Raw genomic sequence first — 144,179 nt, forward strand, 5'->3', positions numbered from 1 at the left:
ACAAACGTTTAAAATAGACAAGCCTTAAGTATCTTGTTCACGTTCTTGATGAATTGAATGTTACATTCATTCAAGATTCCACTACAGTTACAAACCAAATCAAATTTCGAGCTTGATAACCAAGATTATTTTTCGATTTTAGTTCTAAAAAAAAAACTTTAAAAAAAGATAAAAAAAATTTTTTATAATGAACCATATTGATTTTTTTCATGACTACTCAAGGAAAATTTTCATATATGTTCTATGAATTTTAATATAACATTTGCAGTTCTCTTCTTAAAAAATAAATTTTTCACGAATTTTATCCATAAATTTAAACTAATCTATCAATTGACATAAAAAATTTGACATGGGTCGACTGATAAAAAGTGAAAAAACAATGTATGAATAACGGCAGCTAAAAAATTACAGTCATGTGTCCAAGCATTGTTCAGAATAGCTTAAAAGTATCCTGTTAAAATATATTGTTGAAATATCTGCTAGATGATTGAACATTAATAAAATCTATTCAGAGTATTTCTTGTTCAAGTTCGTCGAACCTACTAATAAGGGAAAGCCACGAAGAGATGATACCTAAGATCTAGGCTATAAGACTTGAGCTTCAATGATGCAAGCATCAATTTCCGGTAGTTTGCGTTTAATGTATAGCCATGCCACGTAAAAAAGTATGAATGGAACCGCAGCAGATGTGGTATTAGTACTATATACATGGTTTTCACGTATTCTTGCACTTTCCTATCTTTCTCTGTTTCATGTGCTCGCATGCAACGCTGGTACTTGCCATTTCAGGTGCAGCCGGGCGCGATTAACGTTCTTGGAGATGAGACGAGGGTTCGTTATTTTGATAGCCTTCTTGGATGCTCACTGATGCATTTATATGTGTACATACACGCCGGCACATTGAGTCGAGTGCTCTTTCGAGCGAGTGACCGCAGTACCCTTATGTGTTACGTCCAACATTCAGCGTAGGTTGTATATACCCTTGAATACAAAACACACGCGGCTAAGATCTTTCCGACCCTATAAAGAGTACTCATAACCGTTCTGATTGCAAAAAGCCGACGATGCGCAAAGCAAAGCTGCCACTGCCACTACTTCTAAATCATCATTTCAACCATGTAATATACCTAAACGTTTTAGAGATATTGAGCACGTTTATGGCAAACCGTATGTTTAAGTAGTTTTTTCAAGAGTTAAATATTTGCCGTAAACGAATGTAAATTGGTTTATTAGAATGTGAATGAACTTTCTCACAGAGAATATTCAAAAACATTTAATAAGAATGAAAAATTCTTTGTTTAGAAAATAATTATTTATCGTTTGCATACATTCAATAATAATAAATATGATTAAAAACAAATCCAAATTTCGCACTTAATACTATCTAATAATTTATCAAGTATTCAGTCATGGTTGCTCATGTTATATGACGTATAATTTATCATGATTTAAATAGACTAATGATTATTTTTCTTATAAAAGTATTAAATACTAATAAATAATTCAATTATTATCAGATATTGTGAAATATGACTTTATACTAAAAACTCAATGTCTAATATCACTTTTAATAGAAAATATTTAAAAACTCACTTTATTATCACCACTTCACGAACATATTTCAACTTCTTCGATTCTATTTTTACTGTTACCCGTATTTTCTGGCAAACAATTTTCCGATATATTTGAATTGACACTTGTCTGATCACTAGTACTTATACTCAAATTTTCACTGGCTGTATTATTTTTAACCAATTCTTGCTGTTCTGAGTTCGTCGAAATATTCTGATTAGAGTTATTATCAGGAGCGGCGTCTATAGCGATTTGATCTGACTGTATATTGGGAGATGCCTGAAAAAAATTTGTGTTACATTTTTAATTAACTTTATTTGAAATGAGTTTTAAATACTTAATTATTTTCAATACTTTTATATTGAGAATCACTTCAATCGTTTTTCTTTCATCCTTACTACTTAAGCTTTGGGCTTCGTTATTACGAGATCTTCCTAAAGAAAATAGCGTGAATGGCCACATGTACCATCGAAGCGATCCTCCTGCTATACAAATAAAAGCTACCACTGAAAGGACGATAATTACAATAGTCATCAGTGGAGTGAAAATAATTTGAAGAGGAGTCCAAAAATTTTCTGAAAAGTCCAAGAAAATAATCATAATGAGAATAACTGTTTTTAAGTGATTTTCCAATAATTGACTTACTTGTGGTCTGATAAACGAATTTACTAATTGCATCACCAAAAGCTTCTGCTGGATGAAGCATAAATGTACTGATCATGTGAGACAATGCTATTGCTGGTGTTACATGAAGAAAATGACTGTCTTCCCTTGCTTCGAAATATCTTTGACAATCTTCGAAGGCTAAAAAATAATTATACAGTAATTTTTTTTCTATTAAATAATAAAAAACAACGTAAAATTCATTTTTATAGAAAAAAAACTTACAACCATACATATGCCACACTTTTTCCCACCATGACATCAAATGAGGTTGACAGTGAACGGGTAATTCGGTCAACAAGAATTGTTTTGTTGTCAATTTTATTTCAGCATTCTAGAAAATATTGTATTAGATTTATCTATTAAAATTGCGTTACTTAAAATAAAATTTTAAGCTAAAAAACCTTAAGAAGTTGAAAATATACAATAACGAAACTTGTGATGAATATTATGAAAAGACTTGCTTGAAAGAACCTCATAATATCCCATTTTACTGTCAAGAGCAACCATGTAAGATACAGTACAATACATGTTATTATAACGATTTCTTTCTGAAATTAAAAATAATGAATATACCTCACATTTATTCTTCGAAAATTATTTTCTAAAATTATATACTTACATGCATTACTAAATATATAACGATATCTCGCAAGAACAATGAAATATCATAAAATAAATTCTTTTCAGATGCTTTAAATATTGATGTAATAAAAGGGTCCACATCTCTGATACGTGCTTTACCAAGGCCAAAATTTCTCAATTGTTGTAATTCTGAAGACGTTAATTCAATTAGTATACTTCCTGTTAACAAATTATTATTTTCCTGCAGGCAAATATAATGAATAAATTTAATGCATAATATTGCATAAATTATTAATGTGAATTGATTTGTAAATTATCGTATAATACCTGAAAATCAACCGATGATAATAATATATTGATGAGTCGTCGAGAAAAAGATTCTTCAAATATATCGTTCGTTTGATGTTTGAAAACGTCATTAAATACTTCATTGCACATTTGATGAAGATCGATATCTCTGACAAATTTTTATATTTAAATAATAAGTACTCAACTTGATTATTTTTTATTAAATTTTTAAAGTTATTTTTAAAAACTTACTCCATGTTATCATTATTTTTGTTTAGCTTCAGTTTCGTTACTTTGTTCAATTGCTTGGTTTGTTTGTTATAATAGAGAGAATTAGGGTCAATGACTTCATCTGATTGTCTGAAATAAAATAATGTATGTTATTGAAGTCTACTGGTATGTCAATTACATAAATTCAGAAAAAGTTTGTTTTCTGTAACGTATAAAAATTGAAGGTTATGACTTCGGCTTACCCATCTTTGGCCTTTTCTTCGATTAAATCAATGTCGTCATTGGCAGCTTCACATATTAATATTAATAACAAAATTTGAAAAATTGAAAAAACTAATTTCATTATTATATTCACTGTATTTTACTTTATTTGCCGGTTTTAAGATTCTGTACAACTTTCATAACTTTCATTACGCGTAATATTATGACGTCATCAACTTATCGCTATACGTAGTGTGCTGCATAAGCGCCATTGGACTGTACCGACAGTCAGTAAGAACTTTTTTAAATACCAATAGTTGGTATAGCAGCTTTCTTGCTTTACCATCAAAAATAATGATTGATGATAATTACCGACTGAATTTTCGTTTCCCGCCTTTTGAAGAAACCGACGCGACGAACATACTAGAAGCAGCTCGACCAGAGAAAAGACAACAACAACTTAATGTCTTGACGCTTTCATGTTTGTTTAAAGTCACAGAATTATACCAATTTTGTTAAATTATGTTAATTTTTATTAATAATGGCTTTTTTATTCAAATATTATTGGATACAGGTATTATTTTAGTTTTATAAATCCTAATTATATGAAAAAATTTTGACTCATGTTTCATGATCTTATACATTTTGGATCTAATCAATGAGATAGCCATTCAAAATGTTGAACATTTTGCATGAATATTTAAATATAGTATAAAATAGTTTTTATAATTCTTTTTAATTTCCATTGTCCATGTTCCAAAAGAAGATCATGCTAATGCGAAAGTATTATCCTTAGATAATGTCTTGGAACTTTCATTGGAAAAACTCATCCGTCATGAAGGAAGGTGTTGGTTCTGTAAAGTATTTCCGAACCAATATAGATGATGGAGTTTTTATTCGGGGAATATTATCAAAAACTTGATGAAAAAAAGAGAATTGAGGTAAATTTTGTAATTATTTACTTAATATTAGTTATTCAATTTCAATCATAATTAATTCTTGAATAATGATGAAAAATTTCTAATTAACCTGATTTTTTTCCTAAAAAATTCAATTAGCTGCAGAAAGTTAAGCAATCTTAAACAGTTGTCTACAACTCAAACAAACTGACTTTCTATAACAAATAACAAGATGGTTTTTAAATATGCTGAAAAATTTATTTCAACAACAATGAGGTAAATATCCTATTTTTAATAATTAACTGTCATAAATAATAGTATTTAGTAATATTTATTTTAAACAATTATCGATTCTACAATAGTTTAAGAAAGTAAGTTTACAATTTAAGCTCCTTAAAGTCAAGTTTTAATCAACTCTTAAAATTATGTTAGTGTATCAAACCATAGTTTATGTTTTTCTTCTAATCCGACGAAAACTCCTTGAAAATTTTTCAGGTTAATTGATGTAGGAAAGTAGAGTAATATTTTTAAAATCTTTGTAAATGTCATGATGCATACAATGTAAAGTACTTTTTGATGAGGCTTCTGTGGTCTGTAGTCGTTAAAACACAAGGCCATGAAGCCAACGAAGAAAATCAAATTCCTTCAACTTGATTTATTAGATTGGTGCTGATAACTGCTTATAGCATCTTTCATGATCCTTATCTTATTTATATGTCATTTCTATAATTGCTATCAACTTTTTTCTTTTGAAACAATGAATAGAAATCTTATGGAAACTTCATCTATTAGTTAAATACTTTTATGTTTTCTGAATTTCTTTTATATTATTATACGTTCACTTGGGAGCCAACAAGTTTGAGTTTAAAGTCTGGAAGTCGTCGGAGAGTTTTAATTTCCGTTTGAGGATATTGTTCAATCTTTATTATTAGCTTTCTAAGTACATTTCAATCATGAATACTGGTTTAAAAGTAATTAATTACTAATTTTCTTCAATATATATTTTCTTGTTTGGTCTTGTCGACAAGTGTAGAATTTAATTAAAATTTTAATTGGATTAGGTGCTCATTCACGCTTCTACTACTACTTATATATGTCCTTATATAGTAGAAAACGTCATAAGATATCACGTAATGTAGTGATGTAAAATTTGGTTTAAATTTAACATAAAAAGATTTTATTTTTCTTCTACTCTATCCAATTTAATTGAAAACGTTATGTTATTAACAGCTATTTTTATTTATTTTTTATGATAAAATATAGTCTTCAATGTACATTTGAAAATGCAAATATCATGAATGCAAATTTAAATGAAATTATTACTCATAATACATCCTAATTATTCGTAATTATGAAGCTTTTAGCTTTATAAATATGCAATTTGCGATTGCACTAATTTACTTGACGTTAATTCAACAAATAAACTTAGAAAATTTACAAAAGTATATCATGAAGCGACAGGTTGCTTTGATACTCTAGTTCAAACAAGCATTTACATCATTCTTCTTTTCACGTATCTTCTCACATGCTGTCTACGATCTTCAGTCGTTACCAAGTCTACGTCAGCTTTAAGTCACATGAAAACTTTCAATCTTTTTTGGTTTATAGCAGGGTCGTAATTCTAGAAAACAACTAGTTTTCTCACCTGCAATAAACTTAGGTATTACATTGACTACATAAATGAAATAGCAATAAATGACATCGTACAAAAGTAAAACAGTGAGAGTTTGTAGATGAAGAGTTAAAGAGCTTAAAAAGATAATTGAAAATTGGCAATGGATAATGAATAAAAAGAGGGATTCACGGAAAAAAAAGGTGAAGTAAAATTCACATAAAAAGTGCAGTAAAAAAACTTTTTTTTGCCTGCGGTACGATTTACAACAAACTGCAATAGAATTAACGTGATAATTAGGTTCGGATTACTTTATTATTTGTTGTTAATTGAACTAAAAATTGCGATAAGATATAAAAGATAATTAAATTAGTTAATGAATAAATAAAAATGATTTCATTTTTTGATAATTGAATTTATAATTAAAAATACGAAAAAAACAAACATTTTTTTCATTGATTTATTGATCGATAATTTACCGATCAATTATTTAAATTTTTTGAATTTATAAATTCTAGCGCCATCTATGTAACTGTTTTGAGTAACGCTAGAATTAAATAAATCGCAATAATAGAGTTGATCAACTGTTTCGAGTAATTTTAGAATATCTAGACACGCGTCGCTACTGCGAGTCTCACTCATTGTTTTGTTGTGATTCTTTGCCGCCTGAGCTTCAGTTTTCTGAGAAAGAGATACAGATCACATTGTTAGTGGCAAAATAAAAATTTTCGTATTATTTAGTCGCTGCTCAAGCGTGGATTTTTCTATCGACAACGTATATTGTTCGTGAAAATACATTATAAAAATATAGTGTAATATTATCTTTGTGTAAAAACCGAGAAGGTGATGGATCATAAATGAGATTGTTATTAAATCAAAATTGTCTGTTCCATTGTCAACATTAAAGTGATATTTGTGTATAAATTGTGTGTTAAGTTTGTAACAATGGATGAGTTTGTTAAACAACTTTTAAAAAAGTGGAATCTAGAAAATTTAATTGATCATTTCAACAGTAAGTAAAAAAACCTATTTCAACAATAGTATTCTTTATTCAAATTTAAAATATGAAAAATTGATTTATTTATAATAATTAGTGTTCAGAGGAATTAATAGTTTCACTCAAAAAATTTTTTAGGTTAAACTCAATTCTCTATATAATTTATATTCATTCTCAAATTTTGTTACTTTTACAGTCAATATAGTTGATAAAGAAGTTTTTACTAATTTAACTGATGCCCTTATTGTTGAACTCATTCCACAAATTGGATTAAGATATAAATTCTTAAAAGAATATAACAATTTTATGTCGAAATATAATAAATCGTGTTTTATTATTAATAACGAAAGTATTCATATAATTGAAAACAATAATAATGTAAATCATGATGATAGTTTAGAAGAGTCAAATCTTTTGCTTGAATCAACTATCAGCGGTCTTAATGAAGTTTTTATTTCAAATCTCAATTCTATTTCTAATGAAAAAACAATCTCTCCAATTCCAAAAAAAAAAACTGCACCAACTTCAAATCTTCCAACATCGAAAATTCCTATTATGCCTCTGTCTTCAACATCATCCAGTAAGATTTCCAGTTCTTCCTTTCAAATGTATTTATTTACTTTTTTCTGTGTCAATGAATATTTTAGGAAACTCTCAAAATGAAATTAAACCTATATTAAAATGTTTTCGTGGAAGGCTTATTCTAGCAGAATTTAATCTTAAGAACACAATAAACCGACGGTTACTCACTAGTGTAATCATTGAATCAGAATTAGAAAACAGTAAAAAATTCAAGTACGTAGCTATTGATGGAATATTTTAAATTATGTTTTGGGAAGTTGAAAATTAACTTTCTTTATAATTGTTTTCAATTAGGATTACAGCTGAGAGATTTAAAAAGTTGACAAAAGATCTAGTAGAATTATTTCCTGATGAAGAAGAAGACTTATATTATACACCCTGGACAAAAGGCACAAATGGTCCTATTGGTGCTAGAGGACTTCTGTATGATAAATATATCAATCTGAGAAGAACTTTATTTGAATTAGAAATCCTTACTTCTGATTCTAATATAGATCAACGTAAATATTTTTTAAATTCGAATAACTTACACTATTCAATATTTTTGTTTTTTAAAAATGATGAAATTAGCTTTTTTTTAATTTTATTCATTCAATAATTGTTTACTATTCTAATATCTCTATTGATTATTTTTTTAAATTATAGATGAAATAAGCAATACAAACGATATTTTACCGTTGAGTGATTCATTATTATGGCTTAAAAATCATATAGAACCATTTAGTGAAGTGCTTTTAAAATGGCAAGAAAGTTTTAAAGAAAGATTGGCTTATCATACAGAACGAATTGATATGTATTTTAATACATTCAATGTATTGAAGACACCATCTGCTTATTTATTGGTAAATTTCATAGTTAATTCCTCTGAATAAAAGTATTATAATATATTGATGCATGTATTAAATACAAAGGTTTGCAAATGAAATTTTCTGTTACAGTTTGAATCAGATTTTAAACAAATTCATAAAGAGGCAGTTGATAAATTAATTCTAAAATGGCCATCGGTTGCAAAAAAAATTATTAATATTAGTAAGAAACGAAAAGATTATCAAGTATCGCAATACCTCAAGACTAATAATATATTATTGGCGAACGATTCAGGTAACTTCATTTGTCTTAACGACTTAAATATTAACGTTAATTGTAATTTTCATGACTATATTTTCTATAAAGATCTTGGTAATATTGAGATTATTGCCCTTGAATTACTTCCATTACTATTGGGTACAATAAACAAGAAATCTAAAAAATCAGGAAAACATTGGAGACCAAATATAACTGACATTAAGCAATCATTTCTTTTTCATGCAGAGGTAAATAAATTTTTATGAATTTCAACTCCTTCAAAAACGAAGTGTTTCAGAATTTTTTGAATTAAAAAATATTACAATCTCTGTTGTAATTTTTTTTAACATTGCAATTCAAGTTTCAGTTTCAATTTTATTGTTTTTTTTTCTACAGACTATTGATGAACTACAACCATATATAGAAAGCAAAATTAGGATTTACAAGCAGCATAAATTGACTCTTCAGCCTTTTGTAGTCATCATTGGACTATTAGATAACATCGAAAGTTCGTTTGTAGTAATAAATGATCAGCGATATGTTTTACCTACCCCCTTAAAAGCAATAGACACATGTTTTAAAATCATACACGCATTGAATGCAACTTACTCAGTAGAGTGTGAACACGTTTGGGAATTTCTAGAAAAATACATTTATGAAGTTACAAAAAAAACTTCATCATTTACATGTGTCAATCGTCTTATAAGTGATTTAAATAGATATAAAAATTAAATGTTAAAAGACTATAAATTATAATTTATCACATTCATTTTTACATATTCAAAATGAATATGACATTTGATGATTTTTCTATTAATTTAGAAACATTTTTGGGTAAATTCTGGTTATCATTGTATAACAACTCAATGATACCACGAAACTGTGTTCAGTTCATCGTTGAAGAATTGACAAAATTTATTAGAAAACTTTACGTTCCATATATAATAAAACAAATTCAATATTATTTAATAAATAAATGTGAACAAGTTGTCATTAATGATATTCCACGTATACTTAATTCTGCTATTAGTTGTTTTGAAATATTTTCAACTGAGCATAGAAGATTAAAATATTTTTATGACAAAGGATTTCTTGTATTACCTATTCAATATAAAATTGGTTCAAGAATTGTAGAATCTAAACGCAATGGAATTATTGTTTCAGAACCAAAGGATGTGTTTGGACAATATATTCCTTTAAAAAATACATTAAAATCGATTTTTAGTATACCTGAACTATACGATAAAACTAAAAAGTACGTTGAGCATTTGAAAAATGAACCAGAAATTTTATCTAATTTTATACAAGGTGATCTTTGGCGTTCTAAGACTAAAAATCATGGAACTAAATTCTTTTTACCACTTTTTATTTTTTTCGATGATTTGGAGGTCGGTAATGCTTTAGGAAGTCATGCAGGAAACAACAAATTAGGTGTTGTATATATGTCTATTCCATGTCTTCCAAAGCAGTATGCTTCACGATTAAGTAGTATTTTTCTTGTTTGTTTATTCTATTCTAATGACCGAAAAGAATTTGGCAATAGAGCAATATTTGCAAAATTAATTGAAGAATTAAATGATCTGAAAAAAAATGGTATAACAATATCTATTAAAAATGAAAATATTAAGATATATTTTGAATGTGGAGCTATTATTGGTGACAACTTGGGATTGCATTCAATATTCGGTTTTGTAGAATGCTTCAGTGCAAACTATTGCTGTAGAATATGCGAAATTCCTTATCTTGAAATGAATAATCAAACTACTGAAAATGTAAGGATTTTGCGTAGTCCAGAAAAATATGAAAAGAGTCTAAAAATAAACAATTATTCACTGACAGGTATTAAGAAAAATGTATTTTTAATGAAATAGATGATTTCCATGTTTGCATAAATCAGACTGTTGATATTATGCACGATGTGTTGGAAGGCACTGCAAATTATACAATGGTCATTGTTTTAAATCACTTAATTTTTGTTGAGAATCGATTTTCTTTAGACACTCTAAATTCTAGAATCGATACATTCAATTATGGTAAACTAGAACTTTCAAATATGCCTCCATTTATATCAGCCGATCATATACAAATTAAAATGTCTGCTGCAGAAATGCTCTTTTTTGTACGTTATTTTGGATTAATGGTTGGTGAATTTGTAGAAGAGGATAACTGTGTTTGGCAATTATATCTGAAATTAAGACAAATAGTTGATATAATAACATCACCTAGAGTGTTGAGAAGTCATGTTGTATTGTTTAAAACATTGATTGAAGAGTTTTTAAGTTTGTATTTAAAATTTGCTTCTCATCTACAATTTAAATTTCATATAAAACTTCACTATCCTGCAATTATGTTGAAATGTGGACCACTAATGCATTTATGGTCTATGAGATTTGAGTCTAAAAATCATGAATTAAAATCTACCGCAAATATATCCGGATCAATGAAAAATATATTATTAACTTTGACTTTAAGGCATCAATTAAAAATGTGTTTTACAAATTATAATCCTTGTATTATTCAAAAATACATTAATGGTCCAATTATACCTAATTATAACATTGATAATCATATAAAATCTGTATTTGGTACTAATTCCAATGTCAAAGCTCTAAAATGGATAGAAATTATGGGTCAAAGATTTGAAAAAGATTCTATTATAGTTGTAGACTTAAGTCAGGAAGGACCAGAATTTGGAATCATAGTAAACGTTCTGCAAATTAATGGAAAATTTTACTTCTGTATCAATCATTATACAACACTCGGGTTTAACAGTCATTATCATGCGTATAAAGTAATGAAAAGTTTCAAAAATTGTACTAAGAACAAGTTAGTAAATATTTCTTCATTAGGAAATATAATAAAATGTTTGTTAATAAATAAAAATGGCTCATTGATGATTACAACTAGGTATTCATTATAATATTTTCATGTAATGAAATTTGTATTGTCAATGGAATTTTCTATTTTGAAATAAAATTCATGACCAGTAAATTGTTAAAGTGTTGTAAACTGTTTTCCTCAGTTTTCTTAATGACTCGTAATTACAATTATTTGATGATAATTCAAAACATTACTCATTATCTTTTCTGGTTAGTAAAATGCTATAGTTATGTTTGTAAAAAATTTGATGTCAAACTAACATAAAACTGTGGTAAAAAATACTGCAAAATATTATTGTAAATTCTACGGCAAATGCTATTGTAGATTTAACATCATTTAACCAGAATAAAATTAACTGCATTTTTTTTAACTATACTTTTGATATAAAAATTACACCTACGCATGTAGATTTTACATCACTTTTTTTTCCGTGTTGAGCTTCACTAACGATAGTAAGGGCAGTAATAGGACTGGCGTGTTTCCTAGCACAACAGAGAGCTGACGACCGTGATGTGCTTTGGAGGGGACGGCGCAGGTGTGCGCCGTTGGCCCGGCCACGGCCATCCTGTAAGCCTTGTGTACTTCAGGAGTAGAGAACAGCGTCAACTGCGCGGCTACGACGTGAGGGGGTGTGAAAGGGTTGCAGATATAGAGGTGGTAAAAGACAGTGAGCAAGTGGGAGTGAAACAGAGAGAAAGCAAGCACGGGGTTGGTGCGACGGAGGGTGCAGAGAAGAGGGTGGTGCGTCACAAGCTGCAGTGAGCCCGGCAGTGAGGCGAAACGTTGAGCTCCGCACGGGAGTCTCGTGCGCCCGCTTCCTTTGGTTTACCTCGGTCAACACGCGACTTAACCTTATTCTTACGTCCGTTTTACTGAACCAAGTGAGCTTAATTGCTACTTTTACAGCTAACTACCATTATTATCAGCATCTCTATATGTACATAAATTTTTAAACTCATCAACCAGCAATAATTATTTATTATTCAATCGGTAATGTATCGTGTGAAAGTGGTTAAAAATTACCGGTGTATCGATATTGTGATCGATGAATAATCGGTATAAACGATGGAGAAATCAACGACAACTGTATACGGAAATTTGCGTAAAGTTGTTTTTTATTCATCGAAATGTGCAGCATGCTAAAGTGACTAAGCAAGTATAGTCAGGGTGGGAAGAGAAGTAAAGGGGTGGTTTTTTTTATTATCGTGATATTCATGACGATCGGTCACGCCAATACGTGACCAAGATCGCCAAATTCTTCTCTGTATTCCCAATGCATCACGAAGAAAGGTCGTGTCCTGGGTTCGACACTCTACGAGACAGGGATAAATAGACAGGTAAAATGGGGGACGAGTGCGAGGGGCTGCGGATGCGGCTCGTGCGTCTGACTCAGTAGGGATATGATCTCCTGCGGTGGCAATGCGGCGCCGGGCTCCCGTACAAGTAATGCGGTATCTCGTAATTTGCATTACATACACACGTCTTTCAGTTTTTCTCTCTCGTCATTTGTAACATATGTTAAATACTTGAAGAAGTGGTTTATTATTAACACGTGTTTTATTTACTCTTCGACTGCGCTCAGTGGTTTCTCTAGTGTATTCATTGTGAATATATTTTCTATACGTTTTGTTTCGCATTGAAATCGTTCAATTGATATCATTAAATGTGTTCATATTTTTTACGTGAAAAGAAAAAAAGATTGGCACCAATATCATGTAGATTATTGAAGCATCAAGGAAATGAAAAAATAAATTATTTTTTTTAAGTAATCTATAAAATGATAAACTAACCATTATTACTATACGGATAAGGCATGGTAAACTAGCATTTATATAATATTTCAAGCAATATAAAATCGACCTTTTAAGAGTAGCAACTCACAAATGACAAAGATGTAGTGATATTTTTCTACATAAAGTAAGTGAAATTGTTATAAAATTTTATCAAATACAGATTAAATAGTTTATGAAGTATATTCTACTGGAAAAAAAATTTATTCAATAATCTATTTGAATTTGTACAGAGTAGAGAAAGTAAAAATGATAACGTATCGATCGTATTATTTAAAGACCCCTTTGTCGAGAAAAAAAAGCTTTTTAACGAGACGAAAGATTTTAAAAATCGTGACGAGTAGAATAGAAAGGTAGTGTAAATAATCAATTTAAATAGAAAGAAAATTGCATAGAAAATGAAAGAATGGTTCTAAATGAATTGTGCATAAAAATTCTGAGGATTTCGTTATTCTTTAGGTAAGGTCAGAAAGTCATGGCTCTTACTGGTACTTCATGACAGTACTGTGCGTATTTATCTTTGAAACCATCACGCTCGTCGCCCTCAAGGTGTAGATCCCTCAACATTCATGTCGACTTTTCTGAGAATAATACTTTGCGAACACATTGAAGGTACAGAAAACTTTGTTCACAGTAGACTTAATAGTTAACTGAAAGTGTTCAATGATGTACTGTTATTCGTTGAGAAGTTTGTCACTCTTTAACTTGAACTTTCTTTGGGTAAAAGGTTTTTAATTATAAACCGCGTTAAATTTTTAGTGTAATTATTTTGCTCTGTTGGTTTTAGTTAATTTTCTAGAGAGTTTCATCTTACTTAAAAAACTTTAATAGTAGTTTAGGCAACTATATAATATAATAAAAATCATGGACATTCAACTGGTTTTTTTTAACAATCTCTTTCTTCTACACACACGGATTTCTTGGCAATTCGCCCCGACGTGTCTTCGAGATGTAAGCTTGAGAACAGTTGATAACAGGCCACCCAACTGGACAATATTTCTTTCCAATCTGTGTTTCAGTTGACATAGGTATCATTGTTGCTACTGTAAATTCCTATTTCTCGGCTCATCTGTCTTCAAATTGAATTCATTTGTCACGTTTCTTGTGGACACACTGTTGATATTAATTTCTTCATAAACACATTTTTTTTTAAAATAAAATCTATATTTTTTTTTTAATTCTGAAAGAGGAATATAATTCAATTACAAGTTTTCATTAATAATTTGAAATATGATTAACTTCATTCTTTATTTAATCGAACCTTTCGTGAAAAAAATAAAATTTGTATGATAATGAGAATAATATTACCTAGGTGATATAAAAATGTATAAAACGTGAGAAAAATTTTAAAATAAATTAAAATTAGCGAATATGAGTAGATGGGTTTCAATCTCGACATAAAATATTTTGTAGAAAGTTAATGGGAAATATATTCAATTAGCATCGTGGAGCATATTTTTTTTCGTTAAATTTTTAAATATTCAAATTGCGCATGCGATTGAAGAGAGGGAAAATAAAATAAAACAAAAAATTATAGACGAGTATATTCGATACAGCAATTGTCCGCATTGCGTTGAGTCTAGTTTTTTCTTATTCGCGAAAGAAGTTTAGCATTTAATGAGTTCATAACAAAACTAAAGAAAGAAGTTTTTAAACATTTACTTGTAATGCAGTGGATCTTTATCCATGTTACATGTAGACTGAAATATCATTCACTATGGTAGGAACCACAGTAGCATGATACACACAGGGATTTAAAGTAAATCAAATCTTATATTTGGTAGGTTTGCGTTTCTTCCGTTTCTTTCAAACGTGATACGAATGGAACTCACGAAATTTTCTACTGGGAGTTGAACTTTTGGCCTCTGCATACAATCCTCGAAAATTTCGAGTAAAAATGTTGTTGAAGAACTCAGAGATGATACATAAATTAAAGCTTAATTTCAAGTTTGTTTTTGAAATTGTTTTATTTTCATTTTAATTACTTTTATGTTTTTTGTTTACGTTAAATACTTACCAATGTTGATTACATTACATTCTTTCTTTTATTACTTTCATAATTAAATTAATAATATTCATAATGAATCTGCGTTTTAATTCAAATTTAATTTTAGTGAAAACTAATTATTCGTCGATCAAACTGGCTGATTGATATTTTTTTGAAATTCTATCAACTGCCAATTAGCATACAAATATTTGTGATATGAATCAATGAACATAATAAATAGTATTTATAGGAGTTATCGATAAAAATAAATAATATTTATACAGAATAAAAATATTATAATTCTTTCCAAGGATTCATCTAATAAAATTATTGTATTCTGTTTTATTAACAATAAATCTTGTTTGTAATGAAATTAATAAGCATTATCCTGTTAGTATTGACAATGCTTCTGTGTAAACAGTTTCCTGTGCCTTCATTGAACAGACACAAGTACAAAAAAGAAGCATACTTTGCTATTTTGATTCTATCGTCCAACCATTGCAAGTGAACACGCGGACTGTCTCGTGTGATTATTGATAGCATGACATGTCTAGTTGATGTCAGTAAGTTTTAAAATTACCCGATAGTAAAACAAATGGAAATTCTATGTTACTTCACCAAGTTCTTGTTTTAGATTAGGAGAGTTGCTATTCAAAATTTTATAAACAGTTATAATTTTGATTTAGGTTTTAAGGATTTTTGTTTAAAACTCTAAAAGATCTAAGACAGAATATTAAGTAGAAACAAGTAGAATCAAGTCGTTTGATTCTAATTTGGGTTTTAGAAATTTTGATTTTATCCTTCATAGATTGAGTCCCAAAACTTACTTTTTAGATCTGAACAAACTTGATGGAAATTTCTTCCTATCGAAAAATTCCAAAGATTTAAAGAATTGAGAATCCGAAGACCTAAAACAGACTTCCAATTTTGATTCGGGTATTAAAACAAAAATCGTGAAGAAATAGCAGGAGTAGAAAGAAGTTGAAAGTATTAAAATGGTTGGGTGGATGGGAAACAGTGTCAAAGGAGAATAAAAAATAAGTTAAGTAAGAAGAAAAGTTTTCAAATTTTAAAGTATTCTTTCTTTGTTTTAAAAAGGAAGCAAAAATACGTAAAAGAGGAACCAGTTGAGTGAAGTGAGAAGCAAACGAGACAAAGGAAAAAACGGATTCAGTTAAAGGGTTGTAGACGAAGCAAGAGAAGAGAGAGGAGCCAAGATAGACAGGTCAGATAGATTAGATGGTCGAGGTGCTTAATTGGCGGCCTTGGGAGCCTACGGGGCCGTGCAGGGCACCTCGCACCTCCCCGCGGAGTCTCCCGAGTGGACGGCAGTTTTTGCCGAAGAACATTGTTTGGGTCTCTATCGCTCAGAGGCCAATTGAGTTTCCGGTAGAGTACGCGTGGGAGCCCCTGTCGGTGGCTCCCTATCAAGTGAACGAGGCTGGCGAGCGCAATGTGGCAGAGTGGCGGCATGGGCGCCCATGCGGCCAACAACCCATGGATGAAGCTTATGGGAATTGTGCACAAGGAAAGGAGACATCACGACTCTGGTGGAACTTCAGGGGGCCAAGGATCGTCAGCAGCGGCTGCCAACGAGAGAGCTCTCACTCAGTGAGTATTAATCGATTTTTCATTATTCTTGTCGACATGACCTGACAGCGATTGTCCACTGCATCATTTATACATTTGGTTACTATTTGTAAAAGACAATAAGGTAGATAGATTTCATTTCTTTCATATATCATCCTTCTATATTGAGAAGGAATTTATTTTTACATTCAGATGATTCTTTAGCCAAATACCGTGCTCTTGATAGAAAAATTTTCCATCCTTTATTGTAAAATATCGTCTTTATTTTTAACATTTTTATTTTCGTGAAAAACAGATTCATTTTTATTGATCAGTACATATTTACATAGAGAAACATACCCACATAATTTTAACGTCATTCAGACATCTGACGAATTATAGGAAAAATTGCTCAAGAAATAAATATACCTTCATAATTTATTTTCATAGAACTAGCCATATTTGACAGAAAACAATTTCAGAATGTCTCGAACAGCAACTGTCTATTCTGCTAAAATTTCATTGATTGAATTCATAGTATAATTAAATAATTTTTCAACCCATTAATTGATTTTGTTGTGAATTATATAATCTGTTTCAATATTATTTGCGAACATATATCTCATGTTTTTCATGAATATCACTCTTTTATAGTTTAATGATGTTTATAACCACTGGCCTTTTTTTTTAACTTGCATAAAATGTTGAATATCTGATTTTCTATTAACATTGCTTAAATTGACTAGCCCGCGAATAGGTTTTTAAATTACTTCTTTAAAAAGTAGGTCTTCCGGAGAGTTTTCTTACAACCTTATGAAAGGCATAGTAAATGTAGTGTGGAAATCCATTCACAAGAAGTAACGAGACAGTTACTCCTTACTCTTCAGTCTCAAGGGCTGCAGAACATTATGTCTTGCTTCATGATACTCAAGAAGAATATCAAGCAAAATTTATGTAAAGTTGAACGATATTTGCTGAAACCTATATTGACAACTACGATAAGGAAATTTATTGTCTTATCAACATAACCACGAAATTTTTAACAAATATTTCATGCTTAAAATTACCACTTACTTTACTGAAAAAAAAACATTAAAAATATAATAAACTGATAATAAATTTTGAAATCTTATTCCTAAATGGCCATGTTTAATAGGTAGTCAGAATAATAGGTGCTAAATTATTATATTAGCATTAAAAATGAATCATTTATGAAAATTATATGGTAGTAAGTGCAAAAGAGAGCATAATACATACTAGCAGATACCATCAAATTTGAAGGTGCATCTCTACATCCTAAGTTTATAGCGCATATGCCATTTGCACTCTCTCACGTTTACTCGATAGATCCACTAAATATAATATATACGTATGGCGCATAGAACGTACGTGATAATATTATACAAGAGCTTTCTACATCTTAATAATTGCTTATTTGAAGTTGAATTGCATTTCTTCATATACATTGAACAAATGCCATACACTCTTCTCTTTAACAACAAGCAGTAGTGTATTGTCATTACTCATGACATCTATTTTATGAAGGCATACAAATGTATGTATGTTATGTATACCTCAGTCGATTATTCCTAGTTGGTAGTTCTCAGTCTTGATACGTTAGACGCTTGATATGCAAACATAGATAAGAACCATCGATTTGATGTTTTATCACAATGCGAAAGCTATTAAGAATACAGTAATCAGTGATTAGAAAATTAAATACATTGATTTCAAGTGTGATTATTTATATTGAATTAAACTAAATTAAAATCAATGCTTTCCAAGTTGAAATCTAAAATGATGATTTAATGAACTTCAGTATGGATTTATTTCACATAAGTGGATTAATTTAGTATCAATCACGTCAATAATTGTTATCTGAGTAGTATCAAGCTATTTGGATAACTTGAAAAATTCTACACTCAAAAAAATGAATTTCTGTAGAAACAACATCCTATCCCTTAAATTAACTATCTCATTAGATAGCTGTAGGAACTATCTAGAGAGATGATTGACGATATCTGGAATGGTTCCTTTGGAATGATACTTTTCGTAGCTATTTTAAATATTGTCTTTTAATATTTTTTAAAAATGGGACTTATAAGATTATATTATTTTAGCAATAAATATTTTTTATAATAATGAATAGCATTTATATCACTTGGCGTTGATACTATAATTTTACGATCAGAAATAAGTTTATGAACGTGTGATGTCACCAGTCATTCTTCAGCAATATAGATAGCTATTACCAGTATCCAGTATTTCTCTAACAGCAATCTGTTTGTAACAATACCTTAGATAGCTCTTAAAGTAATATATATTTTTTTTTTCATCATAATGATTAGTTAGAAATATTTATAAATGATAAAATTCAATCAATCAAATTTTTAATCAATATTCTTTTCTTTCTGTATTTAACAAGTGTTATTGTATTTCGAATCTATAAATTGCTAGAGAATACTTCCTCTTATAAATTACTCCTTGAATTTAATTGGAAAAATGAGTCAAATCGTGTTCATAACATTGTTATTTCCCTGAAAAAAACATTAATTACAGTCTCTAGGGCACCACTTTACTTTTTTCACGTTTTTATTTTTTGTTACTTTGAAAGATCAGTTGTACTAGTTCTAACAATCAGCTTGATGACCTACTTCTCGCTGATGCATCGATTATCACACTTTTAACTTTACTTTTTCTTTGAAATCTCTTGATAGCAATTCTATATGGACTCATATCATAAAAAATGACTAAATCCAGACAACTCGTTTTTCCTATATTTCAGATATCATTGAAGAATAAAAAGACTTACTTTATCCAATTCACGACTTCTTCACTGATAAAAAACTCTTCGTGATATTTTAGATTTTCTGATCTTCAGAAGTATATTTAAAAAATAAGAATATCTAAAAAATTGACACTGAGATTCAAATAAGATTTCGTTCATGTAATGTTCCTATATAAGAATTACAATCTTGGTTTTATATTTGAAAAGTATTAAGCTTTAGTAATGCCATTTCCGTCACAATATTGATAAAAGTGACATTACTCTTCAAATCAGCTTACATCAGCTATTTATAACTAGTATTTCTCTATTTTTCTTACTCGTCTTTCTATTCTGAGTGTCAGATATAGCTGAAAAAAAATATCTGAACTTTTTTCTTCGATTATTTTAAAATTTTCATATCATGCTTTTAAAGGACTTTTGTCAGTCTAAATTAACTTGAACATGAGAACTGTCACAGAGTACTCATGACAACTATTTTTCCTTACGATGGTTTGATCACTGTCGAATGATTGAATTATCTATTGAAAATGATATTACATTTTTTCGACGAGATTTAAAAACACTTATAACATAACGTATTAATTATGATTTGACTTACAATTGATTTGAATAGTGAAGTTACACTTGATTAGCCACATTGTCTTGATGAAAGTAATATAAGAATATTCAAGAAATTTTCCTGAATTAAAAATGCAATTGTCTCCCCTGATTTCGCATATTTAATTCCCAAGTGTTCTGAATTCAATAGGTAAAAGAAGTAAAATGAATGGTTTAAATAGTCTCTCGGCAATTGAACTTCAAAGTACCTATTTGATTTTGCGGCATAAAAAGACTTAGAAATAGGTTCAGGGGATGGCGAAATGAAACACGAGTCCACAAAGATAGGGCAAATTGCGTTAAATGAGCTCATTGTATTATTCTGCACACATTCATTGATTGTTCCTGTTCATTGGGTGTTCCTCTAACACAATTATTCACTTACCAAATTCACCCTTTCTTTGAAAACACAGTTTTTAACAAATTGTATTTCATCATAATGCTTTGTACAAGTTGGTAAAATATTGAACAAACTTTTAATAAATTATAGTTTATGATAGTTTCTACTTGGTTTAAAATGTTTTACTTGAAAAGTTTTTTTTTACTGCAAATAATCCAAAAGAACATAATGTGAAGCTTACATGAGTAAATTGTGAATTGACATGTAAATTTCATTCCAATACATTACTCTCAATAATTTAGACAAAGTTTAATTTCTATGCTTCAATAATATTACATTGGATATAGAACTTTTTCAATTTTTTCTGTATCAACTATCAATCCTTTCTGCTTACTCACTGAGCACTAAGCTACTTTACACATTTTTTTCAATAAAGTATTCTACCTCATTGAAATATTCCAAATAATTATCATTCTTTTGTGAATAACTTAATCAGTGAATAGATTTATCAAAATTTTAGTATGAAATATTAAATCTCTAATTAAATTAAATTACTTTCTCAATGATCATAATGTGGAGAAATTAATGGCTCTGTCACATGCAGGAAAACCACATCTATTCTTAACAGTCTCTCCAAAGTGTGACCAAGTATTTATGATATTTTTTTTTCTCATAAAAATAGGCTTGATTAATTAATGCAAAGGTGATCATCATTTAATAAACAAAAATTTTTTTAATATCTCGATGCCTGATTGGAAGCCTTCAATTTGAATGAAATAGAAGAAAAAGCTGTTGATGAGGAATTTTTGTTCACTAATTGAAGATTCGGTATTGATGATTATTTCTTGAAGTACGCGATCCAAAGTTTTATTAAATTGTTGATGCGAGAAGGTTTATTGCAGTATTTCAGGATTAAACCAAGTACTCGGAAGCATACCAAGAGACCTTTGTTCATAGATTTGCTCTCGACAATATCTACCGTCTATCTTGTTATTCGACTCAATTCATACTCTAACCCTGCAGGCAACTAAGTTTTGTGCTTTGCCTTTGGTATAAAATTTATAAAGATTCTTTAAATTTCATGAAATAATGAGCAAGATATCTGAAAGATACTAGTAACATCCCAAGGTTTTATCAGTATTTATTCATAAAACCCTAATGGAATATATATTTAAACATCCTCCTGCTTGAGTTGAACTTTTAGTTATTGCAATAATTAAAAAAATAATTACTCGACTTGTTAAAACTTTTTGTTAGGAATAAAAATGGTGTTTCATACACCTCGTATATATTTTTCTATTCTTCTATGTGTGATAATAGCACTATTCCTGAAGCTAACATGAATTCACGTCAATGTGGTATGCCTTTATCTATGTTCAACAGACTCTATATATAGGTCTAGTCTCATGCTCTATACAGGCGAATCTTTTGACGCGTATATAGAATGGAAATACTTTAACCATATACATTCTGTTGGTGAATATATTCATGTTTATTGTAGCTTTTGAGTTCAAAGATAGTGAAAAAAATATAGCAAAAAATAATTACACAATCGCTTAATATTTGTCAGATGTTGAACAATTAATTCCTCATCACATAATTATTTATTTCATTAGAAAGAGGTCAGGAATAGAATGTAATTTAATTGAAGATTTATTTTTGGTAAGTTGATGTTTAACTTTGACCTATCAAATGATTTACTATTCATGCTGCTATACGGTTATTAAGTTACCTGAGATTTATTGGTGGCAATAAAAAATGAAGATCAAATAGCATTTCTCATCATTTGACATGAATTTGTAGATATTGACTGCATGCAAATCTAATAGTCATTGGATTTCACTTGACACTAGTGTACACTACATGTACGCATGTGAGAGATTTACAGTGACGATTGCAGTTGAGAATGTGGGGGTGTTTTTACGAACCACTCATCGATCCTCTTGTATTTTAGCTTATAAATACCAGTAAAACATGTATTATACATGAGACGAATATACCATTCGGATAAATGTTCATTTACATTGGTTAAATTTAATATTCATGCTCAATAAATTGTACATATGGTATAAACTACTGTATATATTTTGATTTTTTATTTATTTTTGTGTACATAGCATTTACTATTACATATTATATGATATAACATTATGTTATATCTAAAGTGTTACAGTAAATATTTACTCGCATTATATTTATTTTTATTTTATGTTCGAAACTAACTTTATCTACTACGTGCTCAAGTATTATAACATAGCTATAAAATAAGAATAGAATAAAAATCGTTTTCACGTAAATGGATTCTCATTATTTTGCAGTTTTTGTCTGAAGATGAGATATCAATTACACTTTGGGATAGTTTCTATGCAGTAGGAATTCAATTGAACATTCTTCACTTCTATTAATCAGCTTTAACTTGCTAGATCTTTTTCATCTTGTACTACTTGAGAAATGTTTGTAGAATATAAAAAGCGACCAAGAAAAATGTTCTTCTTTATTACCTTTTTCTTAAAAAAATGATAAATTCTCACCAATCGTGATAAAAATGTAATATTTTTAGGCGATAAATTCATTGAAAGAAAACTATTGGAAATATTTTTTTTCTTCATCAAAGTCTTCTATTTTGTTAAACTTCAACTCGGGCTATAGTAAATTTTTCTGACATCTGAAATAGGGTAAATAGTACTTCTCATTAATGATAAGAATTAATTGAACCTGTTTCTCGATTTAAATAGATTTTTTTCTCTCATTTTAAAAGTGATTTTGTTTCAGTGCAATGAAGAAGATGAAAAAAGAGTAATATACGAAGACCTTACAGCGTCTGTATATATCCTGGATCTCATTTTAAATTATTTGCCGTAGAGAATACGATTTTGTGATAAACTTAGTGAAAAGATTACATAAAATAGGGTGAAGGGAAAAAATAGTTGCTATTATTATATTTCATTTGACAACGAGTTCACATGCTTGACGGTATTAATTTAACCAGGTCTTAATTTAAAAAAAATACGATAGTATTATAGAAAACAATTCTGCATTTACGAAGAACATTTAAATTCCTAGTGCTTATACCTATAGTAAAAACGAAAAAAAAAATTCTCCCACAAAAGTAAGAAGTTCTTTTTTTGTTGACAGCTAAAGCTTTCGAGATCATTTAATATTGAATGCTTAAAATTTTTATTATTCCAGAGGAATCATTTTTCACAAGTTTTGTTTAATTTTATTTTTATCCACGATCGTTTATTTTTTTATATGTTATTTTTTCTAATATATTCTATCTAACTATTCACCACGTTGATGGCTATAGAACGAAAAAGTTCAATTATTAAATATCTGAAATAAGTGGAGCATGATGCGTTGTTATTCTTTCACGTTTTTGCTACGAACAAACATTCTCACAAAAATCGTTACTCGCAAAATCTAGCAACAAAAGAAGTATGGATCAGTGGTCAGTAGCAATTAAATTTTCACCTAAAGAATTTGAGTGGACAATTTTAATCCCAGATCAATTTTCCAGGTCTTTATATATAGATTCATTTAATAAATCTTTCAAGTACTTTTTTTGCTTTCAAAATAAATCTCTTAAAATGGAGAATAAATATTAGATCCAGAATAATACTAAGATAAAAATAATATTAATTACATTTTAAAGAATTTAATTTGAAATTTAGTGGAAAGATATTGAATTAACTCATCAATCGTGTGGTTTTAATTTTATTAAACTGAAAATTGATGGAAATAAAGTTGAAATTTTGCCAAGACCTAATTTTTACATTGAATCCTCTTGAACTTTCTGTTTGAAGTAATTAGCCTCTCGACAGAATATCTGATCACACTGTTATTCTATTTAGTTTGGTGTTTTCATATTTATTTTCTTTATCTCAAAGATAGTTTAATGGAGAATTACTTTCTACATTATAACTTTCAAGAAAGAGTTATTATCATTAGATTAGGAACATCAAAGGATCACTCTATTTAACTGGCAAACCAATTTGTAGCGTGATTTCAATGGTGAATTACAGCATTGTTCGCCATTTGAGTAGTATAGTCTATCCTATTGTTGTTCGTACTAGCGGTTCATCAGAAAGCTTGAAGCTTGCTAGGAGATTTCAGTTCACAAAAGTAGTACATTAAACAAGTGAGCCCTGCTTTCACGTTTCAAATGAAGAACGAACACTCTTCTATCAACACAAAAAGCTTCAAAGTTTAAAAAAACTTCAAAGTAGTCTGGGTGTAATCATTTTTAATTGGATATTTTTATTTGAGAAAAAAAAATGTTTAGAAAGTGTTAATAAAATTTCACTAGACTATTAGCTTTTAAAATAAAAAATAATTTTATTAAAATAATAATTTAGATTTTATCGTCTAATAGAAAATAATTACAGGAACCATGAAGTTTACGTGAATTGTTTGCATTTATCAAGTATTATGATAGCATTAAACCATATAGCTACGTTATGATTCTACTCTGGTCGTTTTAGAGGTTGTTATCTGGCTGAATGACAAAGCTGCAAATTTAAACAAGGAATAAAACCTTTACCAATTTCTGTCAAGTATATTTTAATGAACAGATTATACGAGAAGATATTTTATAATGAATGATAAAGATTTTTGCTTTATTTGTAACATTCCATTTTCAGCACAATTATTATCAAATGTTAAAGTCTTCGAAAAGGTTTTATAATTTGTAGACCTCAAATATTTAATTAGTGATATCATGATTCACTTGACTTTTCTGACTTACATCGTGATTTGTAAGTTCGTTAGTTCTAATACTTTCAAGAATTTTCATTTTGCAAATATTTTCATTTATATTCATTTCTAAATTGAATAAAATTCAAGGAATTTCAAAAACAGTTATTTTTAACAGGATTACACTTTTTAAAACTATTAGTTAGAGTGAACATTTGTAATCTTAAATCAGCACATTCTAGAGCTCTCATTATTTATATAATTTTGAATACTATTAATTTCATCAGTCGTTGATAATTCTTTGGAGTTGTGAAAAAAATAAGAATAGAATTCTCAAGAGGAAAATGCTTTTGTCAATATAATCTGAACAGATATTGAATAATATTATATTGAAAGAGTGACAAGAAGTAGAAAAAAAAGGTCAATAATACTTGAAGTCGTATAAAAGACTAGATGTGACTTTTAATTATCCAACTACGCTTAAATTATCGATTGATAATATAATTTGTATAAACGTCACGTCGTTTGATAATGAAAACTTCCTTTACTACTCTTGACAATTCAAATAATGTACTTGACTTGAATCTTGTTCAAATAAAAGAACATTATTCAGCTATTTTATCACTAGCATAAATTTCTTCAACTCGTGAGATCTTAAGAGCTACTGTTGTTTTCAAGCTTTTTTATGATTAATTGAGAATCTGATCCATCTTATAAAGTCTGTCATTCAGTTTTGTTTTGTTAAGTCACTTGTTGCCATTCTTCGCGACAACCTGTTAGGCCACGACATACATTCAAATATTGATCTACAACATTTGCCAGCCTGTGACTAGCAGCAGGTGGCGTAGTATTCACGCGTATCGCTAATGAAAACGTACAAGTTTTTTAATGTACAAATACAATAGGTGTATGACAAACAGATATTACTAACAGAATTTATGATATTCTATATATAGGGAGAATTGTTGTGAAGGACAAAAACCGATTTAGAATGTGATAAAAAGTAAAAACGATAGCAAAGTGACGTAATGACTTTTCAGTTACTCAAAAAAGCTCGTAAACATTTTAGAGGTTGAAAATTAATTTATTATTCAAATTAAGCGCACGTGCATTTTTTTTTTATTATTGAACTTGAATATAATGCTGGTTTTTAACCCTCATAAAAGTCAGAATTTTCACTCAAGTGATAAAGAAAAACTTTGAAAAGTTTTAATCTTCCTACTGAATAATGGAACGAAGAATCAATTACCGATTAATATATTATAAATCATGCATAAAAATGTTAATTATCTTTTTTTCTCACGTAATTATTGCAGATAAATTATTCTGACACTGATATGAAAATTATTTTTTTATTGTAAAAGTAAATAATTAATTTGACTGTCAGAGTATGGTAATGTAAAATATGCTAATAAAGCTCACTTGACGGTTGAAAGAGTAATTTACACTGTGTTATCAGAGTTGAAAATATCTAACATAGTTAAAATTCTATCGAACTATTTCCTACTTACCATGTCATTTATAGATTGAGAATAGAAATAGAAATTAGAATTGAGTGCCATGTTTATATTATTTAAAAATAAACTGACTGTTGAATAATAAAAAATGGCTCGTATATTAAAAATTACGAGTTTCAAAAATTTACATGAGCGAGCCACATGTTGAGTCCCCGAAACCCTTCCAGATGTCCTGGCAATAAAACCAAGGAAAAAATTGAAAGGGAAACTTCCAATAAAACTTCAAATACAAAATCTGGCGAAAGGATTTTCCCAACCTTTTTTTTATTATCGCTGGCGTGAGAAAATCCTTTCCACCTCCTTCACCCACCCAATGCTTATCTCACCCCACCACGCCCATGTTCTCCCTCCTTGAGGAAGAGCTACAAAAATCAAGGCAGACAAGGGCCTGTCCTTCTTGATCTTGCACAGATTCCTTTTCGCTTTCGTTGAAAGATCACGGACTTTGCTTTTTTCGATCTATCGTTGAATTGTCGTTGTTCTGGGTATTGTGTGAAGTGAGTTGTTCCTGCGATACGTCTGTGACACCTTCTGCCTTGCGATCGAGCTTCTTCTGGAACTACCTGGAAGCTGATTACCATCTTCCCGCGACGTGGTCCAGGTTGCAGTTATCATCGTCAACTGGGAATTCCCGATAACCACTCATCAGCTGATCCAGGTTCTTCGTTGAGGATTCTGCAGCAAACAATCTTCAGTCAAAGTAAGAGTTTGTTAACAATCCATTCATAAGTTCTGCAGAAGAGTCTCCACAGAGACTAAGTGCTTCTGCAGAGATCTCCACGCAGATCAATCCGCTATTAGTTCCGTAGAAGGGTCTCCATGCAGACTAAGTGCTTCTACAGGGATCTATATGCTTCCTTGATTATTCGTTCTGTAGAAGAGTCTCCACGCAGACAAAGGGCTTCTACAGAGATCTCTATGCAGATCACTCTTATTCTTTGTGCACCAACGATTTCGAACCTTCGAAGCGATGCTCCTACATCCTTCAGCAATCTTGATCTGTCCGATCCAAGTCTGACAGAATTGCATCTTCATTCTTTTTCTTTCAGTCAAATCAAGTCAAATCAAATCACATCAAATTAAACGCTGATCCATCCGTCACCACCTCCAGAACCATCGTTGGACTCCGTGCTGCTCAACTCTCATCGATTCGCGGATCACCCCTGATTCCCTCATCTCCACCATAGAGATCAAACATTTACTATATTAAATTATTGAGATTAAAATTTCTAAATAACCTGATAAATTTGTGATTGTTTTAGCATTGTAATAGTAGCTTAATATCATTCTTTACGTTATTTATCTCATTAGCATTAATATTACCACTACATTGGTGTACCCTCCAGAGAGGCAACGTTTTGTATTAATTTAGTATTATCGTTATTATTTTCAATAAAACCAGCTATTTTTTAAACATTTTGGTCCTTCGAGCCGGATCTGTGAGTGGTACTATCGTGTAAATCGCGAACGAAAACTGACGCGATGAGGGTTGAACACATAGAGCGCCGGATTGAGGAGCAGATGAGGCTAGTTGAATCAATAGCTTTAGCATACGAGTCCTGTATTCGACCAGGAATAGAGAATATTTCTCGTCAACGAGTGGAAACGAGGCTTGAAGCAGTAACTAACGATTGGGAGAAGTTCCAGGTTGCTAACACTGCGATTAGAATTGCAGCGGAAAAACTGGACAAACGCGACAGCAGCAGACTGCACTCCTTACCTTACTTCTCAAAAAATATATTTAATGAAGCTCAAGATCACTACCTAGAAACTGTCGAAAAGATGAAAACATTAATGTCTCAGCATCAAGAGAAAAACTTCAATAGACAAGATTCGGGTCTAGCCACGAGAGCAATGAACAACCAGTTTTCGTCAGCAACTCATGATCCTCGATTACCACGAATAAATCTTCCACGTTATGATGGAACTCATCAAGATTGGCTGTCATTCAAAGACTTGTTCTCATCAATCGTTGTAGCGAATAACTCAATCTCGGATACAGAAAAGCTTCAGTATCTAAAAAGCTGTCTGCGAGGCCCAGCAGCTCAACTACTCGACTCCACGACCATCTCAGCTGACAACTTTATTCAAGCCTGGGAATCTCTAAAATCATTCTATGATAGTCGGCGGATTCTTGTCAATTCCACGTTAGATGGATTCTTCGCAATCAAAGAAGTCAAACAGGAAAGCGGAATGGAATTGGAAAGATTATATACGTCAATAACTCAAAGCTATAGAACATTGAAGACATTAAAACGACCAGTCGAATACTGGGACGACATATTAGTACACATAGTAGTTCGGCAAAAACTAGACTCAAGGTCGATCAGAGCTTGGGAACAACACATAGGCTCATCAGATGAACCTCCGACGTGGGACAAACTGCAAACCTTCATCATCTCCAGAGCAAGAACCTTACGAGCCATTGAAAATTCGCAAGGGAAAAGGACATCTAAAACATTACGCCCACCACTGAAAAGTCATTTCACAAGTCATAACAACAAAGAAGAATGGAAAAAAGAGTCATGTCAGCTCTGTTCAGAGAAGCACAAACTTACTCGCTGTCCAGCATATCACAGGAAAACAGTGCAACAAAGAAACCAAGTTGTAAAGGACTTCAAACTGTGCTTTAACTGCCTGGGACCACATCAGATGTTCAAATGCCAATCAACAGCCAGATGCCAAACCTGTGGTAGGAAACACCACACCTCGCTACATGAAAAACGACCATCTCCAACGAATAATGCAACGCCTTCAGCATCATCACCGAAACAAGTTCACCATGTGCGATCAGCTCCAGCTACCATCATTTTGCCAACTGCAATAATCAAAGTTTCTAACTCTGTTGGAGAATTCATACCCATCCGTGCCTTGTTAGATCAAGGCTCAGAGATTTCTCTTATTTCAGAAAAGATAGCACAAAAGCTTCGCCTAACACGGAAACAGTCCTCACTTCCAATAATTGGTATTGGTGCATATCAATCAGGAAATACTAGAGGAATTACATCAGTCAAAATTCAACCTCGCTTCAAATCAACCTTTAAGCTCACTGTTGATGCTCACATCCTTCCTCGATTAACATCAACAATCCCAGCTGAAAAAACATATCCAGCTTCATGGAATCATATCAAAAAACTACGTCTAGCAGATCCTGACTACACAGAACCAGGAAACATTGAGATGATCATCGGAGCTGATGTTTATGGAACGCTGTTGGAAAAAAAAGTAATTCATGGTCCACCTTATACCCCAACTGCTCAGTCGACAAAACTAGGATGGATCATCTCTGGCCCAACCTGCAAGTCATCAACGAAACATAACGCTATATCCAATCATTGCTCAATTGACAATGATCTGCATAACCTATTAGAGAAATTCTGGCACCAAGAGGAAATTGGAGACTCAAAGAAAACCTTATCACCTGATGAGAAAGCTTGCGAGGAGATTTTCAAGTCAACTCATTCAAGAAATCCTCAGACGGGACAATATATAGTCAGGCTCCCCTTCAAATCTGATCTTCGTCTCCTTGGAGATTCAAGGCCAACAGCGATGCGGTTGCTTCACAGCCTTCAAACCAAGTTCGCGAATGACGCAGAATATCATCAACTGTATTCATCATTTCTTAAGGAATACGAACAGCTGGGACACATGATCAAACTTCCCAGCGACACTCCACCTAAACAGCCATCGTTTCTCTTGCCACATCATGGAGTAAAAAGGGAATCAAGTACAACCACCAAACTAAGAGTCGTCTTCAATGGCTCTTGCAAAACGATAAACGGTCAACCTATCAACGAGTTATTGCATTCAGGACCCAAGCTTCAGCTTGATCTGTTCAACATTCTCATATGGATCCGCCAACACCGATACATGTTCTCAACTGATATTGAGAAGATGTATAGACAGATTCAAGTCCATCCAGAAGACTGGAAATTGCAGCAGATCCTTTGGAAAGACGATGACAAAGTAATCACATTTCAACTGACCACAGTAACTTACGGGCTGGCGTGCGCACCATATCTTGCATTACGTTCAGTTTTGCAGCTTATCGAAGATGAAGGAAAAAACTTTCCACTTGCAATTGACACGATGTTAAAGGGTAGATATGTCGACGATATATTTGGAGGAGCTGACTCAATCAAAGAAGCGGAACAAAAGGCGAAACAAGTGAACAATCTCTGCATGGCGGGCGGCCTCCCACTACGCAAATGGATAAGCAATAATGCTGAAATACTCAAGGAAGTTCCAGACGAATATAAAGTATCAACTGACGAAATACACATAAAAAATCAATCAGTCCATGCTCTTGGACTACTATGGAATCCATCAGAGGACTACCTCCATTTCAAATTGCCACCGCAGCAGCCAAAGTTTACAAAACGAGCAGTCCTCTCCAAAATAGCTCAGCTGTTTGATCCACTCGGGTTATTGTCTCCAATATTTATAACAGCAAAAATTTTCATGCAAGAACTCTGGGCCATCAAACTACATTGGGATGATGAGCTCCCTGCAAATCAACAGAAGACGTGGACCATCATCCTACAATCTTTGAACAGCTTAGAGGACATAAAAATCCCGAGATGGCTAGGAACCTTTACAAAATCAATCATTGAATTACACGGGTTTAGCGACGCATCTCAACTTGCCATGTCAGCAGTAGTCTACATCTTAACGAGACACAATGACCAAGTCACCACTACACTCCTGTGCTCGAAAACGAAAGTTGCACCACTCAAACGGCTCACCATTCCTCGGCTTGAGTTATCAGCAGCAGTTCTCCTCACCAAGCTCCTCTCACAATGTATCACCACATTACAACTCGAAACCGCACCCTGTTACATGTGGACTGATTCAACTATCACCTTCACCTGGATAAAAAATCATCCTTCAAAATGGAAGGAATTCATCCATAACAGAGTGTGTCTTATTCAAGAGACCCTCCCTCATGCTCAATGGCGTCATGTTCCAGGAGAGCAAAATCCTGCAGACTGCGCCTCCAGAGGAGTAACCTCAGCGGAACTCACAAATCATCCATTATGGTGGACTGGACCAGCTTGGCTTCACGATGATCCAATCACGTGGCCGAAACCACCAACAACCAAACATGACCAGAAAGAATTAGAAATGAAGAATTCATCAACAGTGCACGTTCTTCATACCTCAACATCACTTAAACAGTGGGAGTTGTTATATCGATACTCCTCATATCAAAGGCTCATTCGAATCACTGCTATATGTTGGAGAGTTATAAACCAACTTCGAAGAAAATCAACCATTCCACCATCCTCGCCACTAACTCCAGAAGAATTAGATCACGCCACAAAACACTGGGTCAGACTAACGCAGCAATACAAGTTCATGAAAGAGTTATCGTTGCTTCGACATCAGACCCAAGAACTGCGTAAGTCTCACCCCTTCATCAAATTATTTCCATTCATAGATCAACAGGGACTTCTTCGAGTTGGTGGACGACTTAGGAATTCCATGCTACCTCACAATGCGAAACATCCATACATTCTACCTAAGGAATCTCAGTTAACAAGGATGATTATCCGAGATGCACATGAAAAAACAATGCACGGATCAACTCAAGACACGTTATCGTTTATCCGTCAAAATTTCTGGATCATTGGAGGAAGAAACCCGATCAGATCATTCATAAACAAATGTCCCAGGTGTATTCGCTACCGAGCCCAAGCGTCCTCACAGATAATGGGACAACTTCCGTCAACCAGGGTCACACCAGGACGAGCCTTTCTACACTCAGGAGTAGATTATGCAGGACCCTTTATGATAAAGACCTGGAAGGGTCGATCAACAAAAACCTACAAGGCATGGGTGTCACTATTTATCTGTCTATCCACATCAGCAATTCACTTGGAGTTAGTCACTGACTATTCAACTGACGCCTTTATCGCAGCTTATAAAAGATTCACAGCCAGAAGAGGGATCTGCGCTACCTTAACGAGCGATCGAGGTACCAACTTCATGGGAGCTGATGCTGAACTTAGGAAACTGTTCAACCAACAATCAAAAGAGTGCAAACAAATCACCTCGATGATCTCTAATCAGGGAACCAAGTGGATCTTCAACCCCCCTGCATCTCCACATTTTGGAGGAAAATGGGAAGCAGGGGTAAAATCTATGAAATATCATCTTCGCAGAGTTGTGGGCGAATCCCTGCTCACGTATGAAGAGTTCACCACCGTTCTCTGCCAAATTGAGGGTATCCTCAATTCAAGACCACTATGTCCTCTCACTAATGATCCCAATGATTTGGATGTTCTAACTCCCGGACATTTTTTGGTTGGCCATCCAATCAACTTAATACCAGAACCTAATCTACAACATCTCAATTCATCACGACTGTCAAGATGGCAACATCTGTCTCACATGACTCAGAGTTTCTGGGACAAATGGTCAAAACAATACCTACAACGGTTTCTTACTTCCTATAAGTGGAACAAAGCAGTTGAAACTCTTCAGGAAGGAAGTCTAGTACTTATCAGTGACGAACGCTGCCCCCCTGCAAAGTGGCCACTAGGACGAATAACCAAGCTTCATCGAGGATCAGATGGGATTTCCAGAGTAGCCACTGTGAAAACAAGCACATCAATCTTTGTAAGACCAATTGTTAAACTTTGTCCATTGCATATCATTTCTGAAACATGTTCGTCGCCGGAGTCAACGAAGGCGGGCGGAAATGTTGAATAATAAAAAATGGCTCGTATATTAAAAATTACGAGTTTCAAAAATTTACATGAGCGAGCCACATGTTGAGTCCCCGAAACCCTTCCAGATGTCCTGGCAATAAAACCAAGGAAAAAATTGAAAGGGAAACTTCCAATAAAACTTCAAATACAAAATCTGGCGAAAGGATTTTCCCAACCTTTTTTTTATTATCGCTGGCGTGAGAAAATCCTTTCCACCTCCTTCACCCACCCAATGCTTATCTCACCCCACCACGCCCATGTTCTCCCTCCTTGAGGAAGAGCTACAAAAATCAAGGCAGACAAGGGCCTGTCCTTCTTGATCTTGCACAGATTCCTTTTCGCTTTCGTTGAAAGATCACGGACTTTGCTTTTTTCGATCTATCGTTGAATTGTCGTTGTTCTGGGTATTGTGTGAAGTGAGTTGTTCCTGCGATACGTCTGTGACACCTTCTGCCTTGCGATCGAGCTTCTTCTGGAACTACCTGAAAGCTGATTACCATCTTCCCGCGACGTGGTCCAGGTTGCAGTTATCATCGTCAACTGGGAATTCCCGATAACCACTCATCAGCTGATCCAGGTTCTTCGTTGAGGATTCTGCAGCAAACAATCTTCAGTCAAAGTAAGAGTTTGTTAACAATCCATTCATAAGTTCTGCAGAAGAGTCTCCACAGAGACTAAGTGCTTCTGCAGAGATCTCCACGCAGATCAATCCGCTATTAGTTCCGTAGAAGGGTCTCCATGCAGACTAAGTGCTTCTACAGGGATCTATATGCTTCCTTGATTATTCGTTCTGTAGAAGAGTCTCCACGCAGACAAAGGGCTTCTACAGAGATCTCTATGCAGATCACTCTTATTCTTTGTGCACCAACGATTTCGAACCTTCGAAGCGATGCTCCTACATCCTTCAGCAATCTTGATCTGTCCGATCCAAGTCTGACAGAATTGCATCTTCATTCTTTTTCTTTCAGTCAAATCAAGTCAAATCAAATCACATCAAATTAAACGCTGATCCATCCGTCACCACCTCCAGAACCATCGTTGGACTCCGTGCTGCTCAACTCTCATCGATTCGCGGATCACCCCTGATTCCCTCATCTCCACCATAGAGATCAAACATTTACTATATTAAATTATTGAGATTAAAATTTCTAAATAACCTGATAAATTTGTGATTGTTTTAGCATTGTAATAGTAGCTTAATATCATTCTTTACGTTATTTATCTCATTAGCATTAATATTACCACTACATTGGTGTACCCTCCAGAGAGGCAACGTTTTGTATTAATTTAGTATTATCGTTATTATTTTCAATAAAACCAGCTATTTTTTAAACACTGACTAATACTTCATTTAAATATTTTATAAACTAGAAAATAAATATTAGATCAAACACCAAAATTGCTAGAAAAAATATCTATTGTAAAATAATATTCATAAAATGAAGTTTTTTTTACTTTCAGAGCTTTTAGAGATGGGTAACGGGTCGTGCAAGTAAAGTGCATTAAAACTTTTAAAAATCGAAGGTTCCTTTTATTCTTTGACTAGTTCACGTATAGACGTTTATACTGGACAATGTATAAAAGGAGTAAAAGCTGGTTTTAGTAAAAGTGATCTCTTAAAATCCAAGGGTAAACCTTTTGTAACTTATATTTCAAGTTACAAAGAGTTATGGAAATGAAACTCACCTTTTCGTTGGCTACCATTTATGATAATATAATATTGTTAACTAATACGAAAATATATTAAACTTAATTCATTGAATATATATTCATATCAAAGTTAATTTAAACTGAATTTCCAACTTCAAACATCAAGTTTCATAAATTTGAATAGTTGAAAATAATCAGATGTAATTAATCATTCATTACTTTTATTCAATTTGTCTAGCAGAAACACATAAACGTACTTAAACCTTCATCTTACATCATGACATCTCCATTAGAAATTTCTTAAGCCTGAATTATTGTTGGAACGAGAACTATATAACCAGATTTGTCTAGTGTCTCAGAATTCTGGACATTTGCCCGATATTCGCATTCACTACTCCTTGTTAGCTCTACCAAGGATGCCTTAAATAAGTCATAGAAACTAATGTTTGTGGCTTCTATAAGACAGAGCTTTCTCTCGACTTGAGTTCGAGTTCTGAATACCTTTTACCGAAAACATTTCAAACAGACTTATTTTCGGGTAACATAATTTGACAAATAAGTGTGAACTTTATGATATAAGTCTGAAATGATTATTTAGAGAGAATTACAGAATGATGGAGGATCATATTCTCAGTAATATAACTATTCCAAAGTATAATAAACTTATTAAAGTAAAGAGATAACAATTTTCTGCTTCAATTTATTATATGAAAAAATGGCAAAATAAAATCTAGTGGTTTAGAAATTTTGTCTACAATTATTTTATAATTTTAAAAATAATTTTCTCGTATAAATAAAAGAAAAAAGTTAACTACTAGACTTGAAAAGATTTGTTTATAAAAATTATCATGCATTAGAGAAAATAGAGACAACAGCATATTTGTTGTTTACAAACTTGTCGTGTAAAAATAAGTCAATTTCCAGCTTGTTCTAGTATTGTCACACAGTATGTTGATATTTATTGTGAAATTAGTGGTTTTTATTTAGACCATATTCCATTGGGGTCATTTTGTCAAACTATTTTATATTTTAGAATGATGTCCTTACAGTAATAGCTATTGGATGATTTTTTTTTTTTTGATATTCGATCGAGTGTACGATAAAAGAGACAAATCGAAATAATCACACAAATTTAAATACGTTTCAAGCGCAGAGCCAAAGAGGGTTGGAATCGTATGAAAGGGGTGGTATCGACTTTCTATATGGTTTTGGGGTTTTATATACCATCTATTTCCGTAAGTCGTATCGAAAGAGATGAGGTTCGTATGCGATAGAGACGGTATTATATTTCGCACCGTGTTATTGCCTTGGCAATTTTACCTCTCTACACCGACATCACACTATAAATTTTCTCGTGGAATATTTATTAAATTGATCTAAATATTTCGTTTAGTCAGCAGATAAAAAAAAACCCATTTGTATATGATTTTCTAATTAAGATTCAACTTGATATCTTTATTTATCCATCAGATTTTCAATTTCATTGAAAAGACTTTCATTTTATTGGACAGAAATTTTTAATCAAAATTTTTCAGGATATATTTTTTTAAAAGAATTCAATTGGAATTTCATTGCAGTATTATTTCCTCTTGTTAACGATTGTTTATTATTCGAAACAAATAATGAATATTTTAGAAAAATAAGTTGAATAATCCTTCTAAAGTTGTTTCTTATTTGAAATAATTTTATTCTAATTGACATCGACGGTAACTTATTGTGTTTTGACTTGTGATTTCCGTTTGACCTAACAGTCTACCGGTTTTCCTTGGTCGTTATCGGTGCCGGAAGAGTCAGAATAGCAATACTAATCGATAACTTACTTTCCTGACTGTACTTTGATCAGCTCGATTGTTTCCGATAGTATATAATGATTTTTTGAAGAATAATATATACATATGTATCTCTTTTCTCTTCATTTTATTGTATTAATTAATTTAACAAATTTTCAGCATGTTCAGAGTTTGCATTAATTAATTGTGGTAAAGTTTTGCCAACTAGTTTTCAATTAATTTCTTTGTCTTTCTAACGACGACAGAACAGTAGTCACTCGTAATAAAATTAAAAAAATGGCCGACTATAATTAAATAAGTTGTCCCAGTTATACAGTTTAAGTATAAATACAGTATAGGTATGTTTGATCTTCACTGTTGGCCATTATATAGCCATGTATACGACAATTTTTGTCGCCGTTAAGTCATTCAAGTGAATTGAAAATTCTTTAGCTACCATTTGAATGAGATGTGGCCGAGAAAGGAAGTCGACTGTGTATGCACGTTTAACAACTTATCTCTAGAATTTGGCAGCCACCCAATATAAAATTCCTAATTGGAATATACAACCACAGCATGAGATTCGGGATAATAGAATATTTAGTAATTATTAATTATCGTACAGAACAAAGGGAGAATAATAATTCATTTATTCTATTATTATCAAGCTATTTTCTGTATTTTATACTTAATTCATTTTCTTGAATAAATTATATTCTTTCTCTGACAAGAAGTCAAAGATATGATGACTGCTATTAATTTGGATTTTTATGGAATGTTTGCACGGTGATTTATGACCGAATAGAATTAATCGTAACACAACGTCTGGGAAGAGAGGTGAACTATAAAAGCACGAGGGAAGGTCAAGGGTCGGTAGATCGATACAAACTAGCTTAGGTATATTCCCTTCTTCTTTTTCTCACGGAAGTGGTATCCGTATGAAGAAAAAAATATGTATCATAAATTTTTTTCTCATCTTAAGTGTATATTCAGTAAAAAAGATAATACGCTTGTTGGTATATTCGTTTTTATGCCATACTCAAAAATTAGATTACTTCTTTAAAGACTAAAATTGGTAAAGCAAAAGAGTATTTTATTAATGCATTTTTTGTGCATCCAGGAACAAGTTTCACTTACTTTTTTTTTGAGTGTATTTTTTATTTAAAAAAATCTTCTGATCAAATACATCAAGTATGAAAGTACTCCAGAAATTTTTTTTTAAAAAGAATAACAAGTTTTTACTCCTGAGATTTATCTTTTTTCATTAAACATTCAACCATTTGCAGCAAAAATGTTTAAAAAATCATTTTCCATAAGAAATTTATTCAATTCGGAATAATGAGAATGTGAAATCCAAGATTGAGTTCAATTTAGTATAAAATAACCTAGAGTTAATAGCTGTTTAGAATATGATTATTATTATAGATAAAATAATTTGAGTTGGATTGAACGATAAATACTTGCAATTTGTAGAACCCGACAAGTAGATAATATCGCCACAAGCGGTCACTTTAGTTCTCGATGCCTCACTCCCTGTAGTTTAATCGCGCGGTGAGTTATTGGCTACATAATCCTACCAAACCTTGCCAATTGAATTCGGCCCAATTCACAAAATACGATTGAGTTTTATTTATCAAATTTAAAAAAGAAGAGAATTAACAATAAATAACATTATTCAACTATTTTGTCATTTTATACATGTTGACTTTTCAGTTATAAATTATTTAATGTCCAATTCATAATCAAATTTAACTTTGAGTTGATTATAAATGAAACACTTTTGAATGATTTCTATCCAAATTGGATGAAAAGGGTTTATAAAATAGCTGGATTTAATTAAAACATTCGTTCCATTTAATGAATGTGTTATTTAATATTCATTCGTATTTGATAGCCATAAAATTAAGTTAAGCTGTGTCATTATAGATGTGATAAATGAAAAAATTTGATGTTAGTAAATCACAACGATGATCATAAGTTTTAGACTCATTTTAAACTACAATTTTGTGTTTAAGGCATTGCTTCCACATGTTGATGATAAAATTTTATATGCTTTTTATTGGAGTGTTGCCAATTTTTCCGAATATTCAATTTAAGGTTCGTAGCAACCATCGACATTTTTATAAAAAATTATTTTCTGCATCAAATAAAGTAAGTGAAGATTGAAAATAATAAATTTTATTTTCCACAGATGATCATAATTTCGGCAATAAAATTTTTCATTATCTACATCTGTTTTTTAAAATAAATAGCTATTTTATATTATTAACAATTGAAGATAAAAATTATTGAATTTTATCTATGAACTTACGATAAAAAAATGTTATTGCTCCTATAATAATTTGAGCTTACAATATGTCAGATATAGGGAATAAAAATTTATCCGCATTATTTCAGGAACATTGATTATCAATTGACATTCGAATTTTATGATGAATTTAATGCATTTACTTTTGTTATTTTTCTACATGATTTGCACTGCATCATATGAAGATTGATAATGCAAAGTTTTGTAGAATAGTAGATCTATAGAAATGTAGTGTATTACATTGGAACATTGCGTGGCAATGCGCCCTTGGTAATACTGCATGAATAATATACCATTTTAGTCTTTCACTCAAGCATAGTTCGCTAAACATCAATTTTTTTTTAAACTACAAGTTGTATGTCCAATTTATGATTGTGAGAATTTTTAAGCAATTTCATTCCATATTGTTGACTTTAATTAACAATTTAAATTTCATGATGTTTACATATGTCGACAAATTTTTCTCTTTCCATATTGGATTCTTCTAATTCGTTCTTATATTTGTAGCAAGTCGATTCAACATTACGCAGTGTGTCATATCGATTTATCGTTATTTATTTATAGGGACAGTAGTTTTATTACAGTTTCTTGGTAGTCTGTCTGCGGTTGTTTTAATCAATCAAGAAAAACGTGTTTCCATTTGTCTGTCATATTGGAAAAAATAACGAAATATATTGCTGAATAACAGCAAAAAAGTCTAAAAAAAAACAAATCTTTTGTATTTCAACGGAAATAGTTTTTCCAGAAATTAAGTGATAAAACAATGAAAAAAATTGTATGATATTTACGTTATGATATTCAGCGGAATAATACACTGACTGCTATTCTAGAGATAAAATGAGTCGAAAAACTAGGCCGTTTACCTTAGCTATTTTTTGTTGTATATTTAGTGTTTTATAGTTGAAATAAAAAATTTTCACATAATACATAAGTTTTCTGTTTGCAGAGGAAATATTTTCTCATAAAATACAGAAAAAAATGCAATTTTTCAGTTTATAAATATTCATCATCGCTTGCATAAATAAACAAAAAATATGGAATTTCTAACAGTCATTTAAAATGAGAAATTAATCCCAGGTGGAGTGAATTGAGTTGCAAAATGAAGTAAAATTTGAACTTGAATGAGTGAATAACCGCGATGGAGGTAACGGATAAAATTAAAATTTAATACTTGACTGTCACGTTCACGTAGTAGAATTTGGAGAATTATTCCGCATGAAAAATTCTTTGGTCACGGATGTGCCATCTGGTAGCTTTCGCTTTACACCAGCAGAAGTATAAAGGGATATAAAGAGAAGTAGTTTGAGGTATGCAGTATAGGGTAACACGGTGCGCGTGACTGTGAAACAGTTATACAGCCGAGTTCACAAATTCGAGCGGACATCGCGGCTGTGTAATAACTATGCAATTCAGAGAATAGGGAACACAAAGTGTCAGGTATTCACAGAATCGTTCGATCAACGCCGAGCTACAAACTTGAGCATGGCAGCACGTGGTACGAACTTCCGCGGTAAAGCTTTACATCGACAAGTAGAGGCGCATAGTGGTGGCCCCTCGTAGCTTATTCGACGTTCTCTTGGTTCGTTGCTGATTTCCCACCACATCTATGACGTCAAGACGCATTGCGACATAGTTGCTGCTCTCTTATACCACGCAAAAGCGCGGTCACGGAAGCTTCACTGTCGTCGTTGTCATCGTCACGATGACTAACTATAAACTTTTCACTTAAGGAGAGAGGACGGCCGCGCAAAACATCGTTATTGTTCAAACCCTCTGCCAGTAAACAACTTGAAGACTGCATGCTTCACTTGTATTTTACAAAAGAAAATTCACTGGAATATTTGAAACTTTTTATGCTAAGATCATAAGGAAAACTTCAACAGCGAAATCATTATATCAAAACTTTTCAACTGAAATTATAAATACTTCTTCAACTTTTGAAAAAATTCTATCTCTTTTAATGTAAATTTATGCAATAAATTTCAACTTTACATCGTTCTAATCACATCAAATATTTATTGATCATCATGAAAAAAATTATCAGTAATTTTTTTTATCATAAATTATTTATTTTTATCGAGGCTATTTAGCCCACTATTGTCGCTTCACTGTCAGCATAATAACCTCGATAAATATAAATAATTTATCGCAAACCAAATATATATAGTTTATAATTTTTATCTATACTGAAAAATCGATAAACAATACATAAAAATGTTAATATTTGTAGTCTGATGGATAAATAAAGGACTGTTCATTTTATTTAAGAGTGTCATCGAAATATTCTGATTAATGTGTATCAATTTAGATCGTAAAAACACTAATCAGATTGCCTTTAATAGCTTTGGTGTAATAAGTGATTAATAGTTTATATAGATATAATCGATATTGGTAATCAAAGATGAGTGTACTTCAGTAACTATTATTATACTCTATTGTGATTAAATTATTGAATATACAAGGTCTAATAATCACTCTTGTAATTGACCAGTCCTCAGTATTACCAGTTCCAACATGCTTCTAAAATTGATCTCATCCCTCGAAGATATTTCCCCTGATAATATCTCTGTTGACTCAGCACTTCGTCTCTTTAGGCATGCGAATTATTTAAGAGTTACGTATCTCTGCAGGGCATCAGCTTTCTACAGGATCTCTCGATAAATTAAGCCTCATAATGCATTCTAAATATTTCTTCAAATCACAGTATTTAACAACTTAGCAAAATATTCTTCATTTTAAATTCAAATAAACATAAAAATAAAACTAGTGCATCTTGAACGCATGCGCACATTAAGGATTATTTCAAATATTTTTGTTGAATAATTTATCTAATATTAAAATCATAATGTATATTTATTCATGTTCAGATTAATGATATGATTTTCAAATAATATAAACTTTAATGATAACATTTTTATTGTGAAAAATTAATCAAAGAATATACATTTAAAAGTAGATTTATTTCTGGATGTGTCAAGTTGTGACACATTTTTTTCTATAGCTACTTAAATTTTCTACTGATGTCATTAAAAAAAAAAAAGTTTTATTACATGAAATATTATTTTTTATTATCCCATTTTTCTTTTCAATTTATTTTTTGCCAAATAAAATTTTTTTTCAATCATAGAAAGTTTACAAACTCGTAAAATTCGCGATTCAGAGAAACTTTCCACCACATGGATTGTTTGCCAAATAATTGACTCAAGTAATTTTGCAAAACAGGTTTCTATGAGCAATATAAAATTATTATAAAATTTTATTTCTATTTTTTTCAATATTATTGATTGTTCAATTATATGAGATGTGGAAAACTCCATATAGGTTGGTTTAGTTGTTTTTTGTTTTTAAAACAATTATGATAATTCTTTCTCAAGAAAATATTGCTTTACTTCGTACCTTGAAAATACAAAGAAATTGCTTGGAAACTAAGGATGAATTTATTGCCTCAGTGGACTCTAATGGTACAAGGAACATAAATGAAAAACTCAATGCTGCCATCCTTTCCAATGTTCTTCCTAGACAAACAAGAGCTTCTAAAAATTTTAGCCAACTTACAGAAGAAATCGATTTTGAGTTTGACAGGAGTCGAGAATAGAATATCTGACTAGAGGTCAGGATTTAATGATTAATACCATAATCTTCATTCTATAAATCCTACATATCTGGAATTTCTTTCATTTTCGTCCTATATTAGACAATAAATTGAAAGATTCTCTATACACTAAAATTTTTAGAAGAGAAAATTGTTAAATCAGTTTAACACTCATTAGTTGTTAAATCCATCTTTGCGGACTTTTTCACCTCATTTAAGTTTTCAATCCTGGATCTTCGTTTCACTTCTCCACTATAAATTCTAAATTCCTTGACTTTATACTGCAATCTTTATTTACATTTTCTTATCTTTGCTTCACCCGAGATAAATGCTGAAAATATTTAATTTTGAAAGATCCTCTTATTAAAACAGTTTTATGATAATAGTTGTATGCCCTTGTAAGAAAAGAAGGATTATTTTATGTGATACAAATTTCAGTGTTTCTATTATTACTTTGCGAATCATTAGAATTATATTATTTAAAATGAAGTTAAAGTGTGCTCTAATTATTTAAAAAAAAATTAGCAGTAAACTTAATTTATTCATTACGTGTTTGAATAAATATCACCTTTCTTCTTTCTGTAGCATATCATTTCTTTAATTATCGTTGTGTTATGATAACACAAATAAGAATAACATTGAAATTTTGATAAATTTTCTCTAGCTAACTTGAATGTAGATATTTTTTTAATTAAATTGTAAACATGAAAATAGTAATCTATATGTTTATAAAATTAATAATACAAGAATTCTCTCAAGTTGCATAAATTTTATGATACTTGAACGAAAGAGGAATCTTTTTAGTATTCACTACAGTGTTATATCCACATCCTGAAACGTCAGTAATTCTCTTGGCAGTAGGATATCACAAAGTCTCCTTTAAGCAGAACTTTCACCACTAGTATAAACTACCATGATCAGTAATAAAAAGTCTCACGTGGGTACCTTTGACTCATTTACTCTTTTAGTAAAAGAGAATTTTTGTCATAATAAAAAATTATATCATTTTTATAATAATGTTGAAACAAAAATACTCTTTTAAAGCTCTTTTAATTTTAATTGCTAATAAACTTTTGGAGAATTTAGTCGAATTATTCATTATAATTCACTGTTGTACTTTAGTTATAGTAATAAAATTTTGGTAAAGCTCTACAAAACCCTAACGACCCAACTAAATATAAAGTTGGAAACTGCTTAAAATTTTTGCGACAAATCTAGGTCTTTTCGGTTAGAAAAACCTGTGAGTTAAAATGTTTTGCGGTGAATTTGATGAAAAGGAACTCCTCTAAAGTTCTGACTTCTTCAATAATACTGACGTATTGTAAAGTTCTATAGTTTTTAGAAAAAACTTATAAACTGAAAAAAAAATTTAATCACTGAAAAAAACATTTCCTTGTCGTGACGATATTCATTTTTAGCGTAAGACTTAAACTGAAGGTTCGATATTGTAAACAAACGATTAGTTACTTTAGAAAAAAAATTTCGCGTTAAGGACATAATGACAATGAAGACGGAAGTAAAAAAAGACATAACTTTATTTATTCACTTCAAACATTTAATTCAAATATTAAATTAATTTAAATCATGCTAGATTGAAAATAATTCAATTTCACATTATTAAAGAAGGCATGATTCTTGTAGATTTATATTATCATGTTGATACTCTTCAATAAGGAAAATTTTGAATTCTACATTCTTTGATAAAAACACGTATATGTATATTTAGTTCACACACATTGACACAGTTTACACGTGTAGTAATATATGCGGTAAAATATCAAATATTTTCTCTCTATCGAAAAACAACTAAATGTTTCTGAAAAATAAAAAAAACATCAAATAAAGTACATGTAATGATATATTTTTCGGGTATTAAGTTATGATTTTTTTCGTTTAAATGCTCTCATTTCTACACCACTTTTGAGGTAGAATACTAAGCGCGATTTTTTAAATGGCCCAGTAGTCCAAATCTGTAAGTTGTCATTCAATGACTTGTAGCTGAAACTCAAAAATAATTGAATTAAACTTGAAATAAAATTAAATTATAACTGATTAATAATGGTTAAATAGCTACCTTAGATTAAAGCACCTTCTTCCTCGACATGAGCCATTAAATATCATTCATTACTAAAAATTTTTAAATATTAAACTATAGCTCTTCAGCATTACTACAGTATCGTTGAACACACGTATTGTTCAACCCCACGGAAGAACCACAGTTCTAGCCCCCTAAGAATACGTATTCTTCCGACAAAAATACGTTTTCTTACAAAAGAAATAGGCGTCAGAATGAAATTTTGGTTTCCCGTAGTGATTACACTTTTTTTTCAGTGTAGGTTCTTACTTTTCAAATCGTTTGTTCTTAATAGAATCAGAACGTTCTAAATGTTTATATAGCATTTTATGAGCATATTCTTGTATTCGTGTATTTTACGAAGAGAGTAATAAAAAATTTAACACCGACTATAATTTATGGTTCTCGTTACGACTTTGCTTGATCGAGTAAATTATTTCAGAGAAACAAAAAAATTTAGTCATCAAACTTACTCAGGACCAGGAAATTGCTTCTATATATTTAGTGAATCGACATCGTTTATCTGAGTAAAAGTATTTGTAATAGTTTTATTTTCTTCATTTTGTATCAATTTATTTATTTATCCTTCACATTTAGAATCTGATAATATTTGCTCGTGATATTTAGTTCAGTACACTTACAAAATGATATATTACCTAGTGCAGACTTTAGAGTTTCCCGGTTCAGACCAATAAAAACCAGTTGTTTAAATTATATATACCACGTTACAAGTATTATATAGTGATATTTGGCTATATTATTGACTTATATTATCTCGGAGCAAAAAGTAGTTTATTCCTCTATTCCCAGGCCAGCTATTACCTCTGTTTCGAAAATATACACCGTACCCGCCCACTGGGAACTGAAATAATTCAGGAATGAGCGAAAATTATACCAGGCCCGAACCTTTCCTGAATTAGCTGTTCTAATTATTTGAAAGAAAAAATCATTTTCGATAATGCTATATTGACAAAAAAAAATATTCTTTTTGTCACTGAAAATTATTTTTTATTTTTCAACAAAGTGCCTTGAGGGATTAAACTTTTTTCTGTAGTTTTTTTTATTCAACAGAATATTAAAAGCTGGGTATTTAGTAGTTATAAATACACCAGTGACTTTACAAATGCATCGACAACAAGTATAGCTAGCTAAGATACTTTTCATTTTATAAAATTCAGTTTAAAATTGTTGCTTTACCAACACAGTAAACATAATGGTTGAAAACTTTGTGTCAATTTATGTTTCACACTTGTGAATTAATTCATTTAAAAATTGAAGATTTTTTTTATAAAATATAAAAAAAGTACTCACAAATTTTTGAAGTAAAATGTAATAAGTAAATTTTATTTTAAAATATTGTTTAAAGCATGAAATAGTTCAACAATGGACATAGTTGAAGTTGAAGAAGTGAATAAAATGGTTTGCCTTCCAGGGAACGTGATTAGAATTGTAAAAATAAATTCAATTTACCGATTTATGAAATAATAAAAGTTGAGTAGAATGTGACCGTTTTACGAAATTAAATTCAAATATTGATAAAAATTTTCTAACGAATGTGTATATGATTAAATATATTGTGTTTGATGTTGACTAAACTTATCAGATAATATTTACATTTCAATAAACAGACATTATGTCTATTGTGTATATCATATCATAATCGATAATTTATCATAAATCAACAATGCATGCTGGAATGAGAAGTGCATTTATCGGTGCTGCCAGAAGCGCTGTACCAGTTGACAGAGTTCTAATGCAACCCAGCAGCATCCGAAGGTACGAGGAGGTAATGTCTATATCGAGAATATTTTACACTCAAAACATCCCTTCAGATAAATTTGATTAAAATTCAAATTCTGTATTCAAGCAAAATTCCAACATCTTAAAATCACTTAAAAAGATGCTTGATAATTTTATTTAAATTTACTTCAATTATAATTATTATTTCAACAAGAAATACCTATCATCTTAGATTATATTCTACATTCAATTAAATATTTAACAGGCTATTATTTTTAGAATGAAGAAGCAAGTATTTTACTATCTTAATAATCATGCCAATCTTCTATCTCTTACTATGCAGACTGAATGAATTTACTTATAATCATCCTCATATATTATTTTCCATTTTCTTTGTGGATAAAATATTTGGCCAATTTATTACAAGTGTCATCGTAAGTAACATCAAGTGTTGCAAAGTGCCCTGTCAGGTGTTGATAAAAACTTAACATAAATGTTTGCCAGACAGTCTAGTAGGAAATGGAAAATCTGTGCCATCTAGTGAGCCAGCAAGTAGTCAAGGACAATATTGTGTTAGACAGGAATATCTTCAGTAGTATTCTAGCTTAGAAACTCTACTTTTTCATACAAAAAATTTGCCGGCAACACATCTGCACAAAAGCTCTACTTTTATCGCAATAGGATAACGTAGAGAAGTTTTCTAGTTTATTCTAGTTTCCAGAGCAGCTGGACTCTTATCATCCAACAGCATTGTCAGTTCACGTTTATTCGATCTGCACATGATAATGATATTTATTTTTACTGGCTCATGGATACTATCTAGAAATATTATAAATTGATTGATTTTTGTGTATTGCAAATATAATAATAAAAATAAGTTGACTCTTTCTGAAACAAATCAATTTAAATCGCATGCTTTGCGTTTTCACACAAATGTCCTAGTCCTGAAAGTATTTTACTTATGAAGAAAAAAATTGTTATTGTCAGTTCATTCAAACTATTCAATATTTACAAAGTCTTTTTTAATGTTTCTAAGTAATTTTACCTAATAACTGAAATAAGTTCTTCTATAATAGTTGGAAATTGCAAAAAATTTGTTCTTCTTTTTTAACTTCATGAATTTACTTCCCAGGTCATTCCGTAAATAGAAACTCGATAATTAATTTTAATTGGAAAATTCGTAAAAGCTTAACTGAGTTACAAGATTAAATGATTTCAAACTTGATAAAAATTTGAGTTATTTTTACTAATTGATGTCTTTTAAAATAAAATCAGTCAATAATTTTACTTTAATACCAATTCAAACCAGTTATGATAAATTGATATTTGTAATATAAGAAAAAAATGTAATTGAACTTAAAATCCTTAATAAAATATTCATTTCAAAGAATCTTAAAGTTTGATTGAGAAAGCAAGAATAGCATAGTATCGATTTCTGCTTATCAGTAAAGTGGACGTTGATTGATCTAAAAATACTAGAAACAATAGCAATTACGCTGATAATGAATAACTTTCTTTCTAAAGAATTAATATACTTTTATTTTTCACAAATATTAATAACATTAAATAAAATAACATCCTTGACAATTTAAACAATTTAAGATTCACCTATGGTCATGAGAACAAACAATTTTCATGATGTAAACTATTTAGTTTGTAACACAGAACTTTATATAAAATTTAAACAAATAACTATAATGGAATGCAGGTAAATCTTGTTTATTAGACGCGTTGGTGACCTGGGTCACGAGTTTAAATGCAGCCTGCAGGCAGTTATGAAAGTTGGTACATGTTTTAACTAACGATAACTGTATAGCTCGAGCATGCTTTACGTGTATTATTAACATAAAAAGTCTTATTAATAATTCATATATTTATACTTATGTGGTGATAATGTTGATATTTGTCCGAGTAAATCAACATTTATGCTATTGATTAATCGCTAACTCCTATTAAATAATAAAAAAAAAATGCAAGTAGATAAGAAAATCTCAAAAATAGAAATAAATTACTACATTAATAATACACTAAATTTTTGGAGTCATATATTTGTAATAAATAATGATATGGATACGTTTGCATAATGATTAATGATACGTATACATAAATCTTCAAAGCACAATAGAGTTAGTGTATTTATTATTTATTGATAATACAAAGTCGTTGTTAGCTTGTGATGTAGATAGGTCAAAATACTAGGCCAATATGTGGTGTACTAGCATATAGACTTCAAATGAGTCGTTTATTTGTTCTAACTTTACCCATGCCGGCGTGCAACATGCTTTTACTACTTACACACGGTACTCGGCATACATCCCGCGACCTAGTAGTATAACCCAACCACGATCTGGCGTGACTACAATGTGACTTTTGCAACGATTGGTAGTGGTATGAAGCAAATGTACACGCAACATTGAAAGAGTGTGTGAGTGAGAGTGAAAGAATCACTCACGGGATCGCGTTGCAGTAGGTTATAAGCACATAAAATAAAAGAAGTGAAACATGAGTGAGGGCGCGAGTTCAGTGTGATTGTGAGTTGCCGTTGATGGTGGTAGACCCGCAGTATCATAAGTTAGAGGGTGCGGTTCGGTTTACAGTCAGTTATACCAACGCCGTGATCCGTTTCACAACTGTCAACTACATCATTTAGTTAAGCTCATTTTTTCCTTCACTTTAATTGGTTAGTTTTCTTGTAATCATTGTGCTCTTGATCGTAAAACCAACCCGCCTGTGTTTTAAATTAGCCGACAGCAAGCACGACGACATCTGTGAGATACTTCCGGAATTTTCGCTATTTCGTAATATCAGAAGGGTTGTATCAAGCGCGGTCGGTTCACTGAGAATCTCCAGGAATTCTCCGTGGTGACCATTCAACCTCAACATTCCTTGCATTGTCGTCGATCGACATTTCGTCGACGTCGAACACCTCTGAGACTTCAGGAAATCATCTTCCTAAGATAGAGTAAACATCATAATCAATACCTATATCATTATAATCTTCTTTTTTCATAATTCTTTTAATTTACTTACTTAATTGGATCTAATTTCTTTTTGTTCATGGGAGATTCTGTTAACATAAAATATGTATAATGTCTTTATCTTGAAAAAGAGTAAATTTATACTGGCATTTGTGTAATTACTATCGATTTATTTTTATCTTCGGCTGCAATCTTTCAACAAGGCATTGATAATTAAAATGATTGGAATCAAAGCACTTTTAATTTAATCGGGGTCAGTATGTCAACAAAATTGTAGATTCGGTTGGAGCTTTATATTGACCGATTCGTCACTATAGACAAGATTTCCATAAATTTATAAATCACAAGTGCACTCTAACATTTTATAATCAAAGTTTTAGTTGGTAGACTTATTGTAAATTCGTTCAATAATGAATGCTTTCAAATAGTGGTATAGCAAAAATGTTTTAATAGCATTATTATTTTATTTTTATCTATTTGTTATATCGATAACCATTAGAGACTAGAGTAAAATCTAAAATCAATGAGTGAATGCTTAATTGGAGATGAAAAAATGGATAGTTGTATGAGTTGAAAGAAAAAAAAAAATAGAGGTAGTTGGAGAACAATTATTAGCAATGGTAGTGGGGCAAATGGTTAGCAAGGGGTAAGTAGAAAGGTACATACAGCGCAGACGGTACGGGTGAACGACAGATGTGGATCGAGAGAGTGCATGAGAGTGAGGGCGCTCCTAGTGCAATCGTCGGTAGTTGACAGTGAGAATACAGTACTCGGTGTAAATAATGGAAAGGTGGGAAATGCGAAGAGGTAAGCGTTACTTAGGGGTAAAAATAAAAGAAATATATCTCCGGTGTACAGATAGGCGAGAAACAAAAACAACGGGCGGCAACCATCGAGTTGAATGGGTGGGTCGGGCATCGAACAGGCGACGAGGCACAAGCTGAACGCGGTGCCACACCACGTCGGTTACGGGGATTACGTCCTCGTTATCGGCGAGCCACCCGCTGCTGTGTGCCGCTGTTACCAACCAAATCATCATACGCCACCTGGTACGTTTTTGCTGCCGTCACCACCACTCGGTCATCTCAACGTCGATACTCAATTTATCGAGAATATCAATCTCGATACTATCAATAACAATTATCAACACGCTGATAATAGTGCTAAACTTGACGCGAACGACAACACCAAGACCGCCATGTCTTCACCACCTCGACATCGTCGAGGTTTCGATACTAATGACGTCACTGGCGGCGACTTTCGTCGTTATCGCCGGGTTAAAAAGCGACGGTGAGTTTTATTTTCTTCATTTATGCAACTGAGATCATATGCTCATTAAGCCGTTATTATGTTTGAATGTCGCGTTATGTAAGCACATATTCAGACATCAACTTTTTTAAGTCCAAGGATAAGTTGATGACTTTTCATTAAATTCATTTTGAATAAATGTAAAGAAAAACAACATCGGCTTGTCCTTTTTTCAAGTGACTATGCAATATCAAACGTGTCTTTATATACTAAATGCACGAATGTTCACAGAGACTTAATGTATACCCATCGAGACTGTGAAGGTTGGGCACACTAACCACCTTGATTTGATACATCTCTAGCACGAGCACTTGTTACACATGCTTGCGGTGTTAATATTGGATCGCTTTTTGATCGTTGATTGACTCAGCATCATTGAATACATCACACGTCGCTTCTACTCCTTGACGTCACTGTCACCAATTGCTCCGCTTAACTTTATGATTATATGAGCTTCAAGTACATGTGGCGGATTTGATGGAAGCAGTTGATCAATTGATTGATCTATTTTTCTATGTTCCAATCATTGACAATATTTTCAACCTTTTATTGTACATTTTATTTTTTATGTGCGATACAAATGATTGAAATAAGCGATTGCACTATATGTAAAAATGTTATTTACAGTATGAAAGCTTTAATCTAATAATTATGTAAATAAATAATAATCATAGAATTGTAATGATAAGGAATAATTAAGTTAAGTCATTTATTTTAAGGATCAGTACATAGTCAATGTAAGACATATTATAAAAGTTAGAGAGTTTATGAAATATTGTGCATATTTAATGTCATAAAACAGAAGAAAATGAGGAATTTTATTGAATACAAGTAATCGAGTTTTCTATTTATATCTCCATACATTTTGGCGTGATAATAAAAAGCTTTATGCATTTAGATGGAAGTAAGAAGTAGATGGTGAATAAGGTTATTCTACAACCTATTAGTTCTCTTCAATTCACATGATTTATTTAGTTATTTATTTACTTTATTCTTTTACTTTAATCATACTTAACTTGATATAAAGGTATTGGAAAAATATCGTTTTTGTCAATGAAAAATTTTCGTTCTTGACAATCACTTTTTTAATCATCTTTAACTTTCATTCTTGGAATCCTCTTACTCATTCTTCTTGCATATCTTGATCGTCTTGATTTACTTGAAAAAGAAGGATCGTTCTTAAATTAAATGTCGAATTAAAGTAGGTACTTACTCATTTATCCTAACAATAACTACTGTGAGAAGAATTTAATTGAATAAAAATTCAAATAAATGGGAATACTTTAAAGCTCTTTATTTAAAAAATATTTACAAATAAAATAAAGGAAAGCCCATCGATTTAACATTACACAACTATTTGTCTTAAAAAGAACTTAGAAGCTTAAAATATTTTAATAGAATCCTTTACTACAATACAGTAAAGTACTCTTTTACTTGATTAGGTGTAAGAAACGAAGCCATCGAAATTCAACATTAAAAATATATGCAGTTAACAAATTTAATTTTAATATCATTTATTTCATTTGAATATTTCATGCTTTTTTTTTTAAATTCATCAAAGTTGAACTCAGGTAAAAACTTTTTTATCACGAGGGATATTTTTGTAATTTCCATTATTCATTCGTAAATAATGAGAATGTAAAATAACTTAAGAAACATCAATTGTTGGGAGATTAGATTTATTGAAACCTTCTCTGAAACCTTTCAAATGTTCTTTTTTTTCTATTTTACTGTCGGAGTTTTATGCAGAGTTAGACAAAGATGAAGTACATCACATTACTAGTGATTATTTAACAGTAAATGTCAAATAGTGTGTTACAATACAAAATGTGACAAGTCAAACCAGTTGGTTCTTGAAGCAGAGTTAGAAATAAAATGTCTTTAGAAATATTTATTAAATTTTTTAATGTGTTGCTACTTTTTTTTTCTTTTAAAAAGTGATTAATCATAATGAGAAAGTGTTATGAGTTCATATCGCAGTTTAGCAGTAGATACAGTTTTTTTTTTATTTTTTACAAATATTACTTTACGCTTTTTTAATATTTGTGAAACTTGTATACCACATTCTGTTATATTAACATTTGTATTCATCACTGTTATATATTTGTAAGTTTCTTGACAATAATTATTTCTATAAATATTATTGTATTTTTAAATTGAAAATGGTGTTGTGCGTAAAGAATCCTCGAGCCTTATTATTTGAAATAAATAAATAAATAGAGAAGAAGCACTCAATGCATGTGTCTGATAAATCATTTAATTATTCGATTACTGTCAAGACTAGTGAGTGTATAATGAACAGGTTATTGATATGGTACAATCATGAGCATTCATGTTTAATTAATGATAAGTATAATCTATTGGCATAAACTAATTAGAAGCGATCGTTCTAGCATAAATTTGTAGGTATTAAATGGATACATGGTCAATTTTCGGTCAAGATTTGAGCAATATTCAAGGTTTAAGTGGAAACATGAGAGGAAGACAAAGAGAGTATGTGGGTGGATGTGAAATTGATAGAGTGAGAGAGAAAGAAAGGGTGAGAAATGAGATCATTATGGGAGCTGCCGAGTAATATCCAATCTTTGAAGAAGGTGTTGTCTGAAAGAAGGAAATCTTAATCCTGATTAAATCATCTTATTAAATTAAATTATTATCATTATTACTATGCTAAAGAAAGTTCTCCATAAATAACTTCTAAAATGACAGAAAATTATTGGAAATAATTATTAGATAATTTATTATCATCGTTATTTAAAACTACCAAGAACATTCTTATAATAAATCATATTGGTGCTTGAATTTTTTTTTATTTTGGAAAGACTTATTTGCATTGTAACAAACTTAGAACTAAGTAAACAGCTTACAATTGATTAAAATGTGACATAAATAATAGTGGCCCGAGGATGAATATACGTACAATAGAAGCTCGTTATAGAGTTGTATTTTAAAATCTATATTCTTGAAATAAGAAAATGTAGAAAAGTTTTGACATATTTTGTTCCAAAGTTAAACTTATTAAGTATAAAATTAAACGACTTACGGGCTTAACTTATTTAATTAAATTTGAACTTATCGTGGTGTCACTTGGCAGCTCCTACCGGCAAAGTGGAAACTGGAGAGGATGTGGAAGTGGATCACCAAATTATGCTTAGCATACGTGATCCTACCGAGGGACGCTGGATCATGCCAGCAGCCTTATTTGAGGCCTAAGAAGCGGTGAAAATACAACATAGTACAAGCGTAATAACTTTAAACACCATATCCTGTTGTAGTAGCTTATTGATAATGATGACTCTTACACTTTACGCATATCCAAAATTCTCTGAGAAATATGTACTTATTCAATACAGATTCATTGTCTTAATGTAGTAAATTAGAGTAATTAGTTTCTCATTTCAGGACTCGAAGTATTTTTAAAAAATTAAACATAAAATATCATAGTAGTAATTATGTAAAGTGATTAATTGAAGTGAAAATGTATGCATGAACTTGCATTACCTTTTTTTTACGAATTAACAGTGGAAATTTATCATTGAAAATTTATGAATGAGCTTTACTAGTTTTTCCAGCTGAGTGTAATTTTTTATAGGTTGATAACGTAGATGTGGCAGAGCCGTATTGCTATCATAGTTTGTTGCTGAATCTAAAAAAGCTACTTCTAAAGCTCTCGTGCTTTCAGTCTTAATTGGTATCCAGTAGATGGCGTCAGCGTATTGTGTTAATTATCGTTTTACCAACAAGTTAAGGGTGAGTTTAAGCAATTCATCCTTAATATGACTGAAATATGACATTCTTTAAACAAGTCTTGATGCGTTGAAATACCGTTGAATGAGTCCATTCGAAGATGTGTCTTATTATCTTAATTAATTGTTCTTCTGATTATTTACTACAGCTATTTTTAATAAATGTTTTACCACTAAGCAGTCGAAAACACAGTTGCTTGCAGTAGGGGCTGCGGCGCCGGCCTGGGATTTAGAAAACTAGGTCGTGACGTAATTCTCGTGATTGTTAAACTAGGGCATATCGATAGGACACTGCGCGCACGTGAGAGACACTACAGACCATAATGGACAAAACACATTACGCGCATTGTGATTTTTATACAAATAATCATGCATATTTTAAATTACATCCTTTGTCTTATCTTTAGCCGTGCTCATTTTGCCGAAACATTATGATAAGTCAACACATTAACATAAAAGGCTAAAATTATTTTCAAAAAAAAAGAGCAAAACATTCATTAGCAAAATGATATTTTTTTTTCTTAAGTTGTTTTTATTTGAAATAAACTTTTTATTAAAGACAGCGTTAGCACTTTACCGAGAAATTACTGAAACATTCTCTTTCCTTTGTGAAGAAAAGTATAACCTCAAGTATATAAAACATTGTTGTTGAATAAATGAATACTTTTACACTCCAGAAATCAATGCTGTATTTAAAAGAAGGAAAGCTGATTAATTTTTATAGAAAATATTTTTTTTTAAAACCCTTGTTTTTTTATTTATCGTCATCGTCACTATTCATATTTCAATGCTTTCCAGAAAAGACCAGCATTATTGTATCGAGTCTCCGCAATAGAATATCGATATCAGATAATATCTTTAAAATATTCTTATCACGTTCTAAAGCGCAGACTCCTATCTTACCTGATTTACGACTAGACGAAATTTTTGGGTAGGCAATTTTAAATTTAAGAAGATCCAGTAAGAATCACTCGACAAAGACGAAGTAGCTGGAAAATATAACTTTTAGATATATTTTCATCTATGTCTATGGAAATCATATTAAACTTCGATCTTCTTTCTCGAATCAGATATTTTCTTCATGTTTGAAAAATTTCTCCTTTGTCAGTGAATATGAAAATAATTCTAATCATTCAACATTAACTCTTCAATATACAAAAAAAAAATCAATTCACTCATAATTTAAGAGTTATTTGGCTTCTCATAATTGATAGATTGAATGACATTTCAGAAACAAGATTTTCGTTATTACATGAAACTTTATAATCAATTGGCCTTGTAAGAAATTTATTACATAATATAAGTTTATCCCAACATGAGTAATTCAAAAATTCTGTAATATAAATATTCAGTTAACCTTGTAATAGAAAAACTAATTTCTGATTAATAAGATGGTAATTGTGGTGATGAAATAAATTTGTTATCTAATTCAATAATGCATCGGTAAAATTAAACAATAACGCGAAATGACGCATAATATAATTCCTGTTATACTTTCTTCTTTCCATAAATTCGAAAGTTTCTAAGATTCTACAAGTTCAGTTGAAGATATTAGCTTCCGGAAATTCATAGTTGTTGTGAGCCAAGTATTTCGGTCATGGTCATAAAAAACAGGAAGGACACTTTTTCATCTCCATTATTTGTTTTATATCATCTTTGATTTCACAACAAAAACCCTAAATTCGATCATCTCATCATTTATATTATATTAATTAAATTATAACACATAATTGATTTTGATTTCAATAATGTTGATGTTAATGGGCTCGTCATTACGTCTAACCACTCGGAAGTGTATTGCATCGTCTGCAGTGTCGCGTGCAGCTACTGTAGATGCACTGCCTGCTTTAGTAAGGAAACTTTATCCGTACCACTCACTCCTTTATTCAGGATTGCGACCAAAGCTTTATGTTTAGAATTAATGACTTTACTACCCTATTATCATTGATTTTCGGCTTCCGATTTCATTCAAACTATCACATATTTCTTAATGTACAATTTAGAAAAACTGAAAATAATTGTGTGACAATTGATTTTGTTTTTATTCGTGAGAAAAAAAGATATTTAATTAGTTTTAGTTGCGATAAAATTGCTTTTAATTTAATTTCACTGAAAGTTTGATTAAAAAAAATGAATGTAGTGATAAAATTTTTAGCTAATTATTTTTCATTTATTTATAATTAAATTTTTAAAACTGTATTTTATTGAAAATAAATTTAACACTATATGATATTAATCAAAGATATATTTAATGGAACAACGATTTTCCGTTTTGTTTTAATAGTTGAATTCATTTAGGAAATATTAATTTTCATCCACAACATTATACAATCGGATTTGACATATTTAATTATTATATATAAAGTATAGATAAATACATGTATGTTGCATTGATTATCTCGTGGTAAATTTTTGATTGAGCTTGAAATCTTGGAGGCCTTACTCAACAGGTCAATATTGGATTACAGACAAAGAAAATTCTGGCTGCTGTTATCATTGTGACTTGGATTTCTTTTATGTTTACGACTCACAATCTCACCAACAAATCATTCGTAGGGATTGTTAAGAGATTAAGAAAAAGTATACTTTATCTTATTTAGAGAGAGGAAAAAGAATAAATAAAAATAATGCTCTAAAAAATGAGGAAAAGTAGATATTTGAAACGGATATCCCAAAAGTTGTCAACACATAAAAACGCTACACAGCTGATGAAACTTAAAATATCTGTGAAATTGTCGAGTCTCAGAGGTATAGAGTTTCAGCGGGAAAAAGCTGACGTAATGACATGTAAATAAAGGACAAGTAAAATTTGGTTGAAGCAAAGAAAAAAAAGTTTATTTGTGGAAAGATGGGTTTAATTCTCGGTAAAAACGACTTTGATTTCAATGAGGAAATTGGAGGTATTTAAAGGATCAAGGATGGCATAACAGCGTAGCAAGTAGGGTAGGGCAGGGGTGTTGAGGGTTTGATATCGACTGGAGTGTGGATACGGCACTACCCCATGCGCCTGATAGTCTTTTACCATCTCTGTCTGTTATTCCTTTACGTCACTCGACTTTTCCTCGTCTTCCTCATGTACGCCCTTCACGAACGTCTGCCGGAATCCCCACCACACGTTCCATAGCATCGAGCTTTCCGGCGCGGGCTTTCTGTCGCTCTCACTCTGAAGCTCTCCTCGATTCGCTTGTCTCGCGCCTGTAGCGCCACCGGGTAACGTGGTGGCAATGAGGAAAACCATTCATCCACTATCCTACTACCTTCCTACCTATCCTAGATCCAACCTACCCGACGACAAACCTATTTAGCGAGGGAGCTCCTCAAACGCGCTCGGCTCCCTGTTGACTGTGTACAATAGTGCCGAGACTAGAGTCACGCCGAGTGCAAGTTGAGTGCGTATGCGTGAATGCGCCTGTCACGCGTTATACATCATTCGTCAGAATATCCCAGTCGCGTTGCCGCCGAAAACCGCATTAGGTCACTCCGCCGGACTAAGCAATCAAGAGCGTTGATTTCGCTCTTTAACTCGACACTAATCGCGCTGGCTTACTACTTAAAACATACGGACAGACAGCGTGTTATCAGTTACATTCCTGACGTTTCATCTCCTTTACCAAATTACAGTGACAGTGTAGTGAAAAAATTGGCACATTTACCATGTGAGATTACTTAGTGATCAAAAATCTCGCCAAATAATCAGTAATTTAAGTAAATCATAAATAAATCAACACACTATGATGAACTTGCAAATTTATTTTGCAATTCCTATTTTTTTATTATTACTACTGAACAATTGTAAGAAATTTCATAATTGGTTAGTGAGATAACCGTATAATCTCATTGTCTGACTGTCACCATTGACAATTACTATTTGAGCCGTCTCATTGTTCCGTCCTTCGTTTACGTCAATAACATGTTGGCTAAGAATCATGATATTATTTCGCGCGTGTTATTATCCTTTTAATGAAAATTCCCAAAGCAATAAATGAACGCACACTGATGTTGGTGTCGTCATCGTCGTGGTGGTCGTCAGGATTCACCGGGTAATCGGGTGACAAATCTTTATTGAAGTGAAACAACAGAGCAGCCGTCCCCATGCAACATGCAGATGATCCTGGTTGCTGGCGGGTGAGTCCATCGTCTCGTTCGCAGTCTCCCGCCTCTCGTCGTTGCTTCGCCAACGCCACCACTGCATCACTTCGTATTATTTCTTCTCGTTCAAGTGACATACTAACTCATTTAGATGAATATTTCTGTCAGTTACAATGTCTCTCTTTCCATGTGTGTGTTGTAATATCGTGTATTTGTATATGCTGACATGCATTGTCATTGCTCCGAGCCAAAGCTTACAAATGCGAGAAAACAGTATACCTTCCTCACCCGTGCGCCACGTGCATGACATCGCGCTCAAAAGCCCATTTACTGACTATTTGCCAAATTCGCAACTTCTTCTATTGATGTCATCCTATCTTTCGTAATCTTCCTCATGCTCCTAATGAAAATCCTTTCCTCGTATCATCATCACTGACATTCTCATTATGATTTTGTTCATCATGGGATTTTCCATCTTTGACAAGAATGTCGAACGAGGACAAGCTTTCTATGCTTGTCGATTCACATTTGTCACAAAAGTACTATTTTATATAAAAATAACAATGTCAATGGTCTTATATACTTTTACTAAAGCCTCTCGAAACAATCTATAGTCGAGGAAGTTTTTTTCTGTCAACTCGTACTGCTTTCTTAATAAAAGAATTGAGACAAAAAAAAATGAAACAACTATAGGCAATTGATGACAGAGCTTTTTTCACAATTTTTAGATCCAAGTTTTTTTCTATCTAAGAAACAAGATGACTCTAATCGGTTAGTTTTTTTATTCGACCTTCTTTTGCAGCTGTCACCATACTTCTTCTCTTGCTCAATCTTTTGCTTTCTTTCTGAAAGTAAAGAAGAGGCAGAGATGTATGAGAAAAAAAATTAATTTCATATTGATCATTTATTCAGAATGTTTATCAACTTTATGTCAATACTTTCCTTTAAATTTCCATACTGCATATATAATTGCCTACTCTACTAAATTATGGCATTCAATATACGTTCACATACTTAACGATATATATATATATACACCAATGGATAAGCAGTCGATTCAAGAGGTTAAGTACATATCGATAAGTGATTCATTGAGCTTTTATAACGTTTTAATATTACTATAGACGATATCTTACACACTACATACGACCCTCGTAACATTTGCACACTTTCAAAAAGTTATGTGAGGGTTTGGAGATAATTGCTTTCAAATTTAATGAGTTTACACAATAATGATACTCGATAATTATCTATTATCTAAAAGTGAAGAGAGATTTATTTTTAAGAAAAACATCGATTTTCTTTTCTTTCTTAACCCTTTTTTCTAATAATACCCACTACTAAGATTATGAAAGAAGTTTAAAATCAAAGTTTTAAATTTAGAATATAATCTGTATAATTTTTTAACAAACTATTTTATGCGAAATAATTTTTCATTTATTAAAGAGATTTAAAATTTTTAATGCAGCTTTTAATCCATTTTTTTTCTTCTTGATTTTGCCCTAAAGTTTGTGAGTTATTTTTTTCATGATTAAACTTGGTTGATATACCGGAAAAAACTTTTAATCGATAAATTTGTATCCAAATGATTTGTTTTCGACTCATTAAGTGGAGCTAATTAGTAATTAAGGTAAATGTTGTGGAAAAAGAAAATCGTTAAAAAATTAGAAAATGAAAAACTCTCAGAGATTTTGCACATTTTTAAAATTGCTTATCTTGTAAATGGGGGAAAATTTGCACTGATTACGTAATCACTTTGTACTTTTATCTAGTAACAAAAAATAAGAATGAATGAGAATAGACAAAAAAAAAGAGCAATTTACTTTTTTTGGCATATTAACTTGGTTGTAACTCCCAGTTGATTTTTCTTTGTTAAACTCTGATTGTTCCGTAAATCTAGAGCAACTAGAATAGGAAGACATTTTACTTTTGGATGTGGGATTGGAAACGTTATTTGACGAGTGGTGGTGCAGTTTAAGTGAAGTATCGTAAGATTCGATTCTTGATATTAGATTTCCTCTAAAAATACGACAAAAAATATTTTAACGTAGATCGTGCTATGGATACATTCAAAAGCTTTTTATACGATTGGAAAAAAAACACACCTTTGACCACTGGAATTCAAAATTGATGGGTATACCATGTAAATTATTATACCTAATAGTATCCAATAAAAATAATAGCTTTGTCAAAGGACAAATTGTTATCATAATCTTTCAATCAGTTACTAAACAGCTTTTTTATTTACAAAGTCAATAAAAAATTGAACCATCCTCACTGGATTTTCATAACACCCAAAAGAACAGGAAAAAAAAAATAAATTAATATTAATCAGCACTGATTCAATATTAAACAGCAAAATAAATCATCATAAATTTGAAATAAAAAAACGAATCAATACTCAAAAATTTTCAAGTCGTTTAAAAAAAAAAATGAAGATCTTGAAGGGAACCTTTTTCTAAGTTTATGGATGCTCTTATCAACAAAACCATCAGATTCTACTCTCGATCATCTCTTGACTGTTGAATTTCCCTCTTTTTCTTCGCTATATTTAAATTTTTCCAATTGGTTTCCGACAATGCACGTTTATCAATTTTATTTTTACCTAAAATTTACACAGAATCGTTCGTTCCAATTTTTTTTCAATTCACTAAAAGTTATCAAATAGTACTTTTATCAATCATTATTATTAGTTTTTATGATTCATCAGAAATTGATTACAAGCCATGCATGAATTCATGATTGGTACCTTTAAAATGCAGTAATTAAATCACATTATGGGAGCATGTGCTATAATTCAGCTGTTTATTAACGTAGGAGCTTACATACTAGTAGTATAATAGTGCAATTTACAAAATATTCCAATTCACTATTACGTGGAATAATTTCACGAAACATTGAAGGTAATGAAAGTTCGATCGTTTTATAGAGAGGAATAATATTTAATTGAGAAATGGCAAGAAGCAAGTGAAATTATATTTAATTAACAGTTAACGAAATATACAGCAAAGCCTGATAAAAGAATACATTATAAATTAAAAATATTTAATATGTTCAGTGTACCAAGATTGGTAACATTTTATGCACCATTTCATCCATTTTCTTCGACATTTAAAAACAATAATCTTTTTCTGTCATAAAAGCTATTTACTCTTTTATACATTCGATTCTTTATTTCTTCATGAAAATTTATGATTTCATTTTTCATTTCCATTCTTTTATTTTCGAGTTTTTCTTGTCAATTAATTTTGTGTCAAATTTTTCAATAATATACCATTTTTCTAACGAGCGTTATTTTACGCTCAAATATGCTCTCTTTATGTTTGCTATAATACTTCAATTAGAGTTATTTATTACCGAAATAGAGAAGTTCTGAAGGAAAATGAAAACAAACCGTCTATGAGCGTGAATCACGCACACGGTTCTATCTCACATGTGAATATAGAGCTCTAGTTATTTTTGAATGTATATTCCATCATAGGAAGAGCTTTGAATATTTACTACATAGTAAAATAATGTAGAAAAGCACTTTGTTGTGTTTTGTTCATAAATTATTAATAATAATAATAACAGAAGCTTATTTTCATGAATATAAAGCGGCATATTCACTTGAATGTACTTGAAAAAAAATTTGACAGTTTCAAGTGCAGCATTTGTGCCATTCATGTTGACTTTTTGATGCTCTTTTCCAAGAATAGAATAAAAATTGGAAAATTAAAAAATGTATCTTTTATTAATAATAAAAGTAGAAAACTTTTGGAGAAATTTACTGGTGGAAAAATCCATTAGTAAGAAGCCACGTCATGCGGTTTTAAAATAAATATCGTTCAGTGCTACACGTGTGGTTATTATATTTACAAAATAAAAGACATATCAAGCATATCATCATTTATGAACATTAGAGAAGGTAGAATAGAAGGGAATAAAAAAAGCTTGAAAAATGCTTGGCAAAAAATTTGGGCGGAAGTAATTATTTCATAAATTAGACGCACAGGTAAAGAGGAATAATATTGAAAAAAATGAATTTTTTAAATCACGTCATAAAATCTTTAAAAAAAAATCTTCCTTTAAATCAGGGAAATTTGCAAGTTGTTAACAACTGAAATACGGAAATGTATTTAGCAGTGAGAAACTAAGTAGAAATGAAGTCGATATACGTCGCGTGTTGATCAATCGTAACTCGGAAGAAACGATAGTAGGCTTTGTAAGGAAGAATGGGTAGTTGAGAAGAGATAAAAGGAAAAAATTGACAAGGAATAATCTGCACTCACTGCGCCTTCTCTTGTCATAGTTGAGAATGCTTTCTGTACAGTTAATATTATTTTCCTCTTTTATTTCCTCATTCTTTTATTTTCTCTTTCAAAGATTTAATGACTTTCCAGTGTATTTAAAGCATCTAGTAATCTTAGTTTGGCTTTCTGCCGGATCGAATGTCGTCTGGATTCTGACGATAAAAAAATCTACTGATGTTGTCATTTGGCAAACCTAAAAAAACCTTGGTAAATAAATGGTTGAATTTTTATTTGCCTCCAGGCGTTAATGAATGAATTGGTTACAAATAATATTAAAAGTTTGAGACATGAACTATAATATGTTTAAAACTAATTAATTAAGCTCCAGTAATTAACGAAACGAACTTGTCTTATTATTAGACTACTAATATTCGAACTTTCATAATAAACGAGACCTTATTTAGTTCGTTCAACTCATTTTCTCATTTTTCAACTTCACAAGTGGCAAAGAGATTCTCACTTTTGTTTAGAACACCCACGAGATGGAGCAGATAATTTTCTCGAGATAAACTCACCAACTAAATTTAACAAGTGAATTCAGACAACAAGGTTGTCTACAAATTTTCCATTCATCGTCGATAACATTTATTTTGAGTATGCCATGAATAAACATTATATAATAAGTTATTCAAAAAGAAAATTCAATTTGAGCTTAAATTTGTGTTTATCAAAATAAATTTTAACGAACATCATAAGTGATTTAAAAATTATTCTGATGCATTTATTCATAAATTTATGGAAAGATAAAATAGGAGAAAAAATATTAAATATATTATAGCTGGGCCAAAGTTTATGCCGCCATAAAAATGAATTTAATCATTTTAAATAAAAATTTATATTCTTTTATTAATTTATACATTTTCAATCTCAATGATTCGATTACAGAGAATAAAAATATTTATATAAAATTTAACTTTACTTACTATTTAAATTTTCACCATTGCTGTCCTTTTCATGAACATTAAATTTTATTAAAAATTCTAATGAAAATTATTGAAATATTTTTCTTTTTTAAAAATAATAGTTTATATTTCTTTTGAAACCATATGAATTTATTGATATGTAGTATTTTTCAAACTCATTGATAATTAATTGACTGGCAAGCTGATGGGATAACAAATTCAGTGAAATAGAATAAAATAAAATGAATAACTTGCATATAGGCTGCCAAAACTGAAATACAACTTTAAGTGGCTTGAATGAAATTTTATAAAACGTTTTTGGCAATAAGCATCCACATATTGTTCTTGTTCCATTTTTTTCTTTTATTGCTGATCAATTTAATTCTTTTTTTTTGTTCGGCAAATTCCAAGCCAATGTGGTTCTTCTTATCATGCATCATTAGCTACATGTCTCAAAAGTTAAACTTTCAATCATTGATAAGAATGTTGCCTGCCGAGAGCCAACAAAACATACCTATTTCTGTAAAAAAACATATAAGTATACTTATAGGACGAAATTCAATAACCACAATATGTTCGAGTAACTCATGTACAATAAATTAAATCTTTCATCTCTTATTTTTCTCACTCGCTACCTCGCCCACACAAATATACGTTTCACAGCATCACCTGTAGTGTTCGACATATCGTTTATGTCATTGCGTGAATGATAAACGTTTCTCATATTTTATTCTCATCGCCCACCAAATGGTACCACCGTTTTCACACTTGCTAATGTCAACCATTTTCATGGTTTGTTGAAAAATTATCGGCTCTCTGGGTACTTCAATTTTAACGTCACATTTTATCTTTTCAATTCATTACAACATTTAAAGTTAGCAAAGGATTTTTTAATATTTTTAATTGAATTTTTAAACAGTCAAATAATCAATATTTGCTCTTTTCCAAAGTATATTTCCGATCTTTACATGTTAGTTATGTATGATTTTAACGAAGTTTGCTGTCGAATTTATCTGTCTCGATAAGTCTCATTGAATCAAAAGTATTTTTATCGAAAAAAAAAATTGTTACAGAGTGATTTTTGTAGAGAGGTTTTTTTTTCTCTTCAATGACCAACTGATAAAAAATAAAAAATGATTGGGATTTTTATCAAAATTTTATTGATTACAATTTCATGAACATAGACATTGAGTACATGTTTGTTGTGTTTTTTTTTTGAATAGTTTTTGTTTGCAAATCTGCTTATTTTATCTTCATTCAACATTAAATACCTTCAAATATACCGTATGCATGGAAACTGATACAATAAATTTTTTTTTTTTACTCTATTTCCTGTCAAATCGTATACCTACCAGAAAAAAAATATATTCTTCATCGATAAGCATATTTATTTGTTAACAAAAAACATTTGAATAATAGATTACTCTTGTCTTTGATAGAATAACAAACACAGAGCGAAAAATATTGTGTTGGAATAAAAGAAAAATTTTCCTATTTTTATATCGGCATTTATTTTAATTTATCGTGCTTATGAAGTTCCCAATGCTTTCTTTATGTTAAATTCTTCACTGACCTGAGTTTAACTTGAGTGATAAAAATTTCCACTTGTAAAGATCGCTCGTCATTTGGTTTACATTACATTTCTTCATTGAAGAAACTTTGAATGAAAAATCTCTTGAATTCTTTTACCCATCATAGGATTTAAAAACGTTTAAATGATAAGCGACGAATGAGATTTAAGACTTATTCTACATTGACTTTAGAATTTTTCAAGCATATTATCCTTTAAAAAAAAAAAAAAACATTCGTTTAATCGCCACTCTTTTCATGAATCATAGAAATGAAACTATAATGGGGAATTTTTTTTAGCAATAAATTTGATACGATTGCGTGAAAATGCTAATCAAATATTTACCTTAGTAAACCAGTTGGATAATAAAGTACAAAGTGATATTAATCTAAGAAAAAGTGTTTGTCATCGTCATAAATAATGATTCAATAAGCAATAGTCTTTTGGTATCGCAAAGAGTACAAGAACACAGAAAAACTTTATTTATTCCTCGCGTAGAGAATAATTAATTCAATAACGTTTACCTATCAATTATAAAGTAAGAGAAAATAAGTAAATGTTTCCAAAAAGTTCTATACTTTTCAATGAAAAAGATTGAGGAATCAGTTCCTTAGAAAATTTTTGTTAAGCATCAGCAATACAATGATTAGCTTTCCGATAAACTATTAATTAATTATTGCTGCGGTATTCAGATATCCAATTATAGTTATAGAGAGTTTGGGAGCTGATTTGGTTTCTTTGACTAAAGACAATGCAATATGCGACCTCACTCGTGCATCACTAGCGCTTTGTCTCGCCACTTTTATCCCTTTCCACTTGGCAGTGTCACACGTCGGTTGTTAGACCCCTACCAAGCGATACAACGAGCTCCTAGCACACAAGTGTGACATTAGTTGTGAGCTACTGTTGTGCGACAACATCGATACGACGAGTGACAATTACTCTTCTATTAATTGTTGGACGACAAAGGGTTATATATTAGTTTTCGCGCGATATGGTCAATGGTGCTAGAAAATTGTGCTCGGCTTGAATACGCGCTCGAAAGCTATTGATCTCTTTAATTACACGAGTTATTGTCCATACAGTTGATATTAGCTTATTCATCATAATCGAATTGTGAAAATAAACTATTGCAATTTCTCAACAAAAAAAAAATAGAAATAAACTTTTATTATTTTACTTATTTATTTTATCACAATAAAAATAATAATAATTTTTCATTTTCATAAATATGATTGTAGTGATAAAAATAATCCTTTGTAAAAAACTTTATTGATTTTCATACACATAATAATGAAGTGAACTTGATAATTTTCAGAAAGTTCTCCATGCTCTTAAACAATAAAAGCTCTTTTTTCCAAATGTTTTTTGTTAGTGTGCACTTTTTTTTCACTCATTTAAAAATGTCAAAAGTGATGGGTATCAATAATAAACAAAGGTTACATATGATAAAAATGATAAAAGTATTGATAATGAAACCATTATTTTTCTTAGAAAAAAATTATTCATTTATCATTCTAGTCAATTATGTAATTAGAAAGTATACTTTACTTTAACTATCTTAGTGTTTCCATTTAAACAATATTAAGCTTTGTAAATAGAATAATTCATTTAAGGATATTGAGAAAATAGAGTATGTTTTTATGTGATATTGATTTTACTTAGCACATTTTTTTACTTTAATTGATTTATTTTATTTATTACGATTTTACAGTCTTTTTATGTTGTGGTTTACCGCTCCACTCAGTCGAGAAAGGCGTGTAGCGTGTGAATGACAATTCACCCACATGACAAGCCAAGTTAGGGTAAACGAAGCGTGTGGATCGAAGTTGGCGCGTTTATGTATAGAAAACGTTATGTATTAAAGCTACAAATTTCTATGGTTGAGTGATATTTTATGTACATATATATACCGAAACATAACACACACCATTGCAAATTATTAGCACTATTTTTTTCTGATACTTAATAGTGCTGTGGAGTATACATACATCGTGCATACATGAGTGATAAAAACTTTAATATCTCATCATGCCGTTTTCTTTGTATCAAGTGTACAAAAAATTTACTCCGATATTTGAACATTAAACAATTTTTTCACAAAAAAATCGACAATATATTTTGCTAAATCATTCGATATTTTTACGAACGTTTATGATAAAATAAAAAAAAACAGTTTAAATGAAACATGAAATACCTGATAATAATCGTGAATAAAAATAATCTACAATTAATATAATGTGAAGGTTTCGTGAAAAGAAAAATCGTTTCATTTAATTTTAAACTAAATAAATTACGAAAGTTGTGATATTAATGTTTCATATGAGTATTATAGACAAGCTTTAGATACAAACAAAAGCCCATGCAATTTATTATTCATTATTATATTTATTTTGTGAGCTGTGTAAAAAAAAATTGCATTTAACAATTTATTCTGTCGAGTTTTTTTCTTTTACTTTTAAAAATAATTTCCCTCGTAAGTGCACATTAAACGTGTATCCAGTTTAATCTCGATATCGATCTTATTTGTTAGGTTAAAGTTAACAAGAAAGATAATGCGGGTGTGGAAATTTTTGCATCATGCATACGGTAGAATGAATTTGAGTAGTGATTGTAGTATACGAAGGAATTTTTTTAATTAATTCAATATGCTAACGAAGACATTAAAATACTCAATGGAAAACAACGTTTTTCTATTGATTTTTGATGAATTTATTAATTTTACAACATTTAATATTAAAGTGTATTTAAAGTGAAACATGGCCGCGGTAGCTAGCATCTATGGATTCTCAGAGGATCGTCACGGGAAATACCCTGAGCACCGGCATCACCACTTGTGAGTTCCTCGTTCTAATATTAATCGAACAATGAAAGAACTCTACTTACAGTATAAACCAACTCTCAATATATCATATAAAGATTGAATTTAAACGATTTACTCAGCATTATTTAATCATCAAATCATCCATTTTGAAACATTGCAATTGCACGCTAGTATTTTACCTTCACGTCTTATGTCTACTTCTTGATGTTTCCTCAACAAGTTTCAAGAATTTCAGCCATTCAAATCACTGAAAATATTGTTTTTGATTTACTAGATTGAATATTCTGAACGAATCAATCAATTCACTATCAAGTTTATCACTTTGCACATCATTCAGGTATATGTAAAGTAGTAACCTTTAACATCTTCCAAGCAACAGGCATCTAACGAGTATCTATTATCTGAAAATACCTAGGTAAAGCCACGTTCAACCTGTTCATCACCTCTCAAACACTTACTTTTTATCTTGATACTTTGATTTTGTAATGAACAATTTTTTATACCATCCAATTAATTTATTCTCAAATTTATGGAGTTGAGCATACCGCAATTTGAATAGCTTGACTAAAGCATTCCACGGTAGTTGAATTGATTTCCAATATCAACTAGTAAGGCCTTCAACCAATGCGGCATAGGAACTATGTTTCTCGACAATGAACTATCGATGCAGTATACTAGAGATCAAATGGTCATAGTACCGATTCACAGCATCATGTTCATTATTTGACACTGATTACATCTTGAGTGATATAATAACAGCTTTACTGATAAATCCTCGGAAAATGATTGAATTAACACCGAGAGCAATATTTATTTTTCATTCCTCCAAGTTTCTGTTTTGTTTCTAACAATTCTCATTCACTTAAGTACAATATAACTCAACCACTGTCAAATTGTTTACATTAAACAAAGTATTTAATCAGAGCAGAATTATCTAAATTGACGCGTATGATAGTCGGAATATTCTTCCGGAAATTGTATGAATTTTATAAATTAAACTATTCAACTGAAAATATGCATGTTTCAATAAATTTTCGGTGGTATGATATACTGTATTCGAATTTTACAGCCATTTGAAATTGATTCTCTTTTTTTTTCTATTTTTTCTAAATACTAGCATTTTTATGTATAGTATTCGAAGTTTTATTTTAGTGAGAAAAAAGTATACAGGCATGCACTCACTTGAATATTTTCCATAAATGAAAAATGTCTGAATATGTCATTCATTCCTTAGAAAAGTGTATCTGAATAATAAAAGTGAAACGAAAGGAATTTTAACAACGAAAAAAGATGAATTTAATAAGGACAAAATATAAAAAAACTCTGTTGAAAAATTTTCCTTAGAGCTAATAGTTAAAATTAATTATCAATATATATATTTATACTGCAACTTATACCAGTTACTTATTTATGTAGTCAGTCATTTCATGCTTTAATATGTTAAGTTAAAATACAATAGTAAAAAAAGTCTTTGTAATCAATTAGTTCTAGCATTATTTTTTCCGTGTTCTTTATTTAGATTACTCTAGAGTCATAAGCAAAAGTATTAGAGAGATTAAAGGTGAAAATGAACAAGTAGTAGATCGCAAATGACTATCAGAATGATATCAGTATAACAGAATCTAGTCATGCCATCCGGAAGTTTTGGATATTACTTTCTTGACACTGAACTGTCCTGTACATGTGGATTTATCTAACTATAGATAGATGAAGTTTCTTTCAAAAAAATTTAAATGAACAGCCAAATAAACCGGAACGGGGTTACAAGACGATATTATCTCAATACTGTAAAATTACACCCTAGCACGAAAGAATTTCCGAGCATATTTTTAAACACATACATGCAGATGATTCTAGGTCGCAAGCTTTAAATGAATCAAATCATAATAATGGCCTATAAAATGTATATCGGATTGTAACTACTTGTTTGTCAGATCATTTTAAGACTTATTATACTTTTAATGTGTCGTTCAAAGTACAATAAAATTGGCAGCAACTCTTGGACCTTAAACATGTAAAGTATAGACATTACGTTACTGACATAAGTGACTTATACAAGCATTAACATTTTATCACAGATGCACATACTTGTCTTGTTTACAACTTCATGTTTCCAAGTCTTTTTTTATCATAAAGCTCCATTTTTTCTTTTCATTTTATTCATTCAGTCTATTCTGTAAAAAAAAAACTCACAAAAAAATATCCAATAAAACATTACACAAAATTGTAGAAACTTTTTTTTTACATTGATGAAAAAATCTGATGAAAAAAAAAACCAAAAATTAGCCAAATTATTGATACAGAAAGTTATTAAAAAAATTTTTTATCCAAAATGTGATACTAGTATTTTTTAGAAATTAAAACTGAGCTTTTTTTTTTAGAACTTTGATGTAAATTCACACATATAGTATTTTTAATAAAGAGAATATAATACTGCATGTAGTAACGTTGAAAGAATATAAATATAATAATGTCATTGCATATGTATTACACATTTTCTGTCATGAATTATCAACTTTCACGTCGGCACGCATAGCTATTTCAGTATTATCTATCTGACAACGAAAAATACAGGATAATATAAAAATGAAGTTTTACTTTCATGAATTATATCGGTATTTAATGCTTATAAAAAATAATCACATTTTTGTCACTTAGATAATTTATTAATGTAATGTAAATCCTTTACACTTTCGTTAAAGAATTCATTTTAATTAAATGGCATGGATGTAGTATTAGAGTAGAAGAAAGTTAGATTTAATTAAATTTAATTCTATCCTTGTGAAATTATATTTGCTAAACATTTTCCTCGAAAATATGTTTACAGAAATGCCTTATGTTTTAATTAATTCTCAAGGATCCATGTGTCATTGATGATTAATCGAAAATATACCTTCATAGCTCTATGACTCATTGGATATTTTTCTGACACTATTTTTCATAATTAAATACACTTTCTTTAGCATTTTTTTATGAAAGTATATTCTTAATTGGTTATCGAATTTATTATTTATGACGATGATTCAATGGAAAGGTAAAAAAAGAAAATAAAACAAGTAATAGGATGGTTTTAAAGTAGCATAGTAATATTCATAATCATAAAGAAAGCATTTCAAGAAAGTTTTTTTATTAGATCAATGAATAATTTATTTCGGATAATTTTTTTTTAAAAAGTCTTGAAGTAGTATTCAACAAATAAGTCCATTAAGAAGTTCGATACTTTTAACAATAGTTTTAAAAAGCTTTACTTCTTAATGACAGATGATAGTAATTTTTTTACAAGTTGAAAAGTACTTACTAACATGTTAACAGTTGAGAACAATAATTGTATGTAAATATATATTAAGTTTCTTTAAAAAAATTACACACGTGGTACATTTCAGATGGTAATCTGATTTCATCAGAAATAAAAAAAATTGCATGTTAAGGTGTGAAAAAATAATTTCTTAAACTTTAAAAAAAAAATATTCCTTTCACACTACAAAATTTTTTCTTCCATTTATTATAATTTACAATAAAATTTAAATTTTCAGAAAAATAGTAGCTATTTTTCAAAGTGGACAAATGCAGTTTATTGCACGAGTAATATTATGCATGTTGAGAATGCGATAGTAGTAGGATAGGAGTAAGGTCAGACAAAAAGCTCTGGTGCAGTAATATCGATATCACAGTTTTTTATACTAGCGCCATCTCCCTGAAGTTGCTTCAAATTGTACCGTAAGCATACTTACTCGATGTTTCAAGTCGAGATCTCTCTTGCTCAGCAGAACATGAAGGATAAAATTTTACCAGTTAAATCTCTGCTTTCGTTTGAGGATAAATGTAGAAATTTTACATTTGAGGTATTCTACATTCGATCCTAGAGCTTTGCCCGATGACACCGATTGATGGCCACACTTTCTAGCTGAACAATTCTTTTATAAGTCAATAACGTCAACCGCTTCTTTTTCACCATTTTTGGTTGTACGATTTCTATTTTTCAACTGTAAATAATTTGCAGTTGTACAGATATTACAGTTTCAATAGTTTTTTATTCTAAACAAATCCTCTTCTTTTGTCCTTTGATAATTCGAGTTAAAATTGAGCTTTTAACACTTTTCTTAGAATAATAAATACAAACATTCCTTAATCAGATGGAAAAGTCAAAATTTTAACGATTTACTATTCATTGTATGTATACACATTGATGATCACAGTCTAAACATAAATAAATTCAAACAGAGCTTACTATGAATAAGCTCTTAAGAAGCTTATTCCCATAATAACTGAAACTTTATTCTCGTTTCAATGTTGATAGACTATTTAACAACATGAACCAAAAAAAAGGAACTTAAAAATTCGGTCAGTAAACAGTTGGACAATGTCAGTTTGTTTGATCAGAGTCATCAAGTTCCTTAACGCAAGTGGTTACGGGCTCTACTGTGCTATTAATAAAAGAAATGCTATATATAGCACATGAGAAGCATTTGTTTGAACACGATCGATCATCTCATGAAAGCTCTCATAACTAAGCGGAAAAAAGTTGCGCCTCAAAAGACAAAATAAATAAACAAAAATCAATTAAGTTACGATACCATCAACAATTATTAATTGCTCAAACTAAATTAATTCCTGCTTGAAATTAATATGAAAACAGTTGACTATATTCATCTTACTCGTGGTCGCTGGCCTGTTTGAACATGACGTCAATGATTAAACTTGGAATTAAGAAGTAATGGCAATGACCGGATTATTATAAATAATTCCGCTGCGTTTGTAACTTCTAAATACGCTGCAGCATTTGCGAGTATAATTACAGAATGGTGAATAGAGGGACTTCATTTCATTGATGAGCATACCCAGCAATGAAAAATAATTATTTATTTTAATTTTATAATAATAATAATAACAAAAATTTTAATTGTTGTATATCATGAATGAAAAGTGATATTAAAGTGTAGGAAAATATTTACGAATAAGAATATCAACTTTCATGAAAAATATTGATATAATAAAAAAAAAGATACAGTAAGTGTATAGAAAGCTATTATATGCATTTTATGTTTACGTAAACTGTCTAATAGAATAACTAGCAACCCAAACTGAAGTCAATATATAGTTTTATAATGTTAGACATCTGCTAGAGAGCATAATGCATACTCCATTGATGTACACGAAGGCCGCATACACAAGAATAGGCACAAGCATTACCATCCTGAATGCGCTTCGGCGAAGAAACAAGGAAGCTGACCTAGATTTCCAGTGTCGACCTAGCCCCGTTTTACCTTCAGCAACTAACCAAGCTGGTGAATGGACCCCGCGACATGACGCACACACCATAGCACATACAACTCGTTTTTTCACGTAACTACCCCGCCTCATTCTCGTTTCAAGCAGTCCTCGTTCTGCTTCAGCTCTTTGCCCCCTTTATACCCTTGATAATCGTGCTTTCTCACTTTAACTATATTACTGTCGTCTTTCTCGTCAAACCAGATCGTAAATCAATGAAAAGAGACATAAAAAAAGTACTTTGAACTCGTTCCAACAACGTGATTTAATAGCTTGCTGTAATTTCATTGAATAATATCGATTTGCTGAAAAATAAGAAGCCTTTTTTACTTTCTTTCATTAAAAATCTAATTTATTCTGTATTCATTGTTTGTAATGAGTTATTTAATGATGATTTATTTCTACTCATTGATTCGTTTGTGCTTATGAAGAAATTTTCACTTTCAAAATTACTCCAGGGTTAAAATAAAAAAATCATTTTAATACTAATGTCACTTTTTTTCCTTTTTTTTTTTTGATAAAAAGATGAGCTGCTAATTTCATATTATACGGGTGGAGAATAATTAAATATACTAGACTTTGTACTTCAAGGAAATTGACTGCAAATAAAATTTTTTCCATAAAAACTTCCATTTTTTTAACCTTAAAGAAATTACTTTAATTTGAAAAATTTGATTTTCCGCAATTTTTCTTTAGGCAAAAGTGAAGTCAAGCTTATCAAGTTATCGTTAATATTTTTTTTTTCAAGTTGAAAAGGCATAGGAATTTTTTGTATCAATTTTCCCTTGAAATCCAATAACGAATAATGAATCGAATTTTTTTTACACTAAAATTTACTGTAATTTTATTCCAAGAAAAAAATATATATCTACTTATGAATAACGAAATGTAACTATGAATCATTTATTCATTCATATATAAAATCAGTTTAAATTATTTGACTTGAAATAAATATCGATTGGAGAAAATAAAAAATATCCATTTAATTGAAATTATTGACAAGATATTCCAAAAGGGATATTCTTCTCAATCGATATCAAAAACAAAATTGAAATGAATGGTCAAATTATATTGAACTGTAGTTTGCATCCAACAATATTTCACATCAATATCTCATGCATGTTTATATAAAATACACGTTATTTTTTGGCAGAGTATCTAAAGATCTTTTCAAGTCTCTTGACCTTTAACCTTTTATTGCACCAAATGTTGGCACTCTTGAGTTACTCTTAGGTATTATAAACAATGGGGATCAGTTATCAAGTACACTAATACTGTTCATAACATTGTCTTTTTATAAAGGCTGCTTCAAACGATGAGTTGTTGTTAAAAAGCTTTGTTGCAACTGCTCGTGTATAAGTCTTATGCTTGTCTATAAATACCAATACACGTAGATCTGCATGAAAATAGCAAGCCAAGAAAAGATCTGTATCGAAAGGAGAAATGTATCTTACAGTATTCTTAGAAAATAGAAAAAACATGATATAAAAATGGAGATGTTCCAAAAAATTGTATTTCCAATGGCCAGATAGTTGCGGACGTGACGTTCGAACACTGGCGTACCTCCATGTCGCATCGAAAACTGAATTCGCCAAACGCTCTAAATTCGTCAGTATTATTTACTTTGATAGATCCTAACCTAAATTTTTTTTCCTAAAAATGCTTTTTGCACATCGATCAGAACTATTTTAATACTTGGAATATTAAAAGAATGTAGGCTTTCAAGAAAATAATCTTACAAGTAATTCCCTGAAGCTCATTTATTTTTATTGCAAATTTTTATCCATACTTATCTTTGTTGAATTCAACAAACAAAAAACATCTATTTGCTATCATCAATTTTTCTCTAACATTCCTTAATGAATCTAAATTAATTATTTAATTTAACAGAAAGGATAGCCATGCTTCTTTCATTTTTCTCTTTGCCAGCAGTATCTTAATTGACTGCAACAAATAGATGGAAAAAATTTTAAAATAAAATATCCAAATCTTCTATAAATTTCAGAATTTTAATAATATAATGGTCTCTTTTTCATCATGATGCATTACTTACTTGATATTAAATAATCTGGTGAATATTTTCTTGTTCTGCAAGGCAAGTCGAAAATAGTACAAGTTATTCATAAATCATGATCGCTAAATCATACAATCTTCTTTATTGTAATCGTCTATATAGCATATTTCAATTTCTCGGGATTAAATTGATATTATTCTTTAGATGACTTGATTGTGATTATGTCAAGAGCAAATCCATAATGAGCTGAGCATAGTCAAGTGCCATTTTATATATATATTTTTTCATATCAGCAAATTAATCTTCATTCAGATAATAGATTGAGTGGAGAAAATTAATGTGAACCTTTTATTTAACTATCATATTTTCTTCTCTTTGTTGTGAATGAATCCAAAAAAAGAAATTTCATATTCAATGAGAAGTGATATAGATTATTAATAGACCGACTATTAATTGAAATATTCTAATAAAGTCGATAAATGAATATTTAAAATTGGAACAAAATCATTTCTAATCTTGTCAAATATCTATAAAGAATTGACACAGTATTTATTGATAATAATATTGAGGTATTGAAGAAAATATCTAAAATCTTTATTGATATTTTTATTGCCATTCTCATTTGAAATCGTAAAGAAAATATTTTCAACAATAACAAAACATAATGTTCAATAACTAACAATAAATAGCACAAGAATGTGAGTAAATTTCCTAAAATCAATACTTCCGTCTATTTTATTGCATTCATAAAACATAATTTAACCAGAATATATTAAAAATTACCATAACAAAAGGTGTATTATATAATAATAGATGTTAAATTGAGAAGAGTAACAATATTGAATACAATGCAATAGCAATAGTCACTGACCGTGTGGAGCTATCGTTTCTTCAAATAAACCGGTTTCTTTGATGTCGATATATCAGAACAATGGGATCCAATGATACACGCATACAGTTACACAAGCCCCATAAGTGATATAGGCATACCATAAGTCCGACATGCGCTCGACTTAGTTCATTGCTCAGTGGCATTAGACCGAGTGGAAATCTGGTGAGCATTGAAAGTAAGCAAGAGAAGGAGCTTAGTAAACGCAGGGAGCTGAGAGGTAGGCAGTGAAATCAGCTGATTCGATCATGGCGGAAGCCATGAGGGAACGATAAACGGGTGTGGGTGTAAGGGGTTAGAAATAAGAAGAAGGGGAGGAAATAGATTTAAAGAGAAAGCTTTGGTCGACAGATGAAGCTTTTAAAGAGAAGGAGAGAGAAAGCGCAAACGTCGTGCGCGTGGTGTATAGAAGGTCCCGGTAGTAAGCCGAGGATTGGGTAGCGTACAGCAGGGTTGCTAGAATGTACCTACCAACGAGAGTTGGGGCTGGTGAGATAACCGGTGGGGGAGTATTGATTGCGCGTGGTTGGAGGGAGAAAGACAGACTAAAGCCAACAAGAGTTAACCAAGACATGAGAGAGATGAGCATCAACATTCTCTCCTCTTTTACCTCATCCTCAACTGCTCACCCTCTCCTATCTTTTTTCGACAGGCACGCGACACGCTGCCGGTTCTCTCTACAATCAATGCCATACCAACAAGCTATAAGCACACTGATCTTTCTAATTTTCCAACTATTCTCTTTTCCATCCTCACAATCGTTAATTAGTCCAATACCGACCTCTGTGATATTTATTGTCAACTTTACTTGTTATCACAATGAATAGGGTGGTTGATAGAAAAGTAGAAATGAATGATGTTTCCAACAGTGTATTTTTTTTTCTAACACAACGATGGATTTTCGCCAGTCTATAGATGGAAATTGTGCAGTTGGCGAGCGTGCGTATACTAGCAACCCTCCCTTATTTCCACCTGCCTTCATGTTTTCCCCTATATCTCTCATACCTTCTCGATGACGCGCGCGCTCGACTCCAGTGGTACTCGAAGAAGTCGTGCGCGAAACAGACATGGCGCATGGCCGAGCACCTACGAAAATTGACGATTCTCCGCGACGCTGTATCATGATTTTGCAAGGCCCGTATCATCAACATGAGAAAGCTCGCGTGAATTTGATTATTTGCACGGCAAACTTTCAAAAATAGTTATATAATTGTGATAATCAGGCTGTCATCATTTATTGAGTGTTTGAATAAACTTGAACATTTTTTCCAGCTCTTTAATCACCAATTCATTATTTCCGTTAATTTATGAAAATTTTCGTTCATCGATCCGCTCATACTTTGCGGTACACCGTACTTCTTCCCCTATTATTAGTTCTCACCCTCGTTTACGCTTCCCACACTCGAGTACCTATTCCATCGTGTCACGTTTCTCGCGACAAATGTGGAGAATGGCTCCACCCTTCCTTACTCACGCACTATTCTCAAAGATCTAGGAAGATTTATCCAACGAATCAGAGTTTTATATCATAGTGTGATTTGGATATTTTATATATATTTTTAACTAAATATAATTGATGGTACTTTTCAATGTCACTTGATTCCTACCTTCCTTGCTATGATCATTCATAATTTGACGAGAGAACAAGTCAAAGAACAAGTAAAAGAATGGCATTGACAAGTTGACTCATTTAATCAATGTTTCACACTATCTTATCCTTCTTATTCTTCTTGAGAGTACGTGTATTTTTTATAGTGATAGTCATTTTGATAACCAACTGGTGCATTTCTAGCACGTCGACTTTGTGACAACTTTCAATTCATCTACTCTCTTGCATGTCAGATATTTTGCAGTAAAACTGTTGTCAATATCTGTACGTTGTTTTGCTTAAAAGTTGCTTTCCAATCTATATTCTCTTGAATGTTCTTCCAGTCAAGTCTCTGTAATTTCTTGACTTTAATCCAAGTGAAATTATGGAGACTTGTGTAGTGTAATCGTATGCTACTAAAGTAACCATTGAAACTTGTGGTATTTTTTTGTTACATTTAATAGCTCATTCGTGCTTGTATTTGCGGAGCTGAAAAACGTGAAAAAAAGACAAGAGAAAAACATGACATTGGTGCAGTTAGCAAGCATGGACTTTTAATGATGTATCGGATCAAAGGAGCAATTGGACACGCATCGTACGTGATACATTGAGGATAACATGAGTGAGACAGATGGATGAATACATAAGTAGAGAAGAGAAGAAAAGTGAAGAAAAAAGATAGAAGTGGTGCTGTACTGCGGGGTAGTGAAGGACGCACGACTCGAGTGGGAGATGAAAGGGGGGATGAGAATCAGGTGGGGGGTGCGCGCAGTTCAGGCTGACAGGCAGGCTGGCTGGCAGGCGGGCAGGCGGGTAGCGCACCGCGGCCTTGCAAGCTCTGAGAAGCTTTAGGCTCTGTTCGCGTCCGTGAATTCGTTGTTGTTAAAAACGAAAGGAAATAAATAATCAAAGCGTGAACTTCGTGGACGACTGGAGAGTCCAAGGTGCAATATGAAATAAGTGTTTATCATAAAAAGTATTTTTGTTAAAGATTAAAAAAAATTTGCGAGCAGTGCGTGTGCAGTGTGAGAGAGAATGTGACAGTATAAAAATGTCAGAATAAAAAGAGAAAGAGAGAGAGAGAGAGAGAGAGAAAAAAAAGAAAGAGGGAGAGAGAGAGGGAGAGAAAGAGAGAAATAACGAGAGTCTGCGCCGTTGATGCGGCTGATGCTGTCGAGATCTATCTTTTCTGTTTTGAAAAACGTCACTGCGACACGCTCACGTTGTGTTTCATCCTCACTGTCGTCGTCATCGTCACGGCCAGTAGTCACTTTGGTCGTGACATTCATTGCTTATTATTATGTGCCGGTGATGAATCTTAAAATTAGGATGACGAACAAAAGTAGGCAGCGAACGAGAGTATCGTGATAGTAGCCAAGATAATGCCAAGTGAATCAAAGTGAGTGCTTTAGAATTACTCAAGGAACCGAATATATATTTTGAGATGGACACTCCTAGGTTGTTTGGAGTCGGCGTGACGCTCCTTACAGTGATACAGTGGTGCTAGTGATCTACCAAGTAGTCGAGGGAGAAAAAGAACGAACGATTGCCAAGTGAGAGCGAGGAAAAGGGTGAGGGTGATAGACAAAGACAAAGACAGAAAAAGCAAACGAGCGAGAAAGAGAGAGAGAGAGTGTGTGTGTGTCTGTGTACGTGTGAGGGTGAAAGCAGAGAAGAGAGTTGCCAGTAAAACCCCACAGAAGATAGCTTATCAGAAGAAGCAGAAAAGAAAATCAAGAGAAAGACGTGTAAAAGGCTAGCTCACGCGACATCTGCGTAAGGTGTGCTTTCTCAGTGGTTCGTGAGTTGAATATACCGCGCCAAGAGAACCTGCTACGATCTATAATCCGCGTACCAACAGCGAGGATGCGACGCAACGCGAGAGGAGAAGGCGTCGCGACGGCAACCAGAGAAAGCATTGTCGTTGTACGATTCTGGTGATATTGTTGGTCGTTTATTAATTGTTTCTATCAGTGACCATCAGGTGTAATAGTGGATTGAACGTTAAAAATAGCCGAGGGACAAACGCTGAAAAATAGTCGCGTTAACGCGCATCATTTGTTCACGGGGTGTTCCAGTGACACGGAGATTTTCCGTTGTAGGCCTGGAAGGAGCAGCCATTTTGGTGGCTGCAGGCTGCTGCTGCGGGGGCGGCCAGCCGATTGCAGGGGGTTGCGGGGGTGCGGCGCTCGGGGGCATGGAGCTCGGGAGGGGGAATCGCCCCCTCTCGTAACCGCCGCGAAGCGCCAAGATTTCCCGCATCGAGTTCATCGAGAAATGGGGGCTGACCCCTGTCCTCAGACCGAGGCAGGACCCATGCCCCCACCGGAATGGTGCGGAGGAACACGGCGACTCGAGGTACTTGCTCAATGACGAATATCATTTCAGAGAAAATAAAGAAACTCTCAATTCTACTTTACAACTTCAACTTTCTTTTATTTTATATCTTTTACACCTGTGCACACTTCTTTATCGATGCTTCTATGGGCACTTTATCTTTAATGCAAGTTTTCATTATTTTATTTCTTAAATATTTATTCAATATTTCAAGGGCACTGCTTAGATTTATGCACTGCACCCAAAAGCTTTCGAATTTTTATTCATCTTTTTTCTATTAAAATCTTATCTAAAGGAGTGCTGTTGCATGAACTATATGCTTAAATTAGTCTCTTGCACCTTCAAATAAAGCTACTTAATTGCCTTTTAATGACCTTCCGTTTGAATTAAATAACAGTTTATTATCACTTACTTCAAGTATTATAAATATTCCAGAAAATAAAACTTATACTGGACTCTATTTGTGCACTTTATTTATATCAGGTAACCATTTTATTTATTAGATAAGTCATGATTGTTATTTTTAAACCATGTACGGTGAGACCAAACAGAGTTATAGAAGGAAGTAATGATAATCTGATTGTCATAAATTTACAAGTGTTGGTTTTTATATTCTAACTTTAGCAAATGTCAACAATGTTCTTATGTCTTGAATAAGAAACTTGTAGAAAATATGTTAAGCATCCCTTTGATTCCCAACGACCCAGACATGGCCGAGAATATAATTCTGAAGCTTTAATTATCAATAATTTCATCCACTTTAACGTCTCAAAATGTTTGTTTATTTATAATTAGAAACAATGAAAAATTGACACGACAAAAGATCTTTTAAAAAATTTAAATGTTACAAATAAATTCTTCAATTTATTTTATTCAGCGAAAAAAATGAAGGTAGATTTTTTTTCTGTTTTAAAATATTAGAATTTCAAATTTATACTTCAATAAATAAACGAGTCATTGAATGAGACAAATTAATATACGTCTTTCACACGTGTATAATTATGCATAATAATACTCATATTTCATTTTATTCAAGCCTTGCATAATCGTATAAGGTTACATCGATTAAATATACATGAATAAAATAGCATCCATTGCTGATGCAAAAAATTATTTTATCGTGTTAAAGAACAGCTAGTGACAAAATTATATCTCCCCCCCCCTCCCACTAGAAGGAAAAAGAAAATAGATAAAATTTTCATCACAATATTTTTTGTTATCAATACAACAAATATAGAAAAAAACCTTCAATAAAAAAATAGACAATCGACAAAAAATATTGGCAATAAATATATTTACATTGACTTGCATGGGTAGAAGATTTTTTTACACCCAGAAATTCGTTCATTTTTGGATAAAATCCATTTATTGACGTATTTATTCTAGTTGTCAAGAAACATGTAACATAAAAATTGGTGATGTTTCTCTAGCCAATATTAAAGAACGTAGAGAGACAGGAAAAAGAAATATTGAGGATGGCACGTGCAATTCACTTAAGATGTCGTATGAATAACATACCGAAGGATAAAGGTTAGCAAAGGAAAAGTTTGTGTAACAACGAGTAGGCACGAGGCCAACGGGACCACTTGGAGATGCAACTAGAGGGTGAGAAGGCCAGTAGGACAGTATTGAGAGAGGGTTGTGTGTTCATGGCATATAGCCAATACCGTAGTGCCGCATTTTCCTAGGTAAAAGCTGTTACAGCTTTTGTTTTATACTTATAGTTGATAAAATACATCTAAATGATAATTCAATTATACAAAATTGACGTTAAAATTTTTATTCTTAAATTTTCTTTGCCAATAGTTAGCCCAATCGATTGAAGAAATGACTTTTATTTGAACGTCCTCAATAAATTTTGATTGGTTACTTTTGTCTGAGCAGTATTCTCAAGGGGTAAAGGGTTTAACTGTGCAACTTTCCTCCAACAGGAAATAAAAACTTCCTGTACCATTTCCCCAGTTACTGATGATTGTCCTCCTTCTGCCCTTCGAATTGTTACTGCTTCTTCTTCATCAAGTAGAATTGATTTTAAGTCTTTTTTTCCTCTCTTGTTTCATTCTTAAATGTCTTTTTTTTCAAATTACCTCAACTTAATTTACTTCAAGGGTCATGAACGTTGACTGTTTGCTGTTGTCTGTTATAAACAATCACAGAAAGATACATTTCTTGACATAAAAAAATGGACTAAAGTAATGTTAACAATATGAATAATTAATAAAGACAATAAATTATTGATACGACTGTTAACTAAAGCTAGGTATGTTTTCTGAAAATACACATGAAAAAGTGTGTGTTTCAAATATCCTATATACGACTTCAAAAGCTTGTAGAAATGCTTTTTAAAGCCCTACTAAATTTCCGTCGTTACTAAGAGAAAAAAATATTTTCCAAGAGAAAAGAAACTCTTTTATGGCGATTGAAACTCTACAAAAAATTTACCCATTTTTGATCGTTTGTTTTTAGAGAAAAAAGACATTTCTTTTTGCTGCAGCAGAATTACTTTGGTTTATTAACAATATTGATTGGTATTTATTCAGTAATTTTAATAATGCAAATGAGATGTCTAAAAATAGAAATAATGAAGTAGCTTTCGAAATAAGAAATCAAGGACAAGATGCATTTTTACATAATTCCATCCCTCAATCACAAAATCTTGTTGTCAATATTCAAGATATAGAGAGAACAGTAGGGGATAAAATGCTAATGAATTGTCTGACCACTCGATAGGTCGATTTGAGTACCACTTGCATTAAACGCCCCATTCAAGAGCCTTGGTAGCTATGAAAGAAGTAATGCTCCAGATTCTTTTTTACTTCTTTGTTCATTGGAGCAAGCATTCAGACGAGGATGATAGTGAAGCTTAAATGTAAGGAGTGAGAGGGTGCCTGTATATATATTCACTCTCTACTCTCAGTGGGAGCCAACGCAGATAGACAAAACCGAGCACTAGAGTTCTTGACGATCTTGACGAGCTACTGAATTAGTGATGACTTGAGACACCATCAGCGCCTATCATGTGGCGATACATAATAGCACTATATCTGTCTACTAGATGTACGTCAGCTACTGTCAATTCATTACACACTCTCAACCTTTAAATATATGAAAATGTATGCTTAACAGCCTTCCTAATATGAAAGATGTTGGACAGATTTAACATTGAAGATATTGAGACTAAATTTAGACTGTGCTCATTTTCATTTCAAAGACTTTATTAATTATTAATTTATTAAGTTATTATTCATATTTTTCATTAATGAAGTTTCTTAAGATGTGACGACTAAAATTATTTATTCTTTTTAGACACTATTTTACTTGAACAAAACTAAAATATTGGAATCTTTGTCTTCTCTTATTTTGATGGCTACTTTTAAAATTACAGTACCGTTTTATTAAATTTCAATTCTTAATTAATTAATCATCTATAATAGTACTCTATCTAATAAAAAGGAATTGATACTTTTGAAGTAATTTTTTTGAGAGAAAAAAAAACTGCAAGTATTCCAACTAAAAAAATTATTGGAGAATAATAGTATTTTTTTTTTTAACCTTTCAATTTTTTTACGTATTATATTTCACGGTAATTTTCATACTTTTTATTATTCACAGTAATATTAGTAAAATTTTCCAAGGATTCTTGTGAATTGAGTGAGTTTTCTTTGATGTTTATAATGCTAACGGCGTAATAAAGTACTCATAACCGAACCATGTATAATTCATCTTGGCAGTTGGCATAGAAAGAAAATCAAGAGAAAATTTACAAGCGTGATGAGTGCTCTTATGAGTTAATCACATACCTCAACGACACATAAAATCTATATCGGCTTCAACCGCAGATTTGCTGAAAAATTTATTGTAAGATGATGTGTAAACTTCTTGTGAAACATATTCATTTATATCGTTTTTATATATCAAATAATTAATATTAACTATCTTTTAAAAGTCACTATTCTGGTAAATTTTTATGTTCAAGTTTTTCAGTCAGCTTTTCCAATACAATCTAAGTGAAATTAAAATCCTAAACTAATCACTGAAGCCAGTAATTAAATACTCTTGGTTATTAAATTTTCTTTAACCTCATAAATTTTCTCGTCATATTTTATTAATGATGATTTATTTCTGAAATTATAAGTATCTAACTGAATTCACTTTAATCTCATAAATAATTAACGTCATCCTATTATCCAATTATCAACTTTGCCAAAATTATCTATTTTTCATTACCAGTTAGAAGAAAGAATCAAAAAGGTAGAAAACAAATAAAACAGTTTATCCAATAACATTAAACAAAAATGTATCAAATATTTATAATTACAATATTGATGGTAATAAATGTGTTATGATTATTTTGTGAAAATTATTGTAATGAATTTACTGGGCTAATTTAATTTGTTTATTTAAAGTAAATTAATCGTCGATTAATCTATACAAACTATTATAATGAAATAAAATAGAAAAGTTTTCAACAGTTGTTGAAAAATAAGTGTTAACAAGTAATAAATAAAAAAGATAATATACTTGAGCTAGAAGTCCTCAAAACATTGAGTATTCTCAAAATACAAGATTTTAATTGGAAACGTCGATGATAGTTATTTTCGTAGAGCGGTTGGTTATTTTTGAATGCTCACAACTACGTGAAGTATGCGTAGAATACACATGAGTAGATGTTGAAAAATTTTAAGTAGTTTATTGGTTACACTCTTTTCATTTTATTTTAAATTCAATGAGATCTTTAATCGTAGTAAGTATTGAAAAAATTAGATTAAAACAATAGTTGTAACATATTTAGATTTAGATACTGAGAATTTTGAGTATATCTAAAGAATTCTTCATAAGTATTAATATAGAATATTCTTGGAAATATTTTTATTCTCATCGTAAAGCAATAATAAAACCAAGTCAGACTCAGTTATTTTTAATTGGCATTTAACTAATTTGCACGGTGCAAATTGCCTCATAAGAAAATTCATAGACTCATTTATTGAAAGCATGTAATTTATCGGGGACAGTGTAGGATATAGTATATTCGACAAACTGCTAGGTAATTACCCAGTAATTACACAGTTATCGATTAGCACTGGCAAAAAACTTTGGTTTTTCTGCTATCAAAGCATATTATCATCATTGAAATTGATTTAAAAAAGTGTTTTATCACTTATTCAATTTATTTATTGATTTTCTTAAAGAAAAATTATTATAATAAACTTCCATTTATAATGTTAAGTTAGAAAGTTGCAAACAGTATCATAAAATTTTCTAAATTTCAGTCCAATCTTATTCTAGAGCTTCATGAATATCGAGGCAAAATACTTATAGTTGATTGAAAATAGATTCCATCATAGAAATGCTAATGTTTCTATGCAGTCATCAATTTCATTTTATTGACTGGTTATTTTTATATTGCAGATCGCTGCCGAAGCTCAGCAGCCAGGACGAGGATGGGCCAAACCCTCACACCCAATATACAGGCGTCACACACTTCGAACCGATTCCACACGATCATGACTTCTGTGGGAGGGTCGTCATCAACGTAAGTACATTCAATTTATGAAACAAATGGCCTAATTATTGACAGTTTACGTATAATCCTGTCAGTCCATGTTACATTATATCAATCGTCTCGTTTAATTAAAGAAGCCAGGAATATTATTTCATTACAAATAACATATAGGAAATTGATTTAATCAATAAAACTCATTTTCGACCATGTTGGATCTGCTTGACAGTTATATTTCGTTATTAGAGAGAAAAATATGATTGGAGAGATAAATTTAAATGGTTTTCGATGCAATTAATTATTTGGTGTAGAAACAATCAACAATAAGTAGGATTATTAAATTATTTACGTTGAATTTTAATTGCCAAGAAATTTGATTACCAAGTGGAACGTTGCCAATGTTGTAATATAATACAATTGTCTAATAAATACAATTTTATCAGCAACATTTCTTATCAAATAGGAAAATAGAATTAAATTGATCAATAAATTCTGGTGAAATGTATGCTATCTTTTGGTCAGATGAAAGATAAATAATTGTAACATAAAAATATTTGAATAAAAGTTAATATGATTGAATTTCAAAGTCAGCGATAGTCTTTGTTATTATTAGATTTGATTGATTAGTTAAAATTTGGTTCAAATCCTAGCTTTTAGTCTGTACTACTTTATTTTTTGGCTGACTTGCCAATAGGGCATTGCGTGACGGATTTCATAGAAACTTTAGCCATCCGTCAGACTACGAATGACTGAAAGTATTATTGGGATGAGTGGCTGTATTGCAGTTAAAACAAAAGAAAAATACTAGTTTAAGGCAATTTATAAGTTACATCACAACACACTGGTAGGAAGAAAGCCTCAGTGCGATCATTCTTCCTAATCTGGGTCGACATTTCCATGTTCCATTGTGAATTTAATCGCAAAAGCTCACGTAAAATCAATTCTATCTAACTACAAAATTATCCATAATTGTCTTTGGAGAATATCTAGTTATCTTCGAGATCTACTGATTACGATTTTGAGTGACGTAAGCTCATTTGCACCAATCTAATTGATCTCATTGATTATCACGGTTTATTGTGTGTTTGTAAAGCAAATGTATTTGTATTTATCCTTGTCATGAGAGCTTGAGCTTGAATAAACTTATCTCAAGATATAGAAGTGACCTAGACACATCATTTGGCGGCTTTCCAAGTTCATCTCGAAATCTGGAGGAATATAGTACCAAGGCCATGTTCCGTACGAAGGGAGGATTATCCATTCTCAACTGTGACATGACTGCATTGCACCAATTATAGTAGTTATTTTTCATTAGGTCTTTACCCTCGGCTCATAATTAGCGTTCAAGAGAATAGAAAAAAATCTCACAAAGGAATACTTAATGCTCTTTGACTTATAATTAACTTTCTTTACAGGTGAGTGGATTACGATTCGAAACACAGCTGCGTACGTTGAACCAGTTTCCGGATACACTTCTTGGTGATCCGGCCAGACGGATTCGATACTTTGATCCACTACGCAACGAATACTTTTTCGATCGGAATCGACCCTCATTTGATGCAATTCTTTATTACTATCAAAGTGGCGGACGTCTTCGACGGCCAGTTAATGTACCCCTTGATGTCTTCTCCGAAGAAATCAAGTTTTATGAGCTGGGAGAATTGGCCACAAATAAATTCAGGTAAAGTAAACTTTATTTCTTCAATTTTTCTTATTTTATTCTTCAAAGAAAAAAGAAACATTTAGCAGAGAGAAAAAATAGCTCACAGTGAAATTTATTAGTCTCACATTTTATAAATAAAATTTAGTTTGTTATTGAGAATTAACCTGTAATTGTATTGACAATAACATTGCATGGTATGTTGTAGTTACAGTTACACTTTCAAGCTTTAAGCAAAGCGGATTAAATAGGATAATCCATGATTAATAGGTATTGAATATTTGTCAAACAGGGAAGACGAAGGATTCATTAAGGAAGAAGAAAAGCCGCTGCCATCGCATGAGCTTCAAAGGAAAGTTTGGTTACTATTCGAGTATCCGGAAAGCTCACAAGGAGCAAGAGTCGTCGCCATCATCTCCGTATTCGTGATTCTCCTCTCGATTGTAATCTTTTGTCTGGAAACCCTGCCTGAATTTAAACATTACAAAGTGTTCAACACTACGACGAACGGCACAAAAATTGAAGAGGATGAAGTGCCGGACATTACGGATCCGTTCTTCCTAATAGAGACTATTTGTATCATCTGGTTCACGTTTGAGTTATCGGTGCGCTTCCTCGCCTGCCCAAATAAACTAAATTTCTTCCGTGACCTTATGAACTTTATTGACATCATCGCGATCATTCCGTACTTCATTACACTAGGCACGGTGATTGCCGGAAAGGAGCACGAATTTGACCTGCCAAAGGCCCCGGTCAGCCCGCAGGATAAAAGCACCAACCAGGCGATGTCCCTCGCGATACTAAGGGTCATTAGACTAGTTCGAGTATTTCGAATATTCAAACTATCCAGGCATAGTAAAGGCCTTCAAATCCTTGGTAGAACTCTCAAGGCTTCTATGCGGGAGTTGGGTCTGCTCATCTTTTTCCTATTTATCGGTAAGTAAAAATTCCATTCTCATACCGTTACTTGTATAATATTGATCACGAATTCTTGACGAAATAATTCTAAAAAGAAAAGTTATTTCATTCAAGTTAAGCAATAAATGTTTAGATTTAGATTGTATCAGTATTTTATTCTCTTTAAAATTATTTCGTTATCTGGAATGTAAATGACGATGATAGTTTAGAACTGAAATCACTAAGTATCGAACAGTTTCTCTAATTTAAACATTTATTTCTTCATTTTTAGTTGATTTTTTAATTATATTTATACGTAAATGTTACTGAAAAATTAGAAATGTTCGATGTTTGGCTTTCTCTTAGTAAAATTTTACCTGTAGTTGGTTGATAAAAAATAGAGTCGTAGAGATTTATAAATTGATTTGAAGCATCATGTTTTTGAGGCTGACCAGATACCCGGGCAGTGTAATTCGAGTAAGCGATAGATAATGATTGAAATAGTAGTTGAGAGATCGTGTTGCAGGCGTGATCCTGTTCAGCTCGGTGGTATACTTCGCAGAAGCTGGATCTCAGGAGAGCTTTTTCAAATCGATACCGGATGCGTTCTGGTGGGCGGTGGTCACAATGACAACTGTTGGCTACGGAGATATGAGGTAAAATCTAAAACTTGATATTTCTCAACGCGTTTTTCTCCATTGTCTTGCAGGTGTGGTGCTATTCTCCTCAGCTGTTTACTTCGCGGAGGCCGGCTCCGAGAATTCGTTCTTCAAGTCCATTCCGGACGCGTTCTGGTGGGCCGTTGTCACGATGACGACCGTGGGCTATGGTGACATGACGTATGATGTACTCACTTTCATTAACATTTTAGTTATTGCCACAGTATGCTCTTCTTGAGTTGTCGTTTGTATAGTTCACTAAATGACTGGTTGATTAACTTACTTTTTTACTAGCATTACGGATCCTCAGATATATTTTTTGCTTTTACATTTTATTCTAATTCAAACCCTATCTTTATATTTATCAATATTATATCTACACTACGCTCATACTTTACACTTTTTATTATTTCTACTATTATCATTATTATTATTATTGTTCAATCTTATAGAATTTCATCGTCATATAGAATATTTATCAACCATAAATATTTATTGTGTTATATTAGCATTGAATAGATAACCCAGTATATTCATACAAATAAACACAATTTTTACATATATTCATAGAAAAACTTTATTCTTAAAAAATGAAATTTTTTTTTCTTTCTTTTCAACTTTTTTTTTTCAACCACTGTACCGTCAATTCATAAATTTAATGATTGAATGATTACAATACACTTGAATGCTATAAAAAAAAATTGCACTAGAGCAGACATGTTTGAACCTAGTTGATTGATTAGTTTCTAGATTTCAACGACATATAATACATTCATCTGTTCGTTGACTCGCTTGTTTATGAGATTATCAAGAAAATTCTTTGTTTTTAGTATTTTTATATCTTATATACGATAAATATAGTAATTACACCAGCATTAAAAATAATAACTAAAACCTAGGTGCTTAAATTTTGTTTTTTTTTCTATGAAAGTGGTGGAATTTGTATAAAACGTCATTAAGCCAAGCCCCATGGGATTAAACCGCCTTACATTTTTAGTTAGATTTAATAATGCATCAAATTAATTCAATTTATTTTATCAAGTTTTGCTGTGATTCACAATTAAATGGTTTCTGAGTTAAATAATCAATATATTTTATTCTTTTTCTGACAATAATTTCTCAACAATATTTCTACAATAATAAATATGTTTTGTAACAAAACTCTATATATTTTTAAATAGTTATCACAATAATAGAAAATCAATTATTAATAATAATAATAATCGTTATTAACAAATGAATGACATCATATTTATTGGATTAAATATCAAGAAAAATGTTTCAGAATAAAATTAAAAATAATTCCAACATTGAAAAATTGAGGCAATTACTGAATATCATAAAAAAAAAAAAAGAAATTAAAGTCATTTCGAGTCCACTCGTAATTTAGTTTCAACAAAGAATTTTCCGTAAGGTACTGCTTACAATTGCCAGAGTGGACATACAGCTCACTACTTAATGCATGCGCCTCGAGTTTCAATTCCCAGGAATGCTGAAAGCGAGGCATGTTGTTGACTTTTATCATTCACTGTTTTATGTCATACACAAATATCATCAGTGATCGTAAACAGTAACTTTCAATTGAAAATAAACGTATCATTACCAACTGCCGTATCATAAATCATAAAACAAGAACGAAAAATTTAGTAAAAATAATTGAAGTCTAGTTTTAAATTCAATTTCACAAGATATAATCATCATACGCTATATAAGTAGTAGTAAATAGAACAATAAAATATCATTAGAATATAATATATCAATAGAAAGCACGCAAGAAATTAGATTAGAATCAAATAAATAATTATAGTTATAGAGAGAATTATTTAATCAATTGAAGTAGAAAAAAATATTCAACTTGAAAAACTTCGACTTATCTAGAAATATATCTGTATAAGAATTATTTATTTAATTTATTTAAAATTAATTAATCCAAAATGATCATTTTGAATTAAATTGGAATTTTTGCAACGCATTACTTCATTTTTCCGCAAACAGTAGTATGTTAGATGAATTATTGATAGACAATACTTTAGGTATGTTGAGCAATTTAGTTTAGAACTTTTTGTTTGGTTTTTTAATTAGATAAACAACACTTGCATTTAGTTATCTGACTATTGGTTTTGTTTTCGAGCCTTCGGCAAGTAGAAGCACACTCGACACGGCACACCAATAAGTCACCACACCTCGCACATAGATTGCATGAATTACCAAAACTGAAGTTACTTTGAATTTTGCCACGTTATGTGTTTCAGGCCCGTGGGAGTCTGGGGAAAAATCGTTGGTTCACTCTGTGCGATTGCTGGAGTACTCACGATTGCTTTGCCAGTACCAGTCATCGTCTCCAATTTCAATTACTTCTATCATCGAGAGACTGACCAAGAAGAGATGCAATCACAAAACTTCAATCATGTTACCAGCTGTCCGTATCTCCCTGGCACTTTAGGCAAGTTTATCATGTAGATATTTTTTTCCATAAATATTCTTTGCAATTCGATTAAATAAATTGTGCCTATTAGTTTAAATCTAAAACTAGAAATATTGATTGATTTAATTAAGTAAGATAAAATAAGAACGCATTAACAACTTATTATTACTGTAGGTCAACACATTAAAAAGAGCTCAATGTCAGAGTCATCATCAGACATAATGGAACTGGAAGAGGGTATTTTGATAGCTCATTCAGAGGTTACTAAGAAACCAAACTGCAATCCCCGCCATAATAATAACATTAATCCAACCTGCATAAGCATTGAGACTGACGTCTGACTACTAGGTAGTAAATTATTTAATTCATTAATGATACATCTATGCAGAGACAAAAATTATTCATAAGAAAGATTATGCATTATTTTCAATCAACAATGATATATCACATACTTAATGAATGATTTTTGTCTTTATTTTATTTATATTTAGTGATTAAAATAAGATGAAATAGATAATAATGAAAAATAATTTTCAGTGAAGGAGACGGTGGCTGCGTGGCGGCCATTGCTGGGACAGTTACTGAAGAGTAGCAACAGCTCCTTGCGGTATTTGACGTAGGTCTTTTCCACGCCGCGCATTGATGATGACACAAAAATTTATTTTTGTCATCATTTTACCATGTACGTCCATGCTGTGCGAACGCCAAGTTGATATCTTTTGCACACACCCGATATCGTTGCGCGCATAAAATAAAAGAGACTTTTAGTATATACCGCACATCTCCCACATTGGGACCTACGTGTACATGGATACTGTGTACATTGCCACTTTTTACGCCCCACACCACCGACTCCAGTGTTCAAATCGAATCTCCGTAGCGCCGTTCTCTCGTTAATCAATGACGGAGTTAAGAATTGAAGAAAGTTACGTTAAAGAAGGAGAAGGGCGTGATCGGAATTTGGGATTTAGGCGAATTTTTTTATGATAGGGTCAATAAGTAAGGGAGAAACGATAAGTTTCACAACAAAAGGGGCAGGTGGGAGCCCCGGCGGGCCGCGGGGATCATACCAGATAATACTAATTATTATATTTATTAATCTTAAAAAAAAAAAATGATAAAATTAAATAATTGAAAATAAACGATTATATAAACGTGAAATAACGCATTCTACGAAAAAATACAGAAACAAAAAGACTACAGCGTAAGGATAGACGGCTCCTTGCGACAGTAAAAAATTAAAAAATATAAAAAATAATAAAAAAAATACAAATTTTTTAAATGGTCGTTTTTATGAGATATAGACGCTTCGGTGCGTCTTAAATATCGCTTTAAGTCCTACGTATATTAATAAATGTAAAAAGTATATAAATATTAATTAATTAACTTTGGATGTACGCGTATGTATAATTATATGTAAATACGATATGTGAATACATTCGCGCACAACCAGAATTAAGAGGCCGAACAACATAAGCCTCGATGGTGGTATCGTAAATATACTGCTAATGATTTAATAAATAAAAAAGGTGAATAATTATGAAATAATAATAAAGATTAATAAGAGTAATAATAGATAAATAAAAATACAATAGAGAAGAAGAGTCCTGTCGCACTTTCACCGAGCACCCGACTCATTCCTGGGGCGTCGCCGTTTTTTGCACAGACCGGCAACTCGCAGAAAGGATCAGTTAAAAAAAGAGACAGAGTTTAGAAAAAGAATTAATAACGGAACTAAAAAAAAAATACGACATATTGACGGTAAATTTTTGTATATATTTTTTTTTCATTAGAAAAAATGAATTGAAAAACAATTAAAAAAGAAGATATGTAAAGGATATAAGAAATTAGATGATTTTGTTAACTAGGAAACGGACAGAATGCGTAAAACAGCTACACAAATTTTTACTAAAAGTCACGTAACACTAACGTGACCATACACCGTCCCATCTTCCATCCTGCATACCCTAGTGTCCCCTCGCGCGTAATTCAGCTGCAGTTGCAAGCTTTTGACTCTCGCCTTAATCACGTCCTGACTAGCAATCGTTGAGACGTGTATACTAACGCGAGGTGCACGTAAATAGGTAATAACAACTGTGGGATGGCAGATTCGTCCAATAACGCCCCATGATATTTTGCCAATTTGCTATTCTTCTCTACTTTGCTCATTTCTGTTTTCTACTCTCTTCTATGAACTATTAATTACACTTATATATAATCTTTTTTTATTAATTATCATCAATTTTACCTCAAATAAAAAAAATGTTCTCTGAGGTCAATTGGTTCATTAATCAATGTACATACAAAAGAAAAAAACACAAATGTTTTTTGATAGATTCTGATGAATTATCTTCGAAAAGTTATAAAAATTTTTTTTATCAAATCAAAAGTTAGTTAATATCGTTACAATTGACGTATCAATTTTTTTGTTGTTACTCATTTACTCGGGCATCAGTAAATGAAAAAAAATCAATTAAAAAATTGTAAATTTTGCTAGGAGATCTTGAAAATTAGAGAAACAATTTGATATTCAATTTTTACTTACTCTTTTATTGAGGCGACGTTTCATGATAGGATGAGTGTTTATCCGAGTGGTAGTGATTGCAGAAATTGATTAAATAATAGATAAATGAAAAAAAATAAAATACCTAAATGGGTGATTATTAATATAAACAAAAAAATTGAATGGGATGCTCGGAATTGTAACGTAATTTACATTGAGTCCTTCCTGCCAATTCCACGTACCAGTTAGTAACTACTTTTAGCTACTTATACTCTATAATCGTAAATTACTCTGCCGTCTATACTACCACATATAAGATACAGTGTGCTTTTTCTTCCAACGTCTGATAACTGCCTCCCATATTTCCATTACTTTAAGATTCAATTTTTTATTTTTAAAAAATTATTATTCATCAAAAAAATTATTTAATCAAGCTACTTTAAAGACATTTTTATAACTAAAATTTATATCTTTATTGTTGCACTCAAATCCTATCCAATGTATCTTAATATTTCTTGAAAGAAGTTTAATAAATTTCTAAAGATGTTACTAAATAACTAAGTAGTTTTTTTGTTGGTAGAAAAAATTATTTTTGCTATTGAACAATTATAATAACGCTTTGTAATAATAAATATATAAGTTAGAGATATTTAGATTTTAATTATATCAAGGGAGGCAGTTTTATTTATAAATGTTTAAAACGTCAGCGACGTACATATGACTGTGACGAACAAATAATACTATTTGTATCAAATGACGAGGGAATGAAGAAGATCCGATCAAGTATAAAGACCTCCTGCCGTCCCATTTATTTCCCTCGGTATAAAAACAAAGAAAACCTGCTCAGCCTCAAGTTACAATATTACAAGTCTGGCTAAAATGTTCCGTTTCAAATCCTAAATGTATTTTAGCATATCCTGAAATGTAAATTTGCATTCTAGTCATAGTAAGATTAAGAAAGCCGTAGTTATTTGATATTCTTAAAATTTAACAATAAAAAAAATAATTATTTGATATAAAGTTATCATGATTCAATCACAAAGTAAAAAAAAAATAAAATTGCTGATCATAGTAATTAGCAATATTTATTGTAAATTGTAAATTATAGAATTTGTTTTCGATATCGTTGTCAATTGTAATTTATTTTTTAATTAATTCTAATGATTAATAAATAATAACGAGTTAATATATTGAAGTAATTTAATGATTAAAAAAACGAGATTAAAAACCAAGGCTTTAAAAAATTTTTAGGCAGTAAAAAAATTTTCAGAAAATTTTCAGTGCATATGCAGTAAAAGTAAAGCTCAGACAGTAAGAAGTAAATCCGATTAATAAAAAAAAATGAGACTGAGCTAATAAAAAGTCTCATTATCAGTCACCATTAGTCGCATATCCGTAAATAATTGATCGTAACATAAATTTTTAACACAAAATATAATGCTATTACGTTAAATTATCGAGGGGACACAACATCAAAGTATCACATTCCGAATTCATCTTAAATATACTACTAAAAAATAGATTTTTCATCTCACATTTAATTAAAACCATCGCGCAAATATATCAACAAATCACTTTATTGCCTAAGGCATTTTATCAAAAGACATTGAACAAAAGAAAAATAACTAATTAGTGACTTTAGAGAATCAATAATTACATGACTTATGTTATGTGCTTTTAATACAATATTTGAATCTCTCGCCTCGCTAATTTAGTAAAGAAAATTACATCAATTAACAGCTTAGCTATTGAAGAAAGAATTTTATGAAAATGATAAAGTTTACTATTACTAATACTACTATGTACTACTGCAACTAAAAATTACTTTCCTATAGCTATATTACGAGAAAAAAAAAATATGGTAAACTAAATAAATCAGGTCAATGGACGTTGTTAATAAGTGTAGCTGTTAGGGTATGACAGACAAAGATTATTATTAGCTGACGAGTCTGATTGCTAGTGAAAATAAAAAAAAAATATTAGTATGTTACATCAAAATTAAATAATTTTGTGGCGGATCTGCGAGAGAAACAGATGAATAGTTAATTAATTATTGGACGTATTTGTTACTGCTATAGCGAGACAATAGAATTATTATGCATTTTTATTTGTTGGATATCACAATAGAAACGATTCTCTATTACTGTACAGAAATAAAAATCATAGAGCATTTATGATTAATTATATTGTAAAGTTAAACATTTTTTTATATTTATTTTTATTATTTTTCTTTATTTTTATGACAATTGTCTGTTTGTGAAAAATACTTTTTATGATGAAATTGTAATAATAGAATTTTAAATTTATAAAACAAGTTCATCAAATATTTTTCAATTAGGAAAATTAAACTCACGTTTAAGAAGATAATTTGTTTTAAAAAACAAAACTAATTTATTATTTCGATACAGTCATTTATTATAAATTCATCATATAAAATTATTTTCACAATTTTTATTCAATTACATGACGCGGAGTTCGTGTATAAGGAATATTCATATATTTTCCAACAAATCCCCTGTAAATCATTGGACTTCCATAATTCATTGTTTCTATTATACCTCTTACACGTGTGAATTGGCACGCGGTAAGCACGTAAAATTCATAAAAATGCATTATGCGAGCGCTGATCGTCAAATATTATAATAATTTATTTTTGAAAGTATGAATTATTACCATAGGTTATAAAAATATATTTTATTTTCCCAAATATATCATGTAAAAAATTCGAATTGAAATTCTTTTAACCAATATTGTTATTTTAATAACAAATCTAAAAAAGAAAAAAAAACAAACGGTATTGTTAACATTTTTATTTGTTTATGAAAATTAATATAATTATTTTATGTCTGCATATGCACTTATGTTTATTATTATGAAAAATTATATTACATTTTATTCCACTTGGCATAAGCTCGGTAAACATGATCTACCACCCAGGAAGCGTATAATGGAAGGATTAATAAATATATTGCGATAAAAATATTGAGACCAAACAATTAATAAACGCAGAAAAAACCAGCATGCATTCCGGATTATAGTGTAATTTTGCTATGAAATGAAGCCTGCTGCTATAATATTGCAGAATAAAAAAAAATATAATATAAAAATTATATTGATTACTAATATAATAGAATAATAACAACAACGCACCGAAGAGTAGGGTTTTCAGGCTGGCGTAGTAAATAAATAAAAAAAAAAAAAAATAATAGTGCCGGTGCTGTTACACATCCCTTGTTGCGATACGTAAGAGTAATTTTGCAATTAATTATAATAATCTAGGAAATAAAAAAAAAAAAAGAAAGAAGAAAAATCCATACAAATTAGAGTAAAAATCGTTTTAAACAAAAAGAGCATATCATTTAAAAAAGTTTAAAAAAAAATTAAAATCAGATTACTAAAAATCATGTTCGTATTTTTTTGTGAAAAATTTTATTCGCCATAAAAATAATTATTAGATAGTTTTTAGAATGAAAAATAATCAGTGCGTGTTACTAGTACTATTGACGAAGATTATTTATGGCATATTAATGCAATTACTATAAATAAATATTAAAAATAGTTAATATAAAATAAAAAAAAAAAAAATAATAAATACATAATAAATAACAAATGAAATGTACGAATCTGCAATAGGGGATGTTGAAATTGCATCTCACGAGACACGGGGGGTGTGTGACAATGTGTGCGACCGCTCGTGGATCGAGCTGACCGCTTTCAAGTGATATATTTAGATATTACAATCGAGATTAATATTAAATTATTGTAATTATTAAAATTAATGTTTGTTATTATTGAAGTTTTTCAATAATTTGAGCCACATTGAATGATAAGTATTATTCATAAATTATAAGTGAATATAGTATAAAATTACCAAATAATATATTATACGTACATATGGTGGAACGAAAATTTATAATATAATTTTTTTAAATTATATGTACGTATATTATAATAATATATCAAACACGAGAAAAGTTGAATACCGCTCACACTGAAGAAAAAAAAAACATTCATTACGAAGTAAAAGAGAAGTGCTGTTAGTATGTATATGAATGACTTTAATTACAATTAAGCTACTTAGTAGGTTTAAACAAATTAAAGATTAAAATTTTAAAAATAAATTTGTATAAGGGCTACACGTGGTGTAGTTTCCAGCGCTACTCCAGCCAATCGAAATCTGTTTTATTGATTAAATAATTAATTAATAACTTATTTATATAGTGTTGAGCACTGTTTTAAGTGCTTTTCATTTTTTGGCTGTGTGAAGCTTCTATACTTAAATAAAATAATATAAATTATATTGGCTTTGCATAATGATCCTCAAAATTTTCCGGAACTCACGAATTATATTTAGATCACAGTAATAAAAATCACAGCATCTAAAGATTAAAAGAAAAAAAAATTAAAAATTACGTAGTCGATCAAAGGAACAAATGAAATGAAAAAAAATGTTGATAATTAAATAATAAATTCAATTAAAAAAGAAACACCAGCGCCATAATTCATTGAGTATATTATACATTATAATTATAATTCTGCAAATTTTTTTTTACGCACTTTAGATAATTTCGAATCTACTTATTAAAAGAAAAAAAAAATATTCTTAACGGTACTAGCTCAGTAAAACATCCTGCCGAGTTGCCCCGGGTTAAGCTAAATGCCACCTGGCCCATATACATACAAAAACCAAAGAAATAAATTAATACTTTAATTAATGAAGAAAAAATAATAAAATAAATGAAATATTATAAGCATCACGCTCATCATAGTACATGGTATACAATATTTATCATAGCTCTATTTTTTCGCCCGAACAAATAATCTATATGTAAAAAGGCTAATTTTTTAAGAGAATCAAGCTACTGAATTTTCATCTCCTGGCAGCCACCTTTGCTATGTAAATACCTGGTTCTCATTAGACTTATGAAAACAATTCAATTAAATAAATATCGAAAATAAAAAAATTCAAGTCAAAGGGGCGAGGTACCCGGACAGCGAAACTTTCAGGATTATTCAAAATTACGTTATGGTTAATCGAATTGTATTATTGCACATGCGTTTATTAATTATTAATTAATTCAATATATATTTCATCGAGTATGTAATCTTGACGATCGAGCGATAAACTTTGACTGCATGATAACATTGTGGGATTTAAATTCAATTCAAGACAGTGCCGTACAGGAGTAGCATTAATTGCACCTTTGAATAAAAATAAAAAAACCATTGGTCTTCCATCGACTTTTCTATGTCGATTCTGTGTGTGGCACTGTTCCTTTTCTTCTAATCAATTTACAATTAAGCCGACAAAATCTTCACTTTTCGTCGTGATGGATGAATTTAACTGGAAACTTTAGTGGAGAGATTTTATGTATATCAACGCAGTGGGCCAATGGTACAGAAAGGTTTAATATTTCATACTTATGCGATAAGAATAATTTAAAGGAAAAATTATTTTTCAAACCAAGATCTTTTTATTTGAGGTAAAACAATTTATTAATTATAAATATAAATTCCCATTCAAAATTGTACAAATATTATTCTTGAATATTAAATGATTTATTTATTTAAATACTTAATTATAAGCAAATTATACAACTCAAGATGAAGATTTTGTGATTGAGAAATAATTTTTTAATGATAATAATTGTAAATTAAATGAATGAAACAATAATCAATCAATGTTTCACAAATGGAATTATGGCTCCTCGTGTGGCCTGCCCGGGCTCCCTATTTTCCTAAGTAAAATAAAAAATAAAAGTGGCTGGATTAATTGTTTGAAAAGTGTCTTAATAAAATTGAGGTCACCGTTAAATAAACGCTCGATTAATAATCGATTATCCTAAGCGAGTAATTTTTTTTAATCGTTCTCTATATGCAAGTCCACTTGTATAATGTTATAAGAGGATACATCATTGGAAGCGTCTTTATATGAATGTCATATGTATGATTAAGTGAGTCGATTGATGAATATTTTATAAAAATCAAATAATTCTATACGCCAGGTACCAAGGCACTCAGGGCAACGATATATTGATGAATTTATTTGTACGGTGATCTAAATTATTTGGTTGTAACGATATAAGAAAATGTTCATGGATATTTTGTGGAGGTATGGCGTTATATATTATTATGTGTATACTTGTCAATGACATATTACGATATAGTTATATAACGTTATGGGGTTCGTACCTACTGATTTTTCCGTCATAAGTACCTCGAGCGTGGGCATGTCCTCTCAGTGTTAAAATATGCATTTTCATAAGGCGAGTAATTGATAATATAATTCAACATTTAATGGAATATCTTAATGTACGTTAATTATATGAAATATAGCGAAAAAGTCAGTAAGTTTTTATTCAAATCGATTCTTTAGGATTATCCTTCCATTCGATTTTTATATCATATCAATTCATTATCATAAAGTCTCACCTTCCAAACTTTTGTTACAAACAATTCAAAATGTAATTCTTGTTCGAATTGTACAAAAAACATACAATATTTATTCATTTTTTATTTAAAAATTTCGTAAATTATTCGAATGGAATGTGTTAATCATAGTAAAGAAAAATTTCGAAATTTGTACAGATTAACGAAAAAAATAATATAAATTTTAACTAAATTAAACAAAGTTAGTCGCACAATGTCATGGCTATAAAATTTTTTAGAGAATTGCTTAATTTTGAGCGCTAAGTCGTTGTAAATAGATTAACAAATAAATAAGAAAAGCTGTTGGGACATACCCGCGTGTAATAGTTAACATGTATTGCATATAGAATGATTAAAAATGAAACTGTAGTAATCGGGAGCCCGTTTGACGTTGAAAGTAATTAAGATGAAAGCAAGATGAGTGTATGAAAAAAAGAACGTATGTTGAGCTATTCAAAAAATGATTCAAACAGCATTAAGCATTTCCAATAATACCAACACCAATAATACTCTTAAATAAAATTAAACATAAAAAATAACTTAAAAGTTAATTAATAAATGACAAAAAATTGCAAACGTATGGGCATAATCATTATTTAATTAAACACCACTAATTTGGAAATAACTATTTATTATCAGTTGAACCATTAAATTGAAAATCAGTTAAAAATTATTACTACTTATTAATTAGCGATACAATTAAGGCAGTCATATAATACTCTTATAGTCTATTTGTTAATGTTTCAGATATTTTATTAAATGTTGATATAATGTATGATGACATTCCTTTTTTGTGGCCAATCCCGCGTACATAGTCTTACAAGCGCTCCATCTAAGCTGATAATCGCAATTAATCGTGATTAATCGATTGATTGGTCAACATAATTCATAATTATATATTTCAACGATACCGTATAAACGCCTTTGTACAATCGAAATTGGCAATCCGCGCCAAGTTTGCGCCAAATGCACTTTCGTAGTCAAATTCATTTTATTATAAATAAGAAAATTTCAACAAATACTACATCACAGTGACGCTTGTCAACGACTATTATTCAAGGGATGTTTTATGTAAGAAAATGAAGTTAATAATAATAATAAATAATAATAAATGATAATGATAATGATAAATAATAATAATAATAATGATAATTCATTAAATCGTAAAAAACAAATAACTTCAATCGTCAAATTGAACTGACAAAATTGACTATCTAACGCTTAATCGTTTTGCAACAACAAAAAAAAATATAATTCTAATAATTTTTATTGTAAACACGAAAATATTGTGCGAATACACAATATATTATGCGAATTTAACTAAGGCTATTCTTTACTCTCCTTAAATTTACTTTCTTATTCTTATTTTTAGTTTTTATTTTTAGACATTATATCTTTCTTATACGTTTCTATTGTCCGCGTTTATTACGTTGTGGACCTTTATATACAGCAGAAGGCCCTCCTGCATCTTATAGTGATGTATTTTTTCGTATAAAGTCCAAGTCATTTTTTCTATTGTTTTTCTCTCAGGAGGCACTGCTACCATGAATCTCGAGCTGTACAAAGACAATATATGATGTAATAGATACTATAACAACGTAACGCGAGCAATATTGTCAAAAAAAAAAGTAAATAAATTAATTTACAAAATTGAAATTAATAAAAAATTGTTAATTACCAAAATTGAAATTGCACAAATATACCTACAATGTAAAAATACAACTTTAATGTTCAAGATTTTGAACAAAACGAAAGTAAAATTCGATCAAGATTAGTTTTTATCATATTGAATTAAATAAGAATTAATATGCGCTTATAAAAATGATCATAAGCCAAAATTGTTTGAAAAGTAAATAAAAGTATCGAGACCGCATGGATAATTTGTAATATTTTATAACAAAATTGGCATATCAACTTTTAATCCAGATTTTAATTTTAAAATATATGATCATTCTCATAAATGCTCTGCTGGTTTGGAGCTGTAGTCATATCGTTAGTGCATAAGTCTCTATGTGAAGATGTTAATTATTGTAACATGATACAATTAATAAGTAGAATCAAACTGTTTGTCTGGTATTACTGGACATGCTTTCATAGATTTTTTATAACAAGGTTCTTTCAAGACTTGTTTCTTTTGATACGATTCAGTATCAAAAACTTTGTTTACAACGAATTTCAGTTAATGCAAATGCAATTCGATAAATCTTATATTAATTTATCACCTATGCAAAGTGTTTTGGGCACTTCCGTCCAATTCGCCATGTACCACTGTCATTATTTATTTAATTTTGCAAATTAAATATAATAAAACTGTTATTGCTGACAATTTTACGTGTCAACGTGTATAACCTTTATATACAACCTCACTTTGATACCCTATCATAAGTAAATTACAATTTATGTTATTAATTATCGAAGATTTTAGGACTGTAGAATTTTTAAATACTATTTATTGACCAGTTTTCCATTCTGTTGTGAATAAATATAAAAAAAAACTATAATGAAAATAAAAATAAAATAATCTTTAAAAATTTATTTAAATGTATATTTTACAAAAAGAAAAAAAATACTCATTGTTTTTTAGCTAAATTCGATAATTGATCACGGATTCTTGAAAGATCTTCTATAAGAATTCTTAAAGTAGCTGAAGGTAATTCCATACTGATAGTTTGCTGCTTTGGTTTTTCTCCTTCCACAGCAGGAGAATCTTCAATCTGAAAAAAAAATTCGAAGATGAAAAATGTCCATTGCATTTACATGAAATAGAGAGAATATTTTATTTTATTTTAAATATAAATCATACATAATAAAATTATTTTACTAAATATTTTTCTTCCATGAAAAAAGCTGCAGACAATTTGATTTGTAAATATAGTCAAAACTCATATAGAAAATGTTTGAATTGCTACGTCAGTCAAGTTGTCAAACAAAATATAGAATTTTCATAATAAAGCCAATGTGTGTACTCAAATAAACTCTTATTAGTTGCCATTCAAGACTTGAACAGTACGTATGAACTTGGATGATACACATTCATCATATTCTCAATTTGCTACACGCCGTTCTTTGATTCTAATTATAAAGTGATTATTTATTCATATTCAGTGAAATTTAACATGAGTAGCATAAAAAATATGGAAGCTGCCCAAGAATTTACTGATGCACTTAATCATTGCATAGATCTTTTACGACAGAATAATTACATTACCAATTCTAATAATGATGTGATCTCTCGACGAGCTGCTGTATTCGGTCAATATATGTACGAGTATTTGATGCAATGCAGATTTGTGTGGATGTACCAAAGACCTGAAAATCAACTACAAGAAGTGCCTGTAGAGATTAGTAACGAGACGGATTCAATTCAGTCTACAACAGAGCATGAACTTTCTGGAGCTGCTGCTACGAATTCAGAAATAGACCAGCTTCTAAGTAACACAGAAATAAATTCTTCAAATTCAAATGGATTTTATTATACAATTAAAATTGATCAACTCCCAATGGCAAATTGTAATGATGAAAAAAAGGATGTGGTGAATGAAAGAGCTGTAGTACCATTTGTTAAGTCAGTGGAGTTAATTAGAGATGGAAATTCTTGTCAAAGTAGTCCAGAAACATCAATAAATTTAACACCAAGAATGACTCCTAAACCTTTAACAAGGAAAAGATATTCAATGTCATCAAGAAATTCTTCAAAAGCCACTGAAGATTTAAACAAAACAAATGATGATAATAATAACAGTCATAATAATCATGAAAGCTTACTTAATGAATCACAAAAGCGTTCAGGGAAGAAGAAAGTAGTTTCCTTAGAAGAGAAACAAAAAGTTGTTGAACTTGCTCAAGCAAATCCAACTTGGTCTTTAGAATTATTACAAAAACATGGATCTCCAAAGCTACAAACTTTAGCACAACTTCGTACATGGCAACGACAAATCAATAAAGGAGCTTCTACTCGTGATAGTTTTCAAATGATTGAAAGATGGACTTATGCAAATTATGCAGATGCAGTAAAACACCAACGACGAATTACTAAAAAAATGGTACGCGACTGGGCTATTCAAGCTGGTACTTTGTTTTTGGACTCAAAAGGTAAACAGGCCTTCAAAGCCTCAGGACTTTGGGTTACTACATTTATAAAGAAATATAATGTCCAGATAAGTGGGAAACGTAACAAAAAAGCTGTAAAGTCAGAAGAAGAATAATATTCGCAATTATTTTTATATACTCAATGTTTCAATTATGTATTTTTTAAAGGTTATTTATGAAATTTAAAAAATTTATTATATATGACGTTGAACTTAATATGCAAAATATTTCTAGCTTTGTAAATCCAAAGAATAGAAAAAAATTGTTATTTCTTTGTATAGTTTATGTTCGAAAAAATATATTTTATCATGATCTTTAATCAAGTAAATATTCTTTAATGAAATAAAACTCCATTTTTATAGAAACTTATGAAGATAAATAAAATAACTAAAAGTTAACAGCAATTATATGTATTCCATTTATTTCCTATCATATTAACTTGACATTTGTTTACTTACTGTCATTTCTAATAAACACGCTGCAGTTTTGGTGTTCATTGACGACGACAACATTTCATTTATCTGACATCGAGTATCAATCAATCGAGAAGGAGTTATAGAATCCATATTTATGTACTTAATAAATACTTTTCTTTTAATTTTTTTTTATCAATTCGATAAATATTTCAAGATCACATTTATTTCTAATGAGGTTATGTATAAAACAACAACACCATTATTATTATTATAATCCCTCAGTCGATAACTTTTTTTTATTAACAATTTAGCTCAGAGATGGAGTTGTCTGTATGTCTCGTAACTTTTCAGATTTACAAAAAATTCCAATTAGGATTAGCATAATCCTAATTAAAATGAACGTTACTAGTATTATACTATTCCATTCCATTTAATAATAAACTAAATTTCTTGAGTAAACGACAATTGTATCAACGGTTTTATTTCTAGTCAAAAAGATTTTTTTTTTAATTCAAACAACATAATTTAATCTTTCAAGGAGTGATTTCTAGATGCAGAGAACTCATGAATACAGATGTGTTAAAAGCTAATTTGCATGTGGGCTAAGACAGTGGCCTTTAAACAAATAAATTTCTATCAGAATAGCAGTACAGCTGGACCGAGCTACATCATCGATCCTCTGATTGTTTGCTTCATCGTCAATGCATATAGGCGTTATGCAAATCTCCATGATGGAATATTGTTCTATAGGTACTTGGAAAACGCGATTCGAATTTACTCTGCCTTGGGATATTGACGATCGATCTTGAATATTGAAGCTGATATTTCTATATCTCTATTTTTGATAAAATCGAAACTCTCTGGTTGAAATAATTAAGTTTGGACAGATAATAATTCAAACACTGACTCAGGGAATTAGACTTTTTTTTTCTATAGTTATATAAAACGTGGATTTTAAATAGCGAAAATAACAATGTGGAATTATACTTGGATATAAATTCATTAATTGATATTTCAAATTGGCTTTACACAATGACAAAAGGGAGAAGGGACGGAAGGAAACAAACGTATAGAATCTCGATAAAATTCAATCCATAACATGGATAACATCGTTACTAAATCCGTGATGAGTACGTGATCATTTAGATACGATTGATTACGTGTAATTTCAATCATCGATAAATGCGGTGGTCACTCGAAATCGTTACACGCGTGTCACTTTGGAAAAATACCAAAATCCGGACCGAACAGGCGGTTGTACACACTATGCTTTCAAATTTGATTGACTCGTGTACTTCTATTCATATATTATCAAGCATCGACGTGGTCTTTATAACCGTATCATTTATTACGATGAATTTGCGGCCACACCAATGACACTTGAAATTCGTACAGGCCTCTACAACCTTTCCCCATCACATGTTACAAACTTCTTCAAACAATACTTAGCTTTACATCGACGTGAAGAGATTTTTTGCATTTATCTATAGGCGCAGAAGGTGAAAAAAAGAATGATATAAAATTTGAAATGGTGAATAAAAATATTTTGACATTTAGAAATAAAAAAGTGAATTTATAATTTTTACATTCTGTTAATAGAAAAATCATCTCCATGTACATTAAATTATATCATCCATTATTTAACGATTAAATTATGATGTTATTAATAACGTGCTTGAATTAATGATAGCTTTGATAGTATTACTTATGCATTCGCTTTATTACAAGTATTATATACGATAACGGAAACACATTAAGGAAAATCAGGACAAAACATAGCTTCTAAAAAATGCTGAAATTATTCTACATTTATAGTTGAATATATTTTCTAATTTTTTAGGTATTTAAATAATTCATTCTATTAAAAGAATGATATTTATAAGAATCAAGTAATAAAAAAATTGTTTATAAATCGCGATCTTGATGAAAAATGTTTGAGAAATAAATTCTCTAATAGTGTTTCATACTCGAACAGTTTAACATTTTTTAAACTAATGCCTGTCAACTTATCATATGACATTCGATGCGTTAGCACTTTCGCACTACTTGTTCTTACACCGTACATATAGGTTTATATATCTATATATTTTGTATCAAATATTCTCTCGGGGAATGAACCGAGCAGATACACCCTTATACACTCCATTCTCTCATACGTTAACGGCGCACGTGCAGCAACACGGGACCTCATCCATAAAGTCATTACAGCTGGCTTTACCAGGGTACGTACTCACTCAGCTTGATACTGTTATAAAATATCATGAACAACCGGATTTTCTTGTATATTTTGTGCTGATGTTTCTAATATATATCACTGATTTTAAATGTTAATAGAAAAAAAAATATATACAAGCTCACACATCCTATCAGGACCAATACACTTATTATAAAAGCATCAATTCCAAGGAATAGACAAGCAAACGAAAAAGTTTTAACATTAATCCAATATTTATAGCTTTTTGAAAATAAGAAAAATGTTTTTTTCATTGGCCACATATATATTTTCTCTCGTTCATTATTTTCTGTTGTTTATTTTTGGCTTAACTTTTTTGTGCTATTTTCTTGTACTTATAAGAGTCTCTTACACTTCATCTTCTTCTACCAAGAGTTTTGTTCTGCTACTAGTATACGAGATCGTAATTCATTGTCTTTCCTCGCGAAAAGAAAGGATTTACTGCACTACTGTTGACTAATGCATTTGTTTCTACGAGGAAGCTCCAGGCTTCTTTCTCATATCAGTTCTTTTGAAATTTGTGGGAAAGCGTATATATAAGCAAACCCCCGAAGGTGTCATTCTCTACGTGTTCACTCACTGACATGAATGAGTACCCCAAGCAATTCATTTTTGTTCGTTTTATTACATTAGTTTATTCATGTGTATATTAATATAGGTATATATTTATGGATGTTTTGCACAGCAATTTAATTCATAATTGAGGAAGAATTTTATTTATTCTTTTCACTCGTCATATTCTAATGAAACACGAAAAGTGATGTGTTTATTATGAATAGGAATATTTACAATATTTTCATCATAATAATGAAATGAAAACCAACAGTAATACGAGGACACAGTATGCAAACTCCGTTTATTCATGCACGAGTTAGGACGCGTTGGAAATGAATTATTGCAGAAGTACAAAGTTGTAAACATAACCACGAAAATGCAACCAAGCTTATGAGCACGCATTAATTACATGCTACATTTCGTGTTGAATTCTAATCTTTGTGATTAAGTAGCCTAAATTTGAACTACATGCATGGATTTATGCGACAAGTTGGAGTAGTTTTTCATCGAATAAAGCCGTGTTTGACACATGGAAACAGAAGATTTAGCGAAAAAAAATTTCCCACTGCTTTGTCTTTTTTTATGAATAAAAAAAAACAATTGTATTCTCTATGAAATTATTTATTTATTTTAATTAAATTAAAAGTTTATTTTATTCATTTGAAATAAATTTGTCCATCAATGGATCAGATAAAATCATCTGAATGGTTGATATTTTAAAAGATATTCGTGATATTATTCAATCAATATTCCATTTGCGAAGCAGTAATTAAAAGTTAGGCCATTAGTTTCAATAGATATTCAATAAGGAAAAAAAAATACTTTGAAAGATAAACAAGTTGAAAACTATTCCAAGTAACACCATCGAAAATGAGGTCCCGAATGGCTGTTCGTGAGGACTTCACTTACTACACCACCGAGTGAATTCACCTTAGGCATCGTTGAGGAACTAAACAAGCGCGAACAATGGAAGTCACGTAGATTCGACCGAATCCAAATCGGACGTTCTCCCTTTGGCATTATTTCTCATTGTTTCTCACCCAACAATGTTAAGGTAATCAACTGTTTCGAGGCTCGTTGGTTACATTAATGAAAATTTCACTATATCATACACATTCGTGTTACATTATCCATCAATTTTCTCTCAAAATTCATGAATTCTCAATGCATCATTGCAAAAATTTCATTACCTATCGCATTAAAATATATATTGAAAAATTATTTTTAAAATAAAAAATTATAATTCGGACTATTCCACTGGAGAAGATTTATATATATTTTGGGTATTTTTTTTCATCGTTTCAAAATATTACACTGAAAATCCGAGATGATTCACATATATAAAATTCATACATTTAATGTGTATTACATGTATATCGCCATTAACAAACTGTACTACATGTGTGAATTTTTTATACACTTTTATGTGTATATTATCTGTGTGGATTTTAAACATGTATAATGGGATTTTTAATTTACAGTGTAGAGAAAATTTTTTTTTTTCAGTTATTATTTTATTTATTTGTGTAAGCTAAAATTCATTGAGATAGTGATATGTGTTTTTAGTTTTCAGAATACAAATAATAACTCGTGTACGAATAGCATAATAGTATTTTTGTATCAGACATAAATTTCGACTATAAATTATATTTCACAGATGTATTGTTTTGTAAACTAGGCATGTTAATATCATTAGTTACGGTGTTCAACTTTGAAATGTGGCGAATAAGCAATAGGCAATTTTCAACAATGCTTTTTACCTATCAAACATGACACCGGAACTAAAGTAAATTTCCGTATTTAAATCTAGGATCGGCCCAATAAATATTTATCGTCGTTTCAATTTCCGTTACTATAGAAGGTATCGTGCATTTCTAATTTATTGTAGAGTCAAAATATTAATTTTCTGTAAAAGCATGAAAATTAATTTTCTCGATTTCCAATTATTGAAATAACAACAAACATAGATTGACTATATTCCACAACTCCACTGATAAATGATCAATTTACTAAAACAACTTTATTAATTATCAATGGCTTCATAGATATATCCAACATATAAATACATCGATATGTTTAAAACTGGATCCTTTTCACTACTCATCCGAGGAAAATGAAATTTTTGTTGTGATATATCAAAACTACCCTGATAGTGTCCATAAAATACATCTTGACATTTTCACCATGGTCGTATTTTTTATTTGATTTATCGTTTGTCGAACACAAATATCATCGAAGGTTGTACGATGGATCAGATGAATAATTCCAATTAAACCGTCACCAAAAACTCTTGGCTATTTTTGGCGCCACAGTAAACCTCAATTTTTTATCCTGTGATATTTATTATCGTTTTTAAATTACAGAATCTTTTTATCATAGAAATATATCAATAATTTCTTTCGTTTTTTTGTAATTAAATTTGTTTGGTTCTTTGCTTTTCACATATACAGATTTTTAAATAAAACTCGTTATAGAATTTTTTTTCTAGACTACAATAGAGTTATAATTCGACTGGAATAAAGATAAATATTATAATTAGTAAAAATAAACGAGAATAGTATGTAACAATTGTTATTATTAATGCCTTATAAAGTTCTATTGTAGAACATACAATATCAAAAAAAGTACATCGTAAAACCGGCAATAATCACCAATTTATTCAACGCACTTTATATCACACTAATTGTCTGTGGTAGTATTTAACATATTTTTATTTGTAGAATAAAACGAGACTTTTGCAATTAAAAAATTCAGTTAACATTTACAAATGCACACAATTATTAATATAACAATACTTAATCATTCACAATCATCCAAATATGATGCATATATTGGGTTGCAAGCCTATACATCATACTTAATTATAATTCGGAATTAAAAGAAACTTTATGGTTTTCCAAATGGATTAAATTTCCAACAAACTTATTAATGAGTCATTATGTGTACCGGGATAAAATCCGTTCATTAAAATAACTTTTTTTAGAGTAAAGAAACTTGTTAGAATAATCCCTAAAATATGATAGATGAATAAATAATTTTCATTTTGTTCATTTCTATGATAATAATATACATGATTTGGAGGTCTATTTAAATGAATGATTGTGGTTTAAAAAGACAGTGATGTAGATTACACAGAATGATCAGTGAGTTATATTATGGCCATATAATACTAATGAATGCAATAATGATATTGGTGTTTGTAATGTACATCAATTCATACCCAGTAGTTCAATAGCAATTGTACTATACATGAGAATAATAAGGCATGAAAATGATTTCTGTTTAAAATGACTATATATCTAAATTTATAGTAAATTTAACAATCAATGAACATTACTGGAACAGTGTTCATTTAATTATTTAATAATTAATTTAACATTTCATATATGCATTTATATGTACATCAATTAACACATAATTAAATCAAACGACTACGTCAATAAAATAATCAAAGCGTTCATTAAATTGAATTATTGTCATTTTGAAATATTATTTCCTTTTTCTTCACTCGTTTTCTTTGTTAATGGAATTCATCCAATGAGAAATGCTCGCCAACCAGGTCAATGCGTTATCTGAATCGAACAAAATACTTTGTTAGACCATCAGGCCCTTCATCTGAGCGGTTTATTTTCAGTTCAAGATGAGTGCCTCTTTGGTATTACAGCATTCAAAGGTCAAATTAGAGTTTTCTTTATCAAAATTTTCAACCATAAACTAGACAATGCTTCGTCTTTTTTTCAATCTTTTATTTCTCTGCCTTTGATTTGTATTTTAATGCTTACCATCGATTTATTGTTCCTCCTGGCTTTTTAATACTGCAGTATCCACGTAAATTCGTCTTTTACTCTACTTCACGATCGATTCTTTTTTTACCAAGATAATATATTTATTGCAGAACAAAAGCCGATTTGTTGTAATTTGTAACTTCTTTGAACCGTCTTTTGTGAGATTATTGAACTCTTTCGTCGCATTTATTTTTAAGAAGCTCACAGGAAAATCAATATCTAATTTAAAATATATAGATAGATAGATGTTTTATATTTCTGTACTATACTTAATGGATATGTATAAACTTTTTATTGTTTTATGTATACTTGCATTAGTAATACTTAATTATTCAAGCAATTAATGCTATAAACGTTAAAAGATAACGAGCAATTAACTGATCTCATGAAGTTTGATAGAGTATGTGATGAGTTGAGACCTGTACATACATAATGAAAATAGTTTAGCTGTTACAATGAGATCAATATTATACAATAAATCGATCAACCTAGATTTAGATGAGCTTCTCACAGACCAAATCAATTTTTAAACAAAAAATAAATGAGCAGATTAAACTCAAGTTATTCCACTTGTTATCAATTCTGATTTTTCATCATTAGTGACTATAGCAAAAAAAATTATCTCTGTTAATGAATGAAAAATAAATTCATCAAAAAAGAATATTATACTGCATTCCATCCAACAAAAGCTTACGTATCTTTTTGATAACGTTTTTTTTTAAAAAAAAAAAAAATTGAAAAAGTAGTATAACCTGATTTTAGTCTGGCATTTAATTCATAAAGAGTTTTTAGAGATATTTAATAGCAAAAAACCCTTCAAGAGTGGAAATAATACGATGACAACAGACAAAACGTTAACGATATAAACGAGTGACAACTGAAATCGATGAGATTTGAAGGAAACACGTACTTGCTGTTATTCGGACTGTAAGTTGCTCAGTGAAGTATACTCGGTTCGTTCGCTCGGTGAACATGACGTATACTATCCAACATCCGTAGGATAACAGCATCTAGTAGCTAACAGATTTTCTTTGTAGAATTGGCAGACGTATTCTTGAAAATTTCGTTGGGTGCATTTCTTCTTGGTACATGCCTCAACAACTATTCGATAAGTGACGTGACTATTGGCCTGACTGACTCGCATTTTATACTTGACAGTAATGCTAGCTATCGCATGTTTAATGCTATTTGACATCTTTTCTACCAACATCAATGCTACCTATCTAAATGTCATTTATTTGCACCCTTTCAGTCACTCAAAAATATATAAAAATTTATGCTACATAGCGCAGGTCTGATGTGTACGTCGATCAATGTAATATTTGTTGTGGCTAAGATGGAGTTTACACTCGAGTTTTACAATGTTGTAAATAGTAAAGTATCAAGTTTTATCAAGCATAAATATTGTAATAAATTTTTAAGTAATTTTTGTACCAATTTGCATTATATTCTCGCTTGAAAGCATCATTAAAATTAACTTCACAATGCAAACCGATTAATTTCCAGCTTTATTGTATACTTTTATCGATTGTATTCTCTCAAACTCCCCTAATTTTTCAATTTTCAACCTCATCGTTCAACTCATTACGATGCTACGAACTTCACAATTTTAGCTATTGTTGAATATTTAACAACTTGAAGGAACATCCGGCTTCGTTTGTTCTACCATCATTTACCCGCAGTGGAACTGGCTGTACAACGTACACCGAGACTTTAAATCAAGACAAGAGAGCTTCGAACTTTAAACTACTTGACGAAGACTTAATTGGTGTCAATAATTGTACTGTTTTATTAAGTCAAGCAAAACTATTATTTTTATAACTTTGAGCTTAATTAAGGCTTGATAAAATGAAAATTTCCATTTGACAAGCCATTACATAACCGGTGGCTCCTAGTAATGGAATAAGAAATGACTGTTCTAATTAAGTATTATTTTTTTTATTCAAACTACAGTGCTATGATGCATTTTAAAGATGCTGGAAATAAATGGGAAAGAATTTTACATCTGAATAGGGTAGTTAAAATCGAAATTCAATAAATATTTAACTGATACACAGTCAGTGTTTTCCGATGATTCCTTTAATCCCATTAGGATACCGAGAAAGAGAAATAATTCTAGACATTGAGTTGATCTACGGTTATTAAGTAGATATCGGGTAGAAGCTTTCTCCAATATATAAATTGCAATAATGTCAATTATGACTCATTACTAATTTCCTTGTGTAGTTTTTGCTCTTAACTAAATGGATTTGAATAGTATTAAATCGTTTATCAATTTTCCAATCAATTGATTATTGATTGGTCTTTTTCATTTTTTTTTAATATCACGTATAAGAATAAATTCTATTCTTTTGAACATTCAGTGCATACATCAATTTTGATTATCCTTCGATAAAATTCTTTCATCTGTCGAACTCACCCAAATGGAAGGCACTAATAAATCATCTGGTATTCAATTAATCATACTCGGAGCAATTATTTGTTCTGAGGAAAAAAAATATATAAAGTTTCTTAATTCATTATAGCAATTTTTCAATGTTTTGCGGTTCTTCATAAAAAGTTACTTCGAAGATAAAAAATTAATTAAAGTGCAGAAAACTGGAGAGTCAAATATTTTTTAAATTAAGCATCAAGTAATTACTCGAAAGAGATAGTTCCAACACAAAACGATTTCGATGCTCAATATATAGGACTTTTGCTTGGATTCTCGCCAATATCCGACACCGAACCAGCCCCTCAACAAGCTGAAGAAGTTTCGAATATCTGCTAGAGGCTGTGGCCACATCGAGTTAAATTGTCTGGAGTCGAGAGACTGCGTTCCACCCCGAGTAAAGCTACAAATAGCAACGAAATCTCAGCTTTCCACTTGAGACTTTTGCGATTTCGTTTCTACTCTGAAATGATGAGTGTGTGCGTACAAAGAGTTTTCGGAAAGCTCCCTCCTTGATCTTTCACTTCTAACTGCAGCAATATTCAGATGAAATACTGTTATGCTGCATCCACACTCGAATTTTTACGACTTCGTCAATCTTGTAAATTTTGCCAATGTTTTCAAAGACGTCTTAGAAAATGAAATTTCTGCAGTTATTATAAATTCTTTCTAGCATTTTAGAGTATTACTACATCGTAACATTAAATCAATTGAAAATCATTTTTTTTCTATAAATAAGCTCAAATTATTTCTGTTTACCAATATTATTTCATCATAAAATGATTAAACTGACATCTTAAAACCTGAAAGCTTGAGAAAAATAAGTGTAGTTGATAGTAACAAACAGTATGTATGGAAAATGATCTAAAAGTACTAAAAGTAAGACAAAGTAGATGCAAATCCATCTCAAGGTATTATTGCCCGGTGAGTTCTGTCTTGAAAAATGGCCTCTAGCTGTGCTTTTTAAGTTTAAAAGTAAAATATCTGCAAATATTTACGGAGCAGTTTATCTCATGCTTTTCTTAAATTCAAGAAATCACGTACCATTCAAACTTTTTTGAAATAAAAGAAAACTGAATAAAAATATCAAGTTCTTGGATAATGTATGTCTGTCTTAAATAAATATTCAACTTCAAGTGCATTATTTCTACAACAGATTTGTTCTTCTTATCGATTCCATCAATTTCCTGATATTCAATTGTGTTCAGAAACTGACATTGCAATTAGCTGATAGAAAATTGAAAAGAATATTCACTTCAATTATTTTTATCGAATATTGTTTATTTTGTGAAATAAATTCCATAGAAATTCTCTTAAATATGTTATTAAATAATATCACCTCACAGAAACAAGATTCTGTATAGAATTAGATAACATATATCAAGTCTGATCAACTATACAACTGGTTATGTAGATGAATGAATCCTACTTAAAGACCCTTTGATGTTGATACAATAATAATAGCTACTGCATCAAACATTCATTCCCTGCCGCATAAAGCAATTCAATACAATCTACATTTAACGAAATTCATCAACATTCCGTCTAGATTATTAGTCTAATACTAGAATGTTTTAGTGAGTAATATCTTGATAGCTTTAAGTAGAAAAATGAAACTCTTTAAATATGTCGACTAAAAATATAGCATGAATTACAATGTTTTGTTGGTAAACTATTGAATGATTACTACTTTACAATCTTCTGAAGCATCTCACCAACAATTTAACCATATTTTTGCCACTTCATTTATCTTGCTCATCGTTCTATTCTATCAGCATCTCGTTTCGACATCAAGCCACTCGTTACTGGATAATGGATTGAAGGTTATCAAGAAGTGATAGATGTCATGAGATGGAAGAATTCATTTAAGAATCCAGGTGTTTGCATATACCTTAGAGGTGTTGTCGACTCTAGAATTAAGGTAGAGTTGATACGTTTACAGTGATAAATGATAGGAAATAAAATAAAAATTCAAATTGCAAGGATATCAGGAATCCTAAATAGGAAGATACTACATACATTTGGATGTTGTCAAATGATCTTAAGTTCAACTATGATAATTAATGGATTCCAAGCTTGTGTTGAAAATAAGCATGAACGTCATCATTCATGTTTATACGAGTCCATGAGCTCAATATGTCACAATTTAGGCAAACTCATGAGAGCCCACAAACTCTGTGGTTTCCATTATTATCCTCAAGCGTGCAATGGATGTGCAATGGGTCACTATTTATTCAATCTCGTTTGCAATGCTTTGATTCACACTATCGGCACGTATTGACAATAAAATTTAATAAATAAAATCTATTGCTAATATCTAAAATTCGTTCAAGCCTGCTCAAAAAATTTATGTAAAGTAATTTCTATGATTATTGTTATATTTATTAATGATTGCCAAATTTTACTTCAGGAAAATTATTTTAAATATCTAATGATATATGATAAACCCAAGAAAAATTCTGGGATTACGTCGACAAATTACAAATAGAAAAACTTTCTTCACTTTTAATCCACAAAAGTTTAACCAATTAATATTTCAGAAAATTTTAATCTTTTGACAGACTTATTAAAATACCGAGTATTATTCTCATTATTTACACAGTAACTTTGTGTTTATTTCAAAGAATAAAGAGAATATTTCACTTTTTTTCCTGTGGCTATTATAATTTGATACTTTACAAAATTATTCAAAATTTTTTGTTGTAAAATATTAGCTACACTATGCATACAAATTTGGCCTAGATGAAGTCTTCCAATAAGCATTAAAAGCTTATCAGCTGGTGAATAGGTTGATATTAAAAATTCAGAAGGATCTAAAGCTCATAATGAATAACGAACCAAAAAGGATCCAATACTTCACATCTTAGGTGTAAGACTAGGGTCTCCTTAGTTAATGGAAGTAGGTATGTAGCTTACGTGATGGCAAGAGAAACAATATTTCTTCAAGGGAAAATTTCTATTTGGTATACTGAACACAAAAAAGTCATTGACCCAATTCTACAATATTTTTGTGTTAAGGAATAATAATACGGTATGGTGCTGAGTGGGTTGGTAGTCGGCTTCTATTACCTCATACTATGTGCCATGGTTAAAGCTGAAATCAAGCAATTTACTTTCTTTAGGTTCGATAACTCTACGTTTATAACAACTACATTGAATGAATATAGAGATGCAATCATTTATTCTATTTCAATTGACTAACTTGATTGCTAGAAAGTAATATCAGTTAACGAAAAAATCATTGATTTTATCAAACATATTACAACATTGAAAATGAAAAGAATAAAGTTTAATATTTCTGAGTAGCACTTGAATTTCTGTACTTAACAGTAACGTCACGTAAAATTCAAGCTTTTGCGTTTAAGCTGTTAAGTGATCTAAAGCCACTAATCTTATGAACATTTGCTCTCGACAGATTTTTTTTTTATTATTCAGAACTATTAAAGCCTAGTGCACGTTTTGAGTTCTTAATTTTTGCAGACAGTAGCAAGTATTAAAGTCTTTAATTAAATGAGACTACCAACCGAGTGCTTTGCAGAAAAATTCAGAATAAAATTAACAATGACAATAACAATTATATTTACAATAATACTATTTCGTTTATACAACAATGTTTGTCAAATATTTTTTAAAGTTTTATTAAAACAATTAGTTCTACCTTTGTAAAATAATTCATGAACCTCGACATTGTTTACTCAATTTACCAATTAAGTATTTAAATTATTTGTAATATGGGCATTGTTTTCAACTTTATATTCACATAACTAAATCAGAAGTTATTAAAAAAAATAACGTTCATTTGTTAAAAAAATATTAAAATGATGTTAAGCTTATATAATATTTATTAAAATCAATTTTTCAATAAATAAGAAAATGTAGTTAATTTTTTTTTTTTTGTTTTTCAATTAAGTTCCATCAGTAATAATACTTATAGCAAAGAATAAAACCTCAGACTTTTAAATATGTTCGTAAAATCCCTAGGTGCATTGTTGGTTTTCAGAATCGATTTCTTTGTCACCCGTGGGATTTCGACTGCCGTGCGTGTGGTGACATTGGTTAGAGAACACATGACCACCAATGAGAACTGTCTGACACAAATACTCAGATCCGGAAGATCCAACTCAAATAAATCTGATAAAAGGAAATGCAATTGATCTAACAGTTTACGTTTTATTCATTTTTTTAAAATTTTTTTTTACTATTCCATATTTTTTTATTTTTTTTTCCTTGTAAAGTTAAGCAATAAAGAAAGTGTCATTCAATTTTTTAACTCTTAATCTTGTAGAAATATTTTATCCAATAAAAATAATAGTTAAGCACTCTGAAATTGATGAAAGAGTTCTTATGATCATAATATTTAACAATCAATCAATGAAGTGTAATGATCTCATCAAATCTTGGAGTCTTCTGGTCTCTATTCATCTAATTATATTTCAAATATCGTCTTTGTTCCATTTTCAGGATACGATGAATTCATTCATCTCCGGAACTGAATTACCATGATTATCGACAGTTTCCTTCTTATCCATCAAGCTTGCAAAATACTCCAACACCAAATACGGTATTCAAACGCTCTTTCAAATGAATTCTATTTAAAGTTACAAATACTTTTACAAAGTCATGTGCACCTTAAAAGTTGACAAATTGCTCTGATTGATGTAAAGTTAAAGGACTTTGTAAATGACCCACCAATTAATTTACTCATTTCCAACGATGCTAATAGCTATGCTTGAATACCTTCAACATGTTTGTAGTTTAAATTGAACATTTTGAATACTTGCACGTATAATCTCTATTGCCAATATTTTTTGCGTTAAAATTTAAAAGGAAATTTAAATAAAATAACAGCTTAAATAAATTCCTAAATTTTATCGAGTTGAAACGTTTTTTTTTTTGCCATTCTTTTTATTGTTGTAAAATTTTCCTACAATTTTTGTCTATTATCCTAATTTTATCACTAAATAATGTAAACGATGTGGAATACAGTTTGCAAGTTTTATTCAAGAAGACCATCAAATTTTGAAAGTACGTTATTGACGTTGGCGAAGCAGCCAAGTGAAACATATAATTGATATGAGTGAACTTGTGTCATAACCACGCAAACTTACCAGAGTGGATAAGGAAAATAGTTGCAGACTTAGTATATATAGTATTACCCATTCACAGTAGTAAGGAGAAATGGAGGAAGAGAGAAATAGACGAGAGAAAGAGTGAGGAAACAATCTAAAAGAAAAGGAAAAAGTACAAGTATAAGAGCACAAGAGTGTAAAGAGAAGAGTAACACGACCGCTAATAAATTGTAGCAATCAGTGAAACTGTCGGTTGTCCTCTAGTGCATGTATATCTTACTCCAACTACTATTACTTGCTTTGCAATGTTCTTGTTTAAAGCTTCGACCAGACGACGCCGCTGTAATCGTACCAGCCGGTGCATGTAGCTACTTTAATGCTATTTATCATTGTTTTTATTTAAAGTCCATCTTTTTATTTATTCTACTGTGATAATCGTCCAACACTACTAATTCCCAAAACAATCAAGATAAGCATTCACACTTTTTGATATTTTTTTTGATGTCAGAATAATGATAGAGAGACATTTTATTTAATTCTTCTAGAAGTTGGTTGACGCATGTCGACTTTTGTGCTCATACAGATGCATCCGTCATTGATATAACTCAACCTTTACTCGTCTCAACTCCTATTCAAAGGCATGTCGAGAATCTCAGTTACCTGCAGTACACCATGAAATACCATCTAATAGGATTCGGAGGAAATAGAAGTACTAAGGATTAAGTTGGAGTGCAATGAAAATAAACTGGATTTGAAAGCTTATCGTACCATGATGACTGAAAAATCTTTAATCGTTATTTTATTGATTTCATCCAACTAATTAAATCTGTCTGAAGAAATAGTTAATTAAATTGGAGTTGATATTGAAAAATATTTCAGAGTGATCTATTTAATTGCAATTATTTGATGGAATTATAACAATTTAAATCACCAAGTAAGAAGTGAATCTCTCCACGTTTTTGGAAGGTCACGTAGTTAGATGGTAGACACGTTGAGTGGTTTTAATTACCTTGAAACTTGAACAAAGCCAAGAAACTTTTCACGTCACTTCAGAGTGTTGAAGTGAATCTAAGAAGTGCAGTAAAGAAAAAAAACGCCTTCTCAACTCGCGGAAATTTCGTTCTTATTTCCTTTTCTCAAATATCTACTTTTCATGTATTGGATATTGTTCTAGTTATGTAATCAAAAACTTTATTTTCAAGTATACTCAAAACAGATTTGTTTGTTACAAAATAAAAAAAAGTTCATTATTAATAACTAACTAGTAATGAACTGCAAAAAATTATTTATATCGAATAAAATATAGATAGTATGAGAGTGGCAGGATTTGAAAAAAATATTGTATTTATTGATTACTATGGCTATTTTGTAAACTTTGTTAATCAATAATAAAATGTGTTTGTAATGTGTTGAAAAAAATTATACACTGCGGTATAATTTTAAATTGATGTATTTTAATTGGAAAAAATTGTTTTTTATCTATAACACAATGAAAAATATTTTAATTGGTAAAAATAAAAAATAAAAAATATATTTATTCGATAAAACTTGTTATTGAAAGTTTATGATTGTTATAAATTAATTATAAAAACAATTAAAATTGTTTAAAAAAAATGAGTAATTGGATCACAAGTTTCAATTACACCCAATTATTGAAATAATCATTTTTCGACTATGTATGTACTTTAACGAGCTATTTTATCACTAGATCAGTAGCCATGAAGGTTGATTAAATAAAGAAAAAATTTTACTGACATTAATAAATTAGTTACAGTCGACTGATAGTCACAGTATGTTGGTGTTTAAATCAAAAAACCTCATGTTTATAGAGAGATTGGTTCCTATATATGCACGTTTAAAAAAAAATATGATGCAAAATATTTGTATGATATGTTCACCGGAAAACGAAGCTCTCTGAAGAACATTAATCGATTTTGAGTTTGCATATCATTTTCTGCCATATTCATGTTCAATGATTTTCATGCTAAATATGTTTTATATGTGAGGTCACACTTCAGAATGATTAATAAAATTAATTAGAGTATTTTCTAGGAGACAATAAAAAATACTTTCTAAAAATAATTAAAAATTTGTTTTTTGCTATAATAATATTTTTGCTGTAATATCGATACATATATTCAACCCTTAAATTTTTTTTCCTTTCACATCAATTGAAGTAAAAATGAATAACTGTAGAAATGAGTATAAAAACTTACATTTGTTGTTCATTACTATTTCCTACATCCTCTGAAAAGCCATAGCATATAAAATATGTATCTTTTCATGTCTGCTGATTCTCCTAAAATATGCAGTTATCTTTTCAGTATAAACTTTCACCGGATTTCAGACGAATAAACCTTCAAACTATGATTTTATAAAAGAATAAAAGAATTACAAGGATCGTTGAATTCTACCATCCTAGAGGTTGAAGATTATTGCTACTTGAAATTTTTGCACCATTACTACAGTGCAATTTGTTGTGTGTAATACAGTGTACGTACTATACATTATTTATTTAAGTAAAAAAAAAAAAAAAAAGGAACGATATGAAATAATGCTTCATTACATGAGATTTATTTTTATGTTGATTGATTGTTCAGTACACGTCTGAAATGTTATCACAGTCACGAGCAACATTAATGTTTCAAAAGAAGCGAGAAAATGGAGAGGTAACAGCTTACCCAAGATCACACTCAAGTCATAAACTCTAACCATTAGGTGATATTCTCCTGAGACTCCTGAAGTCTTATTACTCAAAGGACGGACTCTGATGCTTTGCTGAAGACAATTTTCATGATCACAACGTGCTACACGATTTGCTCAAAAAATTGTTCAATCTTTTTGCTTATTCACTATTATGAATGAATTATCTCTAAATACAATCTACAGTTTTCTTAAGATAAAAAGCTTTGAACGTTTTTTTTTTTTTATTATACAATATTCGAAGTTGTTGATATTAAATTTAATGTAAATTGTATTTTGTTTAAGATATATTTAATATCATTATCATAATTATTATAATGATATTAATTATCATTATTATTAGAAGATCAAGCTTGCAAGTTTTCTTCAAATTGCGAAATGCAGCTAGTTTATCTTTTCATTAAGTTTTTTGATTTTGCACAAAAAATGACTCGATCGATTTTTCTGCAAACCAAATCAGTTTTAAATTGTACAATTATGCGTTGAATGCAATTAGTTTTATATCGATATTATTTTTTGTTCTCGAAATAATCGAGACAAAAAATAATTCCGAACGCACATAGGTACACACACAGACGTCCACTTAAAAACTGTTGTATTCGACTTTACGAACCTTGAAACGTGGAGATATGCCAAAATTTGGGATTTGCAAAATCGGATGCATTACAATAATTTCCACTGGGAAACTAAAAATAGAATTTGATTATTTTTACTTGTATAATAAACAGTTAGAAAAATCCAATAAACAAACTTTTTTGATATTTTTATAGAAGTACAATAATATTTAATTAAGACAAATTTTTACCTTGAGTAACATTTGATTAAAATAAATAATTGAAAAAGTTATAATGAAACTTCAATCGCGGTAATTTAACATGGAAAATTAGCCTACATATAAAAGTTTTAATTAAATAGCCATTACAAAACATTTACATTATCACGCGAGTAAATAACATTAAGAATATGGATGTAAATTGTTATCATTTGAGCTGGTAAAAAGCTCAAGTAAATTCTACTCAACGTTGTAGGAGAATTTTGTATGAAGGGAAAATTGTAAATCATAGCATTCGAAACATGACAAATTTCTAGAGAAATCGTGCAATGCTTAACCACAATTCGCTTAGTTGGAGTAGTAGTTGCTTCAAGTTTCAGTTGCCGTTACCTGTTTGCATTAAATGTAATTTTCCATGTGCAATCAAAACAAAACCAATGTTTAATTAACATTTTCTCATCGAAATTTTTTGAAAATTATGTTTACTTGACTGATAAAAGTACTTTTCTTATACTTTATACACAAGTATCTAATGAACAGACACATACTTTAGATAAAACTCATTATCTTTTATTTGATCATTAAATACGTCAATCGTCGGTACTTCTAGTAGTAGAACGCTTATTGCTAATTACTTTTATAGGAAGAGTCAAAGAGTATTGACAGACCAACCGAAAAGTTGTGCAAATAAGAGGAAAGATTTTTCAAAGCTTTACATTGCAACGAAGAGCACTAGAAAAAAAAGTAGAAATTGAATGGATTAAAAGTAAAAGAAAAAAAAACTCTTTTAGAAAAGTCTAATATTGTTAATTAATTCTAGTTTTGAAGTAAAAATAAATTTTTTAAAAAAAAAGAAACGACATTCAATCGAGTAAAGAGAAATATTTCACCACAAAAATTTTATAATATTCTGCAAAATCTAAATACTGCTCAGTATTCAGAAAAAAACTGATACATGCACATTATGAAAGGACATTTGCTCATACATTTTGCGTCAGGAAGCTACACTACTATGCAATATTGGAAAACTACGGTTTTCGATTTTTCTTGGTATTGACAAATAGCTACAGCCTCAACTATTTATATCAGAGAGTCTGTTGAATATCATGTTCTTAGACAAGAAGTCACCATACTTTTTACTTTCTACTTATCTGCTTGACGTTTTATATGTCACACGAATCGCTGACCGTATTTTTATTCATGTATCATTTTCCGTTTGCGTATTATTGCAATGTCAGATTATGTTCCAAGTATGTTTTATTCCAAATAACATTCAATTTGAATTATGTGAGAAAAAAATTAATCAAATTTTATTTGAAATTAATTTTTGATGATTTTGCTAAATAATTGCTTTTTTGTTATATTCGAAGAATTAACTAAAAATTTTAATCTGTAAAATAGTTCATAACTAATAGTTAGTAGTATACCATCAGTGTTCTCTCACAAAAACACTTTCCTCTAGTGCATAATTCATGAAAATATTTAAATAAAATTCTCCTCAACTTATTACTTGTATACATTTAAAGGTACTTTACCTTTTTTTTACATATAAGTAGCAACTGATGTACTAGATTCTAAAAGTTGAAGTGAATAAATTTGGACGATTAAATTTTAAACTTACTTTATTTTCATACTTTTTATATGAGAAATAAGAAAAAAAAAAGTAAGGTATAAAAACCCCAGGTCTGTTTTAAAATTCTAAAGTGTCTGCGATACTTGCAATTAGTTAAAAAATGGCGTTTTTCATTTTCCCAACAGAATTATTATCATAATTACAATTAAAAGTTCTCCAATTTGAATATCAATTGAGGCAGGAAGTGACGAGATGACCGCACTTGTCGGGTTCATGAAAATTCAGGATCCTCTCATCTGAATATCATAACACCAAACCGATGTAATTGTTTTCATACACGGCATTGATGGATTAATCTACTCAAAGAGTACAAAAAAAAAATAATCAAGTTTTGAACGATATCATTTTAACGTGGTCATCAATGCAGAATAAAAATACTTCCAATTAAAAATTCACTGCTTCAACGAATTCAATATAATCTGTCATTAAAATGAAGGATTGCTAAAATTTCAAATTTTTCATCTCATTAAATACATTGAGAGTGATAGCTCACATTAATTAGTCACTTAATATCAGTTAATATAGTCAGGCTTACCTCAAAACTGATCAACGACAAACTTCACTTGAAGCTAGAAGACGTAATGATCTAATCATCAATGGCAGCAGAGTTATGACACTAATGTTGTTAGCTAGTCCCTAGTGGTAACATTTAGGTATTTAGCAGGGGTCAAGTGAATTATTAAATTATGCCACTGGCAATTTCTATCTATCGAATACAGTTTCTTTGGATAATTAACTGCTCACCAAGCTAGAAAGTCAATTAATACTAGAGTTGAAGTAAAAATATAAAAATTAGTGCTTTTTAATTGTCTCTGATTCAGATAATGGAATGACTATTTGCATAATATACTTTTCTACAGTATTCCAGTTTGTTCATTTCCTACTTATTGAAAGTTCATTATCGAAACAATTTCACTTGAACAGTTGTGTTCTTACTGAAATGACATCTTAAACTATTCAATACAAAAGTTTAATCTTTCGTTATAATAAGTTTGTTCAAGGCCTGACTTGTTCGACGTATCTATGATACATACATTATTGAACCTATTAACTCAAACTATTATTATCAAACTTGCTAAAGTTTTGAAATTCTCGATAATTGCATGGATTGTGATAAATATTTAGTGTTATCTAACGAAAATGTTGTTTCATTAATGTGTTAATAATTCATTTATTAAAGCTATTTTTTAATTTCAGTGAATAATCATCATGAACAAATGATGGATAATTTGTTCTGGGAAATTTTTGTTGAAAAATTGCCCTGTAGATTCGCCAACTATGAAATGTAATTTATGACATTTCATATTGCCAACGATTTCTATAGTAGAACACGAAGGCGTGGCAGAATATCAATCTACAACTCACGAAACTAATACTGCGAATAATTTGTCTTTGTCTTGTTAATCTTGACATATATTTCTGAATTCTAAATAGGTATTGCGCATTCAAACTACAGCGACATTATTCGAATTATTAGGAGTATTACAGCAGTTGTCTATAAATATATCAGAAATATTTTTGGTGAAAAGAAAGTTTTTATCATTTAATTAAACTTACAATATAAAATAATCCATTTAGATGAAAATTTTAGCATACAAAAGAATATTTTATCAGCATAAATTTTTGAACAAATTTTTGTCTCTATTCCAACTACCAACACAAATATAATTCCTCTGAATAGCGTCAATTTTTTGCCCTTATAAAAAAATGAACTGAAAGGTATTTTAAAAATACACGAAATTCCAAAGTTTACTGAGAACTAATGTGTTCACAAGGCGTTAATGGAACTTTCCATTTGTAAAACAATATTTTCCAAGTCATTAAAAATCCTTCTTCCCGAACTATATATCATCTCAGCTTCCGGATGATCCATTTAATCAGGACTTTACAAGAGTGTGTTATAATTTGATTAGAAGATTCCTTTATTCGATCAAATTTGTTCGAGCAAATTGGATCGCTTTATTCTGTCTACGTTATCATGGTTACCGTATTCTTGGTAATTTCCTTTTTTCACTTTTAACTACTATTGAAAGTACGTGCTCTTTGACCTGCACCGCTTTCAGATATTCACGCTATACGAGCTTTTCTGCTCCTTGCACAAGCAGCAGTTAATCAACAGAGGCTAATTATCTCGAAGCACTGTGTTGGACGCGTCCAAATGTATTATGGACATATACACGAAATATGCTTATGTTTATAAATGAAATAAACTGACAAATATATTTTTCAAGTTTTATTGTTCTATTAAAATGTCATTCGTAAGCCGAAAATTTTGTTACCGTACTACGAAGTGATGATAAAATAGTCATAGAATATTAATAGAACTTTTAAGATTAAAAAACAGACTTAACAAAAACTATTGAATTTTTATTAACAAATATGCATTCAATAGAGACAATATTAACTTAAATAAATTACTTGATTCAATTATTAGTAAAATTTCATTATAAAAACTTTTCAAAAATTCAAAAATTATTATTAATCTAACACAATTTAATTAATGAAAGAAAACTAAAAATTCAATTTTTCTATTAGAAAATTACTAAATTTGTTTGTTTTTTTCAAAGAAAATTCAAATGTTTACAACTATCAATTTTTTAATTTTCGTGAATAGTACTTTTATGTACCACTTGGTAGAGTCACTGATATGTTTTTGCTCAATCGATAAAATAAATTTTTACTTATCTTAAATCATTTTTTGGAGTAAATTAAAATTATTTTGTTGAAATACCTTAGTTTTAAATAAATACTAATGAAATTATTCTATTTTAATGTTATTATCATATTTATAGATTAAAAACTTTTCATTTTTTTGAAAAATCAATGAAAAATGCAGAATAACTTGTGTACATAAATGCACCGGTGTATTTTCCGCTTGGTGTTATTTTGCAGCTAATTGCGCATGCGTCATAATATATACAGCTGTGTGGTCGCGTATAATGTATATAGATCGTGCAAAAAAGCTTGTAATATTTTAAATATTCACTCTAAATAATTGTATAAATTTTATTAGTGTTATAATTATCTTAATAATGTTTATAAAATAAAAGTGCAACTCAACAATTTAATTTAATATTCAATAATGTTGTGTACCACTTGTTATCAAGTTAACCTCAATGGTTTCTTTGCATAAAATGAGTTAATATAATGAACAAATCATAAAAATAATTGATTTTGTTGATTATTAAATATGGCTCGAGCAATTATATATAATGGACACTCGTCAGTTGTTCCAATTTTTGACGGTAGCCAAAATGGATTTGTAAGTAACATTTGTGCGTTCAGTGGGTGTCACAATAACTTACCACACCAATTTTATTGATTTTATTATTTATTAGTTCTTGCATGCGTTTTATTGCAAATTATAAAAATGTATAAATTCTTTTAATTAATTATTAAACTATTTCAGATTCCTATAATAAAAATCAAAGAAGAGCCAATTGATGACGATAAAAATGATGAAGAAAATGCGAATTCTATGGTACGTAATATTTCACATAATTTACGATCAAAACAATCAGCATCAAAAAAGTTTTGGGATGAAAATGATGAAGGATCAGAGTTAACTCCAAAAAGACTCACCAGAAGATCAGCTGCAATTGAAGCATCCAAAAGATTTCTAGATGATGGAGTAAATGCCAAAGGTATAGATTATGATAATAATAGTAAAACATTATCAAAAGAAGTATCACCATCTAAAACCATCAACAATGCCAATAAATCTCCATATGATACATTCAAATCTCTCTCTCGTCCTAGTTGGGAATGTGAGATTTGTTATGCAAGTTTTTCTGATCCATATTTTTTAAAAAAACACATAGGTTACTATACTCCTTCTTCATTGAGATGCCGTAAGTGTAATAAAATTTTCGGTGATGTGTATAAATTGATGCATCATCGAGAAACTGTTCATCGTAATATTGATCAATCAGCCAATTATAAATTTCAATGTGATTTTTGTAAACAATTATTGAAGACTAAACAAAACATTCAACAACATATTTGTCATTATCATAAAGATGAAATTGGAACTACTTCTGGGCAATCACATAATACGAATCAGACCAAAAACCTAGTTATGTCACCATCAACTCGACTGAATACTTCCGATTTATCAATTAGACAGCATAGAGCAGTAAAAAGAAAAAGAGCACAATCTTGTTCTTTTGCGGAGAATAGACCAATTATTCCGGAACATTCTATTAATACTCGATTGAATTCAGAAAGGAAGTCTTTACTTGGAATACCAGCGGATAGTCATGAAGACATAACATCATTATCGGACAAAAGTCAACTCTCAAACAGCAACTCGCCAAAAAAATTGATTCCTAATACAAAGTTCCCAGGTAACTCCTCTTATCCTCCATTAGTCCAAATTTATGCGATTCCTAACGAAGTCGAAGCTTTATTAAGTGATTGTGAGGATATTTCAGCAAAGAGAATGAAACTTCAAGTTTTATCTAATAAAAACAGCGATAATGGTACAAAAATAGATTACAATTTAAATAGGTCTTCTTTTAGTACACCTATCAAACTAGAAGATTCATCGCGCACTTTTGCGCGAACAATCCAAACACTGAAAGAAAATTTTAATTGTTTAGACTGTAGTGTCAAATTAGAAAAATTAAAAACTTTACCAGATCCTTCAAAAGGTGGACTTGATAAATTGTTAAATACATCGAAATCACCAGAGAAGTCATCCAAAAAATCACCAGAAAAATTATTGGAAAAATTACCTGACAAATCTCCGGAAAAACCATTGGAAAAATCTTCAGAAGAATCATTGGAAAAATCTTCAGAAGAACCATTAGAAAAATCTTCAGAAGAACCATTAGAAAAATCTTCAGAAGAACCATTGGAAAAATCTTCAGAAGAACCATTGGAAATATTATTCGATAAATCTTTGGAAAAACCATCGGAGAAATCAGCAAGCGGAAAAGAATCATTACCTGTTAATGGACCAATACAAACATCTTCAATAACATCAAATTTAAGAAGTTCTACCCCTACTATTTGTGGAACAATTGAAATTGAATTAGAAAACCTTGATATTGCTCTTAAAAAATTGAAAACTCCTAAAAGAATATCTGATACTAGGTGTTCTTCAAGCTCCATTTTTTCATTGGATGGTATTAATATGGAACACTCTTATTCAGCTGCTCCATCTGTAGTTCCTGCAGAAGAAAAAAAAACAGAAGAGAATAATGAAAGTAAACAACCAGCAAAAATTAAATCTATATATTTATCAAGCATTTGTCGAACTCGCTTTACAACTCAGAAGAAACTAATTTATCATTATTTAAATTATCATAGTTATCCTAATTACATTTGCGCTGTGTGTAGAACAGAATGTTCAAGATTAGGTGAACTCAAAAAACATTTAGCAGTACATTGCATTTCAATTGTTAAGTCGTTAGATGATCGATCTCCGATAGACTTAAAAGGTCCCTGCGAAAATTCAAAGAAGAAATTTATATGCAAAGGTTGTAAAAAATGTTTCCCTACGCTTACCTGCTTGGAAGAGCATACTGGACAATGCTCAATATTAGAAGCTAGAAGAGAAAAGAAACGTCAATCTAGTACTCACGAAACGTCTATTGTTAATGATCAAAATTCTTCTGAAAACTTAGTGATAAATCACAGTGAAGAAAGTCCAGCTCTTTTACAACCCTCCTCATCAGAAAGCAAATTAAAAGAGTTTGAAAATAATTCATCAGAAATGAATTATCCATCACAACCTGCTCCACCTACATTACCTTTGTCAATACCTCCTACAATACCTCCAAATATTGACACTCATAAAGATTCGATTAATAAATTAGAGCTAACTTTACAAAATATGGAAAAATGGTCTCAATACACTCACTCAGTAGCTCCGCGACAGAAGCCTAGCACCGTCTATTTGCAACATCAATGTAAAACTTGTTACTCTCGATTTCAAAGTGAAGATAATCTAAATGAACATGTGAAAAAATACGAGCCAAAACACATGAGTCGATGTGAAAAATGTGGAACGTGTTTTCCATCCATCGGATTATTATCTGCTCACAAGAAAGCTGCTCATTCCACTGATGTAATGGCTTATAGAAAGTATTGTTGTTTCATTTGTGATCAAGGATTTAGCAAAAAGAAAAATTTACATCATCATACAATGCATATCCATTGTGCTGAGTTAATAGTCTATAATAAATCTCCAGAATTAGATACAGAATACGAAATGACTTGTAAAATTTGTTATGTAGCTTTCAAAACTCGAAAACAGTTTATTGAACATTCAATGTATTATTACGATAATCGTACTGTAACATGTGATGTGTGTGGTGAAGAATTTGAGGGTCAATATAAAGCTCATGCTCATATACAACAGGTGCACTTTAAAAAATTTTACACATCATATACTTATTCATGTAAAAAATGCCAAGATCGATTTAAATATGAATCACACTTGCGATCCCATATATTTCATGTTCACAAAGATCAAATCGTAAATTCACAATGTACAAATCAACATCAACCTAGGCAATGCTTTGTATGCTCGGTTTGTACAGAGTGTTTTTATACTCCAAAATTACTGAAAGAACATAAGATGGAATTTTCTAACACAGGACCTTATGAGTGCAACGAATGTGATCGCAAATGTGAAACTCTACAATTACTCAAAGAACATAAAAAAAGAAGTCACTATGAAATTAGGCCTCATTTCAAAAAATGTTATCTATGCAGTGAATTTGTGTCTCCAAATTTATGGCTTGTTCATTCTAAACATTTTCATGAGAACGTACCACCTTTAGAATTGTATATGAGAAATTATACTGAATCAAGAAAAAGTCAAGAGCCTAATGTTCTTACTACATATGGTAATGACAAAAATCAGAGTAATTTTGGTGTCTGGATTTCTTCAGAACAATTTTTAGAAAACGTCATTGAATATACTTGTGCTATTTGTGACATGAAATTTAAGTCTGACAATGAATTAAAGGAGCATAGGAAAATTCATAAATATAATGATCCAGATGTAACAACACCACAACAGAAAGATGGATCTGAAAATCATGATCTTGCACCATTCACTTTTGTCAATCAAGAAACATTCGAGCCAGAACCACCAGTGGGAACTTATGAAAGTGATGAAGATACCAAGTATAATTTTGCAATTGCTAATATTTGTTCTGTAGAATTGAAGGAATATGATAGTTTGTACAATCCTGATACAACAAATAAAGAAATGAATTCTATAGGTGATAATTGTAATCATTGTGATGCTTGTCATTACAATAGGAAATTAGAATATTCTGATCACACATACCAAAAACTTAAAAGACATAAAACAACATGTAATGAAACTTTAACTACAAGAAATGTTAAACAAACGTCACTTCCGAATGTTCATCGAGAATTTCCTGCTTCAAATCAACCAAAACTTATTGTGAAGAGTAAAGAAACTGTAGAAGTACCGCAAAAAATTTCAACAAGCAGTGCACAATCGAGTTTAGGAAGTGATCCACAACCTCAGCAGAAAAAACCGTCAGGAACGTGTAAAATACAAACTACAATAAATCAATACTTCCAAAAATCTCCATCTGAAAAAAACATATCAGCTTTATGTGACATTTGCGGATTAGCTTTCGAAAAATCTTCTGCATTAATTCATCATAAAAACAATGACCATCGTAAGAATGAGTCTTTGCAGAATTATCGTCCAACACAAATCCAAAGCTCTAATAATTCCCAAAATACTAATACTCCTTTTCCCTTATCATTTAAAGATCCGCTTATTACTCCAAAATCTTCTCCTCAAAAATATGTAATTACTATTCGTGACGATGATGATGATGATGAGGATGATGATGATGATGATGATGATGATGATGAGACATCTGTTATTAATAATTGTACTGATATTTTAACAAGACCTCCATGTACTGATAACTTTCAAAAATCCAGTTCTTTAAGTGGTTCGTCGATGGATAATAATCAATTTCAACGAATAACTTTAGTTGATAGTGGAATATTATATTCCTATCTTCAGAAACCAGTCAATTAAAATATGATTTTTTTACATCAATCAATTGTTTATAAAATTTTCTTTACTTATTAGAAAAATTAATATTAAATTTTTCTGCTAATTTATTGATAAAACTTGAATAGTGACTAAAACTACAATTGATTTCAAAAAGTATTTTTAGTTTAATACATAAGTTTATTATTTAATAGAATGCAGTGATTCAATTTTTTAATAATTCATTATGCATAAGTGTAAATTAAATTAGTCATAATGTTAGAAAAATTTTCTATGAAAATTTTTTTTTAGTAAGATTTATTTTTACACTAGTTAAGCTTAACAAAAAAACAATGTTAGAGCTTAGTAAATAAGTTTCTTCAAAATATACACTAATTATTCTTTCCGATCATGTTTGATTTTTATAAATTTACTGTAAGTAAATATATTTCTTTTTTGTGTGGGTAAAAAATGAAAAAATATTACAAGAATCAATTGATAACACTGTATGTAAAAAAAAAGGAAAAATTTTTCATTTTGATAAAATTTATATATTCTTTCAGAGTATTATTATTTTTTTTTTAAATTAAAAAACACAATTTTCCGTCGTAAAAATAAAGAAAATGTGTGTGTGAATCTTCTGGTAATTTAATTATTGTAGTAACAGCATGATAAATTTATTTAGTAAAAATAAGACCTGTGGTCGCAATTGTTATGCGAATTTCTTATGATAATAAGTAGAAAATCTTTGAAAATCAATATTAAATCATGTCGCATCATGGTTTTATGCTAGCGGATAAGTTTCTGCAAACCATGCGATAAGTAAAGGATAAAAGTTTTGCTATTCATCACAGCGTTTTCAAGATAAGTTGCCTACTTACCACTATCTTATGAAAAGTTATTATAGAGCTGCAAAACGATAGAGCTTTGTTATTCGAAGCGTATAATGAAAAGCATTGGAAAGCGTCTGCAGAACATCTTTAATTTGACGCCACTAGTGTCCTTTCAGCATTTTGACATTTAGATGAATTACATCATAAATTTATTGGAAATTGTTCATTCTTATTCAATCAAATTTTTTTTTCCTCCCACTGAATGAATAATGTTTTGCAGTCTATTCTTTAACTTTCATGGAAAATGGTTTTAAAAATGTTACTGATATACAGTTTTATTTGTAATATAAATCAGGTATAAAATCACGTATTTTAAAAATCAAAATGTTACAGTTCATAAAAGATAGTTTCATATCTACTTACCATGACTGTGTGATGCACTCAAACCTTTATTTGCATCTTATAGCTCTGAATCCTTTATATAAAACATCATAACCATTAAAATATATACATATATATTTTGTATTTAAATGAAAATAAATCAAACTTCTAAAATACATTTTACCAAGTTATAAAAAGCAATATTTATTTATAATGAACATATTTCAATAAAAAAAAAAACATCCATCCAAGTGAATACTGAAACATTTAATGAATTGAACTCACCAGTTTTGTATGTTAGTTAGGAAGTTATTGTCAAGTTAATTATAAAGAGGAGCATTGTACTTAGTCGCTATTTTCAGTGTAAAAATTTATTTTTATTTTCACGAGAGGTAGCTATTGTTAAGTTATCGTCACGTTGTTTTTCATTTTTCCCTTGAAACGTATACGTCGACCTGAATATCGGTTTTTCCACTATAACTAACTATATACATCTCAGCAACATCGCTCCATTTGTTTCAGAGCTTGATACTTTATAACATGCAAGTAGAGAGGTGTATGCTGTAGTAGAGATGAAGAAGAATACAAGTAGATTCCATACATCAGTGTTTAACACGCTCCAGTGCGCATGATACGGGCAATTTAAAAAAGTAGGGAATGAGATTTTTCTGTAAATGACATAATGGTTCTCATTTAATTAAACGCCACGTTTATTCTACTCCAACTTTAAGAATTTAATGTGTCTATTTCTCTGCATACTAGCATTTATATACTCAAACAGAAAAATCAAAAAAGTCATTTTTTTCATAACTTACTTTTAAAACTTTTTTCAAACCTACTAAGCTAACAAAAAATTATTTTAAAATTAAATTTCTGTTCATTTAAAAAACTACAAATAAATGAGTATTTTATATTGTATTTTTATGAAACGTACACATAAAAATTGATCATATTGTGATGATTAATTACTTGAGTAAAAATCAATAATCAATTTATTATTGAAGAATGTGTGCTTTTTTAAATCTCCTTTAAAGCATAAAACATAACATAAATTAAGCTCAAGTATAATTTTTGTATCTCCAGACCATCAATTTTCCCTAAAACCTAAAGATAAATGTCTATATATATGCATTCACATACGTTGTGGATAGTGTCAAATTGCAGTAGAGTCCATAAACCTTAGAGCTTATTTCGTATCCTACATAAGGGAGTGAATTCATTGATTTAATGCAAACAGGAAATGAAGTAGGTGTCCTAGCATACACAAACCACTTTCCGTATCTAATATAAAGGTCGAGAGATCAACCTTCATCCATAGAACAACTGAGTACACAAGCAACTGTGCGCGAGAACGGGAGGTACTGAAGGATCAAACTATACGCAGCTTGGGATTTCCATTACAAACATAGTTTGTCCTTGTCAACCAATATCCCGGTTACTATATCGTTGGAAGCTGAAGTTAGTAGCCATGTTCAACTAGATTACCATATATTGGACCAAACGAAACCTCTGTTAGAAATGAAAGTGGTATCCGATATTACATATTTCAAATCAATTATGACATGTCAATAGGTTGCTAGATGAACATAAATATGTGAAGAAATTACGTCCAGATAAAAAGCAAACTTTCAGAGTAGTTGAGTAGTTATTCTGTCGTAAGAGGTATATAAAAAATGATCAATCCAGTGATCCAATGGTTCTCGACGTATTCAGGTCGGTTAAGAGTGGCGAAACGATGAGAAAAAGAAAAATCATCGAGAAAAACTAAAACAAGAAGCAGCCGAGACGAGAATCTCTTGTGGAATCCTTGAGGCGAGGAAAGCTTAGTTTTATACCCTTCTACGTGAAGTATCGACTTAATGTTCAAGTCCTACTTTGCCGTAATCCTCAATTGAACCTGATCGACTCAATCGAATACTTTAAAGAATACACAGACTTTGTTCAATGCCAGAAAAATGTTATATTGGAGTTTTTAGTTTAACAGCTTGTTAGACTGTATTACGTTTACAGTGAAATTCGATACGTAGTTTCATTTGCTTTTATCAAAAAATTCTTGGTTCACTAACTAGAACACAAACCAACTAAATGTATTTCATTTCCTAATTTTGTCAGGAAAAATTCGTAACTTTTATATCATGAATAGTTTGATAAAAAGAACAACTTAATATATAAAAATTTATCACGTTTGTCCGTTTTTATAAATTTTTTTGTCAACTTTAAATGTGGTTATTGTTTTTTTGATGCTATTTTCGCTAGGAAAAATATCTGTTGGTTAATAATTTTACTGGTAAAGACTCAAAATTCAATTTAAGTCAAATGCATTTGAAATCTCGAATGAGATAAGAAGCTAACTGTTTTCAGTTGTACAGAAATTTTCTACTAACATAACTTGCAAGAAGTGCTATAAACGTGAAAACAACTGAGTATATAAAAAATAATGGCTGCGGAAATAGCATCGTCAGCTGTTTGTAACGAAATATCAGATGATTTGATTCACCATGTCTCACTATTTAGCTGCACTTCGTCTTATTTTTCTTCTTCCTTCAAGACTTGCAAAAAATAAGCATACTGTATATTTGAAAATTACTTTAATCGCCTTTATATATTCATGAGAAATAGCTTGATTGATTATTGATAAATTAATCATGAAGGGTTTTATAGTAAAATAATGAATACCTTTATTGAAGATAACAATTGCTTTGTTGAAAAAATTGTTTCATTTCAAAGTTTTGTTGTGAAAAAATATTGAATCGAAATAGTTAACGCATCACTTGTATATTGAAAAATTTCTTATAAAATATGGCGTAATCAAGGTTGCTCTTTGTCTGGTTTAAAGACTCAATTTACTTTCTCATAGCTTCTATTTCTGAAAAATTGTATACCAGAGCATTTTTTGCGCTCCAGTTCTTTTCACGTCGAATTATACTGACAAAGTTAGATCATAAATGCAATCACTCGAGCAATTTTTATTGAGATTGCTGGAACTTTGAGCAAAATAAAAAAGAAAACAATTTATGTCTAATTGAATATTTTCAATTATCAGCTCGATCATAACTCCAATATTTATACATCATTCTAACAATTTTAAAAAAAAGAATTTATTCATGTGTGGTTTATAACAACCAATATTACAAGCATTTTCTTTAACTCTAAGTTAGACTTTAAGTCTAACACAATAAAGATCAACACACCTTTGGTGAACTTCAAACCATATATTGATCTTTCAAAAGATGTTTACTTAGATAAACTATGTCTTTTATATATCTAAGTTAGGACCACGGCTATTTGAATTCCAAAATTTATCATATATTTTACTTATACATTAAAACTTTCTCCATAATCCGATTGACGGAATTTCAAACTTTTAATTATTTTAAGTAATTATTAATTTTCTATTCAACTTTATTCCCATGATACCTGGCTAATTAAAAATTTACTTTTAAAAATATTATTTAAAATCTAAAATTCAGGTTACACTGGTAATTTCAATTCAAAATATAAACTAAAAATTTTTTTTTAATAACAATACAATAAGAACTTTTTATTGTTATTCATATAGACAAGAGTACGTTGTATTTTTAAAAAAAATCTATCTATTATGTTCAAATTTAAATAAAAGTTATAATTTACAGTTTGTATTCCGTTTTTCTCTGTTAAAGATTTATTTATTGTTCCTGAACGCTAGCTAACTCGTTGGTTTATACCAAAAAAGAATAGACTTTTCAATAGAAATAAATCATTCTTAAGGTATCGAAGAATAAAACATCCCATTCCTGAATGCAAATTTTTTTTATCCCAAACTTTGCTGTCTATGTCTTAGCCTACTTCTGTATTCTCATGAGATCTAGAAGTGGAAAGATTCGTCGTGAACATAAATGAGTCTCGTAAAATATTAAGTTTGGAGTATGATGAGATATATTACTTGGTCACGTAGAACTTTAAAAACTTTGTTTTATCCAGCTTACTTTTTACTCAGTAATCCTCATATCAAAAGATATATATCGAAACTCTGTCGATGATAGGTATGTTATAGTTATTCTTCTGTTCACTTTTGATGAATAAATATGGGAAAATGGTGGCATGACGTTTTCGCTGTAAATAACCTCAGATCCTACTTACAACCAAACTTATACCTTTCATTCCGTGTGAACTGACATATGGCTGGAGGAAGAAAAAAAAATAATTGTAAGAATGAAAAAAACTCTTCATGGTATTTGAGAATAAGATCTAATATTCTTACGCTTACAATGAGTTGATGAAATTTAGTTATAGTTTTGCACAAAGTTACTTGGGTCTTTGTTTAACTGAAAAAACTTGTGATATTCCGTAAGTTTATTATATTCGAAAGCAACTTGAAATATTTCACTCAAAATAGTTTGAGTTCCAAATATGTTAAGAAAAGATTTAAATTTAAATGTATTCTAAGTCAAAAATGATTTAAGGCAGCATTTTTTCTTTGTTGATAATTTATGTTCAAACTGTATAGATATTTCACCATATATTTTGCTCATGTAGTAAATAATTGAATACTTTTTAATTCTGTATTAGTAAGCTGGAAATTCGACGATAAAAAATATAGGCAATTGGGAATGACAAACTCACTAATATACAATTGTCACTTATTCACATGTAGAAAATCATTTACATATAACGATTATCGGATTTCTGCAAATATCAACTAGGCAAAAAATAATTTGTATAAACAGGTCTCTAGATACCGGCCGTTGCGATTTACTGGACGAAATACAGTGAAGCCGATTATGTCGACTTAATCCCCGTGAGATTCACGGTCGATTCGATTACGAATTCACAACCACCGATAACAGTGAACAAAGCTCCTCGGGGATTTTCAGTGATTATCATTTAGTGCACCAGACAAATAATTTTTGACAAAAGACATAATTTTGTTTAGATGTCTTGTACACCTGAACTTGTACCTGGGCAATAAATCGACAATTTATCGTGTTTATTAGTAAAAAAATTATAATTATAGTTTATTATCATCTGTATACTAAAATTGTATTCATTGTAATATGTAATCAAAATGTAGGTGCATGCGATCACATGCAGAATAACTATTTGATGATACTTAATTACAAATGGATACATAATGAAGCCGTGGCTTTAAAGCCAATTATCATGATGAAACTCCTTTGATCCTAGTCCTGTTTTACGATGTAATTTGGTCATTTTAACTTACACTTGTACTAGAATTTTATTAACAAAAATTAAATAAAAAATTACATCACAACAAAAAAACTATTCTTTAAAGCTTGAAAAAATTTTTTTTTTATAACAATGTTTTCTTTCATTCGTTATAAACTAATAAATTTCAAACGATTCACTATTTGTATACACGCCAAGAATTATGAAAACAATGTTCCATTTAGCATGTAATTGAAGTTAAAGGTGAAAGCAAGATGTTAATTAAATGAATGAAATAATATACATAAAGTTACGATGAAATTGGAGAGGAATACTTGCCTAAAATCCATCAAGATAGTAGAATGCCACAACGACATAAATATGCGTTCAATTATTGAGTACGATGTTATAGAGTTACGACAGCAATGCGATTGCCTTAGTTACGAGGTAACTTGTGAATTAATTAGGCAAATAGCTTAGTGATTAAGTTTGTCATAGCTTTAAAATCTTATCAGATGTAATTACAATGACTTTTTAATTTATCAATAATATTACAGTGTCAATAAGTACGAGGACGAATTTTTTAAAGTTGTGATGAATGTTTTAAATGATTAGAGAAATATTTTGTTGGTACAGATAATAAATACTTGATGGTTCTACGTAAAGTTATCGTATAGCATGTAATACAGTACATGTATTTTAGTATGAAGTTCATCGTACTGACCATCAGTTCATAAATTCGTACACAATTTCTCCCGGATGCCTATCATCTTTCCCGTTCACGTACAATAGAGAAGGAGAAGGTACTATTACTGAAAGTTCACATCCGCCCATCTTTTCTATATGAGGATAAAAGCTCGAACAAAGTCTCAGGGATGTCACGTTATTTTGCTATTGTTCTCGGGATGGTTATCAACTGTTAAATAATATAATGAATAAAATAAAAAATATCTGATGTAAAAAAATTATTTTTAAGATAAAATTACATTTTCGAATAGAAAGAGAATAAATATTTTATTGAAAAATTTTTTAAAGTATTTTTTTGTATTTATTTTTTGTTGTTATTTTTCGAAACATATACCGTTAACATGATATGTTTTTATAACATATCAATGCATTACAAATTTAAAACATGTTCATACCACTCCAACACTTCCGGATCAACTAGATCGTATTACGTGTTACGAGGTCATTGGTAGTTGGAGGAATTCCCTAGAGGATGGGGGAAATTGCAAAGCTGTCTCTAATCCATGAAGAAGGAAGAGAATGACGAAAACGAGGTACTGTGACATTCTTTTTGCTCGTTGACTCACTTACTAGACAGCAGTACTTGTAAAGGGATAGTTCTTCCAACCTTCCCAAAGGACATTTGCAATTTTCCCTTCCACTATTCTCGCGTCTGCTTTTCCTTCCATGCTCCTGAAAGCCAAGTAGTACTATTACTCAATGCATTATGCAGCCAAATCCATTTGGTTTATTAGCCTTTATTTCCGGTTTAACTTAGCCACCAAATAAATCAAATATTACATGTTTACGAGGATTAATTTCTAATTGTATTTCCTTTCATGATTTATCATAGTTGTTAATCATTTTGTTGCAGAATTAAATTTATCTTTTTTCTATTTCTTTGATGGAAAAAATTTTTTCGTATTTTTATGAAAGAATAATTTTAAAAGGAATTCAATAACATTTTAGGTATTATCGTGAAATTAATTGAAGAATATCAAATATTAAAAATAGAAGATAAAATTGTAAATTTGATAACACATCATTGGACTTTCAGCTCTCTATGAATTATAAATTATTTTATGTTATAGGATTAACAAAAAAAAACCACCAATCAATTTTTCACTATTCGAAAGAGGGAGGAATTTTATCTAAAAAATATGAAATACATAATATATAATATTTTACGTGAAAATTTTATTTATAAGATAATCTATTTTTCATTTTCTGTAAAATGAAATTTTTACCCATCAGCACAAAGTGTAGATATAAATAAATATTTGAGACAAATAAATTCATTTTGAAAGATGAAATCCGACGATATAAAATTTCTACAAGACTAGAAACACTGAAGGTAAGTGAAAAACGAGCGATTTACATCTTTATAAATCATCTATTGCGCCCTGGAGAACAAAACGTAAGTGTAGCATACGCGTGCTGATATATCGAACGAATATATGTATAATATCTCAAAGATAGTTGTTTGATAAAACATAAAAAAAAAAAAAAGAAAATGATAGAACAATTTTCGCATTGATTTATTACATGATCTTTTTTTTTTTTTATTGATTCTATTGAAGACTTTGAATTAAATTATATGAAATGAAAGCAGAATTTCAATTTTAGAAATATTGATACTTGAAACTCAAGTACCAATGTAAAAACTTTCATTTCATATTTTCTTACAACGGCACGCGCTCGCAGAGTTGCATCAAATCGATTGAAGTGATATAGGAATGGGAGTTTTCAAAGCGAATACTTTCAAGACTGATATCCACGCTTTGTGGATGAGTGTAAAAGTTACGAAAACAAAGAATTGTAGGATATAGAAGGTTGCATCGTAAAGTTCAAGCTTGCACTTTTACCAAGGGACTAAGATTTACGAGTTCCCTAGTGAGACATCGCAACATCCTCATGAGACCTTCAAACTTTGTCAAATAAATTAAAAGCCGGCCCTTATTTGAGTTAAAAAAAAAACCTTTTTTTTCGTCAAGCTAGAAACATCCTCGAGCTTTCGTACCATTCCCCGAACTACATTCTTTTTCACATACATATATCCAGTGAGAACGAATACACCAGCGGAATAATAATATCTGCCTGTCCCCTATACTATCTCTTTCACTCTTTTTCGTACTCATCTTTCTGCTTTATTCCTTTTTTTTTATCTCCCCATTTTTCTTCTTCACCCTTTGAATCCCACACTCCGTCTCCCACTCGAATCTTCAAACTTCAGATTTCTGCAACGCCATCATATTTTTACAGACAAGTGACTTCATATTTCAAATGATATCGCCACTGGTCCATGTTCAACACACGCCGGATGTAGATAATCGGATCTAAATTGGTGCTTTCGTCACCCCGAGGGTATTAGACCGTCAACATTCACTTTTATCCCTTTTATATATTTAAAAAATAACGACCTAGTTAAATAAAATTATGAAAAATGTCCTTAAAGATAAATCTCAAGTCTTATACATTAATCTATTTTTTTTTTAATAAGTCATATAAATTTATTTTATGTCTCTGATGCAGTAAAGTCTACCCCATTTCACGAAAAAGACACAATATTCATTATAATAATTCATTATCTTTAAAGCATGATTTTTCATTATTAAAAAAAAGCTGTTATAAACAATCAGACATTAAAATAATAATCTTTAAGAACTCTCTAGAGAAATTTATGAAATGAAATATATTAAATTAAATATCTCCTCAGTGAATAATATTTTTTTTATTCAAAAAAAAATCCGTTGCTCGTGTATTTTCCGCTAAGATGAGTGTGATTTAGTAATTAATTTAATTAGAAACGTTTTATAATGTGTAAACTCGTATATGATCTCACATCTTAAAATAGAACAACTAAATGGAAGTTAGCTTTTTTATACTTCCATTCTTGTATACAGAGAGAATATTTTACTAAATGTAAGAGCAAAAGTGACAAGTGCACGTTTCGAAATTTAGAAGTAAAAATATTTCTGTTCAATAGTGAATTTTAGGTTGTAAAACATCTTTTAAATATCAAGTTTACTGACGATAACCCAAAATTCACTGTTAAACATAAACATTTTTATTTCTAAATTTCGAAACGTGGATTCGTCACTTTTTGCATTTACATTTAGTGAGAAAATTCTCGCTATGTAATTAAAATAATTGGTCACTTGTGTGTAATAACGCAATATTAGAAATAATTCTTTGGAATTTAGGATAATGAATAGCGGTATTGTGAAAAAGCTGGAGTATATATAAACATACAAAGCACTCGTTATAAATGAAATGTGTGGTCTACAGCAATGTTACTTTACGTTTGATCAAAATAGTGAGACAAGCAGGGAGAAAGAGAGGAAAATTGCAATACGACAAGGCTGCATGCTTCGAAAGGCAGGGTAACTTTGCAACAATTTGCAATTCATACGACCTCGAAACGTGTGCTTCTAGTGTAGGTACTACCTTTATGTACTCGGAGGTTTGGCGAATGCTCTTGAAGCCTAAACTCATGCATCTATTCCACTACATGCCATTATGCCCTTGCGACATTATCGTGCTATGGATACTGTTAGTGATTATTGCTACATGACTATCCGAACATTATGTTGACCTATCTGTTTGTATTTACTATCATAATGTCGAATCTATTATTCTCTTTTGATCTAATATATTCCAATTTTATCATAATTATGATAATTGATATCGTTTATTTGAGTAAAAAAGAGACTTTTTTAGTCTTTGGGCCATTTTTTTATCATTTTATAGCAAATTTATTTGTTAATAATAAAAAAAAAAGATTTCATGCTATCCAGAGCATTGTAAATTAGAGTTACAAGGGTTTAAAAATAAATTTTATTACGAAAAATGTTATATTATTAAAATTTATATAGATACATTTTCGTGCTAAAGTGTAATTTTAGTGCTTAATTTTTTTGACTTTTTTCATGTGCTCCAGACTCATAAGCACTTTAAAATAATAATGAAAAAGTATAAATTGAAGAACGACTGAATATAACATTAAGTTGTCTGAAGTTAAAAATAATTACTCTGAATAAGAAAATGAATAATCTTGAAATTAAGTGCAAAAGTTTCTAAAAGTCTTGGTATAATTAACTCCCTTATCATTCATTACTGAAATTTTTCATTTAATTTTCTCAAAATACATATCATGTACATTTCTATATGTACCTTAATGTGAAAAAGAATATACTCGTGTGATAAACAAAATTTTCGTATTTTTTGACTATTTTTAGTCAAGATTTAGTTGACAGAATACTGGAGAACTGTTTCAACTTTTAGATATTCTCTTTTTACAGTACACTCACACTATCTTCCGTTATTCTCATTGTTCCAAGATCTCCACCGTTTCTACTTTTTCTCATTGTGATATTTCTTTCTAAACTTAAACTTTACTGCAATAGTTTTGTGAAATGCAGATTGTCTTTATTCGTATACCAACAGCCGATTTTCCATTTTAGTTTTTATCTCAACTTTTTTGTCGATTTACATTAAGAAAAATCATAAGTTTTCAGCTATAACTTCGAAGAAGAAAAATTTATTTGCTATTAATTCTGATAAACTATGAAACTAATGCCTTTTTTTTTTTAAATATTATATTTCTTTTCGCTTGACTATTTCATTGATAAATGTATCTAACATTTATGCTATCTTTTAGAAATAATGATGATGATTTCATGCAATTGTATACTGTAATGTTGTTGTAATATTTAATAACAATTCCGAACTACCTTTCAAATACCCTATTACTATTTCATTGACATGATAAAATTACTTATCACATAAATAATTACTAAATGATCTTGATTTTTTCTCTTTTTTAGTCCT

At 30.3% G+C, this 144,179-nt stretch overlaps 5 protein-coding genes across 12 annotated transcripts; 4 read left to right on the top strand and 1 right to left on the bottom strand.

The window, feature by feature from the left end:
• Positions 1–1,326: 1,326 nt before the first annotated feature.
• LOC118064840 (uncharacterized) lies at positions 1,327–3,759 on the bottom strand. Of its 2 annotated transcripts, none has more exons than XM_035079722.1 (9): positions 3,582–3,759; positions 3,361–3,468; positions 3,148–3,277; positions 2,858–3,061; positions 2,640–2,786; positions 2,461–2,569; positions 2,218–2,376; positions 1,927–2,147; positions 1,327–1,851 (listed from the first exon to the last, which is right to left on the bottom strand). In XM_035079722.1, exons 1-9 carry the CDS (start codon positions 3,680–3,682, stop codon positions 1,609–1,611), a joined length of 1,422 nt encoding a protein of 473 aa, XP_034935613.1. In that variant the 5' UTR covers positions 3,683–3,759; the 3' UTR covers positions 1,327–1,608. The 2 variants fall into 2 exon arrangements, with proteins under 2 accessions (XP_034935613.1, XP_034935614.1); XM_035079723.1 differs by having other exon boundaries at positions 1,651–1,851; positions 1,971–2,147.
• A 214-nt stretch (positions 3,760–3,973) lies between these two features.
• shaker (Potassium voltage-gated channel protein Shaker) lies at positions 3,974–96,142 on the top strand. Of its 7 annotated transcripts, XM_035079870.1 has the most exons (11): positions 3,974–4,114; positions 4,337–4,481; positions 4,599–4,715; positions 16,451–16,963; positions 85,916–86,039; positions 87,422–87,687; positions 87,959–88,602; positions 89,273–89,402; positions 91,475–91,665; positions 91,822–91,995; positions 92,185–96,142. In XM_035079870.1, the coding sequence occupies exons 4-10, from the start codon at positions 16,806–16,808 to the stop codon at positions 91,986–91,988; spliced, it is 1,680 nt and encodes a 559-aa protein (XP_034935761.1). In that variant the 5' UTR covers positions 3,974–4,114; positions 4,337–4,481; positions 4,599–4,715; positions 16,451–16,805; the 3' UTR covers positions 91,989–91,995; positions 92,185–96,142. The 7 variants fall into 7 exon arrangements, 6 of the variants coding, with proteins under 6 accessions (XP_034935761.1, XP_034935759.1, XP_034935760.1 ...); XM_035079868.1 differs by lacking the exons at positions 3,974–4,114; positions 4,337–4,481; positions 4,599–4,715; positions 16,451–16,963 and adding exons at positions 49,556–49,663; positions 50,538–50,969; XM_035079869.1 differs by lacking the exons at positions 3,974–4,114; positions 4,337–4,481; positions 4,599–4,715; positions 16,451–16,963; positions 89,273–89,402 and adding exons at positions 50,370–50,469; positions 50,538–50,969; positions 89,090–89,219.
• LOC118064923 (uncharacterized) lies at positions 7,221–10,502 on the top strand. The gene is made up of 7 exons (XM_035079873.1): positions 7,221–7,628; positions 7,696–7,843; positions 7,925–8,130; positions 8,276–8,472; positions 8,569–8,731; positions 8,804–8,943; positions 9,092–10,502. Exons 1-7 carry the CDS (start codon positions 7,355–7,357, stop codon positions 9,425–9,427), a joined length of 1,464 nt encoding a protein of 487 aa, XP_034935764.1. The 5' UTR covers positions 7,221–7,354; the 3' UTR covers positions 9,428–10,502.
• A 7,334-nt stretch (positions 96,143–103,476) lies between the features above and the next one.
• LOC118064860 (uncharacterized) lies at positions 103,477–104,976 on the top strand. The gene has a single exon (XM_035079759.1). The coding sequence runs from the start codon at positions 103,696–103,698 to the stop codon at positions 104,782–104,784; it is 1,089 nt and encodes a 362-aa protein (XP_034935650.1). The 5' UTR covers positions 103,477–103,695; the 3' UTR covers positions 104,785–104,976.
• Positions 104,977–127,182: 22,206 nt separating this feature from the next.
• On the top strand, positions 127,183–132,480 carry LOC118064882 (zinc finger protein 236-like). The gene is made up of 2 exons (XM_035079794.1): positions 127,183–127,527; positions 127,675–132,480. The coding sequence occupies exons 1-2, from the start codon at positions 127,456–127,458 to the stop codon at positions 132,307–132,309; spliced, it is 4,707 nt and encodes a 1,568-aa protein (XP_034935685.1). The 5' UTR covers positions 127,183–127,455; the 3' UTR covers positions 132,310–132,480.
• Positions 132,481–144,179: the final 11,699 nt, after the last annotated feature.

This window comes from Chelonus insularis, unplaced genomic scaffold (assembly GCF_013357705.1).
Source record: "Chelonus insularis isolate UGA/USDA-ARS -01 unplaced genomic scaffold, ASM1335770v1 contig_25_pilon, whole genome shotgun sequence".
In the NCBI taxonomy this organism is placed as follows: domain Eukaryota; kingdom Metazoa; phylum Arthropoda; class Insecta; order Hymenoptera; family Braconidae; genus Chelonus; species Chelonus insularis.

Excerpts from the sequence above, each read along its gene's own strand:
- LOC118064840 (XM_035079722.1), bottom strand. The coding sequence starts at position 3,682 with ATGAAATTAGTTTTTTCAATTTTTCAAATTTTGTTATTAATATTAATA. Across the intron at positions 3,469-3,581 it reads GAAGAAAAGGCCAAAGATGG|ACAATCAGATGAAGTCATTG; the intron begins GTAAGCCGAAGT and ends ATTTTATTTCAG. Across the intron at positions 3,062-3,147 it reads TATCATCGGTTGATTTTCAG|GAAAATAATAATTTGTTAAC; the intron begins GTATTATACGAT and ends ATTTGCCTGCAG.
- LOC118064923 (XM_035079873.1), top strand. The coding sequence starts at position 7,355 with ATGTCGAAATATAATAAATCGTGTTTTATTATTAATAACGAAAGTATT. Across the intron at positions 8,473-8,568 it reads CACCATCTGCTTATTTATTG|TTTGAATCAGATTTTAAACA; the intron begins GTAAATTTCATA and ends TTTCTGTTACAG. Across the intron at positions 8,732-8,803 it reads ATTATTGGCGAACGATTCAG|ATCTTGGTAATATTGAGATT; the intron begins GTAACTTCATTT and ends TTTTCTATAAAG.
- shaker (XM_035079868.1), top strand. The coding sequence starts at position 50,581 with ATGGGTGGGTCGGGCATCGAACAGGCGACGAGGCACAAGCTGAACGCG. Across the intron at positions 50,970-85,915 it reads CGCCGGGTTAAAAAGCGACG|ATCGCTGCCGAAGCTCAGCA; the intron begins GTGAGTTTTATT and ends TTTATATTGCAG. Across the intron at positions 88,603-89,272 it reads CATCTTTTTCCTATTTATCG|GTGTGGTGCTATTCTCCTCA; the intron begins GTAAGTAAAAAT and ends ATTGTCTTGCAG.
- LOC118064860 (XM_035079759.1), top strand. The coding sequence starts at position 103,696 with ATGAGTAGCATAAAAAATATGGAAGCTGCCCAAGAATTTACTGATGCA.
- LOC118064882 (XM_035079794.1), top strand. The coding sequence starts at position 127,456 with ATGGCTCGAGCAATTATATATAATGGACACTCGTCAGTTGTTCCAATT. Across the intron at positions 127,528-127,674 it reads ACGGTAGCCAAAATGGATTT|ATTCCTATAATAAAAATCAA; the intron begins GTAAGTAACATT and ends AAACTATTTCAG.